The sequence below is a fragment of the Oncorhynchus nerka genome, linkage group LG27 (genome assembly GCF_034236695.1).
Source record: "Oncorhynchus nerka isolate Pitt River linkage group LG27, Oner_Uvic_2.0, whole genome shotgun sequence".
Taxonomy (NCBI): domain Eukaryota; kingdom Metazoa; phylum Chordata; class Actinopteri; order Salmoniformes; family Salmonidae; genus Oncorhynchus; species Oncorhynchus nerka.
In genome coordinates this window covers 51,011,104-51,155,282 of record NC_088422.1, presented here as the reverse complement: position 1 = coordinate 51,155,282, position 144,179 = coordinate 51,011,104, and the positions used below count along the sequence as shown (strand labels likewise).

The 144,179-nt window shown below is 41.8% G+C and overlaps 2 protein-coding genes across 2 annotated transcripts; both read right to left on the bottom strand.

The window, feature by feature from the left end:
- Window positions 1-38,571: 38,571 nt before the first annotated feature.
- On the bottom strand, window positions 38,572-94,571 carry LOC115111960 (hypermethylated in cancer 2 protein). The gene is made up of 2 exons (XM_029638532.2): window positions 94,485-94,571; window positions 38,572-41,309 (listed from the first exon to the last, which is right to left on the bottom strand). Exon 2 carries the CDS (start codon window positions 41,267-41,269, stop codon window positions 39,527-39,529), a length of 1,743 nt encoding a protein of 580 aa, XP_029494392.1. The 5' UTR covers window positions 41,270-41,309; window positions 94,485-94,571; the 3' UTR covers window positions 38,572-39,526.
- A 16,126-nt stretch (window positions 94,572-110,697) lies between these two features.
- il12b2 (interleukin 12B 2) lies at window positions 110,698-118,042 on the bottom strand. The gene is made up of 8 exons (XM_029638531.2): window positions 117,762-118,042; window positions 113,997-114,078; window positions 113,544-113,780; window positions 113,284-113,386; window positions 112,751-112,941; window positions 112,254-112,402; window positions 112,029-112,139; window positions 110,698-110,912 (listed from the first exon to the last, which is right to left on the bottom strand). Exons 2-8 carry the CDS (start codon window positions 114,076-114,078, stop codon window positions 110,781-110,783), a joined length of 1,005 nt encoding a protein of 334 aa, XP_029494391.1. The 5' UTR covers window positions 117,762-118,042; the 3' UTR covers window positions 110,698-110,780.
- Window positions 118,043-144,179: the final 26,137 nt, after the last annotated feature.

Sequence of the window (144,179 nt, the reverse complement as noted above, 5' to 3'; positions counted from 1 at the left end):
TGCTGCAAAAGGCATTATCTTTTTTTGGGAGGGGGGGGGTGCATTATGGCCACAATAAAAAGGTGATGCTGCCAGGAAATCCAAAGCATTATCAAGTGCTTCTCAAATTGGGAATGAGAGACTGACCAAAGTGTGTATAGCCGGCGCAAAATAAAAACATGCCTTTCAAGTGACCTTTTTTCAAATCGTCATTAGAGTCGCATCATGCAGCCTTACAATTTATTAGAAATGAAAACATATAGCCCAATGTTTGTAGAACAACTAAAGTTACATTAATAATATAGGACTACCCATTTCTTTGTTAAACACTCAACACAGAATAGCCTCATGTGCGCACTCCCTCAAATCTTTTGGAGAAAATATCCTTTCGATTTTATTCAGCTTTGTGCTTTTTGTATTCTTCATACTATAAAATAATGCCACAGAATTTTAAGCAAATGTTGTCTGCTAAATGAACTAGCATAGCCCACAGCCATAAGGCATACCAGATCAGGAACAAACATAAGGACAACTCAGAGGATGCTATTCTGTTCTTCTGAAATACACTACATTTTCTTACTATGATGTTTCTTTAGACCTGTCTAAAATAAATAATGGATGTATTGTACTTTTTAAAATGTAGATGTTCCAAAGGTCTGCATCAGTGGCTTGGAGGCTATGTGTGGAAGCCAGGAGATGCTAAATGTGTTTATGTTAATTAACAGTCAATTACCGTGAGACCAACAGTTACTTGCTTGAGAATCAGATGAAATTTCCTGACTGCCACAGCCCTAATCTGGTGTAACCACAATTAGCCTCATGCAGTGAGACACACCTCCTTTGCATAGAGTTGATCAGGCTGTTAATTGTGGAATGTTTTCCCACTCTCCTTCAATGGCTGTGTGAAGTTGCTGGATATTGGCAGGAACTGGAGCACGTTGTCAAACCCGTTGTTTGAGAGCATCCCAAACATACTCAGTGCATGACATGTCTGATGAGTATGCAGACCATGGAAGAACTGGGACATTTTCAGCTTCTAGGAATTGTGTACAGATCCTTGCAACATGACGCCGTGCAGTATCATGCTAAAACAGGAGGTGATGGTGGTGGATGAATGGCACAACAACGGGCCTCAGGATCTCGTCGCGGTATCTCTGTACATTCAAATTGACATCAATAAAATGCAATTGTGTTCATTGTCAGTAGCCTATGCCTGCCTTTACCATAACTACTGACTACAAAACTACTGGCCACAACCACACAACTATTGACCACTCAACTACTAACCACAACTGCTGACCACAACTGCACAACTATTGACCACAACCACACAACTACTGACCACTCAATTACTGACTGTAACAACTAACCACACAACGTGTTACCTCAACCACACGACCAATGACCACACAATTAGTGACCACAACTACTGAACCACAACTACCGACCACAAAACTATTGATCGCTACAGATCACAAAAACACAACTACTGACCAAAATGACTGACCACAACCACAGAACTTCTGTCCATAACCACACATCCACTGGCCAAAACCACAACTTTTGACTACACTACTGACCACTCAACTTCTGACCAGAACCACACAACTGTTGACCACATCTAGTGACCACAACCACTGACCACAACCACACAAGATCTGACCACCAAAACCACTGACCACAACCACCTGGCCACAACTACTGATCACAATTACAAACCACAAACAAATATTGGCCACACAACAACTGAACCACACAACTACAGACCACAACCACACAACGTCTGACTACAACCACACAACTGCTGAAAACATCTAGTAACAGCTACTGACCACAACCACACAACTTCTGACCATAACCACACAGCTACAGGCCACACATATAATTACCATAACTACTGACCACAACCACCTGGCCACTACTGACCACAATTACTGACCACAACCACAAAATGACTGACCACAACTACACAACTACTGACCACAACCACACAACTACTGACCACAATTACTGACCACAACCACAAAACGACTGACCACAACTACACAACTACTGACTACAACCACACAACTACTGACCACAACCACTGCACCACAACTACCGACTACAAAACAACTGACCACAACCACACAACTACTGACCACAACTATTGAATCACCAGCCCACTTACCAAAACTACTGACCACTACTAAGCAACTACTGACCACAACCACTGAACCATGCAACTAAGGATCGCAACCACACCACTACTGACCATAAGCTTAAAACTACTCACCACAACTATCTGACCCTACAGATCACAACTACTTACAACATCAAAACTACTGACCACAACCACACAACTACTGACCACCACAACTAATGACCACCGCAACACAACTTCTGACCAAAACTACTGCTCTGGTCTGCACTAGCTCTGGTCCTGGGCGTAGCTAGCTAGCTCTCGCTCGCACTAGCTCTGGTCTGCGCTATAAATGATAACTATTTAAATGTAAATAAATTAGCATATAATACCTACCAACAATAATTGTAACTCTTGATCTGTTCAAGCCATAGAAACCAAACCAACTTTCACAGGTTCATGCTTTCCTAACTTCAAATTCTTTACAACTTTTTCTATCAACTACAACTATATAAATTAGCGTAATATAACTCACTAACAGTAACACTGGAACCGTTCAAGCAAGTACACCAAACCAACTTTCATATGTTCAGGCTAGGGCAGCTCGCTCCAACTTCTGGGTTGGAGCGAGCGGTCGCATCTGCACTCGGTCCGCAGGTAGTATTACATTTCATTACATTTCATTATAGTACAACGGTTTGATTTGTCTAATCTTAGCAATTTCTTCTTAGCTAGCTACACAGCCGTCTTTGTATCATAGATAATTGCGTAATTATCGTATTTCGTCGTCCTAACGCAGTCTACACTGCCCTGCAGCTAGCCAGCTAGCTAACGTCCACCGTTAGCTAGTCCACCGTCTACCGATTAGCAGCACAACTATTACACTCAACTGAACGACTTGATTAGTGTAGTGTTAGCTAGCTACATAGTTGTCTTTGCTGTCTTCGTACCCAAGATAATTGTGTAGTTTAGAGTGTGTAGTTTTATGTCGTCCTTAACATAGGAGACTCTGCTAGCTAGCCAACAGCTAGCCAACGTCTACCGAACAGAACTTCTGCACTCAACAATCCGGTCGCATTTCGCTTCGCTCCACAGGTAGTATCACATTTTTCATTTCATTTCATTACAGTACAACGGCTTGATTTGTTTGATCGTAGCTAGCTACATAGCTAGCTACATAGCCGTCTTTGTATCAAAGATAATTGTGTAGTCTAGAGCGATTTCCTAGGTTAGCTAGCCAGCTATTGTCGTTCTTTTAACGCAACGTAACGTAATCAACACTGCTAGCTAGCCAGCTAGCCCCGAATAGCAGCACAGTAGAAACTATTACACTCAACGGAACGACTTGATTAGTGTAGTGTCAACAACGCAGCCAATGCCAACTAGCCTACTTAGTCAACAACGCAGCCTCTGCCAGCTAGCCTACTTCAGCAGTACTGTATCATTTTAATCATTTTAGTCAATAAGATTCTTGCTACGTAAGCTTAACTCTCTGAACACTCGTGACGTGTAGTCCACTTGTCATTCCAATCTCCTTTGCATTAGCGTAGCCTCTTGTGTAGCCTGTCAACTATGTGTCTGTCTATCCCTGTTCTCTCCTCTCTGCACAGACCATACAAACGCTCCACACCGCGTGGCCGCGGCCACCTAATCTGGTGGTCCCAGCGCGCACGACCCACGTGGAGTTCCAGGTCTCCGGTAGCCTCTGGAACTGCCGATCTGCGGCCAACAAGGCAGAGTTCATCTCCGCCTATGTCTCCCTCCAGTCCCTCGACTTCTTGGCACTGACGGAAACATGGATCACCACAGACAACACTGCTACTCCTACTGCTCTCTCTTCGTCTGCCCACGTGTTCTCGCACACCCCAGAGCTTCTGGTCAGCGGGGTGGTGGCACCGGGATCCTCATCTCTCCCAAGTGGTCATTCTCTCTTTCTCCCCTTACCCATCTGTCTATCGCCTCCTTTGAATTCCATGCTGTCACAGTTACCAGCCCTTTCAAGCTTAACATCCTTATCATTTATCGCCCTCCAGGTTCCTCGGAGAGTTCATCAATGAGCTTGATGCCTTGATAAGCTCCTTTCCTGAGGACGGCTCACCTCTCACAGTTCTGGGCGACTTTAACCTCCCCACGCCTACCTTTGACTCATTCCTCTCTGCCTCCTTCTTTCCACTCCTCTCCTCTTTTGACCTCACCCTCTCACCTTCCCCCTACTCACAAGGCAGGAAATACGCTCGACCTCATCTTTACTAGATGCTGTTCTTCCACTAACCTCGTTGCAACTCCCCTCCAAGTCTCCGACCACTACCTTGTATCCTTTTCCCTCTCGCTCTCATCCAACACTTCCCACACTGCCCCTACTCGGATGGTATCGCGCCGTCCCAACCTTCGCTCTCTCTCCCCCGCTACTCTCTCCTCTTCCATCCTATCATCTCTTCCCTCTGCTCAAACCTTCTCCAACCTACCTCCTGATTCTGCCTCCTCAACCCTCCTCTCCTCCCTTTCTGCATCCTTTGACTCTCTATGTCCCCTATCCTCCAGGCCGGCTCGGTCCTCCCCTCCCGCTCCGTGGCTCGACGACTCATTGCGAGCTCACAGAACAGGGCTCCGGGCAGCCGAGCGGAAATGGAGGAAAACTCGCCTCCCTGCGGACCTGACTTCCTTTCACTCCCTCCTCTCTACATTTTCCTCTTCTCTCTCTGCTGCTAAAGCCACTTTCTACCACTCTAAATTCCAAGCATCTGCCTCTAACCCTAGGAAGCTCTTTGCAACCTTCTCCTCCCTCCTGAATCCTCCTCCCCCTCCTCCCTCTCTGCAGATGACTTCGTCAACCATTTTGAAAAGAAGGTCGACGACATCCGATCCTCGTTTGCTAAGTCAAACGACACCGCTGGTTCTGCTCACACTGCCCTACCCTGTGCTCTGACCTCTTTCTCCCCTCTCTCTCCAGATGAAATCTCGCGTCTTGTGACGGCCGGCCGCCCTACAACCTGCCCGCTTGACCCTATCCCCCCCTCTCTTCTCCAGACCATTTCCGGAGACCTCCTCCCTTACCTCACCTCGCTCATCAACTCATCCCTGACCGCTGGCTACGTCCCTTCCGTCTTCAAGAGAGCGAGAGTTGCACCCCTTCTGAAAAAACCTACACTCGATCCCTCCGATGTCAACAACTACAGACCAGTATCCCTTCTTTCTTTTCTCTCCAAAACTCTTGAACGTGCCGTCCTTGGCCAGCTCTCCCGCTATCTCTCTCAGAATGACCTTCTTGATCCAAATCAGTCAGGTTTCAAGACTAGTCATTCAACTGAGACTGCTCTTCTCTGTATCACGGAGGCGCTCCGCACTGCTAAAGCTAACTCTCTCTCCTCTGCTCTCATCCTTCTAGACCTATCGGCTGCCTTCGATACTGTGAACCATCAGATCCTCCTCTCCACCCTCTCCGAGTTGGGCATCTCCGGCGCGGCCCACGCTTGGATTGCGTCCTACCTGACAGGTCGCTCCTACCAGGTGGCGTGGCGAGAATCCGTCTCCACACCACGTGCTCTCACCACTGGTGTCCCCAGGGCTCTGTTCTAGGCCCTCTCCTATTCTCGCTATACACCAAGTCACTTGGCTCTGTCATAACCTCACATGGTCTCTCCTATCATTGCTATGCAGACGACACACAATTAATCTTCTCCTTTCCCCCTTCTGATGACCAGGTGGCGAATCGCATCTCTGCATGTCTGGCAGACATATCCGTGTGGATGACGGATCACCACCTCAAGCTGAACCTCGGCAAGACGGAGCTGCTCTTCCTCCCGGGAAGGACTGCCCGTTCCATGATCTCGCCATCACGGTTGACAACTCCATTGTGTCCTCCTCCCAGAGCGCTAAGAACCTTGGCGTGATCCTGGACAACACCCTGTCGTTCTCAACTAACATCAAGGCGGTGGCCCGTTCCTGTAGGTTCATGCTCTACAACATCCGCAGAGTACGACCCTGCCTCACACAGGAAGCGGCGCAGGTCCTAATCCAGGCACTTGTCATCTCCCGTCTGGATTACTGCAACTCGCTGTTGGCTGGGCTCCCTGCCTGTGCCATTAAACCCCTACAACTCATCCAGAACGCCGCAGCCCGTCTGGTGTTCAACCTTCCCAAGTTCTCTCACGTCACCCCGCTCCTCCGCTCCCTCCACTGGCTTCCAGTTGAAGCTCGCATCCGCTACAAGACCATGGTGCTTGCCTACGGAGCTGTGAGGGGAACGGCACCTCAGTACCTCCAGGCTCTGATCAGGCCCTACACCCAAACAAGGGCACTGCGTTCATCCACCTCTGGCCTGCTCGCCTCCCTACCACTGAGGAAGTACAGTTCCCGCTCAGCCCAGTCAAAACTGTTCGCTGCTCTGGCCCCCCAATGGTGGAACAAACTCCCTCACGACGCCAGGACAGCGGAGTCAATCACCACCTTCCGGAGACACCTGAAACCCCACCTCTTTAAGGAATACCTAGGATAGGATAAAGTAATCCCTCTCACCCCCCCTCCCCCTGAAAAGATTTAGATGCACTACTGTTCCACTGGAGGTCATAAGGTGAATGCACCAATTTGTAAGTCGCTCTGGATAAGAGCGTCTGCTAAATGACTTAAATGTAAATGTAAATGTCTAGCAGGGAATATATTTGACAAACTGACTTGTTGGAAAGGTGGCATCCTGTTAAATGTTTCTGAGTTCTTCAGTAAGGCCTTTCTACTGACAATGTACAGTGGGGAGAACAAGTACATGTATTTGATACACTGCCGATTTGGCAGGTTATCCTACTTACAAAGCATGTAGAGGTCTGTAATTTTTACCATAGGTACACTTCCACTGTGAGAGACGGAACCTAAAACAAAAATCCATAAAATCACATTGTATGATTTTTAAGTAATTAATTTGCATTTTATTGCATGACATAAGTATTTGATACATCAGAAGAGCAGAACTTAATATTTGGTACAGAAACCTTGGTTTGCAATTACAGAGATCATACGTTTCCTGTAGTTCTTGACCAGGTTTGCACACACTGCAGCAGGGATTTTGGCCCACTCCTCCATACAGACCTTCTCCAGATCCTTCAGGTTTCGGGGCTGTCGCTGGGCAACACGGACTTTCAGCTCCCTCCAAAGATGTTCTATTGGGTTCAGGTCTGGAGACTGGCTAGGCCACTCCAGGACCTTGAGATGCTTCTTACGGAGCCACTCCTTAATTGCCCTGGCTTTGTGTTTCGGGTCGTTGTCATGCTGGAAGACCCAGCCACGACCCATCTTCAATGCTCTTACTGAGGGAAGAAGGTTGTTGGCCAAGATCTCGCGATACATGGCCCCATCCATCCTCCCCTCAATACGGTGCAGTCGTCCTGTCCCCTTTGCAGAAAAGCATCCCCAAAGAATGATGTTTCCACCTCCGTGCTTCACGGTTGGGATGGTGTTCTTGGGGTTGTACTCATCCTTCTTCTTCCTCCAAACACGGCGAGTGGAGTTTAGACCAAAAAGCTCTATTTTTGTCTCATCAGACCACATGACCTTCTCCCATTCCTCCTCTCGATCATCTAGATGGTCATTGGCAAACTTCAGACGGGCCTGGACATGCGCTGGCTTGACCAGGGGGACCTTGCGTGCCCTGCAGGATTTTAATCCATGACGGTGTAGTGTGTTACTAATGGTTTTCTTTGAGACTGTGGTCCCAGCTCTCTTCAGGTCATTGACCAGGTCCTGCCGTGTAGTTCTGGGCTGATCCCTCACCTTCCTCATGATCATTGATGCCCCACGAGGCGAGATCTTGCATGGAGCCCCAGACCGAGGGTGATTGACCGTCATCTTGAACTTCTTCCATTTTCTAATAATTGCGCCAACAGTTGTTGCCTTCTCACCAAGCTGCTTGCCTATTGTCCTGTAGCCCATCCCAGCCTTGTGCAGGTCTACAATTTATCCCTGATGTCCTTACACAAGCTCTCTGGTCTTGGCCATCTGTTTGATTGAGTGTGTGGACAGGTGTCTTTTATACAGGTAATGAGTTCAAACCGGTGCAGTTAATACAGGTAATGAGTGGAGAACAGGAGGGCTTCTTAATTAAAGAAAAACTAACAGGTCTGCGAGAGCCAGAATTCTTACTGGTTGGTAGGTGATCAAATACTTATGTCATGCAATAAAATGCAAATTAATTACTTAAAAATCATACTTTGTGATTTTCTGGATTTTTCTCTCACAGTTGAAGTGTACCTATGATAGCGTACGTGTAGGTATGTACGTCAGGACCAAATCAGAGAGATAGGTAGGAGCAATCCCATGTAATGCTTTGTAGGTTAGCAGTAAAACCTTGAAATTAGCCCTTGCCTGATTGGAAGCCAGTGTAGGGAGGCTGGTTGGTTCTAGTCAGGATTCTAGCAGCTGTATTTAGCACTAACTGAAGTTTATTTAGTGCTTTATCCAGGTAGCCAGAAAGTAGAGCATTGCAGTAGTCTAACCTAGAAGTAACCTACAAAAGCATGGATTAATTTTTCTGCATAATTTTTGGACAGAAAGTTTCTGATTTTTGCAATGTTACGTAGATGGAAAAAAGCTGTCCTTGAAACAGTCTTGGAATGTTCGTCAAAAGAGAGATCAGGGTCCAGAGTAACGCCGAGGTCCTTCACAATTTTATTTGAGACGACTGTACAACCATTACGATTAATTGTCAGATTCAACAGAAGATCTCTTTGTTTCTTGGGACCTAGAACAAGCATCTCTGTTTTGTCCGAATTTAAAAGTCAATGCAATGCATGCATTGACCTGTCGTTTGCCTGCCCCTATGGTTACAATAAACATTGTTACTTCACACAGTCTGCACTTACCTTTATTCCTGATAACTCCAGTGTAGGTTTGGCTTTGTGTTTCAGGTTATTGTCCTGCTGAAAGGTTAAATAGTCTCCCAGTATCTGGTGGAAAGCAGACTGAACCACATTTCCCTCTAGGATTGTGCCTGTGCTCAGCTCCATTCACTTAATTGTTTCAACCTGAAAAACTCCAGAGTCCTTAACTATTGCAACCACGCCCATAACTTGATGCAGCCACTACTATGCTTGAAAATATGAAGTGTAGTACTCCGTAATGTGTGGTTTTGGATTTGCCCCAAATATAACACGTTGTATTCAGGACAAAAAGTTAAACAAACATTTGTATTCCCAAATCAAATCAAAGTTTATTTGTGACGTGCGCCGAATACAACAGGTGTACACCGTGGTTGGATTCACAAGAAGTTAATCTTTAAACCTATGTAAAATATGTTTTGTTTTCTGACTTTTTATAATGAGTATTTCTGTATTTGAATTTGGCTGTTATCAGAAGGTCTACATACAAACCTATTCAATCAATCAAGCAAATTCCTTTGTAAAGCCCTTTATACATGAGCAGATGTCACAAAGTGCTATGCAGAAACCCGGCCAAAAGCCCCAAACAGCGAGCAATGCAGATGTAGAAAGGCAGGAACCTAAGAAGAAACCTAGAGAGGAACCAGGCTGTGAAGGGTGGCCAGTCCACTTATTGCTGTGCCGGGTGGAGATTATAAGAGTACATGGCCATTAACCCCTTGAGTGTAGGTGGCAGTATTTTGATGTTTGGATGAAAAACATAACCCATATCAAACTGCCTATTTCTGAGCCCCAGAATCTAGAATATGCCAATTGTCAGATTATGATAGAAAACACTCTAAAGTTTCTAAAACAAAATATTGTCTGTGAGTATAACAGAACTGATATTGCAGGTGAAAACCTGAGGAAAATCAAACCAGGAAGTGGCTTCTATTTTGAAAGCTCCATGTTCCATAGCCTGCCTTCGCTCCATTTAAAGGGATATCAACCAGATTCCTTTTCCTATGGCTTCCCCATGGTGTGAACAGTCTTTAGACATGGTTTCAGGCTTTTATTTTGAAAAATTAGCGAGAAAGATCACATCATTGTATGGCTGGGTGCCAGCAGTGTTTTGTATGCGCATCAGCTTGGTGCAGCCATTTTCTCTCTCTCTACTATTGAAGAAGCTATATTTCCGGTTGATATATGATAGATTATACATTGTAAAAACAACCTGAGGATTGATTATAAAAAATGTTTGAAATGTTTTTTACGGATACTATTTGGAATTTACGTCTGCGATGTCGTGACCGCTCGAGCCTGTGGATTTCTGAACATAACGCGCCAACCAAATGGAGGTATTTTGGATATAAAATTATCTTTATGGAACAAAAGGAACATTTATTGTGTAACTGGGAGTCTCGTGAGTGCAAACATCCGAAGATCATCAAAGGTAAGCGATTTAATTTATTGCTTTTCTGACTTTCGTGACCAATCTACTTGGCTGCTAGCTGTTTGTAATATTTTGTCTACTGAGAGAGATGTGCTTACATAAACACATGGTATGCTTTCGCCGTAAAGCATTATTGAAATCTGACACGCCAGGTGGATTACCAACAAGTTAAGTTGTGTTTTGCTATATTGCACTTGTGATTTCCTGAAAATTTTATATTTTTAGTAATTTAATTTGAATTTGGCGCTCTGCAATTCAGCGGTGGTTGACGAAAATGATCCCGCTAACGGGATGGGTGCATCAAGATGTTTTAAGGCCAGATTGTTCTTCGAGATGTTCAAACATTCTTAGATGACCAGCAGGGTCAAATAATAATCATTATGGATGTTGAGGGTGCAACAGGAGTAAATCTCAGTTGGCTTTTCATAGCCGAGCATTCAGAGGTTGAGACAGCAGGTGCAACTGGAGACAGCCAGGAGTCACTCTATTCTACATAGTTTTTCAACTACCCCAAAAATACTTTCAAAGAGTTGTCATCACTAGATGCATCATCATATTTCTCTCCCCAAACAATAGCCTAAAACATTCTAATTCTTCATGAGTTCCTCCCACCACAAGAGAAAGTCTTCAAAAATAAATGTTAATTTGTTTAACATGGTTACTACATGATTCCATGTGTTATATCATAGTTTTGATGTCTTCACTATTATTCTACAATGTAGAATAAGGCTCCAGATTTTGTGAAATAGGATTGACTGAATTTTCCCACGACATAAATGTGCCAGGAGTGGCGAAAAGGGACCAGAGATGGTGAAAATCTGCAGCTGTGGATGGGCTTCCTGGACGGACTGCACAAAACACAAGTAGCCACTTGTAATATGGTAAGCTGAGTGCTTACCTATAGTACTAGAGTTCTTGTGAGGTCCAGTCTAGAAACCTGTTTCAGCGGTAGGTCACTGAGTGGGTCTCCAAATTTGACGAACCAAAGAAATATTGGGAGCTTTTGAGTTCAATAAAATGCAAAATATTAGGGGAATACTAAAGCTTTTGAGGGTTGCATTCGTGAATATATAGTATAGTAATTGGTGTGTGGCCAATTGCAGAGGGAGAGGTATGTGCTTCATCTGTCTTGGATGACTCAGTTGAGTGGGGTTATTCCTTTGATTTGTTTGGGCGATTCATCTGACCAGTTTGTTCAGTCTGTCTGAGTTGTGACTGTGTCATCTGATTTCGTTTGGCCGGATATGTTTGATTAGACCTGTGTGAGTTGCGCGCGAACGCAGCCCATTTGTCTGTTTCAATCGGTCCATGTCGGGGGGTCATTCAATTTGTCCGGCTCACTCAGTCGCTCAGCTGGGGTTGGTGGTCAGTCTCGTTCAGGTTATCTGTCTGCCCTGTTGACTGTTCTGTTCAATCTAGTTTGAGGTGGTAACTGTCCATCTGCATGGTCAAATAAAATTAAATAGAAATCCTGAAATCGATAAGGTCAGCTTGGATGGGTTTAACATCCTGTGTAATATTGCTTTTCTGTGTCAAGGAGGAGAATCAGGAAAGTGCTGTATAAGCAGGTGTTTGATAAAGGGACTGTTTAGACGATCATAAGCATGAATACCACCATACAAATTGATTGATAAAGGTCTGCTCGGACAGGAAATTAAATCTGTAGTTACCGCTCTATAAATAGATGAATAGAGGACTGTTCAGACCGGAAAATAAATCAGTGGATAGTGCTCTGAATTAACCTCTTAAGCCCACCCGACACGCATGCGTCCCATCTAGCCATCTGGAAATGCAAATGCGCTACGCTAAATGCTAATAGCACTCGTTAAAACTCAAACGTTCATTAAAACACACATGCAGGGTACTGAATTAAAGCTACACTCGTTGTGAATCTAGCCAACAAGTCAGATTTTTAAAATGCTTTTCGGCGAAAGCATGAGAAGCTATTATCTGATAGCATGCAACACCCCGAAATACCTGAAGGGGACGTAAACAAAATAATTAGCATAGCCGGCACTACACAAAACGCCGAAATAAAATATAAAACATTCATTACCTTTGACGAGCTTCTTTGTTGGCACTGCTATATGTCCCATAAACATCACTATTGGGTCTTTTTTTTCGATTAAATCGGTCCACATATACCCTAAATATCGATCTATGAAAAGTGTGTGATCCAGGAAAAAACAGCATTTTAAAACGCAACATCATTTTTTTAAATTAAAAAAGTTGACGATAAACTTTCACAAAACACTTCGAAATACTTTTGTAATCCAACTTTAGGTATTAGTAAACGTTAATAATCTATCAAATTGATCACGGGGCAATCTGTATTCAATAGCTCCACGTCTTCAAATCATGGTCGGAAATTTCTCTTCCAAAACATCCTGTCGGAGACCGGAAGGAATGGGCTCTCTCTTACTCGTTTGACCAAGAAACAACACCCAGGCAATTGACAAGACTGGCGACATCGTGTGGAAGCTGTAGGACTTGCAATCTCAGCCCCATCTAATTTGCTTTCCCATAGACAATACATGCAAGTGGCGCATTGATATTTTTTCCAGTTTTCGGTGATCAGTTTTTCTTGCGCTTTTCGATGAAACACACATTCTGTTATAGTCACATTTAACCAGTTTTAGAAACGTCAGAGTGTTTTCTATCCACACATACTAATCATATGCATATACTATATTCCTGGCATGAGTAGCAGGACGCTGAAATGTTGCGCGATTTTTAACAGAATGTTCGAAAAAGTAAGGGGTAGGCTTAAGTGGTTTTAACTTCTTTGGGATAGGGGGTGGTATTTTGACGTTCGGATGAAAAGCGTGCCCAAATTAAACCGCCTGCTAGTCAGGCCCAGAAGCTAGGATATGCATGAAATTGGTAGATTTGGATAGAAAACACTTGAAAGTTTGTAAAACTGTTAAAATAATGTCTGTGAGTATAACATACCTTAAATGGCAGGCGAAACCCCAAGGACAAACTCCCCCCCCCCCACCCCCTCCCCCCCACTGATTTCAATCCCTGGCACTTTTATAATAGGGCAAAATCGTGCCTGGTTGCAGTTCTTAGGGCTTCCACTAGATGTCAACAGTCTTTAGAAAGAGTTTCAGGCTGGTTTTTGGAAACATTTGCCAGAAATTGTAGTTTTTCTAGGTGGCTCCCATTTTGGCTGTAGTGTTTGGCTTGTAAAAGCATAATTTCAAAATATGAGATGACAGGTTGATTGAGCTACTAGTTCCCCTTTGGGAACTCACCCCACCCCCCCTGAGCTGTAATGTGGCGCAGGGAACGCAAGAAATAATCCTAAAAATATTTAACCTCCACAGAATCGCTTGAAAAATGGCTCAAATGAAAGATTAAGAAGTTACCCAGCAAGTCAGATTTCTAAAATGTTTTACGGCGAAAACATAGCACATATTTATGTCCAACCACCACTGCATACATACCTCATTAGCTTAGCCAAGTAGGAAAAAATATGCAATCAACAAACGCAGGATTAAAAGAAAAATAATTTCACTAACCTTTTGAAATCTTCATCAGATGACAGTAATATAACATGTTACACAGTACATTCATTTTTTTTTCAATAATATGCAATATATATCCATAAATCTCTGTTTACAATTATGCATCGTTCAAAAAATGCTACTGCAATGTCAGGAGAAATAAATAGCTCCGGCAGATAACGTCAGCTAACAAGGAATACACATCATAAACTTTGACTAAATATGCATGTTTTACATATGTATGGCAAGATAAACTTCTTCTAAATGCAATTGCTATGTTACAATTATTTTTAACGTTACATTTGGCGTTCACTAGGCTATAATAGAGAGTCTCATTTAGCATGCTGACTCCTCTATCATGGAGTCGACAGAAACCCAAAATGAAGACGTAAATATTCCCTTACCATGGCTGTTCTTGCTTCAGAAGACGTGGAAGGGTTAATACTCACCAAGTTAGCGTTCAGTTTTCAAGTCTGTGTCTTTCCGTTCTCAAACTAGACACTTTTCGGTCGAAATGTATGCAAATTTCAAGTGGATGCGCACCAAAACGTCGAAAGTATACATTATATTTCGAGTAAACTTGTCAAACTATGTTTATAATTAAGCCTTAGCATGTTATAAAGGTCTACAGCAATCGTGAGGGCGAACAGATAAGCACACGTTGTTCAGTCCGTCCTGAGAGAAAGAGAGAGAAATTTCCCAGCTCCCATTGGTGCAACTTTTTTTTTGCGTCACCGGGACGTTTGGTCACGCTGAACGTCTCGTGAGCGCACGATTCTCACAGTTACACGCCTCATCGAAAGCAGGCTTCACGCTGAAGACGTAGAAACTGTTTCCATGGTTATAGCTGTTTGGGAAGTGTGTATACGATGACGTCAAAGTGATGGCAACTTTTCCCATTACAAGAGAGACTTTGGGAGAATGCATGCCCTGAGACTTCTGCTTTAGCTAGAGACAAAATTTAAACGGTTTTATAAGCTTTAGAGTGTTTCCTATTCGATAATAATTTTTATATGCATATATTAGCAACTTTTGACAAAAATTTATCATGGTTTATATGGGTGCCGAATTCCTCCAGAAGAGGCAGTATTCAGGGCTAGCCCTAACAGGTTTTAACAAAAGGCTAAGCTGTGTTTCACTATATTTCACTTGTGATTTCATGAATATGAATATTTTCTAGTAATGTTTTTTGACCGTTGCGCTATGCTAATTAGTGTAATTGATGACAATTCTCCCGGATCCGGGATGGGTAGTTCCAAGATTAAGCTTCTGATTCTGGTTTTATGTGATTGTGCCAAATCATAATTGCCTCCCTAAATTATTTATTTGATTTGAATTCCCCGTTAACAGGGTAATGTTGCCCAACATTATCCAGTTTACTCTTTCATATTCGAGCCGAATTGATAGAATTTCAGCGACTCCAGGATTTTATTAAAATTATTGCGCCTGTTTCTATGTTTTTATTTTGTTCTCTCTTTTTGAGTATAGTCTTACTTCAAATGTTCCAATTTCAATATACTGTATATTCTTCCACCTTTCAATACAGTATGCAATTTTCAATGGCCTTTACCGGGCAATCGCTGATGTCGTCTTGACATTTATTACTAAGTTACTATAATGTTCATGTATTTTACAATTTATCCTAACTGTTCAATCTTCTAGTATCATATTCCTTCAATGGGTACATTTAAAGTGGCCTCCCTGTAAAAGTAGAATTAGGTTTGTTTTGACTATAATTGAAATAAAAATTAACCTGGTAACATAAATGTTAGTGAAAAGAGAGGTGTTATGGTTGAGATTGTAGAGAGCTTTCTGAGTTTAAGGGAAGAGATGTGGACTAAGGAAGGTAACAAACATTAGTTAATTAATTGGAAAGTATGAATTTCGAATTTGAATTGTTTGGATTGATTAAGAATTGGCTAATGTATTTTCTACATTTGGCGCATTACAGGTTAATCTTGGAATGGTGGATGTTTAATGAGTGTGAAGCAGGGGTTAATGATAAAAAAATATAGTGATATTGATAGTGGAGAATTTATGTAAACATAATGAGTGTTGACAGCATGTGAATGGTAATATATAACTCGTGTTTTATTATAGCACTCTAATGATGCAAAATTTGAGTCATTTGAAAGACTGAGGTTTCAATACGAGGTTATATGATGAGTAGAGAGAGGCATTGAGCCTTGAGGTTGTAGAAAAGATTAGCTGCGGTTGAAAGCAAGCAGGCAGTGGGATGTTTGAAGTAAAGCTATGAAGAAACATTACCATTGCTTGGTTATATAGTTAGGTAACACCAGTGAATTTGAGCAGGAAGTTAATGTATTCAAGAAATTATAATCTGTTTCCATTACGTGGAACAGTGTCCAGTAATACAAGAAAAATTAAATAAGTATTGACTATCAAGCTGCACCAACTTTCTGAAGGTTCAACATTTGTTAAACAGCAGTTTTGTATTTTATTAAACTAATGCAACAGGTTAAACTGATAGGATTACTAGAAAGGGCCTCTGGGATTTTTTATTTGAAATGAGGTTCATTCCACTTAATGGATCTGATGTGTGCTAAGGGAGACAAACAGTTGAAGTCGGACGTTTACATACACTTAGGTTGGAGTCATTAAAAATAGTTTTTAAACCACTCCACAAATTTCCTGTTAATAAACAATAGTTTTGGCAAGTCGGTTAGGACGTCTACTTTGTGCATGACAAGACATTTTTTCAACAATTGTTTACAGACAGATTATTTCACTTATGATTCACTGTATCACAAATCCAGTGGGTCAGAAGTTTATATACACTAAGTTGACTGTGCCTTTAAACAGCTTGGAAAAATCCAGAAAATGATGTCATGGCTTTAGAAGCTTCTGTTGGCTAATTGACATCATTTGAGTCAATTGGAGGTGTAACTGTGGATGTATTTCAAGGCCTACCTTCAAACTCAGTGCATCTGCTTGACATCATGGGAAAATCAAAAGAAATCAGCCATGACCTCCACAAGTCTGGTTCATCCTTGAGAGTAATTTCCAAAAACCTGAAGGTACCACGTTCATCTGTACAAACAATAGTTACCAAGTATAAATACCATGCGACCACGCAGCCGTCATACCGCTTAGGAAGGAGATGTGTTCTGTCTCCTAGGGATGAATGTACTTTGGTGAGGAAATTGTAAATCAATCCCAGAACAACAGCAAAGGACCTTGTGAAGATGCTGGAGGAAACAGGTACAAAAGTATCTATATCCACAGTAAAACGAGTCCTATATCGGCATAACCTAAAAAAAAAGCCAGACTATGGTTTGCAACTGCACATGGGGACAAATATCGTACTTTTTGGAGAAATGTCCTCTGTTCTGATGAAACAAAAATAGACCATCATTATGTTTGGAGGAAAAATGGGGATGCTTGCAAGCTGAAGAATTACCATCCCAACCGTGAAGCATGGGGGTGGCAGCATCATGTTGTGGGGGTGCTTTGCTGCAGGAGGGACTGGTGCACTTCACAAAATAGATGGCATCATGAGGTAGGAAAATGATATATTGAATATATTGAAGCAACATCTCAAGACATCAGCCAGGAAGTTAAAGCTTGGTTGCAAATGGTTCTTCCAAATGGACAATGACCCCAAGCATACTTCCAAAGTTGTGGCAAAATGGCTTAAGGACAACAAAGTCAAGGTATTGGAGTGGCCATCACAAAGACCTGACCTCAATCCTATAGAAGATTTGGGGGCAGAACTGAGAAGGTGTGTGCAAGCAAGGAGGCCTACAAACCTGACTCAGTTACACCAGCTCTGTCAGGAGGAATGGGCCAAAATTCACCCAACTTATTGTGGGAAGCTTGTGGAAGGCTACTCGACACGTTTGACCCAAGTTAAACCATTTAAAGACAATGCTACCAAATACTACTTGAGTGTATGTAAACTTCTGACCCCTGGGAATGTGATGAAAGAAATAAAAGCTGAAATAAATCATTCTCTCTACTATTGTTCTGACATTTCACATTCTTAAAATAAAGCTATGATCCTAAATGAAGCTAAGACAGGGAATTCTTACTATGATTAAATGTCAGGAATTGTGAAACTGAGTTTAAATGTATTTGGCTAAGGTTTATGTAAACTTCCAACTTCAACTGTTGTTGACCATGTCTCAAACAACTTTTTATTAGATTCCTGGGATCAGATATCACTGATTTCTTCTCCTGAGAAATTGACTACATTTGTGACAGGAAAAACTATTACATTTAGAATGGTTAACAGGAACAATCTAATTTGAAACAGCTATTACATATGTTGATTGGACATTGGCCTATTAACTATACCAGGATATATGTACATAGTTATGGAATAGAGAGACATATATAATACCATATGGGTGTGAATTTTGTCAAGGGTAGTACAAGCTAAATTAAGCAAGGTAAAGCCTGGCCATTTTTGTTTTTTTTCCAAATGGTTTACCACACACACACACACACCAGCACACACACACACAATGTATGCGATAGCGGTGGTGACACTGGAGTGTGGGATTTATTTTGGATGGGATTTTTTCAATTCAGTTTTATATTGGGTATGCAGAAGTATGGAAATGCTTTGATAGGTATTTAAATGGTTTCCAAAGGTGAGGGACCGGACGGGGAGAGGAAATATTTGAATGGTGTCGAATGCCATGTATACTGCCTTTTTCAGTGAGGCCTGATCAATCTCACTGGAAATGACAGTAAGAGGTGGGATTTAATTATAAAATGACTGAGAGACACCAGTCTCTATTCAAAGTGTACCATTACTTTGAAAAGTTATTATTTCCTTAGGAAATTATAAATAGTTGTAATCTAAGTTGATTAGTTATTTGAATTTTTCTTTAACACTATTTTTTTTAAATCACGTGTTCTAAGGGAAAATTACCAGTTCCCTGGGGGACATGGTCTTTGGGTAAATATACAGGGGTACTTTGTCCAATCTGCATATAGATGGGAAAATATATGTTATTGAGGGATGACAGTTACTTTGAATGGATTGTGGTATATGTATTGATGATATCATTTTGTGTTTTTGTTTCAATACAAGATTCACCAGATTGGGATAGTGGAGTGTGGGATTATGCGAGGGGTAAGGGTGATAACTTCATGTTCTGGTAACTCATTCGAGAGGTCGCCAGTACTGTAGACTACGGAAGTTATCATGGAAGGTGACGTCAGCTCGTGTTTTAATGCATGGTAGGGATCATTTCACCACAAACAGTGTGTGTGAACCTCAAACCCTCCCTAATCGGCTGAAGAGAGAGGTGTGACTTTTAACACTTCTATCTGTGTCCGTTGGGAAGTTGACCTGTGAACAACATCTGAAATAGACACGCTGGAATGATATGTGCCGGGAGCAGGACAGACAAGGGGAAAGGGGGTCTATTCACTACGAACTGTTTAGACTAAGGATACATTGTGATACTGATCTTTCATTACTAGGCCACTTGCGACAGGAAGCCAGGGACTAAGGGAGATTGTAATGTGAAGAGTTATTAACGACAATAGAAGGTTCTGTTTACGAATGTACATTCTAACCGGGATGATGTGCTAAGTTTAAGAAGCAGGAATTTGAGTCATAGTCTCAAAGTAAGCACAGAGGACTGTCATTCTGAATTTGGGTGGGATCATTGCTAACATGTTGTAGTTATGATTCAGATACAATGAGAGAGAGTTGCTTTTGAACGGGAGCCACTCAAATAGATTAGGCTGGGGGAGGCTCCAGAAACATGATTTCTAAGTGTCCTCCGACAAGGAGGTTGTTAGAGTCACTGGATGATAGTTCTGGTTAACCATGAGGTTGTTTCTTCTCCTTCTGCTTTACAATGTATTCAGACTTTTAATGTTGGTCGCATCCAAGGGTGACGTGCAGCTATTAACATTTTTGTTTTCTCTCTTTCTTGTTTAGTCAATTTGTTTTTAGTTTTGTGGAACATCAGTGTGATTATTGTTCCAGAGGAGGGACTGATGTATATTGACTAAACTGATTTGAGAATGTTTTAGTATGTTTCTAACTGTGGTTGTAAATTAGGAGCAGTGACTAATGTGTTATGGGAAAGATGGAAAGTGACTGCATTGGAGATCTGAGGGGGGCTCATAAATTAAGGTCGTAGTGATAGAGACTATGTATATTGTTACAGGAGATTGTCACACACCGATCTGTTTCACCTGTCCTTGTTATTGTCTCCACCCCCTCCAGGTGTCGCTTGTTTTCCCCAGTGTATTTATCCCTGTGTTTCCTGGCTCTCTGTGCCAGTTCGTCTTGTATGTTTCCAAGTCAACCAGCGGTTTTCCCATTCTCCTGCTTTTTGCATTCTCCTTTTTCTAGTCCACCTGGTTTTGACCCTTGCCTGTTTCTGGACTTTGTACCCGCCTGCCTGACCATTCTGCCTGCCTTGACCACGAGCCTGTCTGCCACTCTGTACCTCCTGGACTCTGATCTGGTTTTGACCTTTTTACCTGTCCACAACCATTCTCTTGCCTACGCCTTTGGATTAATAACAATCCTGAGTCTGCATCTAGGTCTTGCCTTGTGCTTTGATAGAGATAGCTCATAAGAGAGGGAAGACAGCTGGCTGTGTAAAATATAGGGACAATTCTAAGTAAATTGAACATGACACATACCTAGATTATGGTGAGAATAAAAGTGATAGTGGTGGCATTTTAGACACTATGGTAAACATTTAACATTTTGGGATAGGGGGCAGCATTTCACTTTTGGGTGAATAGCGTGCCCAGAGTGAACTCCTATTCTGTCCCGGATGCTAATATATGCATATTATTATTAGTATTGAATAGGAAACACTCTGAAGTTTCTAAAACTGTTTGAATGATGTCTGTGAGTATAACATAACTAATATGGCAGGCGAAAACCTGATACAAAACCAACCAGGAAGTAGGACATCTGAGGTTTGTAGTTTTTCAAAGCCTGTGCTACCGGGAATAGACATTGAGATATGGATAAAGTTGCACTTCCTACGGCTTCCACTAGATGTCAACCGTCTTTAAAAACGTGAATGAGGATTCTACTGTAAAGGAGGGGCTCATGAGACCTCTTTGAGTCAGTGGTCTGGCATAGTGCCTTGGTCTTATGACGCGCACTCCCGACAGCGTTACCTCTCGTTCCAGTGCTTTACTGAAGACAAAGGAATTCTCCGGTTGGAACATTATTAATGTTTTATGTTAAAAACATCCTAAAGATTGATTCCATACATCGTTTGTCATGTTTCTAAAGGACTGTAACGGAACTTTTCGAGTTTCTGTCTGGATGAAGTGCCTGCGCCTCATGAAGATGGATTACTGGGCTGAACACGCTAACAACAATTGGCTATTTGGACATAAATGCTGGAACTTTATGGAACAAATCAGTAATTTATTGTCGAACTGGGATTCCTGGGAGTGCCTTCTGATGAAGATCATCAAAGGTAAGTGAATATTTATGGTGTTGTTTCTAACTTTGTTGATTCCAAAATGGCAGATATTCCTCTGGCTTTTTTGGGTTCTGAGCTCCGTTCTCAGATTATGCTTTTTCCGTAAAGTGTTTTTGAAGTCTGACACAGCGGTTGCATTAAGAGGAGTTACTAATGGGTGTGGCATAAGGAGGAAAAATGTATAAGAAGTCTGTGCCTAGATTGGAAAGTTAGTTATATTCATGAACCAGCTCTACTTTTAATATGTTGTAATTAAAGTCTATTTGAACTCACAGGCTCCGGTATTTGTGAAATATGATTGACCGAATATCTCCACGACAGGGGCTGCCCTTAATCAACATCCACGTTTCGGAACAGTGGGTTAATTGCCTTGCTCAGGGGCAGAACGACATATTTCTACCTTGTCAGCTCGGGGATTCGATCCAGCATCCTTCCGGTTACTGGCCCAATGCTCTAACCACAAGTAGACACTGGTTTGGTGCTGGAGATAATGAATATGATGTTGAAAAGTGGTGGAGTTGCCCTTCAAGTAAAACATTTTAATCTTCTTCCACTGCCACAAAAATACTTTTAAAGAGTTAAAGCAAGTCGAACAATTTAATGGACAATTACCATCTAGTTTTTATATTTGTATTTATCCTTTATTTACCCAGGTAAGTCACAATGGTATTGCAGTTTTTCTCAATTGCTAAAACACTAAAAGCCATTGGCTGAACAAAGTTCTCAGTTGCCTGGACTCATGTAGCTAATTATGCAGTCTGTTGTCAATACCTTACAGTTTTTCCAACTGCTTACACACAAACCTCTCACTCAAAGTGCAAAACTACACACCAAATGTGAAAAACCATAAGCTATTTCTCAGCCTTTGACTCAGTTGTCAACTGCATAAAACACTTAGTATTTTCAAAATACTACACACAATTCTCAACCTAAAACACAAAAATCTAACAGGAAGTGACTTGCTTTCCTTTTCCAAACACAACCAATCAAAATGCTACACTTATTCACCAGGTCAGACACACACTCCTCACATGCGCAAACACATAGCTTAACTGATCACTAACTAATCACTGCTTTACTGTAGTATAGGCCTATAAATAGGTCAAAGGTCAGATTACCTGTTTTGAACAATGGATGCCAAAAATGGACAGAGAGCAAGAGGAGTAGGAGGTAGAGGAAGAGGACGAGGGCAAAGAAAGAAGGAAGGAGAGGCATCTCTAATGAGATTAGGGCAACATTTGTTGATCATGTGATCAACCACGGTTTGACCATGAGAGAGGCTGGACTGAGAGTCCAGCCCAATTTGAGTCGATTTACAGTGGCGTCCATAATTCGAACCTTCAGAAATGAGAACAGGTATGCAACTATCTAATGACTATTTTAGCATTACAGTAATGTACTATACAATACGTATGACTGCATAGTATTGCATAAACATTTGTAACTCTAAGCCATCCATTTACTGCACTGCATTGAATGAATGAGGTTGGTTATCATGCTGTACTACATTTTTTTGTACATTGTTTACAGTTCCTATGCTGAACACATACTGTATTTGAATTCTGTACAGAGTGGAAAGGCAAAGACATCATGGAGGACGAGGATGCTTGTTTACAGATGTACAAGAGACTGCAATTATAAATATAGTCTATGTGGGGACATAGAGGTTGCCTCTGTCCAAGGTTGGATACGCCATGCTAGGAGATTCTTCCCTCAATTTTTGGCAAGAGAAAACCTATCTTGTGATGTGGACGAAGTATCGTGGCCAGACTCGGAGAAGAGATGAAGCGTAGCTTAGCACTGGTGACTGCCCCCCCCTACCAATTCCTGTACTGCCCCCTTGGGACGCCACACACACAATTGTGTTCTTTACTGTATTCTAAAGAATATACTTTTGGTTTACATATGTTTATGGTTTTGTTGTATGCTACTGTATACAACAGTAATGTTTGGCCTAATAAATATTTTCTGTTTCTACATTGCATTGGTGTTTACAGTGTACTTGTTATCCCTCTCAGCCTATTCTGCCCTTGAGTTGCGTTCCCATGCAAAACTAGACAGATAGCTAACAACTAAGTCTTCAATAAAACTCCCAAGGCGTGACTTTTCTTGAATGAATATATTGAAAACGTTTATGTTGTGAAACTTCAAAATACAGAAAAGAATATACTTTAGTGTTCAATTCACACCGACATACTGTAGCTGTACATTAAACATTTGAAGTTGCATAAATACAAAGCACGTGCTAAGGTACCATGCATCTGGCATGATGCCAAACCATATAGCTAATTGTTAACCATATGGTAATTGCTCCTTTCATTACTCTAATAATGTATAACCATCTATGTAGAATAACAAAGCATATTACACTAGAAACAGTAACAAACTACAGTATTGTATATTTTACAATTCGTTTGCATGACGCATGAGCAAAGTAATACAGCTAACGACATACATTAAAGGCATTGCAATTTGTGAGTAAATGCAACCAACATTGCATTTGGTTGCATTTGGTTGCAAGAAACTCTATCAATAACAATATCAATAACAAGATTATCATAATTAGCTAAATGCTTGAATCGAACTTACAAACAAATATTTTTCCAAGGCTGAAGCGTGACAAGAAATAACTACATTGAAAGACCTGCACCGTAGCGTTGTTTGTAGCTGCTTCTATGCGTGCAAAACAAATTCTGAACTTCCCGTTTGCGTCGTCTTTCTAAGTACCAGAAAGCGCCACTAGGGGGCAAATAACACCATTGAACACAATGAAAATCCAATTTAACCATTGTAATAAAATAATCTGTTACCTTCTAACAGGATGGCAGCACACAGCCGATTACTTTCACTGTAGAACATTGTATTGAAATGTAGATATAAGCCTATGAAAGACCAAAGAGCTTTAGATTTAGAACAACAGTGTTTAGATGGTATATCCAAAAATGTAGTATTATGAAAGCAGTGTTTGCCATTTGATGCAAATGCTTCGTTCTGACATGTTTATGACATTTTGAATGCAGTGTTACATTTTGAAGGAGATGTGAGGCATTTAGCATTTTGTGTGTGCAGTTTTGGGAATTGTGTGTAGAGTTTTGAAAAAAGGAGACAGTTTTGAAAACTTGTGTAAGCAGTTGGAAAAAACTGTAAACCATTTCACATGATAAAACACCATTTGCAGATCTCACTTAGAATTTTCAGCAAAACTCTAAACACATTCTCATTCTCAAAACACATTCTGCACTCTAATGCACATGTCATCCATACTGGTAAACATAAGTGGCAACAATCAAATACAAATCAAGAACATATGTCATTGATTGAACACAACCATTCAAAATTGATTTAACCTGTTTCAAATGATGCGACACAACCAATATAAGCCAGTTCAGAGAGCAAACAGGTTGTTGAAGGTGGGAAGGAGAAAGTCTGAGAATGGATACTGTAGTACAGTGCATTGTAGGCTGTATGCTGTACAATGGATGAATTGTATGGCCCTGAACATTGTGCTTTCCATTTATTAACAGTACTGACTGCTCAATAGATTTTGACTGGTTGCAGGTTCATATCAACAAAGAACAAGAATTACAGTATCACAGAGACAACGGACAAGTTTGTGAGATGCAGGGTACAGTACTGTAAAAATAGGGGTACAAGGAGGAGGAAGAACAAAATAGCAAAGAGCAAAGCAGAGTAGTAATTTCTGATCAATTTTGAGCTACTATGAAAGAACCTGTTTTCGTTCATCAAAAGACAATTTCGGAAAAATATGAATATTTTTTTAGATTAAAAATGTACTTCTCCCTGAGAATTGTATGTTTTGAACAATGTGTTTTCTATTTTTCGGTGTATTGTTTACTGACTGCTTGAGAGTGTATATAGTTTTGATCAATTTGTTTATGATTTGAGAGCAGTGTTTGATTTTGAACACAGGTAAAACTGTTTTGAGGCGAATGTTTCATTTGCAACAGGAGTCAGAGGATATGTAAATAGTGCTTGAAGATGAGGTTTTGTGTTTAATTTTTTCAGGAAATGGAGCAAGGTTTCAGAAATTGTGTTTTAGCAATTGAGAAAAACTGTAACATCTCTTTCTCAAGTGAGCCCTGGAGACCTGAAGCAAACAATAAGGTGCCTTTTCAATTGAGTGAAAGAAACATTGTGTCCCAAATGGCACCCTATCCCCTATATAGTGCATTAGGTCCTGGTCAAAAGTAGTGCACTATATAGAGAATAGGGTGCTATTTGGGACAGTCAACCAGCTGAAACACTTCTGTAGCCAGCATCCAAATAGGTTAATGATGATAACCACAACAATTACTGAGATGGATGACGAACTATAGCCTCCACTGTCTTTCACTAAGAGCAGACGGTCTTCTGTGCAATTTCATTTAGTGTGTGTGTGTGTGTGTGTGTGTGTGTGTGTGAGAGAGAGAGAGAGAAAATGTAATACAGTACCTTTTGGTAAATTAGCTGGCATTAGCATCCTCTGAAAGACACAGATAGCTGGGGAGAAGGAGAGCAGGTGAAAAAGCTCCCTTTGAATAATTTTGCCTCCATTGTTGCCGTTTTCACCCCCGGCAGCAGAGAGAGAGAAAAGATCCCATTATCCCAGCCCAAGCCTGTTCCCTCCGTTTAGCGTTTAAAGAAGGGGGAAATGAAGGGGTAATATTCTGATGGAAAGCAGGGCCTCTCTGTGGCAGCCTAGCGGTTTTGTGCCCACTGAAAGGAGTCTGCAGGCTGAAGATTCGTGGCGGTGCCCACCACCTGCTGAGCCTTTTCTCTCCCTCCTCTCTTTCTCTCCCTTTCACCGTCAAGCGCCGTGAGTCAGCAGACTATGGGTTCAATTCAGCCAGAGTCCTCAGGCAACAACAGAAAACAAGTGCATGACAAAAGAAGAAAGAGGAGAGAGAGAGAGAGAGAGAGAGAGAGAGAGAGATGGAGACATAGGTACTGTATTTTATTTTGCATTGAATGAAAGGGGCTACCGGGGGGGGGGGGGGGTTAAGCTGCACCTGGTTGTGTCTTGCTTTGGGGGTTCAGTAAACATATACCCCGTCGACAGTGTTGTGTAAAGTGTCACATTTCATCCAACTTCTATGTGCAACACAAGGCCTTATTTGTGCGTTGTGTAAAGCCAGGAGAGGCATGTTGATAATTAATGTGTGTGCCTGTGTGTGTAAAATAAGTGTATTTAAATATGTGTTGTGTAAAATAAGTGTATTTAAATATGTGTTTGGTAGAGGGAGTATGTTTCGACCTTGTTTGTGGTGTGTAGAGAGAAAAGTGACGTTGGCCAAGACGGGTATGTGTGTGTATCGGCCTTGTAGCCCCCTCTGCCTGAAAAAAGACCTTGAGCCATCATCCGCCCTCAGCTCCGGACTGAGAACCCAGTGAATGTTTGTGACCGCCCATCCATGCCTCTGGTTTATTGATGAGGGACTCAACTTTTATATAATAATCTCTCAGGATCAGGCCTGTATGAGGAGACTCAACTGCTACATAATTAACACTGTGCAATGCCACAACAGACACACACACACAATCAATGAAATATCATCCACTGCCTGCAGTGCTTCATCTTTGTGCCCAGGAAAGTGCCTCCCTGGGGCATGCTCCACTCTCCCTCTAGGAGCACCAAGAGAGTGGAGAGAGAGATAGTTGGATGGATGTAGAGCAGTGTTTCCCAACTGCGGTCCTTGAGTACCCCCAACAGCACACATGATTGTTGTAGCCCTGGATAAAAACACCTGACTCAACTTGTCCAATAGAATAATGTGTGCTTGTCCGGGGCCACAACAAAAATATGTACTGTTGAGTTGGGAAGCACTGTTGTAGAGGGATGATTGCATTGATAGAGCAGAGCATGTGTCAGAAGGAATGGCCCCAGGAGCTCCATGCAGGAGAGCTGAGGCATGGAGGGAAGGAGGGAGGAAGAGAGGAGAGATGAGCTACAGCTGGGTCTACATTTCTACTTCAGTCTGCCCTACCAGGGGTGGGATCTGACTCACACCATCACAGAGATAGCTGCTTCAGGTCTTATGCATTAATTAAACACCGCAATCAATAATTGATGGAGAGTACAACATAAAATATGTACTCTATACACAAGAGCAGAATATCAAACATCTACTTGCGAAAGATTGGTGCTGTCGAGCAGTTTTCCTTCAATTATAAAGGCAACTGGCTCAAACTGACTCAGCCTGTGCTGACCAATAGTGAACCATCTTACTGACAGCTCAGTCTGTTAACCAATAGTGAACCATCTCACTGACCACTCAGCCTGTGTTGACCATAGAAATGTACAGAGGACTCTAGTACCCGAAAGCCCGTTTCAGCATGGGCAGCGCCATTGAGGACCTTCACCATTTTGAAGTAGTCATCCGGGTGGGACTTCCTATGGGTTAAGGAATGATCACATAATTCCATCCAGGTCATCAGGAGGGATCAGCAAATGAATGATAGCCTACTCGTGAGCAAACATTCCATAACTGCAAGTGGCAGTTAACAACCTTGGCTTTTTACCTGTACAAACAACATACTACAGGTGGCAGTATGCACCCTTTTAGTTGGTTTACCAACTCGTAGTAGAAGAACTACTTCAAAATGGAAATGTCCTCGATGGTGCTGTCCGTGTGGTCACAGACGCCATAATGGGACAGATAAAACCTTGCGATCTCTATACACTGAGTGTACAAAACATTATATGCTCTTTGCATGACTTAGATTAATCCAGGTGAAAGCCATGGTCCCTTATTGATGTCAATTGTTAAATCCACTTCAATCAGTGTAGATGAAGGGGAGGAGACTGGTTAAAGAAGGATTTTTAAGCCTTGAGACAATTGAGACATGGATTGTGTATGTGTGCCATTCAGTGGGTGAATGGGCAAGACATATGATTTAAGTGCCCTTGAACAGCGTATGGTAGTAGGTGCCAGGCGCACCGGTTTCTGTCAAGAACTGTGTCAAGAACCTGCTGGGTTTTTCACGCTCAATAGTTTCCTGTGTGTATTAAGAATGGTTCAGAATGGGCCAGCATCCTGTGGAACACTTTCGGCACCTTGTAGAGTCCATGCCCCAACGAATTGAGGCTGTTCTTGTCCACAAAAACAAACTGTACTTGGGAAAATGTAAGGGATTTAAATATTATCAGACACTTCTATACAAAGCCTACAGTTCCACTACCCTACATACGTATATATAGTACCAGTCAAAAGTTTGGACACACCTACTCATTCAAGAGTGTTTCTTTATTTTTACTATTTTCTACATTGTAGAATAATAGTGAAGACATCAAAACTATAAAATAACACCTAACACCTGTAGTAACCAAAAAAGTGCTTAACAATTCAAAATATATTTTATATTTGAGATTCTTCAAAGTAGCCACCCTTTGCCTTGATGACAGCTTTGCACATTCTTGGCACCAGATGGGATGGCGTATCTCTGCAGAATGCTGTGGTAGCCATGCTGGTTAAGTGTACCTTGAATTCTAAATAAATCACAGACAGTGTCACCAGCAATGCACACCATCACAAATCATCCTCCTGGGAACCACACACGTGGAGATTATCCATTCACCTACTCTGCATCTCACAAAGACACGAGGGATGGAACCAGAAATCTCAAATTTGGACTCATCAGACCAAAGGACAGATTTTCACTGGTTTAATATCCATTGCTTGTGTTTCTTGGCCAAAGCAAGTGTCTTTTTCTTATTGGTGTCCTTTAGTAGTGGTTTCTTTGCAGCAATTTGACCATGAAGGCCTTATTAATGCAGTCTCCTCTGAACAGTTGATGTTGAGATGTGTCTGTTACTTGAACTCTGTGAAAAATTAATTTGGGTTGCAATTTCTTAGGCTGGTAACTCTAATGAACTTATCCTCTGCAGCAGAGTTAACTCTGGGTCTTCCATTCCTGTGGCGATTTCATCATAGCGCTTGGTGGTTTTTGCGACTGCACTTGAAAAAACTATCAAAGTTCTTGAAATGTTCCGGATTGACTGACCTTCATCTCTTTGCTTATTTGAGCTGTTCTTGCCATAATATGGACTTAGTATTTAACCAAATAGGGCTATCTTCTGTATACCTTGTCACAACACAACTGATTGGCTCAAACACCTCAAGAAGGAAATGAAATTTTAATGCATTCTAGGTGGCTCATGAAGCTGGTTGAGAGAATGCCAAGAAGGTGATACCACCCCACAGGATGCTCTCAACGGTGCATCTGTAAAAATTTGAGGGTCTTAGGGGCCAAGCCAAATTTCTTTGCCCTCCTGAGGTTGAAGAGGCATTGTTGCACCTTCTTCACCACACTGTGGATGGGGGTGTGCCCCCTCTGCTGTCTCCTGAAGTCCACAATCAGCTCCTTCGTTTTGTTGACGTTCAGGGAGAGGTTATTTTCCTGGCACCACTCTGCCAGGGCCCTCACCTCCCCCCTATAGACTGTCTCGTCATTGTTGATAGTCAGGCTGTTGTGCCATCCGCAAACTTGATAATTGAGTTGGAGGGGTGCGTGGCCATGTAGTCATGGGTGAGCAGGGAGTACAGGAGGGGCTTGTCCGGGAACAAGATATCGGTGTGACTGGTTTTCCCTTTTAAATCCGTTATTGTCTGGAGTCCCTGTCACCTACGTCTCGCATCTGAGCCATTGAATTGGGATTCCACCTCCTCTCTGTACTGATGTTTTGCCTGTTTGATTGCCTTACAGAGGGCATAAATGGACTGTTTGTATGCAACCATATTCTCAGTCACCTTACCGTGGTAAATGCCGTGGCTGAATTGAGGCTGTTCTGAGGCAGGGACATCACCAGAGTTTCATAACATTTGAGTCTCAGCCCTGAAGACCAGAAATGCCTTTTCTAACATAATTTCCTGCAATTGTAAGTCATTTTACATGACTGGAGACATTACAAGAATTTCATTAGGCCCATTATCCAAGATGGCGTTGCAGTAGGATGTGTGTATTTGTCTTTGTCTTGTTCTGTGTCTTATCCCGTGTAAATACACAGTCTTTTTCAGGGAGAACTTGCACAATTGGTGGCTGACTAAATACTTTTTTGCCCCACTGTACATTTGAAGATGATCCCTAGGCTTTGATGGACAGTAAAAGGGTTGAAGAAACCACTATCAAAGACCACTTGCAAAGACCACTATCTCACAATCAATCCCCAACCACCACAAACAATTGCATACAGCAAGTTTTACCATCCTAAGGTAACTCTTGTTTGCCATAAATGGCATATGTCCATATACGGTTGTTCGGATTACTGCCTAGACCAATGCATGAGTCACCCCAGCATGAAAGCTCATTCCTCACATGCAAGTCCTTTTTAGGTGTCACATATGCTGTCCAGCCAATAGGTATATATGAGGGAAATGCACACAAGCAACTTCCAGACTGCATTTTGGATGTTAATTGGCCTCCTGACATGTGGCAGTCCAGTTCTATGGTGTCTCTGTCTCTAGTAACTGCCTGAGGGAAGGACTGACGGCTTAGTGGGCGTATCAAGGACAGTTCTGGGAGATTCCGGATGGCATTGACATTGGAGAGGTACAATTCCTCTGACATGTGAAGGCCCACTAAGTTGATGGCATTTATTGTCAATGAGTGTCAAGTTGCGTTGGTTCATTGTAGTGAACACCTGCCTTATGCACTTGTCATGTGTGGTTTCATCCTACTCATACACCATAACTGTCTCCAAGTCAACATATACAGTAACTTCAGGGCAGACAGCCAGGATAGTGGACATTATTGTCTGGAAGAAGCAATGTGCCAGCTCAACCCAAACAGGATAAGAATGTTCATCCCAAATGAAGGTCGTGTTGGATTCAGGCAGACATATTGTACTAGCAATGAATCAAAGCTCACTTATAAATGATAAGGAGGTTACTTAAGAGCTCAACCCCGGAGAGGCAAGTTGTAGAGCTAGTGAGAGGGTGTCAGAGCCGAGGATTGGATTCTCTTTCCATTCTTTTGAGCCTGCCAGTTGCCTCATTGATCCTCAAGCAGTCTGCTGAGTTTTTATACGGGCTATACAAAGGTGTTTGAGTGTATATGGTGGGCATATTGGATTCCAAAAATCTGAAAAAAAGTCTAATTTAAAACATGTACATATACAGGAGAACATGTTTGGAATGGTAATGTGGCAGACATATTGGATTTGGAGTCAAACCTGAGGGAGGACCTAACATAATTGCAAGGGGGGCTAAACATAGAAAATCCACTGGAGAAAATATGTTTTAGTGCCGATTACAACATCAACAACAAAACAAGTGTAACTGTATGCCGGACCAATGAGAGCTTATTTGACTTGCGAAGTTTCCTATTGAACAGCTACCAAAAAGTGAAGTTTGCATAACAGTGAACTTTAACACTTTTTTTCAAAGCAACTGTTTTGATTATGCAAAGGTTGTTGCTTCTGCTCTTCACATGTCCTCAATATCAGCCCTAGCTATGGAAACACAATTACCCTAGTATAACACAAGGGTGAATACACTAGTGTAGCAATGGTGTTATAGTCGAAAAGCAGCATAAGTGTAGTGTTGAACAGTCATCCATCTCCTTACCCACCCAGGGCAGCCATCTCTATCACATTCCCCAGTCTGGCAGCTCCTCTGTAGGCCTTCCCAGACAAGCACAGGCAAGCCCTGACCCACCTGGGCAGGGCATGGAAATTCCACTAATTCCCACAGCTTCCTCCTAATGGGAACACTGGTGAGACACGTTGAAGATTAGGTTGCCCCCAAACACTGATACTGAGTCAGTTATTTGTAGATGCCTCTATTGGTCATGTTTGGAATTGGAGGTAGGGCAATCTGATCCTAGACCTGCACTTCAACCAAACTCAATGAAAAACATTTAGAGTTTGGTGCTTTTCACGGTTTTAGGAAATCGTCTTGAAAATTGGGAACATGACTCAAAATGAAAAGCCTGGGATCCAAACGTGCGCCCACTTGCCATGCAGAGGATAATTTGTGTATAAACCTTGAGTGCCCGACCACCCCCTCCCCACACCCATTCCACTTCACACACATTGTGTTAGCTTGGCGCTGGTGCTAGGTGGGGGCAAGATAGAGGGCTGGAGGACAGTGCAGGGGTATCGACAGAGTCATTGTTCCGCCCTGACCCCATTCAGGGTTATTTAGCATATGACACCTCCAGGGGCACCACATTACAAACGGCACATATACAACAGCCATAAAAGTGCCAGCTCTCCCCTCTCCTCTTTTATTAAAAGAGGGAAGAGCAAAAAGAAAGAGGATGAAGGAGAGATGGAAAAAATAAATAGCTGAAAAAATTAAGGTAGGAGAACAAGTGGGGTGGAAGAAGGGAATCTGGGATAGAGAGAGTGAAACAGAAGAGGTGAGAGCCAAAGCCAGAAAGGAAGGCATGGAAGTCAGGAGGGGACAGAAAGAGTAGAAGAGAAGAGAGTATTCGATTTCAGTAAATGGTCTTAGATACATACGTGGACACATAATTACACATTTTTTCCAACATGCAGGCAGCCAAGAGCATGTGCCACACCTTTGCCATCAACCTACCACTGGCTTTATCTGATAGACCAGCCAATAGCCCTCAGCTATGACAGCCACACCCTGCCTGGGAAGCATAATGTGTGTGTGTACGGAGATAGGCCAGGTATACATACTGCAGCAGCTTCCATTGGAAGCTAAAGATCTAGCTTGCATCTAGGTTTTTATGTGCCACTTCTTCTTAGCTGACAATGGAGAGGTCATAACTGTCATAGATGTAGGCCATTTCAACATTCTCTCCATGTCAGATAGACAAAAACAATAATGGGGCTTTCAGAAATGGCTCCTAGTGAACACACACAGGTCCTTGGACTGCACACAAACCTCAAACCCTGAGGCAACGATCATTTTCAAGGTAGACAGAAAGACGTACATATACTCTATAGGACATATCCATCACTTGTTGAGTCCATATACATAAGTACATACTTCCCAGACATGTGCGTGCATACACACGCACAAAAACACAGACACACACACACCTTTAAATAAACAAGCCCACAGACAACAACAGTTAAAGACAGACGACAACAACAGGGTTGGCTTTTCGATCAAGCTTTTAATGAAAAGATCATAAAATAACAGTTTATTTTTCTCACCACTGTATATTAAGACTGCAAGGTTGTGAGTGCTGAGGTCAGCTGTATTACACTTTTATGACACTGAGTTAGCGAGCCCCATCGCCGTAGCGACAGCTCTGACCTGAATACGAGCTCTCAGAGGAGTGGAGAGAAGGGCTCAGCCTGGGTGCTGCCGCTAGCAAGAGGTGGTCATGGCATTAGGCCGTGTGTGTGTGTGTGTAAGGGGGGAGGGAATGTTAGCCCTCAATTATTCATAGTCAAAGACCCTACATGTCCATTCCAGAACCTCTGAGCCCCTGGATCCTGATACATTATTGAACAGCGGCTGTTCATGGATCCGAGAGAAGCTTGATATACCTGCTTCACGGACAACTTCTTTAATCAAGTTTTCAAGTACTAGTTTAGCAGCTAATAATGTCTTTCCATCAACATGGAGTCATTTGACAAGACTAACAAACACTATTTCAAAAATAAGTGATATTTTGGTTACAACTGGACGGTAAAAAAAAAAAAAAAAACGAGTAAAAAATACATTTGCATCTGCAGAAATGCTGAGATGTAAATGGCAAGTAAACACAGAGTTGAGGTAATCATTTTTTTTGTCCCTGGAGGTAAATACTGATGTCGAATATGTGGAACACACTGAAGTCACAGATATATGGGGAGAAATCACGATCACTAGCTTCGTTAGCCGCAGAGTCACGGAAGCTAAGGATGGGTCAAAGGGTGGTTGGTGTAGGGTTAGCTACATTGTGGGTATAGCGAGTGGTAGTAAAGCTTAGCGGTTCAAGATACACCTTGGCTTTAGAACACACTGTGGTGTGCCAGACGCCATTTTCAAAACTAGCTTTGGTTTAGTTTGATTAGGTAAATTGGAGCTACTCCGTAGACACAGCGCAGACCAGACCTGGTGAATTGACAGGGGACAACAACAACAGGGAGGAAAAATGTGAAACTAGACAATCGCATGGGTGAAACTACAGTAATACAAAGAGAGGTAACTCAGACAAGCTTTGAGTAGGGAAAACATCATGGTTTGAATTCCCAGAACTTTGTATAGTGTTTCTTAAAGCTTTGTAACACTGCATAATGATACTATATTTTTGAAACGCACAGAAACACTACAATGATGAGGTAAGAGTAAACTGTAATTAATGTGAACCGATATGAGCGCGCCTGGACCTTCCGAGAGGCTTAAAAAAAAACACTCTATAGACACAAACAAATCAAAAAGTCCAAGAAAAATGACAAGTGGTGAGTGGTTTAAGACAAAAAAAATGTACATCATAGAGATGACTCTATCGTTTGGAGAAAGAAACGGGTGAGGTTGGTGAGGAGGAATAGGTTTTCTAAATGGCAGTGGCTTGGCAACACCCAGGCAGAGGATGTTTGTGAAGAGATACAATATATGGCCCACAGATGAGCCACGATGCCCGACAGACATCAACAGAGGTACACAAGGGGTTAAAGTTAATTGTTTAAACCCCTATGTCCAGCCAAACAGTGAGTAACTCCTCTTGACACCCAAAACATGTTGTTTGTTTTAGCTGAGAGAGAAGATACAAAAATGCCATAAAACGTTGTCGTCATTTTGACATAAAAATGAATCTGTTCACCCCAAAAAAGTCTACAACTTCACAGATTGTGGTTGATGGCTATGTTTTGTGTCTCATTTTTGTTTCTCCGCTTGAAATCCTCAAAATAAAATACAACCAAAAAGGGTCCTGCCTGAACCTCAGTCTCACACACTGAGAAAAGTCTTAGCGGAGGCAAGTGCAGGACCAGAGAAATAAATACATTCATCACTGACAACAATAGACATTTGATTAAAAAAAGAACACTGTCAATAAGTGTTTGCACCAACTTTGTATGAGGCAAGGCCAGCCATAAGATTGTGTTGCTTTTACAAATAGGCAGAACACAGGCAGCTAAGAAATCATCATCATCCTTTCCAAACATCAAATAAGCAGAAACATCAAGAACATTCACAGTTAAAGGAAAGATTCACTCATTCTGAATGTTATATCGTATTTGTGCATCTCTGAGAAATGTCATTTAATGTGTATCGGACCTATTCGCCGTTCTAGTTTTGCGTCATATGATGAAAAACTATCCATACCGGCAGTATTTCTGCCTGCTTGAACAGTGAATAGCTCAGATACACATTAAATGACCTCGGGAATCCATAGAATATCGGTCAGAGATACACAAATATGATATAACATTCAAAATGGATGAATCTTTCCTTTAAGACCCTAGCAAATAGACCTGCTCACATGCAATTAACAAATCCCAGTCACTATAGTTTTCAATAATGTTTTTAAAGTCCCGAGGTACAGTAAGGCTGCATTTACACAGGCACCCCAAATTCTGATAATTTTCCCACTAATTTGTCTTTTGACCAATCAGATCAGCTCTTTTGCCAATAATTGGGCAAAAAAAACTGAATTGTGCTCCCTGTGTAAACACAGCCTAAAAGAGAGTTCTAACGTCATCCCAGCCCTTCGCGCAACAGCAACACCCCCCCACCCCCCGTCCCATCCCCCCCAATCCCATCTTCTGAAGACGGTTCATAGGGCAGAGGGACAAGGTCACCCCAAAGCCAGCTGGCAGAGGGGGGCGATGCACCCCTAAAACTGCAACCCCCTCCCCAATTTAAATATGAAGTAGTCTGCCGCAGGGTTGACGCTGACGCTGAAGCTTTTGTTTTGGCAGCAAAACCTCTGTGGAAAAAGCAAAAAACACATACAACCACACCTCTGACTGGCCGAGCCTCAACTGAGGTCTGTAAAACTGTAAAAGTTTATGTAAACAATGAGATAAATACATATGTATCATTTTTTTTTGCCACACACTGTTCCATAATCATTCAAATGTGCTTTGGTTTAAAAAATAGTTTGTGGATTTGGGTATGAGCTTTTTTTTTAGGTCTTAGTTCTTTGTACAACTTTGCGACTATTTCGGAACATATTATGATACTAACTAAAAAGTCGACTTTTGTATTGAGCTGCCCCGCCTTTTGTTAAGGCTCTTTGTGTTAGTTGAAAAAGTACCCCCCATTTTTTAAAATCTTTTAAATATGAAACTAGTGTTTTGGTTTTCCCATGAGTAAAATACAGAGAAATTGATACAATACTATGTCTTACAAATGTAGCTGAGAGTCCTACATTAATAGACGCAGAACAATCCCTGAAGTATTTGAGTATTAGTAGTAGTAGTAGTAGTATCGCAGTTTTAGTTCATATTTTTTTTGTTTTCGCCAAACTAATAAACGCTAGTTCGGCCGCAGCTGCAAAGACTTTGCAGAGATGGCTAGAGATCTTGCTGTACAAAAAGACCTTTTGAGCGTCACAGACATTACGCTGTACTGCTTAAGTGCTGACAAGAACAATAGCGTCTGAAGGCAATGCATCGTGGACTCCCGAATAAGTAAGAAGAGGTCACAGGAAAACAATTAATTACATGATGGATTTCAGGTTGGAGGGTGGGTGGTGGTGGTGAGGGGGTGGGCGTTACAAATACACACGTACCATGCAATCACTCAGCAGTAACTGCTTTTACCTCGGCGAGAACAGCAAAACATTTTTTTTAAGTAACATCTCAGAGTCCAAGACGCAGTTACCTTGAAACGATAACGATGCTTGTATGACTGCAGCTGCATCCCTACATGATGTAATAACATTTCACAGACCAACCATGAGGATGAAGGAGGAATAGAAATGTTAAAAAATATAGGTAAAAACCAAAATAATAGAGGAATGCCTATACCAAAAACTTGCACTGAAGGTTTCTCTCCCCCATAGTTTACCATAAGAGTCGGGACACACCGGACAAGCTAAGACAGACAGCTTGGGTTTCAGTGGAGAATGATTACAGTAGAGGGACATGCATCCCTCTTGTAGTAGTGTTTGTAATTTGTAGTACTATGCTAATAAATAAATATTCAATAAGAATGGCCCATATGGGAGGCAACTGGGAGTACAAAAAAAAGTACTAAAATGTATGCACTCACTACTGTAATTGGCTCTGGATAAGAATTGAGCTGTCCAGTGCATCCTTGCCTCTCCCTTTCCAATACAAGCTTTCACAAGTCTGGCTCAATAAACTAACAAGCAAACTTAGAACTTCACATAAAAAATGTCATTATTATAATTTCTATCATTTTTTCTTCTTTTTTTTTGGTCTGAACAGAACACATAAAATGTAATCAAGTCCTGCTTTTAGGTCAGGGAATATAAAGTGATGAGAAGGACCCTTGTTACAAATAAAAATAAAGTTCAGGGAACATTGTAAACTCTACAGTTACTTTACATGTAAAGTTGATGTTAACACCAGCCCACCAATCAGCACAAGCTTTCCTCGCAAACCACACAGAAACTCAAGAGTCTCAAGAGTCATTGGTCAATAGTCCAACACAACTGTGGGTTTCAATTGTCTGGACCTAGAATACAATTCTTAAATGGTTTTTTTCATACAGTAAAAAGACAAATCAAAGGTGAAATAATAAAGTATGCTATATATCTTATATCTTTTTTTTTTATACTTTGGTTATGAACTTGTCGAGCAAAATGTGTTAGTCAGCTCCGTTCGCCTTAACATTCATTAGATCTTTGGAACACTGTGCATCTAAACTCACTAACCACTATTTGCAAGAAAATACAGTACATTGTGAGGTGGGGGCCTGTTCATTGAGAAGAGCACCCGGAAAGCTATCTTTATGACAAGAAGTAAAAAAAGACAGTGTTGTTAACATAATGTTATGTTAACATGTACAAATCTAAAAAGCATGAAAAATCTGTGTTGAGAGATGGGCAGGTTAAAGCAGGTTAAAGCATTAGGGGAAAAGTTACTATCTACACACTTTATACAATTAATTACATTTAGTAACTTTCAACTAATCAACGTAAGAGTTCATAAGAGTAATCAGAGGTAGCGAGTTCACAAGCCTATCGAAATAAGCTTTTCTTTTTTGTAAGGGGAGGAAAGCTATACTGACAAAAAATAAACGTACCCACCAAACGAGAAGTTCAGCCTACACCGACCCCCCCCCCCACCCCTCCCGTCTCTTCCCTGTTCAACTAACTGCCCCACCCTCACCCCATATCCCCCTCCCCCAAGAAGAAACATCCGAAGACCTTCCAGTTTAAACATTCACAGAAACATTACAGGTTCTTTCAGTAAAACAAGTACCTCCATTTAGTTTTGTTGTTATCCCAGGATGAGCTTTCATGGGCAAAATGACTAACCCCACCTCCCCTCTTTCTCTTACTCAGAGACCAGCTGTAGAGTGGAGACTTTAAGGTCAGTGTGTGTCTGGAGTAAATGAAATTGAGCCCCTCATCTGGAAACTCAGACATCAAACTTTTAGGTAAAGCATGGATATGACCAACAACATCCCTCCACCCGAATGCAGACATCCCCACTATCTTCAGGTTCACTCACATTAGCATTGGACATATACAGTAGCTGCTGTTTGGTTACAACAAAAACACATTCTTTGAAATTATTGCCTGTAGTGTACATCATTGACAGAGTGAATAATATTAGACCTGTCTAAATTAAAAGGAGGAATGGCGTAGTTGTTTGACTAATGAGGTTGGAGTATAGAGGGAACCCTGAATACCCCCAGAAGGGATCAGTTTGAAAAAGTCAAAGGCCTAAATACTCCCAAGTAAAGGTGTTGAGGGTGTATGAGAGGCATGAGGTGGGCCTGAGGTTACAACAGTACCCCATTCACATTTACAAGATATAAGAGAGACAACCACCGGTCCATGCCCTTACATCCACCATAGGTGACTTCAGAGAGAGAGGGGGAAGGGGAGGTACACTGCCCGTCTAGACTTCCAGAGGTGGTGGGGTTGTTTTCCATGACCATCCTGCCACATGCTGACTCTGGACAACAACTACACACACTAAGCCAGGTGGTTGTGTATAGAAATCTATGTTTACGTGTGTGTGTGAGAGAGAGAGTGTGTACCTGTGTTTCTGCATGAGTGTACATGTGCATTTGTTTAGTTGTGAGGTGGGGAAAAAAATGAAAAAGCATTCTTTGGCTTGATGTTGTGTTTTAGGAGGGTGAGGTGTGCATTCTCAGGTGGCTGATGAGGTTGCGTTGCTGGGTGAACTTTCCACCGCACAACTGGCATTCGTACGGCTTCTCTCCCGAGTGGACGCGCATGTGCTCCGTCAGGCGGTACTGGCGTGTGAAGCGCATGCCACACTCATCGCAAGCAAACGGTTTCAGGCCCAGGTGGCTCCGCATGTGGCGCGTCATAGTGCCTCTCTGGGTGAACATCTTCCCGCAGATGTTACATGGGAAGGGTCGGGTCAGCCAGTGGCTCTTCTCGTGCTGTCTCAGGGTCGCCGGGTCTTTGTAGCTCTTACTGCATACGGTGCACTTGAAGGGCCGTGGCTCGGAGATGCCGAATGTGGTGGGAGCCACGGGGGCCGAGAGGTCCTCAGCCTCTTCCTCTTTCACAAAGGCCCCTCCCTCCTCTTTGATGTAGAGCTCGTCCTCTGTGTGTGTCTCCACATGGGCGTTAAGCTGCTCCGAGCTGGGAAAGCCCTTCCCACAGGGGATGCACACATACAAGTTGTCCCCAAACGCTGGCTCAAACCCTTCCTGCCGGTACACATAGTTGGCGCTGTGGTGCCCTCCTCCTCCACTCTCTCCATCACTATGCCCGCTCTGGTCACTGTGCTCCTGCCCATTCTCCCCTCCTTCCTCCTCCTCTTTACACTGGAAGGACTGGTCTGAGGGAAAGCTGCACCTGCTGTCCCTGCCTACACCCCTGGATGAGCGGCCCTCTTTAGGTCCCACGATCACACCATTGACCAGGGGCGGGTCACGATCCTCAGCCTTCAGGCCAGAGGCCTCTCTCTTGGGCCACTCCTTTTTGCGGGCTACCTGGCGGGAGCTCTTGCGAGGCAGGGGAGCGTCTGGATGGGCCTGACTGTCTTCAGGGGCTTTGGGGGTGGGCATGAGCTCCATGGGCTCTGGGCCGGTGGTGTCCAGACCGGGCAGAGTGATGGTGGAATCATCCAGTGAGGCACTGTTGGTTGTGGATACTGAGGCAGATTGAGGGGAACCCTGTGAGTTGCTGTGAGGGCTGAGTGCGTCTGTTGTGGTACACGCCGATGGAAGGCTCTTCTTGGACAGGTCCAGCCCGAGATCTGTCTCCCTGCCGCTCAAACCGTTACTGAGGTTTCCATTACTACCACTCCCGCAGGTCCCATTCTTCACGGCGGTGCTCCCGATGAACATCTCATCATCCGAGAGCTTGTCCCCGAGGCCGTCATCGGGCTGTGGCTGGTCTGCGTCAGAGGGGGCGAGGACGTAGTGGTTGTGGGAGGCGGTGAGGGCGGAGGACGAGAGGCGCTCGTTGTTGTGGCGCAGTCGGCTGAGCGGACCCGATGTGGAGAGTTTACCCGGCAGAGGCTTGCCACCGCTTCGCTTGAGCTTCTTCCTGCACAGCGCGGCGAGGTCATGGAGCTGGAGGTAGCTGGCTGCGGTCAAGAGGGCACTGTAGTTCTGCTCATTACTCTGGTCCAATGAGGACAGGAGCTTCCCCGTGTAGATGAAGTCCAGGACTTGTCGGAAAACAGAGGGATTCACCATCTCTGTGTCCAGGTTGATAAGGTTGTCGTGGAGAACCAGGGACTTGAAGTAGATACTGCTGGCTGCTAGGATGTTCTTGTGGGCTCGGAACAGAGCGTTCTCCACCACGATGATGACGTCACACAGGAAGCCCTTAGCCCTCTGCTGGTTGAGTTGCAGTAGTATTTGTTTGGCATGATTTGGCAGTTCCATTTCCACCTTCCTTTTCTCTCTCTTCCTACACAAGCAACACCTGAAGGGGAGAGAGAGAAAGAGAGAGAGAGGCATGTTAGTGTTATCAAACATAGGCCTAAGACCAGGGAGGTTTTCCAATGCCAAAAAAAACAGAACAAAAGAAGCACACATGGAATATCCGTTTGAGCATGGTATAAAGTTATCAATTACACTTTGGATGGTGTATAAATAGACCCAGTCACTACAAAGATACAGGCGTCCTTCATAACTCAGTTTCCGGAGAGGAATGGTGACTTTAAAATAGTTAGAGTTTAATGGCTGTGATAGGAGAAAACTGAGGATGGATCAACAACATTGTAGTTACTCAACAATAATAGCCTAAATGACAGAGTGAAAAGAAGGAAGCCTGTACAGAATAAAACAATTCCAAAACGCATCCTGTTTGCAACAAGGCACTAAATACTGAAAACAATGTGGAAAATGAATTCACTTTTTATCCTGAATACAAAGTGTTATGTTTAGGGCAAATCTAATACAACACATCATTGAGTACCACTCAATATTTTCATAGTGGTGGCTGCATCATGTTATGGGTATGCTTGTAATCTTTAAGGACTGGGGATTTTTTCATGATAAAAAATAAAAGGAATGAAGCTAAGCACAGGCAAAATCCTAGAGGAAAACCTGGTTGAGTTTGCTTTCCACCAGACACTGGGAGATGAATTCGCCTTTCAGCAGGACAATAATCTTAAAGACAAGGCCAAATCTACACTGGAGTTACTTACCAAGAATACAGTGAATGTCCCTGAGTGGCCAAGTTACAGTTTTGACTTAAATCTACTTGAAAATGGCAAGACCTGCAAATGGTTGTCAAACAACCAGTTTGACAGAGCTGGAAGAATGTTTGAAAGAATATCGTGTAAATGTTGCACAATCCAGGTGTGGAAAGCTCTTATAGACTTAACCAGAAAAGGAGCTTCTAAGCATGTTCTGATGGTCCCTGCAGCGTCTACTCAAACGGCTGTGATTAGATTACTTTATTACACCAATAGAAAATACACTTACCAAACAGAATTTGGAGAATGAACAGAGTGCATTTTCTGGACCCAAAATGTATTAAATACATAAATGAAACAATAAAAACCTTTACCATTACAAATGTAGACAGAGGACAGAAAAAAAGCTGACACCTGATATAATTTCGGATGCCATTAAGGCGTACATTATAAAAACATACTACATTATAAAATCCATGTACACTAACAACAAAATGGCAGTGCAGAATGCCTCGTGAAAAAGGGTAGACATTTATGTCCCCAAAACATGACCAAATAATAGCACATTTACGCTGATCTGCTCACTCGTGGGCAACAACATTCAAACTGGATAATAACTAATTTTATAGATAACCACTACCAATGCAGTAAGAAAACATGGCAGAGAATAAACACAGAAAGAATGAAGAACCGAACTCTAAAAGAAAACTAAGACTTTTTGACTGACACGGATTACCTATTCTCTCCACCCTGTATAGTAAGCGTGGAAACCGAACTGCTAAAATCTATAAATTATAAATGAGGCGTGTTTGAGTTAAAGATAAGATGAAGGCAAGCCTTGAAATGAGTGATGAGAAAGCTGCGACACAGGAAAAATCAACTGTAAAGCTAAAGAGTACAGTCAATGTAATCGACACAGACGTTAATGAACTGAAAAGAGAGAACCAGTTGTTAAGAGAATACCTACTTGATATACAAACTGGAACAATGCGTAGAAAAATCTGGTGCTTTCCGGAATTAAAGAGGATGAAGATTCAGAGAGTATGGTGAAAGAATTCATGGTTAAAGAACTACAGATTCCAGGCGACACTGTCGACCAAATTAAACTTGAATGCGTACATCGTTTTGGATAGAGAGGACAGCGATACGAGTGCCCAATCATTGCCAAATTTGCATACTTTAAAATAAAATAATAGATAAAAGCCTGGGAAAAAGACTCACCATTAAACTCGAACACGCACATCGTTTCGGACAGCGATACGAGCACCCAATCATTGCCAAATTTGAATCCTTTAAAGATTAAATAATGGGCAAAAGACTCGCCTGGCTTAAAATAGGCATGAACAATCAGTTCCCAAAGGAAATCGCAGAGCGACGCAAAGTACTATATCCGTTATTCAAAGACAATAGACTGAAAGGGAGACGTGTAGTAGCTCTCGTTATTGACAAGCTATACATTGATAACCAACTGTTTTGGTCAGGACAAAGCAGCACCGCCCCCTCAAGAGTCTGAGCCTGCCTGGCAAGGTTGGTCCAAAAGCCAAAGACCCCGGATGGGTGAGCATAATGTACAAGGATTTTCTCAAAGCTGCTAATGAGAACCTCGATGACCTCGTACCTAGCCGGTAGGAATTCCAGTGGAGTACTCCACCCAGGTAGTGGCAGTGCTGGTAACACTGGCTGCAGTAACCCATGGGGAGGGAGTGACACTCTGACAATCAGAGAGGGGGCATATCATATTATTATGGCCCTGGCGGCAAAGAATAATCAAACGGTCTGACTGCACAGAGGTGCTAGGGAAGATGGGTCTCAACGGGGGACCAGCGTGTGTGGGTGAAGAGTGTTATCCGAGCTCCATCAGCTAGTAGTAGACATTGGTTAATCAAATCTTCACATTCCTGCTCAATTTGGTAATTTGGCATGCCTTCTTAAACAGCCCAACTATAGAGCATTCACACAACAAGTGTTTTCTTGAGTTGGGCTCGGGGACGGAACAACTGTTGAACATTTAGGCTTGTGCTTGTACGCGCATGTGTGTGTGTCAGGGGAGGGGTGAGTGAGCATATGCATCCCACATATGTTGACAAAAATGTAGAATTCCTACTACCGGCCGTTGTTATGGGTAACAATCCTTCGTAGAAGTGCTTATATTATTACTTATATTATCAGTCAATTCTAGGAGTAAATTAAGATATGCAAGAGTTTTTATGCATATACAGTGTCTTTGCCTTATTATGAAATATATATATATTTTTTAAATCCTCAATCAATCTACACACAATAACCCATAATGACAAAGCAAAAACAGCTTTTTAGATATTTTTGCTAGTTTATTCAAACTTAAACTGAAAAATCACATTTACATACAGTACCAGTCAAAAGTTTGGACATACCAACTCATTCAAGGGTTTTACTATTTTTACTATCTTCTACAATAATTGTGAAGACATCAAAACTATGAAATAACACACATGGAATCATGTAGTAACCAAAAAAGTGTTAAACAAATCAAAATATATTTTACATTTGAGATTCTACAAATTAGCCACCCTTTGCCTTGATGACAGCTGTTCAAAATGTTGTATCAAGACTGCCCCAATGTGCCTTATTGGTTTATTAATACATTTTCAAGTTCATAATTGTGCAACAATAGCATGGTATTTTTTCACTGTAATAGCTACTGTAAACTGGACAATGCATTTAGATTAACAAGAATTTAAGCTTTCTGCCCATATCAGATATGTCTATGTCCTGGGAAATGTTCTTGTTACTTACAACCTCATGCTTGTCACATTAGCCAACATTAGATTAATCGTGCCGTGGGAGGGAGACCGATTCTGTAGAGTTTAAAGTAATGATGGACTGTCGTTTCTCTTCGCTTATTTGAGCTGTTCTTGCCATAGTATGGACTTGGTCTTTTACCAAATAGGGATATCTTCTGTATACACCCCACCCCCCTACCTTGTCACAACACAACTGATTGGCTCAAATGCATTAAGAAGGAAAGAAATTCCACAAAGTAACTTTTAACAAGGCACACCTGTTAATGGAAATGCATTCCAGGTGACTATCTCATGCTGGTTGAGAGAATGCCAAGCGTGTGCAAAGCTGTCATCAAAGCTGTGGTTACTTTGAAGAATCTCAATGATAAAATAAAATGTATATTTGTTTAACACTGTTTTGGTTACTACATGATTCCATATGTGTTATTTCATTGTGTTGATGTCTTCACTATTATTCTACAATGAGGAAAATAGTACAAAATTAAGAAAACCTGTAATGAGTAGGTGTGTCCAAACATTTGACTGGTACTGTATGTAGATAGTGGACATGCAGAAAAATCTGGAGATTTTTGTGAATTCTGAATGAGTCTCAATAAGAAAGTGAGGAATCCGATTCTGAAAGTGACAGTGTGGAGCTGCCCCTTGCCCACTAACGAAGTCCCAGGACCCTCTGAAGATGCTGGTGGGGGCAGTGGATAAGGCGGACATGATTAACAGCTTTATGGTACAGTTGAAGTCGGAAGTTTACCAACAATTAGGTTGGAGTCATTAAAACTCATTTTTCAACCACTCCACAAATTTCTTGTTAACAAACTATAATTTTGGCAAGTTGGTTAGGACATCTACTTTGTGCATGACACATGTAATTTTTTAAACAATTGTTTACAGACAGATTATTTCACTTATAAATCACTGTACCACAATTCCAGTGGGTCAGAAGTTTACATACACTAAGTTGACTGTGGAGAAGAAACAGCTTGGAAAATTCCATAAAATTATGTTATGGCTTTAGAAGCTTCTGATAGGCTAACTGACATCATTTGAGTCAATCGGAGGTGTACCTGTGGATGTATTTCAAGGCCTACCTTCAAACTCAGTGCCTCTTTGCTTGACATCATGGGAATATTAAAAGAAATAAGCCAAGACCTCAGAATAGTTTTTTAGACCTCCACAAGTCTGGTTCATCCTTTGGGAGTAATTTTCAAACCCTGAAGGTACCAAGTTCATCTGTACAAACAATAGTACGCATGTATAAACACCATGGGACCACGCAGCCGTCATTCTGCTCAGGAAGGAGACACGTTCTGTCTCCTAGAGGTGAACGTACTTTGGTGCGAAAAATGCAAATCACTCCCAGAAAAACAACAAAGGAACTTGTGAAGATGCTGGAGGAAACAGGTACAAAAGTATCTATATCCACAGTAAAATAATCTGAAAGGCTGCTCAGCAAGGAAGAAGCCACTGCTCAAAAATCTCCATTAAAAAAGACAGACCACGGTTTGCAATTGCACATGGGGACAAAGATCATACTTTTTGGAGAAATGTCCTCTGGTCTGATTAAACAAAAATAGAACTGTTTGGTCATAATGACCATCGTTATGTTTGGAGGAAAAAGGGGGAGGCTTGCAAGCTGAAGAACACCATCCCAACCGTGAAGCACGGGGTGGCAGCATCATGTTGTGGGGGTGCTTTGCTGCAGGAGGGACTGGTGCACTTCACAAAATAGATGGCAGCATGAGGAAGAAAAACTATGGGGATATATTGAGGCAACATCTCAAGACATCAGTCAGGGAGATAAAGCTTGGTCACAAATGGGTCTTTCAAATGGACATGACCCCAAGCATACTACCAAATTTGTGGCAAAATGGCTTAATGGCAACAAAGTGAAGGTATTGGAGTGGCTGTACTTGTGGGCAGAATTGAAAAGGCGTGTGCAAGCAAGGAGGCCTACAAACCTGACTCAGTTACACCAGCTCTGTCAGGAGGAATGGGCCAAAATTCACCCAACTTATTGTGGGAAGCTTGTGGAATGCTACCCAAAACGTTTGACCCAAGTTAACCTGTTAGTCCTATAGGGGCAGTATTTCATTTTTGGATAAAAAGACGTGCCCGTTTTAACCTCTTAAGTCGACCCTCTACTTTTTTGAACATTCTGTTAAAAATTGCGCAACATTTCAGCGCCCTGCTACTCATGCCAGGAATATAGTATATGCATTTGCTTAGTCTGTGTGGATAGAAAACACTCAGACGTTTATAAAACTGGTTAAATCACTGCTGTGGCTTTACCAGAACGGCATTTACATCGAAAAGCACAGGAAAAACTGATCACTGAAAATGGGAAAATATATCCATGCGCTACTTGAACCCATTGATAAAGGTGAACCACAATTAATTGACTGAGGTTGCAGTACCTACAGCTTCCACACAGTGTCTAGAGTCTTGTCATTTCCCTTCAAGTTTTTTCTTGGTTAAACACATACAGGACACCGTATCTCCTCCGGTCTAGGACCGGATATTTTCGTTGAGTTTCTAGCCGGACATTTTTCCAGACGGACAGCTAATGATCTTTACATCGCCTCCTGATGAATTTTATCGCTTATTAACGTTTACTAATACCTAAAGTTGCATTACAAACGTATTTCGAAGTGTTTTGTGAAAGTTTATCGTCGACTTTTTGAATTTTAAAAAATGACGTTACGTTTTGAAACAATGTTTTTTTCGTTTATCACACAGTCTACATATAACGATATCTAGGCTTTATATGGACCGATTTAATCGAAATAAAGACCCAAATAGTGTTTATGGGACATCTAGGAGTGCCAACAAAGAAGATGGTGAAAGGTAATGAATGTTTTCTATTTTATTGTGCGGTTTGTGTAACGCCGAAATGCTAATTATTTTGTTTACGTCCCCTGTGGGTCTTTTGGGGTGTTACATGCTATCAGACAATAGCTTCTCATGCTTTCGCCGAAAAGCATTTTAAAAATCTGACTTGTTGCCTGGATTCACAACGAGTGTAGCTTTAATTCGATACCCTGCATGTGTATTTTAATGAACTTTTGAGTTTTAACTAATACTATTAGCATTTAGCGTAGCGCATTTGCATTTCCAGAGCTCTAGTTGGGACGCAAGCGTCCCGAGTAGAAGCAACAGGTTAAGCGCAATATTTTGTCACGAAAAGATGCTTGAATATGCTTGGAATTGATAGCTTTGGAAAGAAGACAGTCTTACGTTTCCAGAAATGCAAAGATTTTCACTGTGAGTCCCTTAGAACAAATGTTTCGGGCAAAACCAAGATGTATGACCGACCAGGAAATGCACAGGATTTCTGAGGCTACGTTTTCCATGATCGCCTTATATGGCTGTGAATGCGACAGGAATCAACGGACTCTTTCTCTTATTTCCCCAAGGTCTCTGCAGCATTGTGACGTATTTGTAGGCATATCATTGGAAGATTGACCATAAGAGACTACATTTACCAGGTGTCCCGCTAGGTGGCTGCGTGGCAATTGGTGCGCAAAAGTCAGGTCCCGTTATTTTTCCATTCAAATCTCAGAACAAACCAGGCTACAAGGACGGTGCTTTCAACGGAGAGAAATATGACAAACCACCTTCAGGATTGATTCAAACAACGTTTTCCATGTTTCAGTCAATATTATGGAGTTAATTCGGAAAAAAGTTTGACATGTAGGTGACTGAATTTTCGGTTAGTTTCGGTAGCCATATGCATAGTAACAAAAGGGAACGATGTGTCCTACACAAGAATCTTTCAGGAAAAACTGGACATCTGCTATGTAACTGAGAGTCTCCTCATTGAAACATCTGAAGTTCTTCAAAGGTAAATTATTTTATTTGATTCCTTGGCTGGTTTTTGTGAATATGTTGCGTGCTAAATGCTAATGCTAACGCTAAGCTAGCTATCACCACTCTTACACAAATTAGTGATTTTCTCTGGTTCTAAAGCATATTTTGAAAATCTGAGACGACAGGATTGTTAAGAAAAGGATAAGCTTGAGAACAGGCATATTTATTTCGTTTCATTTGCGATTTTTAAAAATCGCTAATGTTGCGTTATGCTAATGAGCTTGAGGCTGTAGTAACGATACCGCATGCGGGATGGGCGGACTAAGAGGTTAAACAATATAAAGGCAATGCTACCAAATACTTATTGAGTGTATGTAAACTTCTGACCCACTGGTAATGTGAACAAGCTGAAATAAATAATTCTCTCTACTATTATTCTGACATTTCACATTCTTAAAATAAAGTGGTGATCCTAACTGGATTAAATGTCAGGAATTGTGAAAAACTGAGTTTAAATGTATTTGGGTAAGGTATATTGGGTAAGGTATAATTAAACTTCTGACTTCAACTGTATATGCTTGGAAAACCACCAAATATTTGTCCATCTGATCAATGCTGCTACCCTCAATGGCCACATAGTTCACTGCCAGCTAACAAGTGAGACGATTACTGAACTAGGTTTTTTGCAATTGGACATACAGTTCACATACAAATCAAATACAGCTCCAATTTGCAATTATATTGACAATATATCACCCACCTCCGCACTGCCTCATCCTCCCCAATCCCTCATCCTCCCCAATCCCTCTCCAAACAGTATGTTGCTAGCATACAAAACATGGCTTCAATCTTCGGCAAGAAAGGTGTCCAGTTCCAGTTATGATATGGTTAAGTTACATATTGTTTGTGTATGTGATATCTGAAAGTACAGAATTAAAAGGAACTATTAGTAATTCAAATACAATCAGTATACAGCAATACAACAATAGTATAAGGAAGTAACATAAAATATATACAAATAATACGTTGCATTGACAATATGACACTTATGAATGATAACTGAAGAGCTCCACAAGGGGGCAGAAGTATGCTAAACAGGCCAAATGATTACACAGGCTAATGCAATGATCACGATAAGGCCAGGGCAGCTTCAAAAGATATAACACAAGCTAAAACCATTAGCATTGTTTTACAGAACTAATGGAAGAATGTAGCTACATAAGAACAATTGTGTATAACAACACAAAGGTTATTAAATGAATACCTTACGTGTCCATGGTTGTAAAGGCATCCACACAAAATACATTAGGCTTCATAAATACAGTGTGCTACAGTAGAAATTACATTACACGATATACAGAAACTGTATTATGATAAGGTAATAAAGCACTTACTTTGATAGGAACGCACACATGTACAAAGTAATTGTTAGTAATCTGTTCTGTTCTGACTGGAGATGGGCAAATGTCTCCATACTTGACCTTGGGAAACACTCGGGGGGTGCTTGGGCTCTCATCTAATATTTTCCTGCTCATCTAGCTAATCCACGCCATACTGGCTGGCTAGTAAGCTAGTAGTTTGACCCAGTGTAACAGAGTTCCCCATAGCATGCCTCAAACGTAAATTGTCCGCCACAGTGATATGGGCTACTTCGATGTGAATTAATGAGCCAGAAACGCACATAATTTCAAACTGCTCTATGAAAAAATAAATAATAATAAATAAAGTTGAAACATAGCCTATAGATAATTAGCATGATAAGGTAAGATAACAATGTATACAGTAAGTCTAATGTCTGAACATCTAATGTTTGTTGTACATTTACATGTTTTGCACTCCATCTGAATGTAGAGAGCTAGCTAGCTAGCCAGCTAACTTTTGGCTAACTACTGATTTAGTTAACGTTAGCCAATATCAGCTAACCAGCAGGGATGAATAAAATGTATTTATAGCTAGCAGGAGTTTAGGGTTGTTGCTAGCTAGTTAACTAGTGTTTGTCTGGGAGTTCCATTTGTTGATGAAGCTAGCTAGCTAGATGGCTGGCTAGTAAGCTAGTAGTTAACAACCCCAGCTAGCTAGCTAGTAATGAATAACCCCAGCCAGCTAGCTAGATACCTAACTAGTTAACTAGCTATCTAGCTAACAAGTTAACTAGCTAGCTAACACCTTGGCTAACATTCATCAGGCAACTGTGTCGTAGACAACTAGGAGTAGGCAAAAGGCAAGCCACTACCACCAGAAAGGAGCCCGTATTTCCACAGCCAATATCGGTTGCTACCAAGCTACATTAATCACATTTCTCTACTCCACTTATTTGGTACAGGGCTCCTGTCTTTTGACCCAGTGTAACAGAGTTCCCCAAGGTGGATTTCATAGCTACATAGCTAGCTATTGAAATGATGTTTTAATTCATGTTGACCTGGATTTACATTCATGTGTGTTAGGTGACATCTTGTGGTTGGTCGACAGTATTGCACCCCTTGACTTTTCTCCTCAGACTGTTTTATGTTGCTGGAGACAATGTGAGGGGTGAGAGAATCCTTCAAGTCAACTAACACTACTGCTATGTTATGTGCTCATTACCCACCGAATAAAACAAATTGAAAAAGCTACATCATCACGTGCTTTCTTTCCTGTTGCCTTCAGAGGGAAAAACTAGGCAGTTACACCATTTTTACCATTTTAAATGTTACCTTTAATTTAACTGGGCAAGTCAGTTAAGAAAATAGTGTACAATGACGGCCTACCGTGGAACAGTGGGCTAACTGCCTTGTTCAGGGGCAGAACGACAGATTCTTACCTTGTCAGCCTGGCCCAACGCTCTAACCACTAGGCTACCTGCTGCCAGCAGAAATCTAATTAGCATAATAGTACAACAATCCCCACAAAAAGATGCTAGTTTAGCTACTGTAGCAGATACTGTGTCTGTTTAGTTTTTTGCATTGGATGTGTCTCAATCCACCGCATAAACCTATGTCGCCCTTCCGCATCTGCAGTGAAAGGTGACAGAGCTAGAGCAGAGTTTGTCAGACCATGAGACATCCCGAAAATTGGTCTTCTCACAAAATTTGCCTACAAACTATTATGAACAACCACTCTATGGAAAGATGAGAAGCTCACAAACACGGTCGTTTTTTCTCTACGACGCTAGACGCGTCTTGGGACTCGTCTGACGTCGGTACAGCCGATCTGCCAACTACTGTCTTGTAGCGTCCGAACAGTTTGGGCTACACAATAATATGACCCCTCCATGTACAGGTGAGACTCTCACAAACATCTCAATTCTTATTAACCAATGCCAGTCACGTGATCGGGTCCTTCTCACAGGCCTCACAATGCCAAGTACAAGTGAAGACAGACACATTGTAGATGCAACGCCGACATTGTAGATGCTACTAGCTTATGTCAATCTACTACCCCCCAAAGTAGAAACGTTTACCTATTCTATTACCTTATTGAATTCCGAGGCGCAATTCAAAGATGTGGGGCTCCTGAGTGGCGCAGTGCATCTCTACAGGTGAGACTCTAAAGGTAACCAGTGCCTGCAACCTGGCTCAGGTTTTCAGTCAACCTACCAGGGTAATTACAAACAGCACAGGAATTAAATCATCAACATGTATTGATCACATTTTTACTAACGCTGCAGATATTTGCATTAAAGCAGTATCCAAATCCATAGGATGTAGTGATCACAATATATTAGCCATATCTAGGAAAACCAACGTTCCAAAGGTTGGGCCTAATATAATGTACAAGAGGTTATACAATAAGATTTGTAGTCATTCATATGTTGATGATGTAAAGAATATTTGCTGGTCTATGGTGTGTAATGAGGAGCAACCAGACGCTGCACTTGACACATTTATGAAACTACTTATTCCATTTACTAATAAGAACTGTAAAAACGGCTGTAAAATGGCTGTAAAAAGGTTAAATCCCCTTGGATTGATGAGGAATTGAAAAAATGGTATGGTTGAGAGGGATGAGGCAAAATGTATGGCAAATAAGTCCGGCAGCCCAACTGATTGGCAAACGTACCGCAAATTAAGAAACCATGTGACTTAACTAAATTAAAATTAAAATAAACTACACTATGAAACAAAGATAAAATATATAAAGAACAATAGTAAAAAGCTGGGAAAAAAAGCAGACTCGGTTCCTTCATTCATTGAATCAGATGGCTCATTCATCACAAAGCCCACTGATATTGCAAACTACTTTAATGACTTTTTCACTATGACTCAACACTATACACGCCAGCTACTACAATGACTGAAATGACTGCAACACTTGCAGCATTTAGTTTCAGAATGGGTGGCAAGGAATAAGTTTGCCTTAAATATTTCTAAAACTTAAAGCACTGTATATTTTTTATTATTTTAAATGTTATTTCACCTTTATTTAACCAGGCAGGCTAGTTGAGAACAAGTTCTCATTTGCAACTGCGACCTGGCCAAGATAAAGCAAAGCAGTGTGACACAGACAACAACACAGAGTTACACATGGAGTAAACAATAAACAAGCCAATAACACAATAAACAAATCAATGACACAGTAGAAAAAAGAAAGTCCATATACAGTGTGTGCAAAAGGCATGAGGAGGTAGGCAATAAATAGGCCATAGGAATAGTTACAATTTAGCAGATTAACACTGGAGTGATAAATGAGCAGATGATGATGTGCAAGTAGAGATACTGGTGTGCAAAAGAGCATAAAAGTAAATGAAATAAAAACAGTATTGGGATGAGGTAGATAGATTGGGTGGGCTATTTACAGATGGACTATGTACAGCTGCAGCGATCGGTTACCTGCTCAGACATTTGATGTTCAAAAATGGTGAGGGAAATAAAAGTCTCCAACTTCAGTGAATTTTGCAACTCGTTCCAGTCACAGGCAGCAGAGAACTGGAAGGAAAGGCGGCCATGAGGTGTTGGCTTTGGGGATGATCAGTAAGATATACCTGCTGGAACGTGTGGGACGGGTGGGTGTTGTTATCGTGACCAGTGAACTGAGATAAGGCGGAGCTTTACCCAGCATAGACTTATAGATGACCTGGAGCCAGTGGGTCTGGCGACGAATATGTAGCGAGGGCAAGCCGACTAGAGCATACAGGTCGCAGTGGTGGGTGGTATAAGGTGATTTGGTAACAAAACGGATGGCACTGTGATAGACTGCATCCAGTTTGCTGAGTAGAGTGTTGGAAGCTATTTTGTAGATGACATCGCCGAAGTCCAGGATCGGTAGGATAGTCAGTTTTACTAGGGTAAGTTTGGCGGCGTGAGTGAAGGAGGCTTTGTTGCGAAATAGAAAGCCGATTCTAAGTTTGATTTTTGATTGGAGATGTTTAATATGCGTCTGGGAGGAGAGTTTACAGTCTAGCCAGACACCTAGGTATTTATAGTTGTCCACATATTCTAGGTCGGAACCGTCCAGGGTGGTGATGCTAGTCGGGCGTGCGGGTGCGGGCAGCGAACGGGAGAAAAGCATGCATTTGGTTTTACTAGCGTTTAACCTGTTGCTTCTACTCGGGACGCTTGCGTCCCAACTAGAGCTCTGGAAATGCAAATGCGCTACGCTAAATGCTAATAGTATTAGTTAAAACTCAAAAGTTCATTAAAATACACATGCAGGGTATCGAATTAAAGCTACACTCGTTGTGAATCCAGGCAACAAGTCAGATTTTTAAAATGCTTTTCGGCGAAAGCATGAGAAGCTATTATCTGATAGCATGCAACACCCCAAAAGACCCACAAACAAAATAATTAGCATTTCGGCGTTACACAAACCGCACAATAAAATAGAAAACATTCATTACCTTTCACCATCTTCTTTGTTGGCACTCCTAGATGTCCCATAAACACTATTTGGGTCTTTATTTCGATTAAATCGGTCCATATAAAGCCTAGATATCGTTATATGTAGACTGTGTGATAAACGAAAAAAACATCGTTTCAAAACGTAACGTCATTTTTTAAAATTCAAAAAGTCGACGATAAACTTTCACAAAACACTTCGAAATACGTTTGTAATGCAACTTTAGGTATTAGTAAACGTTAATAAGCGATAAAATTCATCAGGAGGCGATGTAAAGATCATTAGCTGTCCGTCTGGAAAAATGTCCGGCTAGAAACTCAACGAAAATATCCGGTCCTAGACCGGAGGAGATACGGTGTCCTGTATGTGTTTAACCAAGAAAAAACTTGAAGGGAAATGACAAGACTCTAGACACCGTGTGGAAGCTGTAGGTACTGCAACCTCAGTCAATTAATTGTGGTTCACGTTTATCAATGGGTTCAAGTAGCGCATGGATATATTTTCCCATTTTCAGTGATCAGTTTTTCCTGTGCTTTTCGATGTAAATGCCGTTCTGGTAAAGCCACAGCAGTGATTTAACCAGTTTTTTAAACGTCTGAGTGTTTTCTATCCACACAGACTAAGCAAATGCATATACTATATTCCTGGCATGAGTAGCAGGGCGCTGAAATGTTGCACGATTTTTAACAGAATGTTCAAAAAAGTAGAGGGTCGACTTAAGAGGTTAAGAGCAGTTGGAGGCCACGGAAGGAGTGTTGCATGGCATTGAAGCTCGTTTGGAGGTTAGTTAGCACAGTGTCCAAGGAAGGGCCAGAAGTATACAGAACGGTGTCTGCGTAGAGGTGGATCAGGGAATCGCCCGCAGCAAGAGTGACATCATTGATATATACAGAGAAAAGAGTCGGCCCGAGAACTGAACCCTGTGGCACCCCCATAGAGACTGCCAGAGATCCGGACACAGGCCCTCCGATTTGACACACTGAACTCTGTCTGCAAAGTAGTTGGTGAACCAGGCGAGGCAGTCATTAGAAAAACCAAGGCTATTGAGTCTGTCGATAAGAATACGGTGATTGACAGAGTCGAAAGCATTGGCCAGGTCGATGAAGACGGCTGCACAGTACTGTCTTTGGGCGGAGCTGTTGACCGGGGTTGGAGTAGCCAGGAGGAAGGCATGGCCAGCCATTGAGAAATGCTTATTGAAATTTTCGATTATCATGGATTTATCAGTGGTGACCGTGTGCAGTGCCTCAGTGCAGTGGGCAGCTGGGAGGAGGTGCTCTTGATCTCCATGGACTTTACAGTGTCCCAAAACTTTTTGGAGTTAGAGCTACAGGATGCGAATGCTTTCCTGACTGACTGCGTGTATTGGTTCCTGTCTTCCCTGAACAGTTGCATATCGTGGGGACAATTCGATGCTATTGCAGTCCGCCACAGGATGTTTTTGTGCTGGTCAAGGGCAGTCAGGTCTGGAGTGAACCAATTGCTATATCTGTTCTTAGTTCTGCATCCAATTACTTTTAAAGAATGACCAGGCATCCTCGACTGACGGGATGAGGTCAATATGCTTCCAGTATACCAGGGCAAGTTCGATCAGAAAGGCCTGCTCGCAGAAGTGTTTTAGGGAGTGTTTGACAGTGATGAGGGGTGGTCGTTTGACCGCGGACCCATAGCGGATACAGGCAATGAGGCAGGGATCGCTGAGATCCTGATTGAAAACAGCGGAGGTGTATTTGGAGGGCAAGTTGGTCAGGATAATGTCAATGAGGGTGCCCATGTTAACGGATTTAGGGTTGTACCTGGTGGGTTCCTTGATGATTTGTGTGAGATTGAGGGCATCTAGCTTAGATTGTAGGACTGCCGGGGTGTTAAGCATATCCCAGTTTAGGTCACCTAACAGAACGAACTCTGAAGCTAGATGGGGGGCGATCAATTCACAAATGGTGTCCAGGGGCACAGCTGGGAACTGAGGGGGGTCGATAAGCAGGCGACAACAGTGAGAGACTTATTTTTGGAGAGGTTACTGTTTAAAATTAGAAGTTCAAACTGTTTGGGTATAGACCTGGAAAGTATGACAGAACTTTGCAGGCTATCTCTCTGCAGTAGATTGCAACTCCTCCCCCTATGGCAGTTCTATCTTGATGGAAAATGTTGTAGCTGGGTATGGAAATCTCAGAATTGTTGGTGGCCTTCCTAAGCCAGGATTCAGACACGGCAAGGACATCAGGGTTGGCAGAGTGTGCTAAAGCAGTGAGTAAAACAAACTTAGGGAGGAGGCTTCTGATGTTGACATGCATGAAACCAAGGCTTTTTCGATCACAGAAGTCAACCAATGAGGGTGCCTGGGGACACGCAGGGCCTGGGTTTACCTCCACATCACCCGAGGAACAGAGGAAGAGCAGGATGAGGGTACTGCTAAAGGCTATCAAAACTGGTCGCCTAGAGCGTTGTGGACAAGGAGTAAACGGAGCAGATTTCTGAGCGTGGTAGAATAGATTCAGGGCATAATGTGCCGACAGGGCTATGGTGGGGTGCAGGTCCAGCGGAGGTAAGCCCAGGCACTGAGTGATGATAAGAGAGGTTGTATCTCTGGATAAGCTGGTTATAATGGGTGAGGTCACCTCGTGTGTGAGGTGGGACAAAGGAGGTATCAGAGGTATAATGAGTGGAACTAGGGGCTCCGCAGTAAACTAAAACAATGATAACTAACCTAAACAACAGTATACAACAGTATACAAGGCATATTGACATATGAGAGAGGCATACATGGCAGGAATCCGGCGTTGTTGTGGAGAGACAGTCCGATACTGGTAGGCTGGCGAGTATTATCCAGGCAAAAAAAAGGGCTGGTACCTGTGCAGAAGGTAAAGGCCGCTAGCAGTGGATAAATAGCTTGTAGCTAATTGGCTGGTTAGCTTCTGATGGCTTGCTATAAGGTTTAAAAAATTTAAATAATAGCGGTTCCGTATCACATTGGGTGAGGCAGGTTACCGGAAGATATAATTGGAGAAGAGATTTAAATTTAAATATATACAAAAAAATATTTTAAAAAACTAAAGTACACGAGAGGACGAACAAAACACATCTGCACTGCTACGCCATCTTGGAAAAAAACAAGATGTGACACAAAACACTCACTAAACACTAAACCTCAACTAAATCTCGTTATAAATAATGTGGAAATTGAGCAAGGTGAGATTACTAAACTGCTTGGAGTAACACTAGATTGTGAACTGTCATGGTCAAAACATATTGATGCAGTAGTAGCTAAAATGGGGTCTGTCTTTAATAAAGTGATGTCCTGTCTTCTTAACAACACTATCAGCAAGGCAGGTCCTTTTGTCACACCTTGACTACTGTTCAGTTGTGTTGTCAGGTGCCACAAAAAACGGACTTAGGAAAATTGCAATTGACTCAGAACAAGGCAGCACGGCTGGCCCTTGGATGTACACAGAGAGCTAATATTAATAATATGCATGTTAATCTCTCCTGGCTGAAAGTGGAGGAGAGATTGACTTCATCACTACTTTTATTAATGAGAGGTATTGACATGTTGAAGGTGTCTGTCTAAACTGCTGGAACACAGCTCGGACACCCATGCACTCCCCAAAAGACATGCCACAAGAGGTCTCTTCACAGTCCCCAAGTCCAGAACAGACTATGGGAGGCACACAGTACTACATAGATCCCTTGACTACATGGAACTCTATTCCACATCAAGTAACTGACACAAGCAGTAAAATTAGATTTTTAAAAACACCTTATGGAACAGCGGGGACTATGAAGCACCACAAACATTGGCACACACACACACATGCATACACACGCATACACACACACGCACACACACACACAGATTTAGTACTATGGATATGTGGTAGTGGTGGAGTAGGGGCCTGAGGGCACAGTGTGTTTTGAAATCTGCAAATGTATTGTTATGTTTTAAAGTTGTATAAACTGCCTTAATTTTTCTGGATCCCAGGAAGAGTAGCTGCAGCTTTAGCAGCAGCTAATGAGGGGGTGGGGTGGGGGGTCAATAATAAATACAAACACTACAGACCCTGGTTTGATTCCAGGCTGTATCACAACCGGCCATGATAAGGAGTCACATAGGGCGGTGCACAATTGGCCCAGCTTCGCCAGGGTAGGCTGTCATTGTAAATAATAATTTGTTCTTAACTGACTTGCCTAGTTAAATAAAATGTTCAATAAAACATTTTTAAATGTAAGAAATGTCCACAATTACTTTTTCTCAGCCAACAAAACAAGTAGCCTAACAAACAGCAAAATCACTAGCTTATGTCAATCTACTACCCCCCAAAGTAGAAAAGTTTAGCTATTCTATTGGTCAGTTTGTTGTTCTGTGCGAAAAATAAATATTCCAAAACATACAGTTTTGGGACGATAGATCCCAAATTCATGCAAAAAGGCTTACATAAAAAAACGATTTAAAAAGCAATGAAGCTGATGCAACAGATAAGAATAATTTAGCTTAGAATGTTAATAAAATACTATGCTATTTCTTGCATTTTACGCAAAGCAATGCACACACGACAATCGGCTATACGTGTGAATGTTCCAAAATGCAATTAGAGGGAAAACGCCGTTCTCAAAAGTGTACCACACATGCAAGTGGTTTAATGTGACAGAGATGAAAATATCTATTAGAAATATAGAAAGAGGGGAGATCTAAAGATGCAACAACTAGCATGGGTTGCTAATATGACTATTGTGCCTTTGGCTACTGGACAATGAAACCCAACATGAGAGAAATTATGGTTTCAATGACACTTATGTCATGTTTATAAAACTTTTCCTTCAACATATAGGCTTTGGTCGGATTTTGGCTATACTTTGAAACAAGGTAGACATGCCTCATAAAATGACAAAACAAATCCAGGTTTTAAACAATTCAATTTATGGTTAAATAGTTTAAAAAATGCTGACTGCCTCCACTCAGATTTCAAGGTGGGTGCCTCGAGTAAGTCGACAGAATTAAGCCTCGGTGTGGACATGAGAGGCTGTAGCCAATACGCATAGTCTATAACCTACACTTTGACATGTAGGCAAATTATTTTTGCATATTTGCATACACTTATGTTTCTCTTAACAGAACACCTAGTGTTTTTCGGCTTTCTTATCAATTGAATTGCCTATTTTGGTTAATGGCCTTGGTGCAATGGCAGATTGGGCACCTCTTGAAGGCCAAATGGCTTGCCCCTAAAATCCCGAAATTCCAGGCCTGGTAACTACAAAGAAGCCTATGCAGAATCATGATTATTTGCATCAATCCAGTGGCCATTTGTTTTGAAAACTTCATCACAAATGCACTACAGAAACACTGAAAACAGTAACTACACGAAAGAAATCTACATTTCTCAGATTTTTCCAAGACCTCAAAAATGGTTAAGCGCTAAATATAAGTATTGATATTATTTGGCAGAGGTCTTTACTTCAACATGATTGTGTTTTCCCACATCCAAAAAATACTACAGTTTACTATAGAATTATTTAACTGTAGTACACTGTCGAATACTATACACACACTGTAGTATCCCTCGATCATGTGTAGTACTTACTATATAATGTTGTAGTATACTGTAGACAGTATTATCCACAAAAAAACACTGTAGTAAATACTACTGTAATGTCCGCAAAAAACACTACAATTTTAAAACTATAGCACATACTACAATATCTAATTTGCCCATCTACCTTACCCATGTCCCAAGTTGTGTCAATCATAAGTGAGAAACATCCATTGCCAAGAATAAACCATATATTGTGTTCCCTACAGGTTATTGAAAAGAGCAGATGCTCTGAACTACTCTGAACTATCTGATCAGACCCCAGTTCTATTTACCCACAGGTTATGGAACATTTGCTCTTGTAGTATTTCTCCAGTATTTCCCCAGTAGATTTACTCAAACCTCCACTACTAAGTCAAAGAGAATAAAACCAAAACACCATTGTAAATACTACAGTTATTTCTGCAAAAACACTACAGTAAATACTACCATATACTACAGCCTGCAAAAACATTACGGTAAATACTACAATATACTACACTCTGCAAAACACTAGATTAATTACTACATTATATACTAGTTATTTTACTACAGTATTTATACTATAGTTACCTGTAAATAAAATACTATATTACAGTAAATACTACAGTATTCACTGTAGTTTTTTGCTGGCTTTAGTCTGCAAAAACACTAATGTGAATACTACAGTAAAGTGTGCAAAAACACTGCAGTGAATACTATAGTATTTATTTAATGTGGGTTGATGTATTCCTAATACCTGGGTTGATATATTCTTCAGACTTTTTCTGGTATATGTTGTCTAAGACCTCTTTTCCATTAGTTTCAACACAAATCAAAGCCTTGAAAATGTGTATATGCCTTAATAAAAAATGTGACACCCAATTTGACATGCTCCTATGAACTTTGCATGTTGGTGTTCATGGGTCCTTTTACATGGAAATGCCCATCTGCTTTCACACTGCTTTCTCTGGATCTCCTCCTCCTTCTCTCACTGTCTCGGTCCCTATGATTGTCGCCTCGGAGTTGGCCAATGCGTCAGTTACCCTCTGCCCCTAATGACTGAGCTAGGATCAGTTAACCCTACCCTACCCTAACATTAGGTATAATTTCAATATTCGAATAGTATCATGATTCATGATTTTTGTTGGTTATCCGGATATTTGAAACACAACCTGAGCACTGCTACACGAAGGAAAGAGGCTGGAACTCTATTGCTGTGTGTGTAGCGAGCAGATGGAGAGAGAGAGAGAGACACCAAGCCAACTTGGCTACAGCCAAGACTAACTAACTTGTTGCAGCCACCATGCTATTTATCATGCCATATAACAGTGCCTGTCTTGACTGGAATAGCATAGGGAAGCTAGCTATCTAAGTTTGCCAGCTAGCAAGGCTAACACATACTGCACTTTCTCCCCAGATAAAACAACAATCTACCTGTTGGTTGCTCGTTGTAGCCTACTTCCTTCTCATTTGCCAATTTTTAATTCCATAATTTTCCTCAATCTTGCATTGCATCAGTGAACTTTCGCTACACTTGTTACACATTGAGTCTCTTTGCCGCTTTGATTGGCCAAATTAAATAACAAGCTACATGTGAATGGGGAGCACCGTGAATGACATAAATCAGGAGCACCGGGCATGTCATAAAAACTACATTGAAAAGTTTAGTTGTTATATTAAATGAATAATGGCATGGTATATCCTTGTATGTAATCCTTGTGTTTTAATTAAATTTTAAAAAAGCATTTTCAGTGTTAAAATCAAGCTATAATAGTATTTTTGCACAAAAATGAAAACTCACACAAATATTTGAATACTAACTTCCATTCAGATATTCTAACATAAAACATTATAAGCTACTCAATAACACAGGGCCCTGGATCGGCAGATAAAAGTGATGTGATAAAATGATGTCCAGTACTCAACTCACTGACAGGGTGAAGCAGAGAAAGAAATATGGCTCTGCATTGATGCCAGCCAGGTCTCACTCATACGCAAACATGCACACACACCTCTGCAGGTTTTATGGGGGAATTCAAGAGGATACACTATGTAAAAGGAGCTGGGCTCATAGTGCAGAAACCAGCTCAGGAGAAAAAAAAGAGCCCTCCGCCACCCCCTTTTTTCCCCCTTCCTACTGGCTCTCCCCCTGGTCCCCCCCCCTTGCTGGATTCCAGGGAGCTGGTAATGGATTACGGCTGATCTATATGCAGCCAAGGTGGGACATGTGTAGACCCAGCTCCCCCTCTCTCTGGAGCTGCCCAGGGAAACATGGTTTATTCCTACCACTGGGGACTGAGGGGAGCGGTAGTAGGCCAGCACCAGAGCAGCTACCATTTGTGAACACAATGCATATTCACTCGGGGCGGCAGGGTAGCCTAGTGGTTAGAGCGTTGGACTAGTAACCGGAAGGTTGCAAGTTCAGACCCCCGAGCTGACAAGGTACAAATCTGTCGTTCTGCCCCTGAACAGTCAGTTAACCCGCTGTTCCTAGGCAGTCATTGAAAATAAGAACTTGTTCTTAACTGACTTGCCTGGTTAAATAAAGGTAAAATAAAAAAAATAAAAAACACTACCGTTCAAAAGTTTGGGGTCTCAACGTCAACAGTGAAGAGGCGACTCCGGGATGCTGGCCTTCTAGGCAGTTGCAAAGAAAAAGCCATACCTCAGACTGTCCAATAAAAAATAAAAGATTGTGTGTGCTGGCCTACAAGGCCAGCATTCCAGAGTTGCCTCTTCACTGTTGATGTTGAGACTGGTGTTTTTTGGGGTACTTTTTAATGAAGCTGCCAGTTGGGGACGTGTGGGGTGTCTGTTTCTCAAACTAGACACTTAATGTACTTGTCCTCTTGCTTAGTTGTGCACTGGGGCCTCCCACTCCTCTTTCTATTCTGGTTAGAGCCAATTTGCTCTGTTCTGTGAAGGGAGTAGTACACAGCGTTGTACGAGATCTTCAGTTTCTTGGTAATTTCTCGCATGGAAATAGCCTTCATTACTCAGAACAAGAATAGACTGACGAGTTTCAGAAGAAAGTCCTTTGTTTCTGGCCATTTTGAGCCTGAAATCGAGCCCACAAATGCTGATGCTCCAGATACTCAACTAGTATAATGAAGGCCAGTTTTATTGCTTCTTTAATCAGTACAACAGTTTTCAGCTGTGCTAACATAATTGCAAAAGGGTTTTCTAATGATCAATTAGCCTTTAAAAATGATAACCTTGGATTAGCTAATACAACGTGCCATTGGAACACAGGAGTGATGGTTGCTGATAATGGGCCTCTGTACGCCTATGTAGATATTCCATAAAAAATCTGCCGGTTCCAGTTACAATAGTAATTTACAGCATTAACAATGTCTATCTACACTGCATTTCTGATTGATTTGGTGTTATTTTAATGGACAAAAAATAATAATCTTTCAGAAACTAGGACATTTCTAAGTGACCCCAAACTTTGAACAGTAATTTATATACAGTTGAAGTCGGAAGTTTACACACACTTAGGTTGGAGTCATTAAAACTCGTTTTTCAACCACTTCACACATTTCTTGTTAAAACCACTTCACAAATGTCTTATTAACAAACTATAGTTTTAGCAAGTCAGTTAGGACATCTACTTTGTGCATGACACAAGTCATTTTTCTAAAAATTGTTTACAGACAGATTATTTTACTTATAATTCACTGTATCACAAATCCAGTGGGTCAGAAGTTTACATACACTAAATTGACTCTGCCTTTAAACAGCTTGGAAAAATCCAGAAAATGATGTCATGACTTTAGAAGCTTCTGATAGGTTAACTGACATAATTTGAGTCAATTGGAGGTGTACCTGTGGATGTATTTCAAGGCCTACCTTCAAACTCAGTGCCTCTGAAAATCAAAAGAAGTCAAGTCTAGTTCATTCTTGGGAGCAATTTCCAAACGCCTGAAGGTACCACGTTCATCTGTACAAACAATAGTACGCAAGTATAAACACCATGGGACCACGCAGCCGTCATACCGTGTTCTGTCTCCTAGAGATGAACGTACTTTGGTGTGAAAAGTGCAAATCAATCCCAGAACAACAGCAAAGGACCTTGTGAAGACGCTGGAGGAAACAGGTACAAAAGTATCTATATCCACAGTAAAACGAGTCCTATATCGACATAACCTGAAAGGCCGCTCAGCAAGGAAGAAGCCACTGCTCCAAAACCTCCATAAAAAAGACAAGACTACGGTTTGCAACTGCACATGGGGACAAAGTACTTTTTGGAGAAATGTCCTCTGGTCTGATGAAACAAAAATAGAACCGTTTGGACATAATGACCATCATTATGTTTGGAGGAAAAAGGTGGAGGCTTGCAAGCCGAAGAACACCATCCCAAACGTGAAGCATGATGAGGGTGGCAGGATCATATTGTGGGGGTGCTTTGCTACAGGAGGGACTGGTGCACTTCACAAAATAGATGGCAGCATGAGGAAGAAAAACTATGGGGATATATTGAAGCAACATCTCAAGACATCAGTCAGGAAGTTAAAGCTTGGTCACAAATGGGTCTTCCAAATGGACAATGACCCCAAGCATACTACCAAAGTTGTGGCAAAATGGCTTAAGGACAACAAAGTCAAGGTATTGGAGTGGCCATCACAAAGCCCTGACCTCAATCCTATAGAAAATTTGTGGGCAGAACTGAAAAAACGTGTGCGAGCAAGGAGGCCTGCAAACCTGACTAAGGTACACCAGCTCTGTCAGGAGGAATGGGCCAACATTCACCCAACTTATTGCGGGAAGCTTGTGGAAGGCTACCCAAAATGTTTTACCCAAGTTAAACAATTTAAAGGCAATGCTACCAAATACTAACCGAGTGTATGTAAACTTCTGACCTACTGGGAATGTGATGAAAGAAATAAAAGCTGAAATAAATCATTCTCTACTATTATTTTGACATTTCACATTCTTAAAATAAAGTGGTGATCCTTACTGACCTAAGACAGGGAATTTTTTATTGGATTAAATGTCAGGAATTGTGAAAAACTGAGTTTAAATTTATTTGGCTAAGATGTATGTAAACTTCCGACTTCAACTGTAAACACCTAATAATTTATTGGGTTTCGACGTTTCGACATCATTGCGCCTTCTTCACGATAATGTCATGAATGCTTGAACCAGGTTATGTAGATAAACAGTGCAATTAGTGCAACCAATGGCAATAGTTAGGGGTGTGTCATAATTATTAGGTTGATTTGAATGAATTGAGTGAAACTGTTAAAAGATAATAGTTTACAGCATATTTAATATATTAGGCTATTGTTATCATTGGTATTAGCATAAGATTAGCATCAACATACAGTATTGTTTAATTTAGTTTTTACATATATATTTAATTGTTTCCAATCTCATAAATGTTTTGTTACATGTAATCTTTTGGTTCAACCATAATGCATAATAAGCTTCATCAACGGGGAACATATTGGGTGTACGCTGATAATGTCACAACTTCCGCCGAAGTCGGCTCCTCTCCTTGTTCGGGCAGCATTTGGCGGTCGATGTCACCGCTCCATTTTTCATTGTTCCATTTGTTTTGTCTTGTTCCCCGCACACCTGGTTTACATTCCCTAATCACACTGCATATATATTCCTCTGTTCCCCTGATGTCTTTGTGTGGAATTGTTTTTGTTTTGTGTTTATTGTATCGCGCCAGTCTGCTTTTTTCACCCTGGGCATTGCCTGTACCCTATTGGGGAAATTTTGGTGAAACTTATGGTTGTATTTCTTGACGGTATTTTGCGCTTGTCACTTTTGCCAGCTGGCTTGAGTTGTAACTGTTTGCGCCCGTCTGTTATTGCTCTTGGCAAACAATGTCGCCTGATCACCTATCTCTGCTCTCCTGTACTTGACTCGAATGACCAGCAGCGAAAACCCTGACAGATAAGCTGTAGAAAGAATATATTAATTTATAAGACTTGATCATAAAAAATATTTGTTCATAAGAAAGGCCTGAGCTCAAAGTCAATATTCAGACCAAAGTTTGTAAATAGCATATCCAGTAGGCCTCCCTCTGTAGGCCTCCCTCTAGGATCTCGATGTTACCTCCTCTCCTTGGTAGAGCAACATGATCAATGAGAGGAGAAGGATGGTTAGCTTCAACAAAATGAGCTGCTACTTGATATTCAGTGTTCTTCTTTTTGTTTGTTTTTTCTCCCCAATTTCATGGTATCCAATTGGTAGTTACAGTCTTGTCCCATCGCTGCAACTCGCCTACGAACTGGGGAGAGGCGAAGGTCGAGAGCTGTGCATCTTCAGAAACACAACACAACCCAGCTTCTTGACACAATGCCCACTTAACCCGGAAGCCAGCCGCACCAATGTGTCAGAGTAAACACTGTACACCTGGCGAACGTGTCAGCGTGCATTGCACCCGGCCCGCCACAGGAGTTGCTAGACCACGATGGGACAAGAAGATCCCTGCCGGCCAAACCCTCCCCTAACCCAGACGATGCTGGGCCAATTGTGCACCGCACCTTGGATCTCCCGGTCGAAACTGGCTGTGACAGAGCCTGGACTCAAACCAGTCTGTCTAGTGGAACAGCTAGCACTGCGCCACTCAGGAGGTGCTGGACAGTCAGTGTTCTTACACCTGATAGAGCTGCGTTTTCGTATTTATTTTTTATTTTACCTTTATTTAACTAGGCAGGTCAGTTAAGAACAAATTATTATTTTCAATGACGGCCAAGGAACAGTGGGTTAACTGCCTGTTCAGGGGCAGAACGACAGATTTGTACCTTGTCAGCTCAGGGATTAAATCTTGCAACCTTTCAGTTACTAGTCCAATGCTCTAACCACTAGGCTACGCGTTGAGTCTACTACTAAAGAGGGAGGCCTACTGGATATGCTATTTAAAAACATTGAAGTTGTCCTGATATTTCTTATACCTATCCATGCCTTACACAATCAATAAATTGGCAGCCTTTCAACATGAATAAACTACAATCTTTTCTGCAGATAATCCAATGGCTATCAGTCTACCGCACACGGACAGACACACACACATGAGCAGATAGCCTAAATAAACTAGTAAATTGAATATATAAAACCATTAAATGAAATAGCTCAGGTCTTGAAAATATGGGCAACCTTTTTCCCCTTATTATCCACAGTGTGCATTAATGGGGTGAATACAGACAATTTGACTGTCGGTTTTTCCTCCCTGTACTCTCTTTCATTCAGTCTATTTTCACATGAGCAAAGAATGACTCAATGTTTCAGAAACTCACTTTATATAGAGTAAGGGCCATCACCCTTCCCGATGCATCCTCCTCCTCTCCCACAAGTAGCCTATTGTACCCCGTGGCATGTGCAGTGTGGCTCGTTTTCAGAAAGGGAATATGTATGCCCTTTTGTCACAAAATGATATTGGAACATTTGGTTTGATGAAAAGGGACCCCCCTGACAGCCATTTAAGATAATAAAATGTAAATGTATGACATTTTCATTTATGTTGGTCAGGAACTAAAGCCTTCAAATATTCACAGAACAAAAAATATAAACACAACATGCAACAATTTCAAATATTTTACTGAGTTACAGTTCATATAACGAAATCTGTAAATTGAAATAAATAAATTAGGTCATAATCTGTAGATTTCACATGACTGGGAAAACAGATTATGTTGGTCACATATACCTTAAAAAAAAGGTAGGGGTGTGGATCAGAAAACCAAGTCAGTATCTGGTGTGACCACCATTTGCCTCATGCAGCGCTACACATTTCCTTCCCATAGAGTTGATCAGGCTGTTTATTGTGGCCTATGGAATGTTGTCTCACTCCTCTTCAATGGCTGTGTGAAGTTGCTGGATATTTGTGGGAACTGGAAAACTCTTGTACACGTCCGTCCTGAGCATCCCAAACTTGCTCAAAGGGTGACATGTCTGGTGAGTGTGCAGGCCATGGAAGAACTGGGACATTTTCAGCTTCCAGGAAGTGTGTACAGATCCTTGTGACATGGGCCCGTGCATTATCATGCTGAAACATGATGTGACTGGGGCTAATTAATGACACGACAATGAGCCTCAGGATCTCGTCATGGTATCTCTGTGCATTCAAATTACCATCGATAAAATGCAATTGTGTTCGTTGTCCATAGCTTAATAAGCTTGCCCATACCATAACCCCACTGCCAACACGGGGCACTCTGTTCACAATGTTGACATCAGAAAACCGCTCGCCCACACAACGCCATACATGTGGGTCTGTGGTTGTGAGCACGGTTGGACGTACTGACAAATCCTCTAAAAAGACATTGGAGATGGCTTATAGTAGAGAAATTAACAATTATCTGGAAACACGTTTGGTGGACAATCATGCAGTCAGCATACCAATTGCACGCTCTCTCAAAACTTTAAGACATTGGTGGCATTGTGTTGTGTGTGACAAAACTGCTTATTTTAGAGTGGCCTTTTATTGTCCCCAGCACAAGGTGCATCTGTGTAATGATCATGCTGTTTAATCAGCTTCTTCATATCCCACACCTGTCAGGTGGATGGATTATCTTGGCAAAGAAGAAATGCTCACTAACAGGGATGTAAAAAAAATTGTGCACAACATTTGAGAGAAACAAGCTTTTTGTGCATATGGAACATTTCTGGGATCTTTTATTTCAGCTCATGAAACATGGGACCAACATTTTACATGTTGCGCTTATATTTTCATTCAGTGTATATATGGAGGCTGTTTATTATAAAAAATGAAGGGGTTAAATACATGTAAAAAAAATATATATATATTCTAAATGAAATAGTAAAATTATCCTTGATATGACCTTCTAAAAATAATTCCATATAGCTTAGTAGAACGCCCCTCCCCCTCCCCCGGCGTAGACAAGGCTTAGAGTCTTATGGGTTAAACACTATTATTGCACACAGAGTGAGTCCATGCAACTTGTTAAGCACATTTTCACTCCTGAACTTATTTAGGCATGCCATAAATACTTATTGACTCAAGGCATTTCAGCTTTTAATTTAAATCACTTGAAAAAATGTCCAAAAACTTAATTACACTTTGACATTATTGTGAGTGGGCCAGTGACACGCAATCTCAATTTAATCAATTTTAATTTGTCTGTAACACAACAAAATATGGAAAACATCAAGGGGTGTGGATACTTTTTGAAGGCATTTGACACAGGTATTTAATATGCAACATAGAGTGTCATTGACTGGAACAAAATATAATTGTATGAGCTATACATCTGTGTACCAGCATTTTTGTAGTCCCCTACTAGCTAGCTAGATAGGGCTGTCCAGTCCCAGAGAGGCAGTCCATTCTGCATGCCCTCCTGACTTCGATACAATGTGTCGTCATGTATTTGTGCATGCACGCTGGTAACTGTCACAGCTATCTTGCTAGCTACCTTAGCTAGCTCATTATTTATGGATTATTTATGGATTTTTAAAATGTAAATTGTATTATATTTATGAATGAAATTATGACTAGAAACGGAGGAGTTATGTCACATATGCAGCCAGGGCTGGGCGATATGGCCAAAATCTCTTATCCCAAAATAGGTCATTTCATATCCTGATAATGATACATATCACAATATTAAGTATGTAACAAATATAAAATATTAATGCATAAAATCTAAAAAGGTAAATTGAAAACATCTCAACCATCTTAACATCTTAACCATTTGGTTACCTGTTCAGGAGTCTTATGGCTTGGGGGTAAAAACTGTTGAGAAGCCTTTTTGTCCTAGACTTGGCACTCCGGTACCGCTTGCCATGCGGTGGTAGAGAGAACAGTCTATGACTGGGGTGGCTGGGGTCTTTGACAATTTTCAGGGCCTTCCTCTGGCACCGCCTGGTGTAGAGGTCTTGGATGGCAGACAGCTTTGCCCCAGTAATGTACTGGGCCGTACGCACTACCCTCTGAAGTGCCTTGTGGTCGGAGGCTGAGCAATTGCCGTACCAGGCAGTGATGCCATTGGTCAGGATGCTCTCAAATGTTGCAGTTGTCGAACCTTTTGAGGATCTCAGGACCCATGCCAAATCTTTTTAGTTTCCCGAGGGGGAATATGCTTTGTCCTGCCCTCTTCACGACTGTCTTGGTGTGTTTGGACCATTCTAGTTTGTTGTTGATGTGGACACAGAGGAACTTGAAGCTCTCAACCTGCTCCACTACAGCTCCATCAATGAGAATGGGGGCGTGCTCCTTTTCCTGTAGTCCACAATCATCTCCTTAGTCTTGGTGACGTTAAGGGAATGGTTGTTATTCTGGCACCACTCGGCCAGGTCTCTGACCTCCTCCCTCTTATCGTTGTCGGTGATCACTGTTGTGTCGTCTGCAAACTTAATGATGGTGTTGGAGTCGTGCCTGGCCATGCCGTCGTGGGTGAACAGGGAGTACAGGACGGGACTGAGCACGCACCCCTGGGGAGCTCCAGTGTTGAGGATCAGCGTGGCAGATATGTTGCTACCTACCCTCACCACCAGTGGGCAGCCCGTCAGGAAGTGCAGGATCCAGTTGCAGAGGGGGGTGTTTAGTCCCAGGTTCCTTAGCTTAGTTATGAGCTTTGAGGGAACTATGGTGTTGAACGCTGAGCTGTAGTCAATGAATAGCATTCTCACATAGGTGTTCCTTTTGTCCAGGTGGGAAAGGGCAGTGTGGAGTGCAATAGAGATGGCATCATCTGTGGATCTGTTTGCATATATATTAGGCCTATATATATTTTTTCCCATTATAGTTGAGATCGACGTGTCTCCTGTCACGGATGCCATGGTTGCCCTTAGTTTGAACATGTAATCTGGCGACAGGTGTTTTTTCCATTTCCTTAGCTAACATACTCAAATTCCACTGAACTCTGTCCTCCAGAAAGTGGAGAGCAACACTTATGCAGTTGTACTACGCGAAACATAAAAAAAATCTGCGTTAGACAGGATTACCAACACATACTGGTCAGCTCAAATAGACAGAAGCATGTTATATGGCAGACCAATCCAAACTCATCTCTCGGCACGTCCAGCCAACTCTATCTCAGCCAATTATGGCTAGCTGGAAGGTTGGCTGCTTTTTCTGTGGCTAAACCAAGTAGACTCGTAATTTAACCATTTTATTCATATTTACAGATTGCATACAAGTTTGTTATTAAAGTATCCTGTAGCACAAACTCAAAAATGTTCTGGGACTCTGTAAAGTCCATGGAGATATAGAGCACCTCCTCCCAGCTTCCCACTGCACTGAGGCTAGGAAACACTGTTACCACCAATAAATCCACTATAATTGAGGATTTCAATAAGCATTTTTCTACGGCTGGCCATGCTTTCCACCTGGCTACCTTTAACCCGGTCAACCGCCCGACACCCCCCACAGCAACTCGCCCAAGCTTCCCTCATTTCTCCTTCACCCAAATCCAGATGCTGATGTTCTGAAAGAACTGCAAAATCTGGACCCCTACAAATCAACCGGGCTAGACAATCTGGACCCTCTCTTTCTAAAATGATCTGCCGAAATTGTTGAAACACCTATTACTAGCCTGTTCAACCTCTCTTTTGTATCGTCTGAGATTCCCAAAGATTGGAAAGCTGCTGCGATCATCCCCCTCTTCAAAGGGGGAGACACTCTAGACCCAAACTGCTACAAACTGCTACCCTACCCTGCCGTTCTAAGGTCTTCAAAAGCCAAGTTAACAAAAAGATTAGCGACCATCTCGAATCCCACCGTACCTTCTCTGCTATGCAATCTGGTTTCAGAGCTGGAGGCAGTGCATTTTGAAAACATATACTTGGCCTCCTGATTGGCTCAGCGGTCTAAGGCACTGTATCACAGTGCTAGAGGCATCACTACAGGCCCCTGGTTCTATCCTAGGCTGTCACAGCCAGCCGCGACCAGGAGACCCATGAGGTGGTGCACAATTGGCCTAGAGTTATCCGGGTTAAGGGAGGGTTTGGCCGGCCGGGATGTCCTTGTCCCATTGTGCTCTAGCGACACCTTGCGACTGGCCGCGCGCATGCATGCTGACTATTGGTGCGGCTGGCTTCCGGGTTAAGCGAGCAGTTGCCTCTATCGAGGCCGTAAGGGAGTTGCAGCGATGGGACAAAACTGTAACTACCAATTGGATATCATGAAAAAGGGGGTAAACATACTTAATTGTTTGAAACCTGAAAGTTTTACTACATACACTATATGAACAACATTATGTGGACACCTGCTAGTCGAACATCTAATAAATAAAATCATGGGAATTAATATGGAGTTGGTCTACCCCTGTGGGGACTTGCTTCCATTCAGTCACAAGAGCATTAGTGAGGTCGGGCACTGATGTTGGGAGATTAGGCCTGGCTCACAGTCAGCATTCCAATTCATCCCAAAGGTGTTCGATGGGGTTGAGGTCAGGGCTCTGTGCAGGCCATTCAAGTTCTTCCACACTAATCTTGACAAACCATTTATGTAGGGACCTCACTTTGTGCACGGGGGCATTGTCATGCTGAAACAGGAAAGGGTTTCGCCAAACTGTTGCCACAAAGACGTAGGCACAGAATCGTCTAGAATGTCATTGTATGCTGTAGCGTTAAGATTTCCCTTCACTGGAACTAAGGGGCTTAGCCCGAACCATGAAAAACAGCCCCAGACCATTATTCCTCCTCCACAAAACTTTATAGTTGGCACTATGCATTCGGGCAAGTAGCGTTCTCCTGGCATCCGCCAAACCCAGATTTGTTTGTCAGACAGCCAGATGGTAAAGTGTGATTCATCACTCCAGAGAACGCGTTTCCACTGCAATGGCGGTGAGCTTGACAACACTCCAGCCGACACTTGGCATTGCGCATGGTGATCTTAGGCTTGTGTGTGGCTGCTCGGCCATGGAAACCCATTTCATAAAGCTCCCAACGAACAGTTATTGTGCTGACGATGCTTCCAGAGGCAGTTTGGAACTCATTAGTGAGTGTTGCAACTGAGGACAGACTATTTTTACGCACCACACGCTTCAGCACTTGCCATTCCCGTTCTGTGATCTTTCGCGTGTATTACCACTTCGCAGCTGAACCGTTGTTGTTCCTAGACGTTTCCACTGCGCAAAAATAGCACTTACAGTTAAGTAAGCTCTTGCAGGGCAGTAGTTTGACGAACTGACTTGTTTTGAAAGGTGGCATCAATTTGATACACCTGTCAGCAACGGGTGTGCCTGAAATAGCCGAATCCACTAATTTGAAGGGGTGTCCACATACTTTTGTATATGTAGTTTATTATGAGGCATGTCTAATCTCGCTTCAAAGTCCAACCAAAGGTGCAGGCAACTATTTTATAAAGAGGTTTTCAAATCGAATTTCTTTCATTGTCCAGTAGCCATATTAGTCATATTAGTAACACATGCTAGTTGTTGCAAATTTAGATCTCCCCTTTTTCAAAATTTCTAACTAACATTCTGTCAGATGAAATGCTAATTACATTATGCACATAGCCTACTGCCTTGTGCGCATTGCTTCACTTATAATGTGAAGAAATAATAGTTGACCAATATTTTATGCTAAACGTTCTGATCTGTTACATAAGCCTCGTTGGTTTTTAATGTTTTTGGGATATAGCCTAAGCCTAATGGTTGTATGAATTTGGGATATATCATCCCACAACTGCCCCAGAGTCCGTTTGGAATAGGCTTATCCAGAACAACAAGCTGACCAATAGAATAGGGGGATAGTAGATTCAACTAGGCTAGTGATTTTGCTGTTTGTTTACTCGTCTTGTTGGTTGAGGAAAAGTAAATGTGGGCAAATATTCTAACATAGTTTCCATTATCATCTACCTGCGCCGTTACCTTCCTCTATTTCCTTTATTAGTCTCTTTTGACCTAAACTGCTTTTGTTTTAATGAGTATTGTTTTGAATGGCCTCCAAAAGCACATTTAAAAGTGTCCCATAAAATGAGGGGATCTGCTGTACCTATGTTGGGCAAAAAAAAAGTCAATAATGAATTATTTTGTCTTAGTTAAGAACAAATTGTCATCCAATAGGCTTTGATTAAATTTCCAACATCCCTGTCCATGTGGAAATTCTGTAAGAGTTATATGGAGGCCAATTAGCTGTGGTTGCTAACAGGCAGTCGCATGCACCCTCCCTAACACACTCCCTAACCGGGCTCATCATTGATGACGTTATCAGAGCGCGCAACAGAACAGTGTACTGCCTTCACTCGGTTCGTTGATTTTTTTGAAGTACTTTTCATTAAATAGGTTATTGGTTTAATTGTATAGTAAGATGGAGGACTCATTGCACTATCAACGCTGCAGGAGCTGTATATACTTTGCCTTGTTCCGGGATGAAGTCGAAAATCCTGGCTTTCAGTGCATCAATTGCCTGCTCACGGAGGGCTAAAGAGAAGAGGTCGCTATGCTGGGAATACAAATAGCTGATATGCACAGGCCACTGGGAAAGCCAAGACCTGCTATTTTCTCGTTTTCCTCCACTCTGAGGGCTGTGCTTCACGCTGGGATGATTGGAGTCTCGCCTTCGGGCAGGTTATCTTCAGTGGACTGGCCGCTGCTCGGAAGTGATCGCTCACCGACGGAAAATGGAGTCGGAGGGACCTTTGTTGCTGAATCGCGGGATGATCCTCTCCTTTCGTCCTCCTTTCGTCCTCCACTTTCTGAACCCTCTGTGGTGACGGGTTTCATGAATACCTGTACACATTGTTTTCCTGGAGCTAGGGTATTGGATTTATTAGAAGTCATGCCCACCATCAAGAAACAGATTCCTGCTCTGAAAACAGTTGTGTTGTTTATTAGGTCTAACGATATTATGCGTGTGAAATCTGTAAAGCTAAGAGACAATTTCTTACAACTCTTGGAGAATACTCAAAAATTTGCAGGAGTGTTTTAGCCGTCTTTGGTCTAGAACAGTGGTTAATGTGTCTGACAAAGGACTTGGGCATGTCCTTCGTCAACAATTTGGACTTTCTGGATTAGGCCTGGCTACTTTGTGGAAGACTGAATTCACCTGGGTGAAAATGGCTCCTGACTGTTGTCATGAAACATTGGAAAGGTTGTTGGTCAACTAAATTGATATAAGGACAATATTAGCATTACATGTAAGTCAGTTTTTACCATCTACTCTTTGGTCACTGTGAGAGTTCCACATGTTTAATCTGAAAGTGGTGACATGCCTAGTGGTACTAACCGGAGAAATGCCATTGCTATTCATACTTTGTTACTTTCCCTAATAGGTATAATCCAATCTTTGAGTATCCTGTTGTTCTGAAATCTCAAAGTATTGAAACTCTGTACTGTACGTGCTAACAAAAGGAGGTATTTGGACATAAATGACGGACATTATTGAACAAACAAACATTTATTGTGGAACTGGGATTCCTGGGAGTGAAGATCATCAAAGGTAAGTGATCTTGGATTCCATCTTGGGAATCCAAGATGGCGTAGCAGTAAGTCGCCCTGTCGTCCTGTCCCTGTATATATCGCTTCCAAATTTTTCTTCGCATACCTCTTTAAAAAGAAGCTTCCAAATACTCTCCTGCAACCCGCCTCACCCAATGTAGCTATTTTTCCTAAAGTATTTATATTTACTTCGGAACCGGAACCCCTCAACTGAAGCTAGCAGGCTAACCACCAGCTAATCTAGCGGTCTTCAGCTAACCGGTCATCAGCTAACCTTTAGCCCGGAAAGCTCTCGCCAGTTCGAACAACGCGACTCTAACCAGAGCACAACGGACCTATTTATTTTTCATCCCCGGATTCCCACCGCAAACGGAACATTTTTCAGCTGGATCTTCACAACTAGCTATCTAGCTAAACTGCAACCCCGGATGATTACCCCTGGCTAGCGTGTCCACCCACTTAGCCTGAAGCTAGCCCGGCCAGAGCACCTGTAGCATACTCCTGGGCTACAATACCCGGGCCCAGGACCGGTCTATCGATGTCACCGCATGAAGAGGAATAAACAGACTCACCCCATCGCGACGTCCCCCAAAGGCTAACTCTCTAGCCCTCGCTATCTCCCTGCTTGCTAATTTGGCCTGCTAACTGCTAGCTTGTCTAGCTCCGGTCCGCTAACTGCTACCTTGTCTAGCCCGGGCCTACGAACTGTTAGCTTGTTAGCACAGGCCTGCTAACCGTCTGAATCACCGCGTCCCAAACACTCTCTGGACCCATATTTACTTTCTATCTCTTTTTGATTTTTAATTTGTTTATACCTTCCGGAAACCTGCCTCACCCAATGTGATACGGAATCGCTATTATTTTAAAAATTTTAGAACACACTCAAGAACCTCCAGACGCTAACCAGCTAACTAGCTACAAGCTATTTAGTAATTGTTAGTTTTTTAACCTGGATAACACTCGCCAGTCCAGCTTCCCTGCCCATCCACCGCTGCCCCCTGGACACTGATCTCTTGGCTACATAGCTGACGCACACTGGACTGTCCATTAATCACGGTACTCCATTCTGCTTGTTTGTTTTATCTGTCGGCCCCGTTGCCTAGTCAACGCCATTTTACCTGCTGTTTGTTGTGCTAACTGATTAGCCTCGCCTACTGTTTTAGCTAGCTTTCCCAATTCAACACCTGTGATTACTGTATGCCTCGCTGTATGTCTCTCTCAAATGTCAATATGCCTTGTATACTGTTGTTCAGGTTAGTTATCATTGTTTTAGTTCACAATGGAGCCCCTAGTTCCACTCTTCATACCCCTGTTACCTCCTTTGTCCCATCTCCCACACATGCGGTGACCTCACCCATTACAACCAGCACATCCAGAGATACAACCTCTCTCATCATCACCCAGTGCCTGGGCTTACCTCCGCTGTACCCGCACCCCACCATACCCCTGTCTGCGCATTATGCCCTGAATATATTCTACCATGCCCAGAAACCTGCTCCTCTTATTCTCTGTCCCCAACGCTCTAGGCGACCAGTTTTGATAGCCTTTAGCCGCACCCTCATACTACTCCTTCTCTGTTCCGCGGGTGATGTGGAGGTAAACCCAGGCCCTGCATGTCCCCAGGCACCCTCATTTCTTGACTTCTGTGATCGAAAAAGCCTTGGTTTCATGCATGTCAACATCAGAAGCCTCCTCCCTAAGTTTGTTTTACTCACTGCTTTAGCACACTCTGCTAACCCTGATGTCCTTGCCGTGTCTGAATCCTGGCTCAGGAAGGCCACCAAAAATTCAGAGATTTCCATACCCAACTATAACATCTTCCGTCAAGATAGAACTGCCAAAGGGGGAGGAGCTGCAGTCTACTGCAGAGATAGCCTGCAAAGTAATGTCATACTTTCCAGGTCCATACCCAAACAGTTCGAACTACTAATTTTGAAAATTACTCTCTCCAGAAATAAGTCTCTCACTGTTGCCGCCTGCTACCGACCACCCTCAGCTCCCAGCTGTGCCCTGGACACCATTTGTGAATTGATCGCCCCCCATCTAGCTTCAGAGTTTGTTCTGTTAGGTGACCTAAACTGGGATATGCTTAACCTGTCAGTACTCTAGGGGCAGTATTTCATTTTTGGATAAAAAGACGTGCCCGTTTTAAGCGCAATATTTTGTCACGAAAAGATGCTCGAATATGCTTGGAATTGATAGCTTTGGAAAGAAGACAGTCTTACGTTTCCAGAAATGCAAAGATTTTCACTGTGAGTCCCTTAGAACAAATGTTTCGGGCAAAACCAAGATGTATGACCGACCAGAAAATGCACAGGATTTCTGAGGCTACGTTTTCCATGATCGCCTTATATGGCTGTGAATGCGACAGGAATCAACGGACTCTTTCTCTTGTTTCCCCAAGGTCTCTGCAGCATTGTGACGTATTTGTAGGCATATCATTGGAAGATTGACCATAAGAGACTACAATTGCCAGGTGTCCCTCTTGGTGTCTGCGTGGCAATTGGTGCGCAAAAGTCAGGTCCCAGTATTTTTCCAGTCACTTATCAGAACGAGGCAAGATACAAGGACGGTGCTTTCAATGGAGAGAAATATGACAAACCACCTTCAGGATTGATTCAAACAACGTTTTCCATGTTTCAGTCAATATTATGGAGTTAATTCGGAAAAAAGTTCGACATGTAGGTGACTGAATTTTCGGTTAGTTTCGGTAGCCATATGCATAGTAACAAAAGGGAACGATGTGTCCTACACAAGAATCTTTCAGGAAAAACTGGACATCTGCTATGTAACTGAGAGTCTCCTCATTGAAACATCTGAAGTTCTTCAAAGGTAAATTATTTTATTTGATTCCTTGGCTGGTTTTTGTGAATATGTTGCGTGCTAAATGCTAATGCTAACGCTAAGCTAGCTATCACCACTCTTACACAAATTAGTGATTTTCTCTGGTTCTAAAGCATATTTTGAAAATCTGAGACGACAGGATTGTTAAGAAAAGGATAAGCTTGAGAACAGGCATATTTATTTCGTTTCATTTGCGATTTTTAAAAATCGCTAACGTTGCGTTATGCTAATGAGCTTGAGGCTGTAGTAACGATACCGCATGCGGGATGGGGCGTACTATCAGGTTAACACCCCGGCAGTCCTACAATCTAAGCTAGATGCCCTCAATCTCACTCAAATCATCAAGGAACCCACCAGGTACAACCCTAACTCTGTAAACAAGGGCACCCTCATAGACGTCATCCTGACCAACTGGCCCTCCAAATACACCTCCGATTCCCTGATCCACCTCTACGCAGACGACACCATTCTATATACTTTCGGCCCGTCATTGGACACTGTGCTATCCGTGGCCTCCAACTGCTCTTAAACGCTAGTAAAACCAAATGCATGCTTTTCAACCGATCGCTGCCTGCACCCGCATGCCCGACTAGCATCACCACCCTGGATGGTTCCGACCTTGAATATGTGGACATCTATAAGTACCTAGGTGTCTGGCTAGACTGCAAACTCTCCTTCCAGACTCATATCAAACATCTCCAATCGAAAATCAAATCAAGAGTCGGCTTTCTATTCCGCAACAAAGCCTCCTTCACTCACGCCGCCAAGCTTACCCTAGTAAAACTGACTATCCTACCGATCCTCGACTTCGGCGATGTCATCTACAAAATGGCTTCCAACACTCTACTCAGCAAACTGGATGCAGTCTATCACAGTGCCATCCGTTTTGTCACTAAAGCACCTTATACCACCCACCACTGCGACTTGTATGCTCTAGTCGGCTGGCCCTCGCTACATATTCGTCGCCAGACCCACTGGCTCCAGGTCATCTACAAGTCCATGCTAGGTAAAGCTCCGCCTTATCTCAGTTCACTGGTCATGATGGCAACACCCATCCGTAGCACGCGCTCCAGCAGGTGTATCTCACTGATCATCCCTAAAGCCAACACCTCATTTGGCCGCCTTTCGTTCCAGTACTCTGCTGCCTGTGACTGGAACAAACTGCAAAAATCACTGAAGTTGGAGACTTTTATCTCCCTCACCAACTTCAAACATCAGCTATCTGAGCAGCTAACCGATCGCTGGAGCTGTACATAGTCTATTGGTAAATAGCCCACCCATTTTAACCTACCTCATTCCCATACTGTTTTTATACTGTTTTTATTTATTTACTTTTCTGCTCTTTTGCACACCAATATCTCTACCTGTACATGACCATCTGATCATTTATCACTCCAGTGTTAATCTGCAAAATTGTAATTATTCGCCTACCTCCTCATGCCTTTTGCACACATTGTATATAGACTCCCCCTTTTTTTCTACTGTGTTATTGACTTGTTAATCGTTTACTCCATGTGTAACTCTGTGTTGTCTGTTCACACCGCTATGCTTTATCTTGGCCAGGTCGCAGTTGCAAATGAGAACTTGTTCTCAACTAGCCTACCTGGTAAATAAAGGTGAAATAAAAATATTTATAATGCTATCTCCGACATGGCAGATATCTGTTTGGGTTGTTTGGGTCTATGAGTGCCATACTCAGATTATTGCATGGTGTGCTTTTTCAGTAAAGTTTTTTTGAAATCTGACATAGCGCTTGCATTAAGGAGAAGTGTATCTATAATTCCATGCATAATAGCTGTATCTTTTATGAGTATTTCTGTAAATTGATGTGGCTCTCTGCAAAATCACTGGATGTTTTTGAACTACTGAACGTAACGCGCCAATGTAAACTGAGATTTATTTACAGAAATATTAACTTTATTGAACAAAACATAAATGTATTGTGTAACATGAAGTCCTATGAGTATCATCTGATGAAGATCATCAAAGGTTAGTGATGAATTTGATCTATATTTCTGCTTTTTGTGACTCATCTCTTTGGCTGGAAAAATAGTTGTGTTTTTCTGTGACTTGGCTCTGACCTAACATAATCGATTGGTTTGCTTTCGCTGTAAAGCCTTTTTGAAATCAGACACTGTGGTTGGATTGACAAGAAGTGTATCTTTAAAATGGTGTAAAATACTTCTATGTTTGAGGAATTTTAATTATGGGATTTCTGTTGTTTTGAATTTGGCGCTCTGCACTTTCACTGGCTGTTTTCATTTCGATCCCCGTTAGCAGGATCTCAGCCCAAAGAGGTTAATATTCGTAGTTATTACCTAAAATTGATAACGTGCCTCTCAAGCAGACCCTGATATTGTTAATGTATCTGAGACCTGGCTAAATGATCGACCCTGGACTCTGACGTTGTTATGGATGGTTACAATGTGTTTCGCGCTGATAGGAAAGGCAAAGTTGATGGTGTTGCTATTTACACAAAGAATCCTCTTTCTGCGTCTCTGTTAATTAAAGGGTACTTCCATTCCTAAACCATTTCAATTGTTGGCGTTAAGTCTTCAGTTGTGTTCAAACTCAAAAATAACAGTTCTAGGAATCTATCGTCCACCTTCCACCAAGAAGTGTGTACTCAACGAACTCATTGATTTAATTGCCATTTTTATTATCCCAGAGGTGTTGATCGCTGGAGATTTTAATCTTGCATGGGGAACGCAGGATGCTGATTGTCTAAATTATTTTTGCACTAATCTAAATTTGACGCAGCTGATTTACAAGCCCACTCGTCCAAACTTAAAAGGATCTACAAAATCGACTTTGATTGACCTCATATTTACAAATACTCCAGAGAAATATGCTGGGAGTGGGGTATTTGCTTTGGATATTAGTGACCACTGTCCCATTGCATGTGTCAGGGATATACGGATATCCAAATCTCATTTTATCACCAAGAGACATTTTTTTACATTTTGATGAACAGGTATTTTTTTGTGACCTTTATTTTTAGTGACATTGATTGTATTGCATCTATACCTGACACAGAGTTGGCTCTGAACCACTTCTCAAATGTTTTCAATTGTATTAGGCGTACTAGTCGGGCGTATTCTAGATAAACATGCTCCCCTTAAAAAATGTAGAATTAAAAATCGGTCTTGCCCTTGGTTCAGTCCAGAGCTATCTGAAGTCATACTCAACAGAGATGCTGCCTGGGCCAAAGCTAGATTCACAGACTCGGGCCCAGACTGGCAGTCTTTTAGGCGGTTGAGAAATCTACAAATGATCTGGACAACTATCGCCCCATTTCAAGGCTACCTTGTTTAGCTAAAGTTCTTGATTCCTTGGTTAATGTACAAATTCATTCCTTTTTATCTGATAATTGTATTCTTAATATAAACCAATCAGGGTTTAGGCCTGGGCATAGTACTACCACGGCAACCAGGCTAGTTGTTAATGATCTTGTCAATGCCTTGGATGCTAAAAAGAGCTGTGCTGCCTTTTTTATTGATCTGTCAAAGGCGTTCGACACTGTTGATCATTCTGTTTGGCTGAAGAAATTATCAAGAGTAGGCCTTGGATATACAGCCTGTTTATGGTTTCAGAATTATCTTAGCGACAGAACACAGGTCATCTTGATAGATGGGGTTAAATCAGAATTTCTTGAGATTCAAAAAAGTGTTCCTCCGGGTTCGATTTTGGGTCTATTACTGTTCACTTTATATATTAATGACATAGAAAACACTGTTAATTCTTGTAGCATTCATCTCTATGCAGATGACACTGTTTTGTATTCCTGTGCGACCTCAGCGCAGCAGGCCATTCGTGAACTTCAGCATTACTTTGATTCAATTCATCTGAGAAGCTAAGATCCAAGATTGTTTTTTATATCGAAATAAATCATGCCTTAGTATTAAAAATAGAAGAAAGATTGTTCAAGCAATGTTTCTCCCTGTATTGGATCTTGGGAAATTGTTTACATTCATGCGGCAACCTTTGTTTTAACCTCCCTGGGCTCGAACCAGCAACACAACAACAACAGCCACCATCGAAGCAGCGTTACCCATGCAGAGCAAGGGGAACAGCCACTCCAAGGCTCAGAGTGAGTGACGTTTGAAACGCTATTGGCGCGCGCAAACTAGCTAGTCATTTCGCTTCGGTTACACCAGCCTCATCATCTCGGGAGTTGATAGGCTTGAAGTCATAAACAACGCAATGCTTGACGCACAACGAAGAGCTGCTGGCAAAACGCACTAAAGTGTTGTTTGAATTCATGTTTACACGCCTGCTTCTGCCTACCACTGCTCAGTCAGATACTTAGATACTTGTATGCTCAGTTAGATTATATGCAACGCAGGACACGCTAGATAATATCTAGTAATATCATCAACCATGTGTAGTTAACCTGTTGCTTCTACTCGGGACGCTTGCGTCCCAACTAGAGCTCTGGAAATGCAAATGCGCTACGCTAAATGCTAATAGTATTAGTTAAAACTCAAAAGTTCATTAAAATACACATGCAGGGTATCGAATTAAAGCTACACTCGTTGTGAATCCAGGCAACAAGTCAGATTTTTAAAATGCTTTTCGGCGAAAGCATGAGAAGCTATTATCTGATAGCATGCAACACCCCAAAAGACCCACAGGGGACATAAACAAAATAATTAGCATTTCGGCGTTACACAAACCGCACAATAAAATAGAAAACATTCATTACCTTTCACCATCTTCTTTGTTGGCACTCCTAGATGTCCCATAAACACTATTTGGGTCTTTATTTCGATTAAATCGGTCCATATAAAGCCTAGATATCGTTATATGTAGACTGTGTGATAAACGAAAAAAACATTGTTTCAAAACGTAACGTCATTTTTTAAAATTCAAAAAGTCGACGATAAACTTTCACAAAACACTTCGAAATACGTTTGTAATGCAACTTTAGGTATTAGTAAACGTTAATAAGCGATAAAATTCATCAGGAGGCGATGTAAAGATCATTAGCTGTCCGTCTGGAAAAATGTCCGGCTAGAAACTCAACGAAAATATCCGGTCCTAGACCGGATTAGATACGGTGTCCTGCATGTGTTTGACCAAGAAAAACTCGAAGGGAAATGACAAGACTCTAGACACCGTGTGGAAGCTGTAGGTACTGCAACCTTTTCAGTGATCAGTTTTTCCTGTGCTTTTCGATGTAAATGCCGTTCTGGTAAAGCCACAGCAGTGATTTAACCAGTTTTTTAAACGTCTGAGTGTTTTCTATCCACACAGACTAAGCAAATGCATATACTATATTCCTGGCATGAGTAGCAGGGCGCTGAAATGTTGCGCGATTTTTAACAGAATGTTCAAAAAAGTAGAGGGTCGACTTAAGAGGTTAACTAGTGATTTTGATTGATCGTTTTTTATAAGATAAGTTTAATGCTAGCTAGCAACTTACCTTGGCTTACTGCATTCTCATAACAGGCAGTCTCCTTGTGGAGTGCAACGAGAGAGAGGCAGGTCGTTATTGCGCTGGACTAGTTAACTGTAAGGTTGCAAGATTACATCCCCCGAGCTGAGAAGGTGAAAATCTGTCGTTCTGCCCCTGAACAAGACAGTTAACCCACCGTTCCTAGGCCGTCAGTGAAAATAAGAATGTGTTCTTAACTGACTTGCCTAGTTAAATAAAGGTATAAAAATATATATAAAAAAATAAAAATATATTTAATCGGCCAAATTGGTGTCCAAAAATACCGATTTCCGATTGTTATGAAAACTTGAAATCCTAATTAATTGGCCAATCCGATTAATCGGTCGACCTCTAGTACAAATCATCTCTAACTTGTTAACAATTTCTGCTAGTTAGTTTTTGCTACCATGTGAGTTTTAGCTTGCTTGAGCCTGCTAACTGAGGAGTGTTAATTCACCTGTTTCCATACATGTTTCATTTTAAAACATTGTATTATACAAAGGAGGTGTTTAATCTAACTGCTTAACTATGGAGCTATACATGGAATTGTGTTTGGTTTATTTTTACTCATTTTTTTCTAATCTTTACAGGAAAATACCACGGGCACTATCTGATGTGTGGAGATATTTCACTGCAGCTAATGTAGATGGAAAAGCTGTGTACATTTGAAAATACTGTGCCAAATCATATGTGAAGAATGCAACAAAGATGCAGTATCATCTGGCCAAGTGCATAGAGTTCCCTCAGTGCTCACAACAAGCAACCTCTGACAAAAGTCCCTCTACTTCTATTTGAGGTGAAAATGATGAATCAGACACCTTATTGACAGCAACAGTTCATGGTCCTCCTGGAATCAGTAGTTTTTTTGACTCCATGGAGGAACGTAGTCAGAGAAATGCTGATGAATGTCTTGCTCGAGCTGTGTATGCAAATAGGTTCACCTCAGGCAATGTGTATTGGAATGTGTATTGTTAGGGGTTTGGACAATTCACAATATATATATATATCTCGATTTCTTGTTTTACTCTAAACAAATTAAAAAAGGCTACGACATCATTCTTAATTCAATTTTCTTTATTAAATAAAAAAATATACAAGGCCTCGAGGCCTATTTGTGCAACACAAATGCACACCACATACCCACACGTCTATTCTATTGTTTAGGAATGTTTTGACCACTAGCTGTTAAATATTTTGATTGAAAATGTATTAATTGAGTTCATTTGTTGTTATAACTAAAACTGCCTGTGGTTATTTGCTATTGGATTGGCAGAATGACACAACTACTAACACATTAGCCAACAGCTGGCCTGAACATAACTTTTTTGAAGGCACTTTATTCATCCAATGTCACACTTACCAATGGCGAGGTGAAGCTGTGCCCAAAGCACTGCAGGCGGGTCCAGTTTTTCAAGCGCAATGCTTTTATCATGTTGCTCCCGCTGTCAGTTGTCATGCACACCTGTCAGTTATCGATCATCTTCCACGATGCCAGAGAGTCATTGAGACCCTGGGCTATTACTTCACCCGTATGATCATTGGGGAAGTAAGACGTCTGGAGGCAGACATTTTGCAATTCCCAGTCTTCCTTTATGTAGTAGACTGTCAAACTTAGGTCTGGCTCTGCCGTTCTGCTCGACCATAGATTGGCTGTGGTGGAAAAATAAGAAACACTTGCCAGCTTCTCTGCGACTGTTTCGTGGGTAGCAGTGTATAATCGCGGCAGGGCTTCCTCCGTTAAATACTTGTGGCTTGGCAGCTGATATTTGTGGTCAACTGTACCTAGCAGCTCTTTAAATCCTGGCTTTTCTACTGTAAAGATTGGGACCATATCTTTCGCTATGTAATAGGTCACTGCATCCGTTATCTCCTTCCACCTCAAACTTTTCTTGTCATAAGGGATTACGTTTGAAAAGGATGTGGCTATGGTAGTTAGTCTTTTAGCAGACATTTTGGGAATCGGGCGACTGGAATCGGCATTGCGTAATCTCACGCATTCCTCTCTTTCCACTGCGTGTTTCAGTTGCAGGTGATTGAAGAGGTTGGTTGTGCTGCTGCTTTTTGTAGCAATTGTCTTTCGACACATCTTGCACATGACATTCGTTTGCTGAACATCAGACAGAACCACTTCCATATTACTGAAAAAACATTGCTACCCTCTTTGTTTGTGATTTCATCCTCAAGAGAGGCTGAGCTGCAAGCATTTCGCTACACTCGCATTAACATCTGCTAACCATGTGTATGTGACCAATACAATTTGATTTTAGCTGGCTTTCCCTCTTTCCATTTTGGTGAAACTCTTACCGCCGCTACACTTCTCTGCCGTGGTTACAATTTGTGAAAGGCTGTCTAGGGTTATGATTGGTGGATAACCTCTGTGCACGTGTTGGCATGCAATTGGTACATGATTTGACATTGGGCTGACAGAGAAGAGACAGTGTGACGCTGCATTTGTAAAATGTTACAACACTATAACAGAACCTTCATTCCTGCGATACAGGCATTTTAAAACATAAACTTGATATCGTAAAACTTCGATATATCGCCCAGCCCTAATTGGAAGAGATTTCTGAATGTTCTTCGCCCAGCATATACCCCTTCAACCAGAATTGCTTTATCTACTCATTTGCTGGATGTAGAGTTCAACAGAGTTCAAGTGAAGGTCAAGAAAATCATAGAGAAAGCAGACTGTATTGCAATCATCTCTGATGGGTGGTCGAATGCTTGTGGGCAAGGAATAATTAACTACATCATCTCCATCCCTCAACCAGTATTCTACAAGAGCACAGACACAAGAGACAACAGACACAACAGTCTCTACACTGCAGATGAGCTGAAGGCAGTCATCAATGACCCTGAACCACAGAAGGTATTTTCACTGGTGATAGACAATGCTGCGAACATGAAAGATGCATGGTCTAAAGTGGAGGAGTCCTACGCTCACATCACACCCATTGGCTGTGCTGCTCATGCATTGAATCTGCTCCTCGGGGACATCATGGCACTGAAAACAATGGATACAATCTACAAGAGAGCCAAAGAAATTGTTAGGTATGTGAAGGGCCATATAGCAGCAATCTACCTCACCATGCAAGGTGAGAAGAATAAGAGCACCACATTGAAGTTGCCCAGCAACACCCGTTGGGGTGGAGTTGTCATCATGTTTGACAGTCTCCTGGAGGGGAAGGAGTCTCTCCAAGAAATGTCCATATCACAGTCTGCTGATATGAACAACTCCATCAAGAGGATCCTCCTGGATGATGTATTTTGGGAGAGAGTGGTAAGCAGCCTGAAACTCCTGAAACATATAGCAGTAGCCATTGCATGGATTGAGGGAGACAATGCCATCCTGTCAGATGTTCAGACTCTGCTTGCAGATGTAAGATAAGAAATCCGTACTGCTCTGCCCACTTCACTGTTGCTCCAAGCAGAGGAAACTGCAGTTCTGAAATACATCAAAAAGCATGAAGACTTCTGCCTGAAGCCCATACACGCCGCTGCGTATGAGCATCCTCACGCTGAGCATCCTCAGTTCAGCTCAGTTCAGTAGAACCCCTGGTCACTTTAATAATGGAACACTGGTCACTCCAAGTATGCTGGCAATAGCATCCTGTCTGGTGCAGAGATCAACAAGGCCTATGGTGTCATCACCACTGTGTCTCGCCACCTTGGCCTGGATGAGGGCAAGGTTCTTGGCAGTCTAGCGAAGTACACTTCCAAGCAAGAGCTTTGGGATGGAGATGGCAGTCGTGCCAACATATCTGGAAGGGACTTTGTGGATCTGAGGATCTTTTCTCTGTTGCCTCCATCATCCTCCAAATCTCACCAATATCAGCTGCCTCAGAGCACAACTGGTCCTTGTTTGGGAACACACACCAAACCACTCAACAGGCTAACCAATACAAGAGTTGAAAAATTGGTGGACATCCGTGCAAATTTGATGCTTTTTGAGTCTAACAACAAGCCATCCTCAACAAGGTTGGAAAGTGAGAGTGAAGATGAGGCCTCAGAGTCTGATGTTCAAGAGGTGGACGTTGAGGAGGTGCAGGGAGAAGACATTGAAGCCTGAGAGTAAGACAACCAAAGCTTTAGTTTCTAGACAATCATTTTACAGATGTATGTTGAAAAAGTTTTTGGGAGATGCGATGGATCATTGGGGATCATTTAAAATTCATTTTCTTTTGATGTTCAGTGAAATCATCCCGTGTGAAGCGTCAACTCATTTAATTAAAGTTAAATTCGTTACTACAATTTTTCTCTATTGGAAGGATTTAATAATTTGCAATTATGTCTACTTATGATAAGGTAAAACGTTTATGTTTCTGTCTCCATGTGATATGGTAAATATATCCAATGCAAAAAAACATCTTTATTTAAACGGTATTCATATTAATTTGCATATATTTCCATAAATTCCCATATATTCCTGTTAATTCCCACAGAAAGTTTCCACTTCTGAATATTCCCCAAAACGTGCAACCCTATGTGGGAACTCCTGTTGGAAAAGCATTCCAGATGAAGCTGGTTGAGAGAAAGATGTCATCAGGGCAAAAGGTGGCTATTTGAAGAATCTCAAATATAAAATAGATTTTGATTTGTTTTACACATATTTGGTTACTACATGATTCCATATGTGTTATTGTATAGTTTGGATGTCTTCACTATTATTCTAGAATATGCTAAATTTGAAAGGGGGCAAATACTTTTTCACGGCACAGTACATTTAGTGCTGTCAGAAAGCATCCATTCCCCTTGACCACATTGTGTTGTTCTTTTCATTTAGGTCATTATTTCTGAAATCACTACAATGTTGTTGATCCATCCTCAGTTTTCTCCTATCACAGCCATTAAACGCTGTAGTTGTTTTAAAAATCACCAATGGCCACATGGTGACATCCCTGAGCAGTTTCCTTCTTGTCCTTGAAGCTCAGTTCACTTTAATAATGGAACACTGGTCACTTTAATAATGTTTACATACTGTTTTACTAATTTCATATGTATATACTGTATTCAACTGTATTGTAGTCAATGCCACTCTTGACATTGCTCATCCTAATATTTATATATTTCTTAATTCCATTCTTTTATTTTTAGATTTGTGTGTATTGTTGTGAATTATTAGACACTACTGCACTGTTGGAGCTAGAAACACAAGCATTTCGCTACACCCACAATAACATCTGCTAAATATGTGTATGCGACCAATAAAATCTGATTTGATTTGAGGGCTATTGTAAACGGGCTATAAAATCCTTCATAAAATCCAAATCCTTAAGAGGAATTGTATAGCATTTGGGAGAATAAATACTAGTGAACAGGTGCAGTGACCTCAGTGTTTTACTCCTGGGGGGGGTCACTTCATTTACAGTGCCTAAGCGCCAGTCCGGGTGACACCCCTCCAATTAAGCCCCCGTTTCCAATATGGTCAGCCACGATGAACACAAATAAAGAGAAGCCCACCACAAACAGAGCCCTGCCCAGGGAGGAGCAGGCAAAGAAAAGAGCCCCATCCATTTCATCACCGCTTATTCGCAAACCCCAGACAGATGTGCCACGTGGTTCAGCGAGAAAATAAAGGATATGCGTGTCCCCTCCCATTTTTCCCTCACACTCACACACACAGAGGGGTGACCCAGATCTGAGATGTGGGGGTATGTGACTGCTTGATTGACCCCAAAATCAGTTTGGAAGAAATGTTCATGCCTCAAAAAGGCATGCGCCGACATCTAACTCGGCCAATCAGGAACATTCACTGTCTTCCTGGTAAACAACTCCAGTGTAGATTTGGCGTTGTGTTTTAGATTATTGTCCTGCTGAAAGGTGAATTCATCTCCTAGCAGACTGAAACAGATTTTACTCTAGGATTATGCCTGTGCTTAGCTCCATTCCGCTTATTTTTTATCCTGAAAAACTCCCCAGTCCTCAACGATTACAAACTTGCTTGAAAATATGGAGAATGGTACACAGCAATGTGTTTTATTGGATTTGACAATAATTGTATTGTATATAATAATGGAACACTGGTCACTTTAATAATGTTTACATACTGTTTTACTCATTTCATATGTATATACTGTATTCAACTGTATTGTAGTCAATGCCACTCTTGACATTGCTCATCCTAATATTTATATATTTCTTAATTCCATTCTTTTATGGATTCAGGACAAAAAGTGAATTGCTTTCCCACATTTTTTGCAATATTACCTTAATGCAGTTTTTCCCAAACTCTGTCCCCGGAACCCCAAGGGGTTTTACCCTAGGACTCCACAGCTGATTCAAATAATCAAAGCTTGATGATTGGCTGATTATTTGAATTAGCTGTGTAGTGCTAGGGCAAAAACAAAAAATGTGCACTCCTTGGGGTCCCGAGGACAGAGTTTGGGAAACCCTGCTTTAGTGCCTTGTTGCAAACAGGATGCATGTTTTGGAATATTTTTATTCTGTACAGGCTTCCTTCTTTTCACTCTGTCAATTAGGTTAGTATTGTGGAGTAACTACAATGTTGTTGATCCATCCTCAGTTTTCTCCTATCGCAGCCATTCAACTCTGTAACTGTTTTAAGTTACCGTTGGCCTCATGGTGAAATCCCTGAGCGGTTTCCTTCCTCTCCGGAAACTGAGTTAGGAAGGACACCTGTATCTCTGTAGTTACTGGGTGTATTGATACACCATCCAAAGTGTAATGAATAACTTCACCATGCTCAAAGGGATATTCAACATCTTCTTTTTTCATTTTACCCATCTACTTTTTTAAATTGTCTTTATTTCACCTTTATTTAACCAGGTAGGCTAGTTGAGAACAAGTTATCATTTGCAACTGCGACCAGGCCAAGATAAAGCATAGCAATTCGACACATACAACAACACAGAGTTACACATGGAATAAACAAAACACAGTTAATAATACAGTAGGAAAAATAAAACAAATATATACAGTGAGTGCAAATGAGGTATGATACGGTAGTTAAGGCAATAAATAGGCCATGGTGGAGGAGCGAGGAGAGGAACGGAAGCTATACTGTTACCCTGGCAATACTAAAGTACCTATAAGAACATTCAATAGTCAAGGTTAATGAAATACAAATGGTATAGAGGGAAATAGTCCTATAATTCCTATAATAACTACAACCTAAAACTTCTTACCTGGGAATATTGAAGATCATGTTAAAAGGAACCACCAGCTTTCATATGTTCTCATGTTCTGAGCAAGGAACTGAAACGTTAGCTTTCTTACATAGCACATATTGCACTTTTACTTTCTTCTCCAAAACTTTGTTTTTGCATTATTTAAACCAAATTGAACATGTTTCATTATTTACTTGAGGCTAAATTGATTTATTATTATATTAAGTTAAAATATGTGTTCATTCAGTATTGTTGTAATTGTCATTATTTCAAATAAAAATAAATTTAAAAAAATTGTCTGATTAATCGGTATCGGCTTTTTTGGTCCTCCAATAATCGGTATCGGTATCGGCGTTGAAAAATCATAATCAGTCGACCTCTAGTATCTACCAATAGGTTCCCTTCTTTGTGAGGCATTGGAAAATCTCCCTGGTCTTCGTGGTTTGAAATCCACTACTCGACTGAGGGGCCTTACAGATAATTGTATAAGTGGGGCACAGAGGTGAGGTAGTCATTAAAAAATCATGTTAAACACTAGTTAACTACACATGGTTGATGATATTACTAGATATTAACTAGCGTGTCCTGCGTTGTAACTTATTATGTGACCTGTTAAGCTAATTTCTACCCCTGAATTTATTTAGGCTTACCATAACAAATTGGTTGAATACTTATTCACTCAAGACATTTCATTTTAAATTATTTTGTCAAATATTTCTAAAAACATAATTCCACTTTGGCATTGTGGGATGTTGTGTGTATGCCAGTGACACATCTCAATTTAATACATTTAAATTCAGGCTGTAACACAACAAGATTTGGAAAAAGTCAAGAGGACTTTCTGAAGGCACTAAGGAGTTTTGTTCATGAAGAAGGATTTGTTTGTTAGGTTGACTTTGATCATGTGCACCTGCTCTTTAGTTTTCTAGCTAGTTAATGTTAACTTGTTAACTGAGCCAGATAGTCACACGCACTTCATATGAAACGACTGGAGTGTTAAGTGCAGCACAATGCACACAGCACTAAATGCTTTACCAAGCTAGCTATCTAGCAAGATGAAGAAATACTTGAATTAACTCTCCATTAGACCATACTGCCAGTGCCAGTTAGTTAAACGATTAGCATCGCCACTTTTTTACATCTTATTAAAAAATCGTTTTTTAGACGACTCAGTCTGGGTTCCAACTTTGTGCCAGTTGCACATCTCTGATTTAAATGAAGCAAATCGGATGTAAAACCATTGTGAACAACAAAAATGAACTGCCGACATTGGGCAGAGGTGCTAAGTACTTGTCGGCAGTCAGATTTCTCAGTGCGTCTGAATCCTTAGTTAAAACATTGATGTTTCATAATCCAGTCTTCAGCAGAATGCCATCCCTCATATTGAAAACCATAATGCCAGATTCAGCCCTATAGCACTTATTACAAAGCAAAGAACAGTAAATAGCACATGATGCAAAACACATAATTGAGGTGGTTTTCGCTCTATCTTGAAAACTTGACTGCTGACATACACAATTCTTAGGAATTGTATAACATATACTTTTTGTGTAGTATTCCTTTAAGTTTGTCAGAAATAATTCAGGTAGTAGAGATGTATTTAATGGACAGCTGATGTGTATCCATGCAGTGTTGAAATCAATTGACAAAGTTATACCTACAGTGTATCCGCTACACACTAATGTGTGTGTGTGTGTGTGTGTGTGTGTGTGTGTGTGTGTGTGTGTGTGCGCGCGTGCACCCGCATGACCAGCGCTGCGATATCCACAGTAAGGGACAGAGGGCATGTTAGGGTAAAGATTCTTATGGTCCCACTAACAGATTCCTCTCCCCTTTACCTGCCTTCAAAGACTGCACACCCTGCAGGCTATCAGCACAACATTCCAAGGACTGTTTCCTCTCCTTAAACAACAACCCTTCCCTGAGGAGGTTTAGCCACTGAACAAACCACACGACCCAGGCAGGAACAAATACAGTGTTGCACGCACCAGCTAAGCACAATCCATAAGTCCCAGGCCAACATGTCAGCAGAACATATAGCCTAAGTCCCCTTCTTATAGCCCCCACACTGTAAACCATGACCACAATGTACACAGAACACACTGCCTGTCTGCCTGCGTGTGTGTGTGTGTGTGTGTGTGTGTGTGTGTGTGTGTGGTAAGTAAGTTAAAACAGAAAGTACTAGCAGCAGTAGCCGGTCAAAAGGAGTTTGTGCACGCAACACCCACCCACCAAAGCCACTTCATGGGCCTCTGTATAACTACGCAGTAATAACCCTATGTTACTCAGGAGAGATGACCTAACTTCCTGTCCACTCACTATCAATGAAGAATCAGCATGCAAGCCTGTAGAATAGATGCATCATCAGCTACATTGTATTTTTTTGTTCAGAAAATGCAGCTTTACATGACCACATCATGTATACCTCGTTGCAACTATACACCATGTATAGCCTACCTGGGACAGGCAAAATCTTAGTTTGCTTAAAATGAAAACAGCTACCAGAACGCAATAGCTGACATTCCAGCTATTGATTATCTCCGTGCCCCTTTAACAACACAAGTCACCTGAGTAGGCAGGGCTCACACATATTAGCCTACACCACTCAAAAATATCTCAGACGAACTGGTAGCATAGCCTAGATACATTGGCTATGATTAAACAACATTTAAAAAGTAAACAACCCGTTTTGTTTGCTTTTTTTATATATATTTTTTTACATTTTTTCAATTGACTGAAAGGGTGGTTACACATTATGCAACATAAGCCTGGCTACGGTAAAACAACGGAACCTGCTTGGCTACAATGTAAAGATATACATTCGCGGACTGCCACAAAGCTTGTCGATGTATGCAGCTGTAGAGCCGTCACATCATCATAAAAGCTTCACTAGTGTAGCCTATTTATATAGACAACACTGCGAGTAAACGTAATATGTGTTCTCGTTCATCAATTAAAGTGCAATGTTGTATCAATAAATGGGCTATAAGATAGATAAGGTAAACAATGCTGTGTTTAGCATCATGTAAGGCATGGGCCTACATAAAATGTACAATGTAAACAGGAATGAGAAAAGCTCGTCAAAATATAAATCTGCCACCAAATTCGATATTGTACGATTTAGGAAATGAACGTGACCATGAATGTGTAATGAAGCCTACCTTAATCAAATAATTGCATCCATAAAATGTGTTGTGATCAACATAGCATCGAAGTCCAAATATGAAAACGGCATTCCCATGAGAAATCCAATGCCTATAAAATGGCATGTACAATCGAAATAACAAATGTTTTTAAAGATGAGGGAGAATCGTAGTGCGCAAGCTAAACTAATTGCATTGAGATCCCTCCTTTCTTTCAGGTTGCCAGCTAGTTTACCCAAGCATTAAACAGTGGCAGGCTATCATCGGGTGCAACCAACATTGCGAAATAACATAAATTTAAACAATGTTATCGTATCTACAAAACCAAAAACGGTAGAAAATTCATGCTGTGATCGACAGCGGGTTTTCAAAGATGTTCATGCAGACAAAAAGGGAGCTGACATCTTGCCAAGCTGGTAGAGCCAGTATAGGCACCATAAGCGAATCCCTTTTTGTTGGCACGCGATAGAAAGCCACCACAGCGAAGATCATTTGCGATTCACACCCCTTTGCGCAATCAATCCGTTCACAACCGACAATAAACCTGCACTAGCATACTATCCCACGCATCGGAGAATAAGATAAATAACGCGTAGATACCTTTTTACATCGGTAGAATCGTTCTCAATGTACCATCCTCTTGCTCATCTCACAGCCTTCGGGACGCCATGTTGCAAGCTTGTGACGTTGGGCTTTCTCACCCCTGACCCAAATTTGAATAGAAGCCAAATAAGAGCGGAGGAAAAGGAGACAACATCGGGCTCTTTCCTCGTCGGTGTTACATGGCGGTTTGCGGAGTATCGGATTTATCAACACGAAGCCCCTTCACAATGCAGCTCGGCGTGGCCTAATAATGTTTCCCATATGCAGGCGATTAGATACTGTGAACCTGGTCTAGGCGTATCACCCACCATGGTGCAGCGCTTCTTTGTAATCACATCTGTCGACTTGTAGTCATATACCTTGATTAGCAATACACGTCTTCTATTTATCACACTAAGGCCGTAGACAATTTAAATGAAGCAATGTCATACTTTTGTGTTTTGCAATAGTTTTGTAGGCCTAGTTGCAAATGAACCCTACATGCTCCAAAACTCAATCGTAACATACATGTGTAATAAGACGTTAATAGTGTTATATTGACTGGACATGACCAGTAGGCCTATAACGTCACCAATAGATCAATGCATATTGTCATCGTGGTTGGTTTAAATTAGGTTATTTTCAATTTCAGGGGAACCGTGGCAGGCTTTGTGGGCAATTCCACACAGCAATACAAAAGCGAATGAATGCTTGGGATTAGGAGACTGCTCTGGTGAGTGTGTGGTTTTCATTTCCTTATCACTATTGTGATATTGTAGGCCTGCAGACAATAATAATATCAGGTCGTATTGTAGGCCTACATAACGATAGCCGACTAAACTCAACTCAGTGATTTAAAATGGAGTTGAGCGTCACTAGAGTGGGCGGACTGGAGCTCCAACGTCACATGAAATTGTGTATTTATCACAAGCAGTTCACAAATTTCAGCACCCAGAGAATAGCCCGCAATTATACAAAACCAAGTCAGTTAAGAACACATTCTTATTTTCAATGACGGCCTGGGAACAGTGGGTTAACTGCCTGTTCAGGGGCAGAACGACAGATTTGTACCTTGTCAGCTCAGGGGTTTGAACTCGCAACCTTCCAGTTACTAGTCCAACACTCTAACCACTAGGCCACCCCAAATGACCTGGCAAGGTATTGTAGCCTAAAGAAAAATAAAAAATTGGCTACTTAATAAGGACTTTAACGTTGGAAGGTGCCACAATAATGTCATTTTGGGAGTAGCCTAGTGAACAGGGCCTTTCATGCAGGCCTAGCCCATTTTATGGCTCGGTTGCCATTAAAACTGCATCCAACTACATAGTCCCACGACCGAAGAATTGACGACAGGACACAACTTCCCGTCGGAGTCGTTTCCTAAAACAACTGAGGAAGATAGTGATGATGAATACCGTGAATATGTTTGCATTCACCGGGATATGGCGGCTGGACTCCTCTGTTTTCTCAATTGGGAGTTAAGAATTCTGATAACTAGAAACAGATTAGAGTATTTTCTTTGTCTTCTTTTTTTTATCAATAGCCATTTGCTTTCTAAACTGTTTTTCCTACGATTGTATTTTGAAATATTGCGATAGACCTAGACCTACAGTATTTAACTGCTTTTCACTGACCACTGCAACACAATGATTAGCTACTTGTTGGGCTCAGTAGTGGAAAAACGACCAAATTGTCATACTTAAGTAAAAGGTACCTTAATAGAAATGACTCAAGTGAAAGTCACTCAGTAAAATACTACTTGAGTATAAATCTAAAGGTATTCGTTTATAAATATACTTAAGTATCAAAAGTACATGTAATCACTCAAATATAATTAAGTATCAAAAGAAGAAGTAGAAGTATTATTAATTTCAAATTCCTTATATTAAGCATACCTCAAGGCACAATATATATATTACTTACTTATGGATAGCCAGGGGCAACACAGACATCAGATCAGAGGCAGTATGGATGACCAGGGATGTTCTCTTGATAAGTGTGTGAATTGGACAATTTTCCTGTCCTGCTAAGCATTCAAATGTAACGAGTACTTTTGGGTGACAGGGAAAATGTATGGATTAAAAAGTACACTATTTTGCTTAGGAATGTAGTGAAGTAAAAGTAAAAGTTGTCAAAAATATAAATAGTAAATTAAAACACAGATACCCCCCAAAAATGACTTAAGTGGTACTTTAAACTATTTTTAAGTACCTTACACTAATGGGTAGGTTATTTGCCGCAAGCACGTCTCAAATTGCATGCTTAAAACAATCCACTGCTCATTTTCTTTTAAAGAAGCTAATGCTCCTCTCTGCCAAATCATGTTCTCTGGTGTAGTATTTTGAATGATTGTTTTTATTTATGCATAGGCACAAGTAATCATATAGTTCATTTTGACAAATGTAATTACATTTACTTTAGGGGAAGCTTATCTTAGCATTTTAATGGGGATTGGAATGTAATTTAGTCTACTTTTCATTTTTGGTCTTGAGCGCCATACTCAACTGAAGTCCCTAACTAAGAGTGCTGATCCACGATCAGTTTAGCCTTTTAGATCACAATTTAAAAATTGTAAAGGGGAGATCAGCACTCCTACTCTGAGAAGCTGATATGGTTCAAACATGCAGATACAAAGAGGATTAAAATCACAGTCTCAATATTATCAATAGGCCTATCTTCATTTTTAGATAGCCTATAAGTGAAATGGGTTTAGCATAGGCTATGATAAGAGGAATTATGTTCAATAATTGCAATATTTAATCTTCAAACATGTAAAATAGATATGCACATGAAAATAGTTATATAAGTGAGCTGATTAAAAAAATATACAATGTTATCCTTGTAGCCGTTGTCATTATGAGAACTATAAACCTGCCCAGTTACAATGTAGTAAAGTCAAATGTTGAGCCGTTTGAGGCCATTTATATTACTTTTAGTATTCTAGTAACAGACCAATCTGCTATGGCCCCTTAGTAAGAAAAAATCTTCATTTAGATTAATTAGGCCTTGTCACACCCTGATCTGGTTCAGCTGTCCTTGTGATTGTCTCCACCCCCTCCCCAGGTGTCACTTATTATCCCGGTGTACAGTGCCTTGCGAAAGTATTCGGCCCCCTTGAACTTTGCGACCTTTTGCCACATTTCAGGCTTCAAACATAAAGATATAAAACTGTATTTTTTTGTGAAGAATCAACAACAATTGGGACACAATCATGAAGTGGAACAACATTTATTGGATATTTCAAACTTTTTTAACAAATCAAAAACTGAAAAATTGGGCGTGCAAAATTATTCAGCCCCTTTACTTTCAGTGCAGCAAACTCTCTCCAGAAGTTCAGTGAGGATCTCTGAATGATCCAATGTTGACCTAAATGACTAATGATGATAAATACAGTCCACCTGTGTGTAATCAAGTCTCCGTATAAATGCACCTGCACTGTGATAGTCTCAGAGGTCCGTTAAAAGCGCAGAGAGCATCATGAAGAACAAGGAACACACCAGGCAGGTCCGAGATACTGGTGTGAAGAAGTTTAAAGCCGGATTTGGATACAAAAAGATTTCCCAAGCTTTAAACATCCCAAGGAGCACTGTGCAAGCGATAATATTGAAATGGAAGGAGTATCAGACCACTGCAAATCTACCAAGACCTGGCCGTCCCTCTAAACTTTCAGCTCATACAAGGAGAAGACTGATCAGAGATGCAGCCAAGAGGCCCATGATCACTCTGGATGAACTGCAGAGATCTACAGCTGAGGTGGGACACTCTGTCCATAGGACAACAATCAGTCGTATATTGCACAAATCTGGCCTTTATGGAAGAGTGGCAAGAAGAAAGCCATTTCTTAAAGATATCCATAAAAAGTGTAGTTTAAAGTTTGCCACAAGCCACCTGGGAGACACACCAAACATGTGGAAGAATGTGCTCTGGTCAGATGAAACCAAAATTGAACTTTTTGGCAACAATGCAAAACGTTATGTTTGGCGTAAAAGCAACACAGCTCATCACCCTGAACAGACCATCCCCACTGTCAAACATGGTGGTGGCAGCATCATGGTTTGGGCCTGCTTTTCTTCAGCAGGGACAGGGAAGATGGTTAAAATTGATGGGAAGATGGATGGAGCCAAATACAGGACCATTCTGGAAGAAAACCTGATGGAGTCTGCAAAAGACCTGAGACTGGGACGGAGATTTGTCTTCCAACAAGACAATGATCCAAAACATAAAGCAAAATCTACAATGGAATGGTTCAAAAATAAACATATCCAGGTGTTAGAATGGCCAAGTCAAAGTCCAGACCTGAATCCAATCGAGAATCTGTGGAAAGAACTGAAAACTGCTGTTCACAAATGCTCTCCATCCAACCTCACTGAGCTCGAGCTGTTTTGCAAGGAGGAATGGGAAAAAATTTCAGTCTCTCGATGTGCAAAACTGATAGAGACATACCCCAAGCGACTTACAGCTGTAATCGCAGCAAAAGGTGGCGCTACAAAGTATTAACTTAAGGGGGCTGAATAATTTTGCACGCCCAATTTTTCAGTTTTTGATTTGTTAAAAAAGTTTGAAATATCCAATAAATGTCGTTCCACTTCATGATTGTGTCCCACTTGTTGTTGATTCTTCACAAAAAAATACAGTTTTATATCTTTATGTTTGAAGCCTGAAATGTGGTAAAAGGTCGCAAAGTTCAAGGGGGCCGAATACTTTCGCAAGGCACTGTATATATCCCCGTGTTTCCTGTCTCCCTGTGCTAGTTCGTCTTGTTTTCCAAGTCAACCATCATTCTTCCTTGCTCCTATTTTTCCCAGTCTCTGTTTGTTTCTAGTCCTCCTGTTTTGACCCTTGCCTGTCCTGACTCCGAACCCGCCTGCCTGACCACTCTGCCTGTTCTGAATACCAGCCTGTCTATCCCCTTGTACTGTTTTTGGACTCGGATCTGGTATCTGACCCCTGCTTGGCCTGACCTCGAGACTGCCTTTCGTCTGGTACTGTTTGGACTCTGACCTGGTTTATGAACTCTCGCCTGTCCCCGACCTGCCTTTGCCTACTCCCTTTATTATAATAAATATTGGAGCTCTTACCATCTGCCTCCTGTGTCTACATTTGGGTCACGCCTTGTGTAATGGTTTGCTACTCTCATCATTAGGTCAAAACGTATTGGCATTCTTATGGAATTTTACATTGTAATGTACGCATTGTAATGTAAGTTTCTAGTTCTCTGTTATATACAATGTTATCCTATTAACTGTTAATATCATTTTAAATCAGCTCACATCCATTGTACATGTTTGAAGATGAAATATAGCAATTATTGATCATATCAACTTCACAAATTAGTGATTCAGACAGCTTATTGGGCACATTCGTACCACAATTCTGTGAATAATTTAACATATCTGGCACACCTGGCTCATTTGGTTGTGTATTCTACATCACTATGAATATTTTAAGATATTTTTAATCATAATACAATTATATTTTATACAGGTATGATCATGTGAAATTGTCCATTAACTTCTTCGAGATAGGGGGCGCTCTTTTAATTTTTGGATAAAAAACGTTCCCGTTTTAAACAAGATATTTTGTCACGAAAAGATGCTCGACTATGCATGTAATTGACAGCTTTGGAAAGAAAGAACTCTGACGTTTCCAAAACTGCAAAGATATTATCTGTGAGTGCCCCAGAACTAATGCTACAGGCGAAACCAAGATGAAGTTTCATACAGGAAATGCCCCAGATTCTGAAGGCGCTGTGTTCCAATGTCTCCTTTTATGGCTGTGAATGCGCCAGGAATGAGCCTGCCCTTTCTGTCGTTTCTCCAAGGTGTCTGCAGCATTGTGACGTATTTGTAGGCATATCATTGGAAGATTGACCATAAAGAGACTACATTTACCAGGTGTCCGCCCGGTGTCCTGTGTCGAAATGATTGCGTAATCTCTAGGTCCATGCCCATTCCATTTCTTCAGAAGAGAAAGTCAACTGCCACGAAGGATTTATCATCGATAGATATGTGAAAAACACCTTGAGGATTGATTCTAAACATCGTTTGCCATGTTTCTGTCGATATTATGGAGTTCATTTGGAAAAAAGTTCGCGTTTTAATGACTTAATTTTCGGGTTTTTTCTTACCCAAACGTGATGAAGAAAATGGAGCGATTTGTCAACACAAATAATATTTTTGTAAAAACTGAACATTTGCTATCTAACTGAGAGTCTCCTCATTGAAAACATCTGAAGTTCTTCAAAGGTAAATGATTTTATTTGAATGCTTTTCTGGTTTTTGTGAAAATGTTGCATGCTGAATGCCAGGCATAATCCTATGCTAGGCTATCAATACTGTTACACAAATGCTTGTTTAGCTATGGTTCAAAAGCATATGTTGAAAATCTGAGATGACAGTGTTGTTAAGACCCATTGAGTTGTTTGGCGGCCATATTGGATAAAGGCTTCTGTGGGGTTGATGCTTGAGTTCTGTGATGTCCCTGTATATACACATCTTTTTAAAAATCCTGTTCTAGCTGTGTGTGTGAAATGTGGTGCCTCTATCTAACCAAATTCGGAATCCAAAAACATAGCTGCCCCATTACATGGTAAGCTTCTAAAATTCTAATGTCAATGGCACATGCATGATTTTTGAACAGCAGTTGTAACTAATGCTTTCAAAGTTGGTTATATTATAAATATTTTTTTACTTTTCAGAACCACTCGTCAAACAAAGTTAAAAATGTATCAGGATTTCCTTTTTAAAATGATGTATATTCTGATATGTACCCTAGAGCAGTAGTTCAAATCAAATCAAATCTTATTTTTCACATGCTCCAAATACAACCTTACAGTGAAATGCTTACTGACAAGCCCTTAACCAACAATGCAGTTTTAAGAAAAACGAAGTGTTTAAAAAGTATTTACTAAATAAACTGAAGTAAATAATGAATAAATACAAATAAAATAAAAATAAAATAAGAAAATAGAAAAATAACAATAAAATGACAGTAACAAGGCTACCGGTACAGAGTCAACGTGCTGGGGCACAGGTTAAGCAGAGATAATTGAGGTAATATGTACATGTAGGTAGAGGTAAAGTGACTATGCATATATAATAAACAGAGAGAAGCAGCAGCGTAAAAATGTGAAGGGGGGGGGGGGCAGTATTCTTATGTCTTGGGGGTAGAAGCTGTTAAGAAGAAGCCTTTTGGACCGAGACTTTCCACTCCGGTACCGCTTGCCGTGCGGTAGCAGAGAGAAAAGTATATTCCTAGGGTGGCTGTATTCTTTGTCAATTTTTAGGGCCTTCCTCTGACACCGCCTGGTTAGAGGTCCTTGCTGGCATGAAACTTGGCCCCAGTGTGTCTCCTTTGTCTCGATCACGTTGAGGGAGAGGTTGTTATACTGACCTTCTCGTTAAAGGCTGTATCATCGTTGTCAGTGATGAGACACCAAACGTAATGTTGATGTTGGAGTCTTGCTTCGCCATGCAGTCATGAGTGAACAGGGAGTACAGGAGGGGACTGAGCACACACCCCTGAGGGGCCCCTGTGTTGAGGATCAGCGTGGCAGATGTGTTGTAACATACACTTACCATCTGGGGGTGGCCCGTCAAGAAGTCCAGGATCCAGTTGCAGAGGAAAGCGCTTAGTCCCAGGGTCCTTAGCTTAGTGATGAGCTTTGAGGGCACTATAGTGTTGAACGCTTAGCTGTAGTCAATAGCATCCTCACGTAGGTATTCCTTTTGTCCAGGTGGGAAAGGGCAGTGTGGAGTGCGTAATCTGTGGATCTGTTGGGGCGGTATGAAAATTGGTGTGGGTCTAGGATTTATGGTATAATGGTGTTGATGTGAGCCATGACCAGCCTTTTAAAGCACTTCATGGCTACAGATGTGAGTGCTACTGGTCAGTAGTCATTTAGGCAGGTTACCTTGGTGTTCTTGGGCACAGGAACTATGGTGGTCTGCTTGAAACATGTTGGTATTAGAGACTCGGTCAGGGACAGGTTGAAAATATCAGTGAAAGACACTTGCCAGTTGTTCAACGCATGCTCTGAGTACACGTCCTGATAATCCGTCTGGCCCTGCGGCCTTGTGAATGTTTACCTATCTAAAGGTCTTACTCACATCGGAGTTCGTGATCACACAGTTGTCCGGAACAGCTGGTGCTTTCATGCATGGTTCAGTGTTGCTTCCCTCGAAGCATGCATAGAAGTAATTTAGCTCGTCTGGTAGGCTCGTGTCACTGGGCAGCTCGCGGTTATGCTTCGATGCACTTATTGATGAAGCCGGTGACTGATGTGGTGTACTCCTCAATGCCATCGGAAGAATCCCATAAAATATTATAGTCTGTGCTAATAAAATTATCCTGTAGCTTAGCATCTGTGTCATCTGACCACTTCCATATTGAGCGAGTCACTGGTACTTCCTGCTTTAGCTTTTGCTTGTAAGCAGATTTCGAGCCTACCTGGGCTCGAACTAGGGAACCTCTGCACACATCGACACTCAGCCACCCTCGAAGCATCGTTACCCATCACTCCACAAAAGCCACGACCCTTGCAGAGCAAGGGGAACAATTACTTCAAGGTCTCAGAGCGAGTGACGTCACTGATTGAAACGCTATTAGCGCGCACCCCGCTAACTAGTTAGCCATTTCATACCGGTTACACCCGACTTGAAAAAAGAAAATATAGACAGTGAGATGTTTGGCGAAATAGACCGGCATGCCTCTCCATAGGATGGGGGGAGCTCAGTGTTCCAAGGGCAAAAAGTATTTTGGGGCTAGCATTTGATGACAACTGAGCTAGCTTCCCAGAATGACATAATTAGAAAGAGGAGATTCTCATGATTAAAATGGTGTCCGACTTGAAATAATCCAAATATACACATTGCGAGATATTTGGCGAAATAGACAGACATGCCTATATTTCCCCCATAGGAAACAATGGGAAGACCGCAGAGTTCCACTATTATTTTTGTTGTTTACATTTGAACTATAAAACAACGTGAGCAGGTCTCATTGCCAACAATAGCAAAGCAGGCATTGTTATGTTCAACAATAAGCTTGGAATAGAACGTTCAGAAGGCGAGTTAGTGCCACAGTGCTCAATAGAACTAACGGCAGGGTGAAAGATGCACTTAAATAAGGCTTGTTTTTTCACGATTATTTCAAAACGACGGCAAACAGCTGGGAAATATGGTTATATTATGAAACTGGGCTCCACGCCGAATGCAATGGAATAGATTTTATCAGAAAAGAACAGTAGCACAGTAGCCTAATAAACAAATAACCATGTTTTGGTAATAAAATAAAGATAAAAGGATACTCTTTCAAAATGCAGATGTTGATTTAGTTATGGATCTATAATGAATTACTATGGGAATAAATATCACTGATTTACATAAATATTGGAACAAAGTTGTCTAATGAAGGCAAACAAATTCAGACTACTCCAATCCTGTAGCCTACTCCCGACAATCACGTTGTACAGCGCCAGATTTTCTATTCCATCCTAATGGAAACACCATAATATTAAACAAATTAATTAAGCCACATTTCTTCATATCAATCCCATATACTATGATATTACAAAAATGGTTTTAAGGCACATGAAAGTTCACATGTTCGAAAAGGCATTTCTGCCAGAAAAAAAGCATAGTTTCCTGAATCGGGTCACATATAACAATGTGCAACTTTCACCTTAAATTCTTTTGTATTTTACCCCACTTTTCTCCCCAATTTTGATCTTGTCTCATCACTGCAACTTCCCAACAAGCTCGGGAAGCGGAGGTTAGTCATGCGTCCTCCGAAACATGACCCGCCAAACCGCGCTTCTTAACACCCGCCCACTTAACCTGAAGCCAGCCACACCAATGTGTCGGAGGAAACACTGTTCACCTGAAGACCAAGGTCAGCCTGCAGGCGCCAAGGAGTCGTTAGAGCACGATGAGCCAAGTAAAGCCTCCCCCGGCCAAACCCTCCCCTAACCCGGAGGATGCTGGGCCAATTGTGCGCCACCCTATGGGACTCCTAACCACAGCCAGTTGTGATACAGCCCGGGATCGAACCCGGGTCTGTAGGGAAGCCTCTAACATGTATTTCTATTTCACTTCAGATGTGAAGAGAAATAGAATGGTAAACGCAGAGATCAGATTGGCTCCACCAGGCTAGGTTATGAAGGTGAATTTGGAAAAATCTCAAACTATTTGACCTTTGACTAGGTCAGATGCCACCAACCTGATTTAAGTGTCCTCCCTGTTCTATTTATAGGAATGCTCACAGCAAGGGCATGTCTGCGTGATGATGAGGGTTCCTTTGCTGGTCTTCTCTATGTTGCATGTTTGGCTGCAAACTGAGCATCACTCGAACAATTGCAGCAGGCAATCCTCATAAACAATGTACTTCCTCATCTTATGATGTGGCGCTGACTGGGAGGTCCTGTGACAGGGTGACACAACAGACAGCAAAGTGGTACATTGCATTTTGATATAAAGAAAGGGAAAAACTTTTGATAATGCACTTCACAACCAAAATGACCCTATTATTTATATCTGCTTGGCTGGGTAATCAACCCACTAGTTTATCAAACCTGATATTTTTTAATACAACTTCTAACATAACACACATTATCGTTGTTGTTGAAGCCATCTATGTCATCAGGGCAGTAACTCAGGTCAAGCTAATGCTAGGTCATCACTAGTTACCACAAACACAAAGTCATAAACCCCATTTCTACTATTTATCTTCTTAAAGTGTGATTGTAAACATAACCCTAACCTTAACCACACTGCTAACCTTATGCCTAACCCTAACTTTAAAGAAAGACCAAAAAGTATTCATAAAATCAATCATTTGCTAGTAACAGATGACATTCATATTCTGACCATCTCAAACTCACTTAAATAAAACCCTTAATACATGGTTATAACATCTACAGAAAAAACAGAAATGCCAAAGGTGGAGGTGTTACAGTTCATATTCAGAACCACATTCCTGTAAAGCTTAGAGTGGATCTCATGTTAAATACTCAAATCAAATGTTATTTGTCACATGCCCCAAATACAACAGGTAGACCTTGAAAATGCTTACTTAAAAGCACTTAACCAACAATGCAGTTTTAAGAAAAAAAGTCTTAAGAAATGATTTACTAAAATAAACTGAAGTAAAACATAAATGCAAAAAATAAAAGAAATAAGAAGAATACAAAAATAACACATAATTAAGGTGTAAAAATAAAATAACAGTAGTGAGGCTATACACAGTCAATGCGCGGCGGCACCGGTTAGTCAAGGTAATATGTACATGTAGGTAGAGGTAAAGTGACTATGCACGGATAATGAACAGAGAGTAGCTGCAGCGTAAAAATGGGCGTCGGGGGGAATGGAAACAGTCAGGGTAGCCATTTGATTAGCTGTTCAGGGGTTTTCTGACTTGGGGCTAAAAGCTGTTAAGAATTCTTTTGGACCTAGACTTGGCGCTGTTGAAGTATTATAGCTACAGGTTCATCTGCCTCACCAAAAGCCCATTCTGGTGGGAAGCTGCTATAGACCACCAAGTGCTAGCAGTCAGTATCTTGATAACATGTGTTAAACACAGTGTAGGTTGGAAAAAGTATGTGAACCCTGCTAATGACTTCTCAAAAAGCTAATTGGAGTCAGGAGTCAGCTAGCCTGGAGTCCAATTAATGAGACGAGATTGGATATGTTGGTAAGAGCTGCCTTGCCCAATAAAAAACACACAACATTTGAGTTTGCTGTTCACAAGAAGCATTGCCTGATGTGAACCATACCTCGAACAAAAGAGATGTCAGATCTCAGTTCAGCACTATTGCTACTCTCCGTAGGAGTGGCCGTCCTGCAAAGATGACTGCAAGAGCACAGCACAGAATGCTCAATGAGGTTAAGAAGAATCCTAGAGTGTCAGCTAAAGACATATAGAAATCTTTGGAACATGCTAACATCTCTGTTGACGAGACTATGATACGTAAAACACTAAACAATAATGGTGTTCATGGGAGGACACCATGGAAGAGGCCACTGTGGAAGAGGCCACCATGGAAGAGGCCACAAAAGTGCACCTGGATGTTCCACAGTGCCACTGGCAAAATATTATGTGGACAGATGAAATTACAGTTGAGTTGGTTGGAAGGAACACACAACACTATGTGTGGAGAAAAAAAGGCACAGCACACCAATATCAAAACCTCATCCCAACTATAAAGCATCATAGTTTGGGCCTGCTTTGCCGCCTCAGGGCCTGGACAGATTGCCATCATCGACGGAAAAATGATTTCCCAAGTTTATCAAGACATTTTGCAGGAGAATGTTAGGCTATCTATCCGCCAATTGAAGCTCAACAGAAGTTGGGTGATGCAAGAGGACAACGACTCAAAACACAGGAGTAAATCAACAACAGAATGGCTTCAACAGAAGAAAATACGACTTCTGAAGTGGCCCAGTCAGAGTCCTGACCTCAACCCGATTGAGATGCTGTGGCATGACCTCAAGAGAGCAGTTCACACCAGACATCCCAAGGATATTGCTGAACTGAAACAGTTTTGTAAAGAGGAATGGTCCAAAATTCCTCTTGACCATTGTGCAGGTCTGATCCGCAACTACAGAAAACGTTTGGTTGAGGTTATTGCTGCCAAAGGAGGGTCAAACAGTTATTAAAATCCAAGGGTTCACATACTTTTCCCACCCTGCACTGTGAATATTTACACGGTGTGTTCAATAAAGACAATAAAAACATATAATTGGTTGTGTTATTAGACTGTGTTTGTCTATTGTTGTGACCTAGATGAAGTTCAGATCAAATTTTATGACCAATTTATGCAGAAATCCAGGTATTTCCAAAGGGTTCACATACTTTTTCTTGCCACTGTATATATATGCATAATTTAACATAAAATCCCTCACCTACAGTAACTCTAGAACCAGTCAAGCTAAAGACACCAAAACAACTTTTAGATGTTCAGTCTATCCTAACTTCACATTCTTAAAACTTTGAACAACTTTAATTATAGAAATGGACTTTAATTATAAACATTTGCATAAATGAACATACCTAGAGACACCATTTTCTTCAGGAAATGTACTTTTCTAGTTGAATTATTTATTTTATACAGTCATTATTGCTCTTCTTTATCAAAGGTGTTTATCATTTCAGACCCCACTGTATATATACAGTATACAAACAAGGAAACAGAAGTGAGAGGCGAAAAACACATAGCCATTTATTTAAATATGTTGGTAAACCATTGTATAAAAGTGATAATGCCCTTTTTGTAAGTTTTTTCAGATAGTTATTGTGAAAAAGGTAAGTATATTTAAGGGATAATGCCCGAGAAGTCAGTGTTTGGAGGATACAGTTGAAGTCGGAAGTGTAACGGCCGTTGGTGGAAGAAGGAGAAGAGGACCAAAGAGCAGCGTGGTACGTATTCATAATGATTTTAATAAAGATGAATACTGGAACAAAAACAACAAACCGACAAACGAACAGTTCTGCAGTAGTGCTGGACAGGTGGGAGCACCTGTAGGGAGAAGACGGAGTGACAGCCTGGTGCAGGTGGCTGCCCCCGGAGGGCTGGTGCGTGGAGGTGTCACCGGATAGACCGGACCGTGAAGGCGCACTGAAGCTCTTGAGCACCGAGCCTGCCCAACCTTACCTGGTTGAATGCTCCCCGTAGCCAGGCCAGTGTGGCGAGGTGGAATAGCCCGCACTGGGCTGTGCTGGCGAACCAGGGACACCCTGCGTAAGGCTGGTGCCATGTACACCGGCCCGAGGAGACGCACTGGAGACCAGATGCGCTGAGCCGGCTTCATGGCACCTGGCTCGATGCCCACTCTAGCCCGGCCATTACGAGGCGCTGCAATGTACCGCACCGGGCTATGCACACGCACCGGGGACAACGTGCGCATCACGGCATAACACGGTGCCTGCCCGGTCCCTCTCGCTCTCCGGTAAGCACAGGGAGTTGGCTCAGGTCTCCTACCTGACTTAGCCACACTCCCCATGTGCCCCCCCAAGAAATCTTTGGGGCTGCCTCTCAGGCTTCCAACCGCGCCGCCGCGCTGCCTCCTCATACCACCGCCTCTCAGCTTTCGCTGCCTCCAGCTCAGCCTTGGGGCGGTGATATTCTCCAGCATGTGCCCATGGTCACTTGCCGTCCAGAATCTCCTCCCATGTCCAGGAGTCATGCGCTTCCGGCCGCTGCTGCTGCTGCCCATTACCACGCTGCTTGGTCCTTTCTTGGTGGGTGGTTCTGTAACGCTTGTCGTCTGGGGAAGGAGAGGAGGACCCAGGTGCAGCAAAACACTAAACAGGAAACAACCACCCACAAAACACAATGGAAAACATACCTACATATGGTTCTCAATCAGGGACAACGATTGACAGCTGCCTCTGATTGAGAACCATACCAGGCCAAACACAGAAATAGAAAAACATAGACAAACTAACATAGACAACCCACCCAACTCACGCCCTGACCATACTAAAACAAAAGACAAAACAAAAGAACTAAGGTCAGAACGTGACAACGTGACAGGCCCGTTTGCTTCCATTAAGTTCTTAGTGAATATAACATTGTTACATTGACCTGTAGTTACAACTGTGATACTTGTTTGTGGTTTGTGTAATCACACATGAAAATGCTTACACATATGAAATTTGCAAACAAAGCGGAAATAAATCGTTTTAAGCTTCTCCTTAGTCTGGAATGAAATACCATTGAAGTACATGGTTTTAATGCCACCTGTTATGAAGGGGGTTCCTGCTCAGAATCTCTTGGTCTTCCTGGGGTACTCCTGCCTGGTGATGGCCTCAGTAGTGACCACTAGGGGAGCAGTCTCCTCAGTGTAGGGTGAAAGGGAATGGGTGAGTGTGGCTACGCAAGTGCCAGTGTGTGTCAAATCAAAGTTTATTGGTCGCATACACAGTTTAGCAGATATTATAGCGGGTGCAGTGAAGTGCTTATGTTACTAGCTCCTAACAATGCAGTAAAATGTCAATCAAGTTTACAAATAATACCAAATAAATTAATCAAGAAACCAATCAAGAAACATCAGAATTAATCTAATTAACAACCCAAATATCTCTGTAACAGTAATCCAAATGCATTCTATCCATATGTACACCAGAATAATTTTCACAAGATATTAAACGAAGAATGGTATGAACAGCATTAGATATATTAGAGTGAGCTATATCAAGATTCCAGTACATAAATAAATATGTGGTGTGTATAATTAGTAGAAATATTAGAATGAGCTATGTCGAGAAATACACAGTGTGAAACAGGAAGTGTACAGTGGTTGAATGTCTCAATAACATGCATTGGCTGTGTGTGTGTGTGTGTGTGTGTGTGTGTGTGTGTGTGTGTGTGTGTGTGTGTGTGTGTGTGCGTGCGTGCGTGCGTGCGTGCGTGTGCGTGTGTGTGTGTGTGATAGCTTGCAATGGTGTAAAGTACCTATATAAAATTACTTTAAAGTATTACTTATGTCGTTTTTCTGGGGTGTCTGTACTTTCGTTTTCTATTTATATTCTTGACAACTTTTACTTTTACTTCACTACATTCCTAAAGAAAATAATGTACTTTTTACTCCCTGACACCCTAAAGTACTCATTACATTTTGAATGCTTAGCAGGACAGGACAATGGTCCAATTCAGGCAGGTATCAAGAGAAAATCCCTGGTCATCCCTACTGCCTCCTATCTGGTGGACTCACTAAACACAAATGCTTTGTTTGTAAATTATGTCTGAGTGTTGGAGTGTGCCCCAAGCTCTCTGTAAATAAAAAATTAAATGGTGCCCCCAAATATAATAAGCTTGTCTTACTCTATTGTTTGTAAGCAAGTGTAATTGTAAGCAAACACGGTTTAGCCTCGAAACATAGTTAAAACTACATAGATTGTCAGCTATAGACAGCTCTGTTTCTGAATTTTGGAGTGGTTACATTTCTCCAGCCCCATCACTCAGCCTGTACACCAAGACAGTGGCAGGTGTCCATTTTGTTTTGGTTTGAACTACAGATTGCCCCTTTAACAACCTGTATGTGTTGATACATTGATGTTCTGATCTAATTTACACAGTAGATAAAAAATAATTTCTGGTCACATTCATCAGATTAGCATTTTCATCTGAAATTTGCAGGAGTAAAACCATGTCTGCATGAGGACCATCCACTCTATAGACAAACTACATGGATGTAGAAAGTCCATAATCATCACTACTTTTTAGGAACATGTTGAATATTACATTTTATTGACATATTTAACTGTCTAGATCCCAGAAACACATAGTGATACGACAATAGAGACGCACGATGTCCGTTATTCATTAGCAGTGAATGCAGATCTCGATTTAGTCTTGGTCCTCTTCTTTTCTCCAGTCTTGCAGCAGATGCTTTCTTTTCCTCTGCGTTTCTCTTTGCATTTCTCCTCCTTTTTGCCTCCCGTAACCACCTGTAATAAGGTAAATGGTAGAGTGTTTCCTATCCATAAGCCAACCAGATGGTTATTTTGTTTGGGCACCTCATTCAAGAAACACAACAAAGATCACTTACTCTACAAAACTTGTAGGAAATATTTCATCTGATGTGTGTGTGTTTGTCTGTGCGAATGTTTTGTGCGTGCGGCAGAGGAGGATGGTGGGTGGGAGAAGAATATAGCAGGATGGGCTCAATGTAATGGCTGGAATGGAATGAATGGAAAGGTATCAAAAACATCGACTTGTGTTTTATACCAATCCATCCTTCTATTACTCTGGCCACTAGCCTAGCACCTCACTGTGTGTGTGTGTGTGTGTGTGTGTTTCTTGGTCTAACAGGATGTGATGGAATAAGTGTGAATAGGCTGCCCTTCACAATGAGCCACAGTACACAACACATTAGCCCAGAAATGACTCAGATGCTACATCAGTGTCTATGTAGCAGGCTTATCCATGAGACTAGTGTAAAATGTTTTGTGGTTAAATTATATAGAGTATTTTTGCTTTCTTCCATTTCTTAATTACTATACAATCATCAAGTTCACCTTTAATATGTTACAATAATACCAAACATCAACAAAAACACATATACTGTATGTACACCTCCCAACACATATATATACATAGTATACAGTATACAAACAAGGAAACAGAAGTATGAGGCAGGAAACTCACAGCTCTTTTAATAGCAATAGTTGTGACGTACAAAGAGACAGAGCCAAACCATCAGCCTACACAGAAAAACCACCACAAAGATACATTGATAAAGGGACAGATATCACATCACACACTTGTACACTGTAAACCAGGGTTGCAATGGTGCTCAGGATAGAGGTTGTTGTTAACCCTTTTGTAGCTTTCTTCAGATAGTTATTATGAAATAGATAAGTATATAATTCAATAAATATGTCAATAGTTACCATTTTGAAGATTTACATATTTGTTAGAAGGCACTAGTCTATGATAACCAGTGCCTGAAGAAATAATGGTAGCTTACGTTGGAGGGCGATAGTAGAAATGAAGTGATACTGTAAAAAGCATCTGCTAAATGTCATATATTATTCTATTATTATTATATCTTAGTTGGTTACATTTTTCCAGGGGGTCCACTGGCTCCAGGGGGAAGGGACCAGGGGGTCTCTGGAGCGGGCCCTCAGCTTACTGACCCCTCTCGGTATGAGAGGATTCATAGAGTGCTCCTCCTAGAGAGAGTAAGGCAAAGGAGAGAGAGTTATGGTTTCATTCCAAAATTCCAGTGTGTGTCAATGTGTGCATAAGCTTGCATGTGTGTGTGTGTGTGTGTGTGTGTGTTGTACCTTTCCGTTGTCTTTAAAAATGTATCCTATCTGGTGCTCCAGAGGGAAGTAGCTGGGCGGACAGTTCCAGGTGGCTGGCGGTTCTACTTTCACCTTCAATCTCTGATCCATCACCTGGCACTTCATCCCTGCAGGACTGTCTGGCTGGACTGTGGACATGTATATAATAGGCAGGGGTATATTTATTAGTGCACAATGCAGCAAAAAGGTTGCCCCGAAGCGAAACATTTTACATTGGAAAAACGAAAACAAGCATATAGGACAAATTCACGTAGATTTCCGGTCCATTTGCTTCCGTTAGCTTCCTTGTGAATTCAACGTTGTTACATAGACCTGTGATACTTGTTTTTGGTTTGGGTAATCACACATAACATTCTTACACACATGAGATTTGCAAACAAACGGAAATGAATTGTGTTTTAAGCCTTTCCTTACTCTCAAGTACCATGGAAGTACTTGGTTTTAATACCACCTGTTACGTAGGTGGATACACTCACCAATGTCGTGTAGGTAGAACCTCTTAGTCTTCCTGAGGTACTCCTGCCTGGCGATGGCCTCAACAGTGACCACTAGGGGAGCGGCCTCCTCAGTGTAGGGTGAAAGCGAATGTGTCAGTTCAAACTCCAACCCTCCATCTTGGAGGCTGGTCGTTGGGTACACCCAGGTGCAAGATTCCTGGCTGTCAGTACTGGAGACACATACAGAGGTAGAGTTTTAATTTGAGGGAGTTTGCTACAGCAGGAAAATAATCCTGCAGCGACAGGAAATGTGAATTTTTATGTGGATTCTAATTAATGGACATTTTAATTTCAAAGTGGAAATTACTAACTTTTAGAAGCCTTGTTAAAACTAATAGACTTTAAGTTTGAAATTCTCAGCAACAAAAGAGTGCTCAAATTAATATCCTACATCTGTACAGTGCACATCAGATTAAATAAGAATGTCTGTCTGTGTCTGAATAAAAACGATGAAAAAGGCTACGTTTGTATGTGTATGTGTGTGTGTGTGCGTGTGTGTATGTGTTACTTACCAGTCATGGCCCAGCCCAAGACGGACAGCTGTGAATTCACTGTGGGTCCAGCTACAGTTAAAGGTGCAGCCATAAGACTTGGCCCGACAGCTGATTAAATAATCTACAGAGAGAGGCAGAGCATACACACACATACATACACACACACACACACACATAGACACACACACACACACACATACACATACAAACATGAACAACCAGACATGTGGTAGAGACATGTGGGCAATAAACTCTCTCTCTGTCACAAACACACACACCGTCCTGTTCCTCTGGGTCCTTCAGCTCCTCCAGTAGATAGATGGATCCTAGTTTCTTGTCTCCATCCCAGCAGCTGTATTCTCCATACCAGTCCACCTCATTCAGTATCAGGTTACGGCCTTGGACCTGAGCTTTGTCTAAATCCTCAGTCTCTCCCTCGTACTTCCACGTCATAGCTCCAGAGAATGCCGTGGGACATGTCAGAGTCACCAAATTGTCCCCCTTATCAACTATGTCTACAGGGGCGCACGCACACACACACACGCACGCACGCACACACACACACACACACTTCAATTAGATCCACAATGGCTTCAATTAGATCCACAATAAAACACTGAGAGTACAGTATACATAAAGAGATACAGGCAGAAACCATTGATACTTACAATCAGGAACACACACAGCTCAGAGATAAAGAGAGAAACACACACATACAAACACACACTCACAGAGTTCATGGAAGGAGGTGAGACCATTCACTCTCGGTAGAATAACACAGAGGAGCATGATGAGCCATGGTACGACAGTCATCTGGAGAGGAAAGAAAGTACAGGGGGGAGAGAAAGTCACACCGTATACAGGAGTAGGGTGAAGATGACCGTAGAGATACTAATCTAACATCAGTTTACTGTTTCACCCTAATGGTTAGGGTTAGGACATCTGGAGAGTAAGCAGACCACAGATCAGTTAACTGTTTCACCCTAATGGTTATGGTTAGGACTACTGGAGAGTAAGCAGACCACAGATCAGTTTACTGTTTCACCCTAATGGTTAGGGTTAGGACTTCTGGAGAGTAAGCAGACTACAGAGCAGTTTACTGTTTCACCCTAATGGATAAGGTTAGGACTTCTGGAGAGTAAGCAGACCACAGATCAGTTTACTGTTTTACCCTAATGGGTTAGGGTTAGGACTTCTGGAGAGTAAACAGACTATAGATCTGTGCCTATGGGAAGCCTTTACCTGGAGTTACCTGGATTTATCCTATTCTAATCATAATTATATGACAAACTAGCCAGTACCTAATCCGAACTTGTTTTTTGGGGAATTCATTAAAGCAATTTGCTCCACTTGGCCTACATATGGCATTATTTATACCAGTTACTCAATGTGATTAATTATTGGAAGGAAGTACAAGAAACTTTATTGTTACAGCATTATAATTCTTAAGTAAATAATAGCTAACAAACAGGACTGACTACGCAGGACTGTAAAATAAAACATAGGCATATCTATATTAACCCTGTGAGATAATATAGATTGGATAATGTTTAGCCAGGTCCATAATTATGGATGATGAGCTGAGACTGTATAAAGATGAGCAAAAATGATTTTATGAAATAAATAATACAAATACTGAGCTATATTGTATGCTAAAAAAAATTGTAAATTATATTATTATACTAATACAATTGCTCAAAGAAATACATTTTGTTTAATAAAAAATATCTAAAAAAGATAGGAGTCAAAATTATTGGCATCGCTGTATTCAATTCTCTAGCCCACTCCCCTTGTGAGGATAAAGACACTGAGCCTTTTTCTAAAATGTTTTATGAGCTTGGAGAACACATTGAGGCGGCAGGTGTCCTAGTGGTTAGAGTGTTGGACTTGTAACCGAAAGGTTGCAAGATTGAATCCCAGAGCTGACAAGGTAAAAATCAGATGTTCTGCCCCTGAACAAGGCAGTTAACCCACTGTTCCTAGGCTGTCATCGAAAATAAGAATTTGTTCTTAAAACTTCTTAGGGCTAAGACCCCTTTTTTCTCCACTTCCTGTCTGAATGACATGCCCAAAGTAAAGCATATAATTGGTACCATTGGAAAGAAAACACTTTGAAGTTTGCAGAAATGTTAAAATATTGTAGGAGAATATTACACAATAGATATGGTAGGATAAAATCCAACCTGAATTTTTTTTGAGAGAGACCATCCTCTTACAATGGCAAGTATAAGGGCATACTGAAAATTAGCTCCGTGGATGCCATTCCTATGGCTTCCACAAGGTGTCAGCAGTTTTAGTAGGACGCAGTCTTGGAAATTTGTGTTTGCGCGTGCCTTGAAGACAGGACCTGCTAAAATCGGTTTCCTATTGAACATACTTCTTTCTGTAAGAAATTATAGTTTGACTACATGTTAGCGTATCTGAGGAGTAAATAGAAACATATTTTGACTTGTTGAAACAAAGTTTATAGGGGTAGATTTTTGGATTCCTTTCTCTGCAAGTTGAATGAGTGGATTACTCAAATCGATGGCGCCAACTAAACAGACTTTTTGGGATATAAAAAGGATTTTATTTAACAAAACGACACTACATGTTATAGCTGGGACCCTTTGGATGACAAATCAGAGGAAGATTTTCAAAAGGTAAGTGAATATTTAATCGCTATTTGTGAATTTGCCGGTGGAGAAAATATTTTGACGTGGGGTGATGTCCTCAAACAATCGCATGGCATGTTTTCGCTGTAATAGATACTGTAAATCGGACAGTGTAGTTAGATTAACAAGAATTTAAGCTTTCAACCGATATAAGACACTTGTGTGTACCTAAATGTTTAATATCCATCATTTTTATGATTATTTATTTGAATTGCGCGCCCTCCAGTTTCACCGGAAGTTGTCCCGGTAGCGGGATGCCTAGCCCCATTAACTGACTTGCTTAGTTAAATTAAGGTAAAAAATATATAATTCATTGGAAGGGATCTTAGACAATTCCTCCATACAGAAACTTTCCAGATCCTTGATATAATGTGTCTGCTCTTATGGACTGCCCCCTTCTACTTTCAAACCATAGGTTATCAATGATGTTCAAGTCCAGAGACTGAGATGGCCATTACAAAAAGTTGATTTTGTGGTCAATTAACCATTTCTTTGCGGATTGTGATTATAGCCTGGGGTTATTTTCTTGCTGGAAAATCCACTTGGCAACCAGATGGTAAAGTTGGTAAAGTTCATGATGCCGTTGACCCTAATATGTGGAAGTAAAATAGCACCTTAACATCAAAGATCCACCAGCTTATTTTACAGTTGGTATGAGGTACTTTTCTGCATATGCTTCCATTTTTCGACTCCAAATCCACCGCTGGTGTGCATGGCCAAAGAGCACTATTTTCATGTCATCTATAGCTCAGTATTTGTATTACTTATTTTATGCAGTCTTTTTTGTTCATCTTTAATTGTGGACCTGACTGTAGCCATTCGCTGAAAAACATTACACACCCAGACTCCAGAAAGAGGTAGAGCAGGCAAACTCTGATATAAAGCTTGAATTAGGAACCTTGGATATGCTCTCAAATATAATAGATCATCATACAAACATACACTGAATATACCAAATATTAGAAACACCTTCCCTGTGGAACGCTTTAGACACCTTGTAGAGTCCATGCCCAGACGAATTGAGGATGTTTCAATATTAATATTGAAAACATCCTCAATTCATCCGTATTGAAAACATCCTCAATTCGTCGGGGCATGGGCTCTACAAGGTGTCAAAAGCGTTCCACAGGGATGCTGGCCCATGTTGACTCCAATGCTTCCCAATGTCGTGTCAAGTTGGCTGGATGTCCTCTGGGTGGTGGACCATTATTGATACACATGGGAAACTGTTCAGCATGAAAAACCCAGCAGCGTTGCAGTTTTTGACACAAACCAGTACGCCTGGCACCTACTACCATACCCCGTTCAAAGGCACTTACATTTTTGTGTTGCCCATTCACCCTCTGAATAGCACACATACACAATCCATGTCTCCTCCCCTTCATGTTCACTGATTGAAGTGAATTTAACAAGTGACATCAATAAGGAATCTTAGCTTTCACCTGCATTCACCTGGTTAGTCTATATCATGGACAGAGCAGGTGTTCCCAATGTTTGTATACTCAGTGTATAAAATATATCACGTGGTGATATAATCGTTGGGTAGGATTTAGCCTACTGAAGGTTTGCACCATGCCAAAAGTTTGTAACTGCTTTTTTCCTAAAGGGGAATTAAGCCTAATTAAACACAGAATATAGAATTTCAATTAAAAGTTAAATGCAAACTACAGTACATCCTGCCATAGCCTTTGATGAGCCTACATGAACACAGAAAATTAGCTATTCATTGAATGCAAAAAAAATATTTACTGAAATGTAATAACCTATGTTTTCAGTTCTAATTAATACATTTCCCATTGAATTGGTTCACAGCCCATAAGTTTGCTCAGGTCTTGCGCTTACCGTTATGCTGAAGTTGCGCTGGTCACGTTGATAAATTGTTGGCAGTCTGCTAGGTCAAGCTTGAAACAAAGAGTCAACTTGAGTTTCTCTAATTTTCTGAAAGTCCTTCTGTTTTATATGTTTGGCTACTGTGTGCTATTCAGCCTCTGCCCACACATCTTTGCCACGGACTTTTGGAAGATTAGAGGGTGGGTGGGGATTTGGGGGAGGATGAAGTTGGGTGCAATTCATAAGTAAACTATTAGTACTAGTAGAACTGTGTGTGCATGTGTGTGTGGGTATGTGTTGGTTTGTGTGTACGTACACATGCACCACAGTTCCATCTGAGATTAGGATCTTTAATGGTGTGACGTGTGAGGGAGTTGTAGCGATGGTCGTCAACAAAATATTTTCAGAAGAAAACCCTCCAGTTCGGGGCACTCCCTACACCCACCCCATACTCCCCTCTATCATACAGCAATGTCATCTCTCCTTGCTTTCTTTTTTATTACCAATATTTCATTTATTTTGTTCCTTTTTTGGTCAGGGATACAGCAGGTACAATATTCATATTCACATCAGATAATATTTACATATATTATTTAATTTTTCATTAAATATTTTCTATATATATTTCACCTGACCTTCTTTCATTTTCTCTTCTTTAGCATTCAACACTTGTGTCATACATAGATTAATTTGCAAGTCAAACTAGTTTTTGAGGAAACATGTCCACATGAGGCTTTTTATCTTTTATCTCTCACAGTACAGTTTCTGTCTCAGCCTTATGAGGTTTATTTTAGATGGGTGGAACTAGAGAACTAACTACTGACCCCAAACACACACACACACATATGCACACACACACACGTACACACACACACACACACATTAAATCATAATTCACATGTTCAATGTCTATGGGTCTTTTGTTCAGAGAGAACTCCACACGCCTCACTACGACATTATATTTTTATACATTCATAGTGTGTGTGTGTGTGTGTGTGTGTGTGTGTGTGTGTGTGTGTGTGTGTGTGTGTGTGTGTGTGTGTGTGTGTGTGTGTGTGTGTGTGTGTGTGTGTGTGTGTGTGTGTGTGTGTGTGTGTGTGTGTGTGTGTGTGTGTGTGTGTGTGCACTTTCACCACAGTTCCATCTGAGATTAGATCTTTAAAGTTGTGACGTGTGAGGGTGTTGTATTGATTCTCGTCAATCAAATATTTTTAGAGGAAAACCCTCCGGTTTGGGGCACGGTGTGCACACAAGGCCTGCGCCAAACTTAATCAGTTGGATGGGCATTTGATTTGCATAGTATTTTTCACAGGACCTCCACATTTTCTTAACGGGTTTTATAGTGAAGACATGTAAAAATGCTTTTTAATGCGGCATAAACACAACCGGTCATGTTTTCATCTGATTGTGAAACAAATCACTTCATAAGTGGTGCATCAAGTTAAAACCTCTTGCAGCTCCCCCCCCCCCCCCCTCCCCCTCCCCTACTTGGTGCAATTTCCGCCTGAAGACATACCCAAATCTAACAGCCTGTAGCTCAGGCATAGAACCAAGGATATGCATATTCTTGGTACCATTTGAAAGAAAATACTCTGAAGTTTGTGTAAATGTGAATTGAATGTAGGAGAATAACACACAATAGATCTGGTTTAGATGAAACAATAAAAAAAACATGTTTATTTTTGTATTTTTGTATTATCATCTTTAAAATGAACAAGATAAAACAAACATTCAGATAGGATGATGGGGACAATTTGTGAAAAATATAAGAGGGCAACAGTACTTGTGCAGAGTTTCAGAATGATAACTTCCAAAATGAGTGTGCTTACATGACATTTATCATGAAGTCACCCAGGTGTCCCACACAAGTAGCCCAAATGTACCCAAGTGGCCAAATTGGTGAAGGTATACATTTTGAAACAAATAACTATATACAAAATACCAAAATGGTATTCTGACACCCCCCCCAAAAAAAGAATTGAGGGGAAAAAAAGAAAAGGAAAAGAAAAAAAAAGTATTATTGGTTTTAAAATATATGAAAAAAAATATATATATACATTTACAAAATGGGTAACTATTTACACACTTTCAATATTTGGAAGACCCTCAGTCCTCTATCAAATCAAATCTATTTATATAGCCCCACCCTAAAACCCCAAACAGCAAGCAATGCAGGTGTAGAAGCACGGTGGCTAGGAAAAACTCCCCAGAAAGGCAAAAACCTAGGAAGAAACCTAGAGAGGAACCAGGCTATGAGGCGTGGCCAGTCTTCTTCTGGCTGTACCAGGTGGAGATCACAGTGGTTGTAGAGGGTGCAACAGGACAGCACCTCAAGAGTAAAAATGAACAGTTTAGGGTTCCATAGCCAAAGTGTCAGGGATTTCCTCCTCTTCTTCTTTTAATACGTAAATGTACACATGAACACTACAAAACAATAAACATGGAAAACCTAAACAGTCCTATCTGGTGCAAAGACGGAGACAGGAACAAATCACCCACAAACACACAGTGAAACCCAGGCTACCTAAGTATGATTCTCAATCAGAGACAACTAATGACACCTGCCTCTGATTGAGAACCATACTAGGCCGAAACATAGAAATACCCCAAAACATAGAAAAACAAACATAGACTGCCCACCCAACTCACGCCCTGACCATACTAAACAATGACAAAACAAAGGAAATAAAGGTCAGAACGTGACACGAAGGCAGAACAGAACAGAACTGGAACAGCGGCAAGACCAGGTGGACTGGGGACAGCAAGGAGTCATTATGCCAGGTAGTCCTGACACATGGTCCTAGGGCTCAGGTCCTCCGAGAGAGAGAAAGAGAGAATTAGAGAGAGCATACTTAAATTCACATAGGACACCGGATAAGACTCCCATTCGGAGTCAGTGTCACTGTGAAAGAAAATGTTCAGTTAGAATAGTTTCACATATGAGCCCTGTATCAACAGGTATAATAAACAGATATATAGAGAGAGTTGAAGGTTGAATATATTATTATATTATTATTACCTGCTAGATCTACTGTCTCTTTTATATTGTGACATTTCAGCTAGATCTACTGTCTCTATTATATTATGACATTTCAGCTAGATCTACTGTCTTTATTATATTATGACATTCCAGCTAGATCTACTGTCTTTATTATATTACAACAGACCAGCTGTATCTACTGTCTCCATTTCACTTTGGCCATTGATGTGGTCCTGCCCTCTCCTCAACAGCCTCAAATAGGCTATTTCATGTGGGTTGGGGTGGGGCGGCAGACACATGCATCTCACATTTCATGACATTACATGTTTATATATTGCATCTAAATTTTAAAAAAATTATAAATAATATTTTATATTATTAATTTCAAACAAGGGCATTAGCATGATAAGAACTTACCAGTCCAAAACGATGTCCTCTCCCGTTCAAAAAATATTCCTCCACAATCGCTAAATGAAGCGTCCTACAACAATCTCTGTCTCACCTTCCCAATCAATTTATTCTAAAATTGTGTGTACATCTGTATATCTAGACTTAGATTTAGCTTTCCCTGACTTTGTCGCCATAATGATTGATATATAAACAGCTGAATCTGTGCATTCACCAAACAATGCGTGCGTACTATGCGTTGCTTCTTCCTGTATGAAACTTCAATAGCGAATGACTCACTTTACGCTGAAGCTTACTACATGGGTTGGTCTTGCAACACATAAACATGGTGTATTGCCATTTAGCTCAGCTCATTGGCTATCTACCCAGCTAGATTTCAAGACGATCAGTGGTCATTGGGTTAAAAGACAGTCAATCAACAAAACAGCGGGCAAATCATTGGTGCACAATGATGTCATGACTTGTTGTCTTCAAATCGTTTTCTTTCAGTCAATACGTCCTGCGAAATGGCCCATCAGGTTTGATTGTGTTACAAACAAACCAGTTGATTGCAGTGAAACCAAACTTGACTGGAAAAGTCACGTTCTGTGTGGGTTATTTACCTGGAATGTGTCGTCGAAAATGGAATGAGACGGAATTCACGACACAAGCGGTTCACAAAATGTTTCGTGTTAGGCTATAAAAACAGATTTTATTAAACAAAAGATCATTCATTGTGTAACAATAAGCATTGGAATTGCAAACAGACGAAGATCATCAAAGGTAAACTATTTATTTTAATGCAGTTTGTGATTATGTTAAGCCTGTGCTGGTTTTTTTTTTAAACTTATGGGGCTCTATGCTCAGATAATTGCATCGTATTCTTTCGCAGTAAATCCTTTTTTAAATCTGACAACGCAGTTGGATTAGCAAGATTCTAGGCTTTCGATACATGTGATACTAGTATTTTCATGAATGTTTAATATGACTATTTATGTAGCGATCACCGTATGTTTTGGAATTTCAGTCCGCTAGCGGGTTCCGTGCGCAGAGAGGTTAAGACACTAACAGCTTATAGATGGTAGGCAATTAAGGTCACAGTTATGAAAACTTAGGACACTATAAAGAGGCCTTTCTACTGACTATGAAAAACACCAAAAGAAAGATGCCCAGGGTCCCTGCTCATCTGTGTGAACGTGCCTTAGGCATGCTGCAAGAAGGCATGAGGACTGCAGATGTGGCCAGGGCAATACATTGCAATGTGAGATGCCTACGACAGTGCAACAGGGAGATAGGAAGGACAGCAGGTCATCCTCGCAGTGGCAGACCACGTGTAACAAGACCTGCACAGGATCGGTACATCCGAACCTCAGACCTGCGGGACAGGTACAGGATGGCATCAACAACTGCCCGAGTTACACCAGGAACGCACAATCCATCAGAGCTCAGACTCTCCGCAATAGGCTGAGAGAGGTTGGACTGGTTCTGCCCACTGTTCCTAGGCCGTCATTGAAAATAAGAATTTGTTCTTAACTGACTTGCCTAGTAAAATAAAGGTAAAATGAATATGTGCAGAAGATGAGTGTGCAAAGGAGCAAAATAAATAACAGTAGGGGGGTAGTTGAGTGAGGTAGTTGGATGGGCTATTTACAGATGAGCTATATGCAGTGTCTGTGAGCTGCTCTGACAACTGATGTTTAAAGCTAGTGAGGAAGATATGAGTCTCCAGCTTCAGTGATTTTTGCAGTTCGATCCAGTCATTGGTAGTAGAGAACTGGAAGGAAAGGCGGCCAAACGAGGAGTTGGCTTTTTGGGTGACCAGTGAAATATACCTGCTGGAGCGCGTGCTATGGGTGGGAACTGCTATGGTGACCAGTGTGTTGAGATAAGGCGGGGCTTTACCTAGCAGAGACTTATAGATGACCTGGTGCCAATGGGTTTGGCGAGGGCCAGCCAATGACAGCATACAGGTCGCAGTGGTGGGTAGTATATGGGGCTTTGGTGAAAAAACGGATGGCATTGTGGTAGACTGCATCCAATTTTCTGAGTAGTGTGTTGGAGGCTATTTTGTAAATGACATCGCCGAAGTCAAGAATTGGTACGATAGTCAGTTCTACGAGGGTATGTTTGGCAGCATGAGTGAAGGATGCTTTACTGCGAAATAGTCAAGTCGATTCTAGATTTAATTTTGGATTGGAGATGTTTAATATGAGTCTGGAAGAAGAGTTTACAGTCTAACCAGACACCTAGGTATTTGTAGTTGTACACATATTCTAAGTCAGAACCGTCCAGAGTAGTGATGCTGGACGGGCGGGCAGGTGTGGTGAGCGATCGGTTGAAGAGCATGCATTTAGTTTTACTTGCATTAAAGAGAAGTTGGAGGCCACGGAAGGAGAGTTGTATGGCATTGAAGCTCGTCTGGACGTATCCAAAGAAAGGCCAGAAGTATACAGAATGATGTCGTCTGCATAGAGGTGGTTCAGAGACTCACCAGCAGCAAGAGTGACATCATTGATGTAAACAGAGAAAAGAGTCGGCCCAAGGATTGAACCCTGTAGCACCCCCATAGAGACTTCCAGAGTTCTGGACAACAGGCCCTCCGATTTGACACACTGAGCACTGTCTGAGAAGTAGTTGGTGGGTGAACCAGGTGAGGTAGTCATTTGAGAAACCAAGGCTGTTGAGTCTGCTGATAAGAATGTGGTGATTGACAGAGTTGAAAGCCTTGGCCAGTTCGATGAATACAGCTGCACAGTATTGTCTCTTATTGATGACGGTTATGATATCATTTAGGAGCGTGGCTGCGGTGCACCCATGACCAGCTCGGAAAACAGATTTGCATAACGGAGAAGGTACGGTGGGATTCGAAATGGTCGGTGATCTGTTTGTTAACTTGGCTTTCGAAGACCTTAGTTAGAAAGGCAGGGTAGGATAGATATAGGTCTGTAGCAGTTTTTTCCCTGAAAAGTTGCATATCGTGGGGGCTATTCGATTCTAATGCAGTACGCCATACAATGTTTTTGTGCTGGTCAAGGGCAGTCAGGTCTGGAGTGAACCAGGGACTATATCTGTTCTGGTTCAACATTTTTGGAATGGGACATGCTTATTTAAGCTGGTGAGAAAAGCCCTTTTAAAGAATAACCAGGCACCATCTACTGATGGAATGAGGTCAGTATCCTTCCAGGATACCCGGGAAAGGTTGATTAGAAAGGCCTGCTCGCTGAAGTGTTTTAGGGAGCGTTTGACAGTGATGAGGGGTGGTCGTTTGACCGCAGAACCATTACGGATGCAGGCAATGTGGCAGTGATCACTGAGATCCTGGTTGAAGAGGGCAGGTTGGTTAGGATGATATCTATGAGGGTGTATCTACAGGTATGTCATCGTGGATCAGCAGGGCTCCGTGTGGTGAAATTGTCCAGGCCAATTGGAAAAATAGGTATAGTGGCCAAAGCATTTGTCTGGTGGGCCTCTTAAGTTAGCAGGCCGCGGCTAGCAGACTAGCAGATGGGCATTTAGGGAACGTTGCGATGGAGGAGCCAGTTGAAAAAAAAACTTGGTTGAAGTACGTCGGTAGTCCAGTCATGATGGGTTGGCGGGGGTCCAGGACAATTGGCAAAATAGGTATTGTAGCCCAAGGAGTGGCTGATGGACCTCTTCGGCTAGCCGGGAGATGGGCTTAGCAAAGGCCAGCTCCAGGCTAGTTGGTTCTTGCATTGGGACAGACACGTTAGCCAGGAGTGGCAACTCGGATAGCAGCTAGCTAGCTTTGATGATCCAGGTGAAAAGGTTCCGAGCTTGCAGTAGGAATCCGGAGATATGGAGAAAGTCCGATTTCTCTGGTTTGAGTCGCTCTGTGCAGACTGGTGAGAGTTGTCCAGGTTAACGGTAGCTGATGACCGTTAGCCGTGGTTAGCTACTAGCAAGTAGCTAGTTAGCTGGCTAGCTTCTGTTGGGGATTCCGGTTCAAAGTAAAGAAAATAGCAGATCCATACCACATTGGGTGAGGCGGATTGCAGGAGAGTATGTTGAAATTGAGGTTAAGAAAAATATCAAAAATATATGCAGAGAAAACGGATATAAAAAGATTTATACACGGAACACGACAAGACGAGGACAAAAGACGTCTGACATGCCATCTTGGACGAGTCACGGTTTTGTCTCACCAGGGGTGATGGTTGGATTTGCGTTTATCGTTGAAGGAATGAGCGTTACACCGAGGCCTGTACTCTGGAGCGGGATCGATTTGGAGGTGGAGGGTCTTTCATGGCGTGTGTCACAGCATCATTGGACCAAGCGTGTTGTCATTGCAGGCAATCTCAACGCTGTGCCTTACAGGGAAGACATCCTCCACCCTCATGTGGTACCCTTCCTGCAGGCTCATCCTGGCATGACCCTCCAGCATGACAATCCCACCAGCCATACTGCTCATTCTGTGCGTGATTTCCTGCGAGAGTGTTCTGCCATGGCCAGCGAAGAGCCCGGATCTCAATCCCATTGAGCACGTCTGGAACCTGTTGGATCGGAGGGTGGGGGCTAGGGCCATTCCCCTCAGAAATGTCCGGGAACTTGCAGGTGTCTTAGGTGGAAGTGTGGGGTAACATCTCACAGCAAGAACTGGCAAATCTGGTGCAGTCCATGAGGAGGAGATACACTGCAGTACTTAATGCAACTGGTGGCCACCCCAGATACTGACTCTTACTTTGATTTTGAACCCCCCCCTTTGTTCAGGGACACATTATTCAATTTCTGTTATTCACATGTCTGTGGAACTTTTTCAGTTTATGTCTCAGTTGTTGAATCTTGTTATGTTCATACAAATATTTACACATGTTAAGTTTGCTGAAAATAAACACAGTTGTAACAGGGTTCTTCCTGGGAAGGAGAGGCGGAACAAAATGCGGCGTGGTTATAATTCATGGTTCTTTAATAAAGAAACTATACATGAATAAACTACAAAAACAAGAAACATGAAAACCCGAAACAGTCCCGTGTGGTACAAATACTGACACAGGAGAAAATCACCCACAAAACCCAACACCAAACAGGCTACCTAAATATGGTTCCCAATCAGAGACAATGACTAACACCTGCCTCTGATTGAGAACCATATCAGTCCAAACACAGAAACAGACAAACTAGACACACAACATAGAATGCCCACTCAGATCACACCCTGACCAAACAAAACATAGAAACATACAAAGCAAACTATGGCAAAAAACAACATTTGAAAGTGCTCTGACCCTGGTGCTAGAGGGGGTACCCAGCTGGAGGTTGAATGTTTGAAAGGGTAAGGGACTATAAAAAGTTTGGGAACCACTATTGTACTGTATTTGTTTATCAACATCTTTATGCTTTCGTTAATAAAATAATGATAAAAAAGACTAAATGCAGATGTTTATTTCAACTACTGCACTTCTCCACGACCACGGGTAAAATCTTGCTGAGATCATTGTATTTTTTGCATTGTTATATCGTTTCTCAAACCAAAATGTCTTGATGGCCTTCACTAGTTCATCTTTGCTTGTAAGGCTTGGAAAAGTCACATTTTCAGTTGATACCAAACAAATTAGATCGGATTCAAATCAGGAGACCTACGTGTAGCAATGAAAAAAACAATGATGGACAATGACGCATTGAAGAGAGAGAGTAACGAGATCTATGCCAGGCACACCTGTGAGCTTTAGGACTCCAACTCCGACAGGCAGAGACAACAAACGTGGCAGGTTCGTCAGGTTGTCGATTCACCCTGACTTTTCCATCCCTCTTCTGACAACAGAACTTGACGAACTGCTCACCAGGCACAACAAGGGCCGTCCGGACAAGGTTATGCTATTCCAAGGATGTGTAACCGAAGGAAGATATCACAAGTGGAGACATAACACCAACGGGAATGGATCCCGAGGCAAATGTGACTTACCAGTGAACCTCCAGGTGTTCATCATTAATACTGTGTCTCAGAAGCTTCTGTCCATGTTTGATGCAACCCAAAAAAGCATTAAAGACAGAGTTAGCTTCTTATGGTTGCGATGCCGTTAACGGGATCAACATCCGGGGAAATTTCAGAGCGACAAACTAAAAATACAACGTCGTAACATTAAACATTCTTGAAAATTCAAGTGTCTTACATCCTTCAAAAGATTAGAATCTTGGTAATCAACCTGCATTTTCCGATTTAAAATAGCTATTACAGAGAACAAATGCCATGCTTTTGTTTGAGAAGAGCGATCAACAGTTTTGACACATGACAGTTTTGACACATTCACATCTGAAGTTTTTTTTTTATGACTTACATTCTGATATCTTGCTCTTATTTCTCCTCCTGAGGGTCCCAGTGATCAAATGAAGTGCCGTTTTCTTTGATAAAATCCATTTTTATAGCCTAACACGAAACATTTTGTAAACCGCTTGTGTCGTGAATTCCATCTCTATCAACTTTTGAAGAAGCATTCGACGTAATTACACACAGTAAACAATCATTTATCTAGTCATGGTTGGTTTCATTGCAATCCTCTGGATGTTTGCAACACAGCCAAACTTGATTGTTCTTTTTGTGGGGCCTATACCGGGAAAGGAACTGATTTGAAGACAATGAGCAATGACCTCATTGCGCACCAATAATATTAGCAAAGTTTCGTTGATTGACTGTATTTCTGCCCAACCCTTGGTAGATAGCAAATGAGCTGACGTAAACACCAGTATGTGATGGTTATGGGTTGGACCACCATCCCTTGTTTGTAAACGCATGTGTAACGAACTTCATTTGCCATTGACCATCAGACTTGTTGCAGTCACGCTCGTTACGCACAGCAGTATTTTGGAAAGTAGTATTTTGGAAGCAGTATTTTGGAAAGTGTTTTTTCAACGATTTCATTGAAGACATCGTGGCGAATAAATCAGGAAAAGCGAAGTCCAAGTCTAAGTATACAGATTTGCACCAGATTATAGAAGAAATTGATAGAGAAAGTGAGACAGATTTGTTGTTTGAAGAATCTTTGAGTGAGCATAGTTATGATTCAAAAACTGAGGAGATGTTTCTGCAAGGGGAGGACATAATTCTGGAATGGTAATTGCTAATGTATTTTTTATTAAAATGGAATTTTATATTTCCATATGAATTAGCCATTGGGTGCTGTTGGGGGAGGGCAGGCCCACAACAATGGCCAGAGTTGAATGGAACAGCACTTCACCTTAGTGACTGTTCCCTCTGCTCTATTACAATACATATCTGTTTATTTGAAGTGATGATAAAAGGCTCATACATAACAAATATTATTTTAAATGATTTCTTTCACAGTGATAGCGGCTCCGACTGGGAGCCCCCGATGCCAAGGTGCCCATCCCCCACTGAAGCGGGTTCATCCAGCCGGACCGCTGCTGTCTCCGGCTCCACACCTACCCCCGCCCGGCCATCTAATGGTGTAAAGACACTAACAAAGAAGTGGAGGAAGGGAAGTGTGGATCCGGCTGGCAGAGAGGTAGAGGGGCAATGGGCACTCTGTGCTGGAGGAGGATGTGGAGTCACGTCCTCCAATATTCAGACCAAAAAGGCCACCAGGACCATTTTCAGCCCGCCCAGAACTTGTCCATAGATGAGAGGATGGTAGCCTCAAAGGCCAGAATTGGCCTAAAACAGTACATTCGTAACAAACCAACGAAATGGGGTTACAGGCTGTTTGTTTTGGCTGATTCTGTGTGTGCATACACATGCAATTGTTTTGTTTATGAGGGGAAAAGCAGTTTTGCGACTGGTAAGGGACTGGTAAGTTACAATTCCATGATGGAGTTATTGGATTTTCAACTGCTGGGGAAGGGCTACAAAGTTTTTGTGGACAACTTTTACACAAGCCCTACCCTGTTTGCAGACCTGAGGAAGCTGGAGGTGTGGGCTTGTGGCACCATTCGGACCAACAGTGTAACGCTCGTCTGTGGTGGAAGAAGAGGAGGACCAATGCGCAGCGTGGTAAGTGTCCATATTGATAGTTTATTATCATGAACACAAAAACAAGATAACGAGAACGAACTAAACGAAACAGTCCTGTACGGTGAATACACAAAACAGAAAACAATCACCCACACCACACAGGTGGGAAAAGGCTACCTAAGTATGATTCTCAATCAGAGACAACTAACAACACCTGCCTCTGATTGAGAACCATACCAGGCCAAACACAAAAACACCACATAGAAAAAGGAACATAGACAACCCACCCAACTCACGCCCTGACCATACTAAAACAAAGACATAACAAAAGAACTAAGGTCAGAACGTGAAAGTACCCCCCCAAAAGGCTGTCTGTCTTTATCCGCCTCTTAACCTGCCTTCCTGGCGCCTTTCGAGCGGCGACCCTCGCCGCCGACCTCGGACTGGGTCAGAACGTGACAAACAGAGTGGGCTTTCCAAAGACAAAGGTAAATGACATGCCTAAGCGGGCTGAGCGGGGTACCATGCAATGGATCCATGAAGATGGCCTGCTGTTTGTGAAGTGGATGGACACCAGAGAGGTGGTGATCCACTATCCACAAGTTCTTCAGTGGCGATCACATCAGGCGTGTGAAGGACACTACTGGGGCATGGACCACCAAAAATGTCCTCATTCCTGCAGCTATCAAGGACTACAACAAGAGCATGGGAGGTGTAGACCTATCATACGCACTGATAGGGTACTACAATGTTCTCCATAAGACAAAGAAATGGTACAAGACATTGTTTTACCATTTCATTGACATTGCTGTGGTGAATTCCTTCATCCTGCAGAAGGAAATGGCGAAGAGCTGTGGACAGCCCCCCATCTCACAGCTATTCTTCAGGGAGCTGCTCATCCGGGAGCTTGCTGGCTATAGCACAAAGTCCACTGCATCACATTCTGCCCCCTCTACCTCTGCCCCCTCTACTCCTGCCTCCAGTGGTGTTCATATGCCAAAGTTCATAACTGCAGGCATGACTGTGCCTCAGGGCCAAAAGGGCACAGCATAGAGAAGTTGATGTGTTCTGTGTCGCATGAAGTCCCCCATCACCTGCACCGCTTGTTCAGTTTGCCTCTGCTTTACAGCAGAAAGAGACTGCTATGGGACATGGCACCAGCAGCAAACTATTGTGTAGAGGACTAAGGGTCTTCCAAAGGGTCTACCCCTGTTTTTTTGGGGGGGGTTCAAATATTTTTTTAAACATTTTTATATATTTTTTTGTGTGTTAGAATTGCTTTTTTATATATTGTATATAGTTATTTGCACTGTTGTATATAGTTATATATCATTTCACCAATTCGGCCACTTTGGTAAATTTGGTCAACTTGTGTGGGACACCTGGGTGACTTCATGCTAAATGCCATGTACTGTAGCTCACCCATTCCTGAAGTTATCAGTCTGAAACTTTGCACAACTACAGTTGCCCTCTTGTGTTATCCATCAAATTATCCCCAGCATCCTATCTGACTGTGTGGCTATTCTAGTACATGTGAAAGATGATGCTTACAACAATAAAAAAACAGAAAATGTATGCTCTTTCTTTCTGTTTTCTTCCACCAGATCTACTGTGTTATATTCACCTACATTCAATTAACATTTTCACAGACTTCAGAATGTTTCCATTCAAATGATACCAAGAATATGCATATATAAATAATGTGCCATAGAATTCTGTGCTGTGCTGTGCTGCAGTACGACTCAACTTTTAAAGGAAGAACCACTGTAGGTGTATCCAAACTTTTGACTGGTACTGTATATCGGATCTCCCTTTTAATTTTTAGGGATAGGCTTTCCGCTAGCGACCCACCTCAACAACATCCGGTGAAATTGCAGAGCGCCAAATTCAAAATACAGAAATACTCATAATAAACATTCATAAAAGATACAAGTGTTATACATCGGTTTAAAGATGAACTTCTTGTTAATCCAGCTGCTGTGTCAGATTTCAAAAAGGCTTTACAGCGAAAAGATACCATGCAATTATCTGAGGACAGCGCCCCGCTTACAAAAGCATACAAACATTTTCATGCCAAGTAGTAGTCACGAAAGTCAGAAATAGCGATAAAATTAATCACATACCTTTGATGATCATCATCTGGTTGCAGTCACAAGAGTCCCTGTTAGACAATAAATGTTTGTTTTGTTCGATAAAGTCCCTCTTTATATTCCAAAAACTCAGTTTTGTTGGCGTGTTTTGTTCAGTAATGCACTGGCTCAAAGGCGGTCACAACATGCAGACGAATACATCCTAATAGTACCGGTAAAGTTTGTCGAAGCATGTCAAACAATGTTTATAATTAATCTTCAGGTTGTCTATTGTCTAAATAAACGATAATATTTAAACAGGACAATAGCGTATTCAATAGAAAGGAAAAACAATGAAGGGTGCGCAATCCGTCATGTGCGCAAACCAGCTCTGCTTCATTCTACAGTCCACTAACAAAATGGTCTCATTCTTCCTCATTTTTCAGAAAACAAGCCTGAAACAATGTCTAAAGACTGTTGACATCTAGTGGAAGCCATAGGAACTGCAATATGGGTCCTAACCCATTACATATTGTTTTGGCATTCAATTGAAAAGTACCCACATCAACAACAACAAATCCACAGGTTTTCTCCTGCCATATCAGTTCTGTTATACTCACAGACAATATTTTAACAGTTTTGGAATGTTTTCTATCCAAATCAAACCCATATCCATATCCTAGCTTCTGGGCCTGAGTAACAGGCAGTTAACTTTGGGCACCTTAGTCATCCAAACTTCCAAATACTGCCTTCTATCCCCAAAAATGTAACTTAACATTTGTTAAAAAGCTGATGCACAGTAACTCACTGCCTTATGACAAATAATGTACACAAAATGCTCCAGTCTGGTTTTAGACCCCATTATAGTACTAAAGCTGCACTTGTGAAGGTGGTAAATTATCTTGTAATGGCGACAGACCAAGGCTCTGCATCTGTCCTCATGTTCCTAGACCTTAGTGCCGCTTTTGAAACCATCAATCACCACATTCTTTTGGAGAGAATGAAAACCCAAATTGTTCTACACGGATAAGTTCTTGCCTGGTTTAGATCTTATCTGTCAGAAAGATATCAGTTGTCTCTGTGGATGGTTTGTCCTCTGACAAATCAATTGTAAGTTTCGGTGTTGCTCATCGTTCCGTTTTAGGGGGACTACTATTGTTTCCACTATATACAGTGGCAAGAAAAAGTATGTGAATCCTTTGGAATTACCTGGATTTCTGCATGAATTGGTCATAACATTTCATCTGATCTTCATCTAAGTCACAACAATAGACAAACACAGTCTGCTTAAACTAATAACATATATTTATTTATTTTATTTATTTCACCTTTATTTAACCAGGTAGGCAAGTTGAGAACAAGTTCTCATTTACAATTGCGACCTGGCCAAGATAAAGCAAAGCAGTTCGACAGATACAACGACACAGAGTTACACATGGAGTAAAACAAACATACAGTCAATAATACAGTATAAACAAGTCTATATACAATGTGAGCAAATGAGGAGAGAAGGGAGGTAAAGGCAAAAAAGGCCATGGTGGCAAAGTAAATACAATATAGCAGGTAAAACACTGGAATGGTAGTTTTGCAATGGAAGAATGTGCAAAGTAGAAATAAAAATAATGGGGTGCAAAGGAGCAAAATAAATAAATTAATTAAATACAGTTGGGAAAGCGGTAGTTGTTTGGGCTAAATTTTAGGTGGGCTATGTACAGGTGCAGTAATCTGTAAGATGCTCTGACAGTTGGTGCTTAAAGCTAGTGAGGGAGATAAGTGTTTCCAGTTTCAGAGATTTTTGTAGTTCGTTCCAGTCATTGGCAGCAGAGAACTGGAAGGAGAGGCGGCCAAAGAAAGAATTGGTTTTGGGGGTGACTAGAGAGATATACCTGCTGGAGCGTGTGCTACAGGTGGGAGATGCTATGGTGACCAGCGAGCTGAGATAAGGGGGGACTTTACCTAGCAGGGTCTTGTAGATGACATGGAGCCAGTGGGTTTGGCGACGAGTATGAAGCGAGGGCCAGCCAACGAGAGCGTACAGGTCGCAATGGTGGGTAGTATATGGGGCTTTGGTGACAAAACGGATTGCACTGTGATAGACTGCATCCAATTTGTTGAGTAGGGTATTGGAGGCTATTTTGTAAATGACATCGCCAAAGTCGAGGATTGGTAGGATGGTCAGTTTTACAAGGGTATGTTTGGCAGCATGAGTGAAGGATGCTTTGTTGCGAAATAGGAAGCCAATTCTAGATTTAATTTTGGATTGGAGATGTTTGATATGGGTCTGGAAGGAGAGTTTACAGTCTAACCAGACACCTAAGTACTTGTAGTTGTCCACGTATTCTAAGTCAGATCCGTCCAGAGTAGTGATGTTGGACATGCGGGTAGGTGCAGGTAGCGATCGGTTGAAGAGCATGCATTTAGTTTTACTTGTATTTAAGAGCAATTGGAGGCCACGGAAGGAGAGTTGTATGGCATTGAAGCTTGCCTGGAGGGTTGTTAACACAGTGTCCAAAGAAGGGCCGGAAGTATACAGAATGGTGTCGTCTGCGTAGAGGTGGATCAGAGACTCACCAGCAGCAAGAGCGACCTCATTGATGTATATAGAGAAGAGAGTCGGTCCAAGAATTGAACCCTGTGGCACCCCCATAGAGACTGCCAGAGGTCCGGACAGCAGACCCTCCGATTTGACACACTGAAATCTATCAGAGAAGTAGTTGGTGAACCAGGCGAGGCAATCATTTGAGAAACCAAGGCTGTCGAGTCTGCCGATGAAGATGTGGTGATTGACAGAGTCGAAAGCCTTGGCCAGATCAATGAATACGGCTGCACAGTAATGTTTCTTATCGATGGCGGTTAAGATATCGTTTAGGACCTTGAGCGTGGCTGAGGTGCACCCATGACCAGCTCTGAAACCAGATTGCATAGCAGAGAAGGTATGGTGAGATTCGAAATGGTCGGTAATCTGTTTGTTGACTTGGCTTTCGAAGACCTTAGAAAGGCATGGTAGGATAGATATAGGTCTATAGCAGTTTGGGTCAAGAGTGTCCCCCCCCTTTGAAGAGGGGGATGACCGCAGCTGCTTTCCAATCTTTGGGAATCTCAGACGACACGAAAGAGAGGTTGAACAGGCTAGTAATAGGGGTGGCAACAATTTCGGCAGATCATTTTAGAAAGAAAGGGTCCAGATTGTCTAGCCCGGCTGATTTGTAGGGGTCCAGATTTTTCAGCTCTTTCAGAACATCAGCTGAACGGATTTGGGAGAAGGAGAAATGGGGAAGGCTTGGGCGAGTTGCTGTTGGGGGTGCAGTGCTGTTGAGCAGGGTAGGAGTAGCCAGGTGGAAAGCATGGCCAGCCGTAGAAAAATGCTTATTGAAATTCTCAATTATGGTGGATTTATCAATGGTGACATTGTTTCCTATCTTCAGTGCAGTGGGCAGCTGGGAGGAGGTGTTCTTATTCTCCATGGACTTTACAGTGTCCCAGAACTTTTTTGAGTTAGTGTTGCAGGAAGCAAATTTCTGCTTGAAAAAGCTAGCCTTGGCTTTTCTAACTGCCTGTGTATAGCGGTTTCTAGCTTCCCTGAACAGCTGCATATCACGGGGGCTGTTTGATGCTAATGCAGAACGCCATAGGATGTTTTTGTGTTGGTTAAGGGCAGTCAGGTCTGGGGAGAACCAAGGGCTATATCTGTTCCTGGTTCTAAATTTCTTGAATGGGGCATGTTTATTTAAGATGGTTAGGAAGGCATTTTAAAAAAATATCCAGGCATCCTCTACTGACGGGATGAGATCAATATCCTTCCAGGATACCCCGGCCAGGTCGATTAGAAAGGCAATAAACAATTACATGTTTTTTTAACACACCATGTAAACATTCACAGTGCAGGGTGGGAAAAGTATGTGAACCCTTGGATTTAATAACTGTTTGACCCTCCGTTGGCAGCAGTAACCTCAACCAAACGTTTTCTGTAGTTGTGGATCAGACCTGCACAATAGTCAGGAGCAATTTTGGACCATTCCTCTTTTCAAAACTGTTTCAGTTCAGCACTCTTCTTGGGATGTCTGGTGTGAACTGCTCTCTTGAGATCATGCCACAGCTTCTCAATCAGGTTGAGGTCAGGACTCTGACTGGGCCACTTCAGAAGTCGTATTCTCTTCTGTTGAAGCCATTCTGTTGTTGATTTGCTGTCCAGGCCCTGGGGCAGCAAAGCAGTCCCAAACCATGATGCTCCCTAAGGCCCTAAAAATGGTCAAAGACACCAACCACCTAAGTCACAGACTGTTCTCTCTTTTACTGCATGGCAAGCAGTACTGATTCACCAATTCTGGAACTAACAGGACCCTGAATAGCTTCTACTCCCAAGCCATAAGACTGCCAAATAAATAGTTAAATAGTTAACCAAATAGCTACCTGGACAATCTGCATTGACCCGTTTTGCACTAACTTTTTTTACTCATCACATATGCTGCTGCTACTGTTTACTATCTGTCACTTTATTCCTAGTTATATGTACAGTACATATTTACCTCAATTACTTCATCCCCCTGCACGTCGACTCAGTACTGATAACCTTTGTTATAGCCAAGTTATCGTTATTCATTGTGTATCGACGGTTACATTTATTATTACGTGATTTACTTTTCTGTTATTTCTCTATTTTCTTTCTCTCTGCATTGTTGGGAAGGGCCCATAATTAAGCATTTCACTGTTAGTCCAAATCTGATGTTTACGAAGCACGTGACAAATGAAATGTGATTTGATTTGAATGTCACAGTTGTTTCTTGTTGAAGAGGCATCAGCTAGTGTTTGCTAACGCTAGCTATCCTCTTCATCCGTTTCTGAATTCATTTGTGACTGTTTCTTTCAAACTGGAAAAATAAGTGAGCTAGATTTTGTTTGTGTATTGCCATATGTCGATATCATAGCCAAGTTTGTCACTGGTATGACAAACTTGAAAATATCCTAAAGCTACCCAGCTAGACAGTGATAGCCACAAGCTAAAACCGGGGAGAGAGGGAGGAGAGAATTGTCTTTCTGTTTCATCCGCTGATGGCTTGATAATGTTCACTCAAATATGTTTTTCCACATGTACATGATGAAATTATATTTTTATTCTATGAAGATTGTAATTGTGTCAATATGTTGTGGATATTGTAGAATAATCCTCACGCTGTTTTCCGTACTAAAACGTTAAGTAAAACTTGTTGCGCACCAGTTTACCTACAGTAGGCTACAGATGTCTCACCTTGTGAGTCATAAAAAACGATCTTGCGTTCGGGCCTTTCCGGTAGTCTTTCTGGTTTTTATATGCGGGGAACATAAATTGTACAATTGTAAACTAAGAAATAACGCATGTACTGTATATTAGTATATTTACACCTGCAACTACATCAATAGGGTCCATAATCTGCTACCTGTACATTAACCTTCTATATTTGATGTTTGGAGAAACTAAACGATACTGAACAGGAATAGTCAACCTAGGGTGTAGAAAAACACTTTGGAATTTGATGTTTGGCGAAACATGGATAAACGTCTAATTATGCGGTGAGACTGTGAGAGCTTGTTGTGTTATGGGCGTGCACACAGTTTGTGTAGGGGTGCGAGTGACACATTATCTCTGTCAGATTTGTCTTTCTAGTAAATTCTCTAGTAAATTTCAGTTCCCCAATCTAAAAATAAACATAGAAGTTGAATCAGAGTCATACTGAGCTCTCTCTACCCCCTCCTTCTTTCTTCCTCCCCTCCTTCTTTCTTCTTCTCTCCTCCCTCATTCTCTCTTCCTCTCCCCTTTGTCTCACTTTAACCGTTCTCCCTCCCTTGTCTCTCTCTTCTCCTCCCTATAATCACTTTCCCTCTCCCTCTCTCTCTCTGTCTGGTTTGCAGATGGCATAATACAATGCCAGCTCTTGTATGACTAGATTGATATTTGAGGGCACCCATATACTCGAGAAACTCACCTTCCGCTTTTTTGTAGTAGTACACAGGCCTTGCTCTACCAACTATGAGGGGCTTGTAGTACCTACCATGCCCAAGTGAGGGCACCACATCTATACATAATTGAGGACTGCATCAACTGTGTGTGTGTGGGCGGGTGCATGCGTGTGTCGTGTGTGTATAACTTCCCTTGATTGCTGTTGCAGAGTTTACACAGGGGTAATTGTGTAGTCGTGACCTCTGTAAAGCTTCTCTTTGGGCCGCTTAGTGCCAGGAAGCCCCAACACTTATCACATGCTCTCAGGAATGCTAGAGCACGCACACACAGGCACATTTCTTAAAAATTGATGCACTCCTCTTCATCCCTCTGTTTCCCTTTTCCTGATCTCTATTATTCACACTTTCTTCTAATTTTACCTCTCCCTCTCTTTTCGCTCTCTCTCTCTCTCTCTCTCTCTCACACTTAACTTATCTGTTATGTTGTCTCATTCTCATCGCCTGTTCATTCAACCTTTTTCTCCCCCTCTCTCTGATTATTCCTTTCTATTCTAATCCATGTTTATTGACTTCAGTTCTTTTTGGGTGACTGCTGACAGCCAAACTGTCTGCAGGAGGGAAGTGAAGCTGAGCTGAATGGACTACAATGCATGTTTCACCATCGAGCTCTGCTGAGGTGTTACAGTAATTGTCGCGCGGAGGGGAACAGGTGAACCCAAGAGCAGACTCAGACTCAGAGACTGGGATGAGGTAACCAAGGTATTTATTGAAACACTGGGGTGAAATGGGGTGCAGGCCAGGGGAAGCTTGGGCGGGTTGCAGGAAGCCAGGTACAGAGGCTGCGGCTGATCACTGTGTTCACCATTCTATTTCACCTCAAATTGCATGACACCTGAAGTTTAATAGAAAGGTGAATGCTGCGATCAGGTTGGTTCCACCAGGGTAATCATAACCACCATTGATAATGTAATCAGTGGTGTGTGTGTGTGTGTGTGTGTGTGTGTGTGTGTGTGTGTGTGTGTGTGTGTGTGTGTGTGTGTGTGTGTGTGTGTGTGTGAGACCAACCAGTGTCTTTGATGTGTTGCCCAGCAACAGCCCCAAAACATCACTGCTCTAGAGGAGATCTACATGGAGGAATGGGCCAAAATACCAGCAACAGTGTGTGAAAACCTTGTTTGACCTCTGTCATTGCCAACAAAGTATTGAGATAAACTTTTGTTATTGACCAAATACTTATTTTCCACCATAATTTGCAAAGAAATTCGTTAAAAAATCAAACAATGTGATTTTCTGGATTTTATTTCTAATTTTGTCTGTCATAGTTGAAGTGTACCTATGATGAAAATTACAGGCCTCTCTCATATTTTTAAGCAGGAGAACTTGCACAATTGGTGGCTGACTAAATACTTTTTTTGCCCCACTGTATATGGAGCCAGCACATGGAGACTTGCAAGATGATGTGAAGACTCCAGTCCAGACTGACAGACGGGCTTGAAACTGATGTCTCTGAATGGAGAGAGACCTGCCACTCGGCATTACAATTTTACAAGACACAACTTTTACTTGTATTGTCTTTTTTTAATTATTGAATTGTATTGCATCTGGGGAGGGAGAAACCCTGTATATCCTGCACCAGGAAAAGGGAACTCCTGGACACCACACCGTAATGAACACAAAGGAAACAGAGGGCTGGTTTCAAGCGCAGAGCGCAGCAGGTGTTTCTGTAACGGACCATAGGAGGAGGCAGGTAGCTGGGTCCAGAGGCGGGCAGAAGGTCATATACGGTAGGTCCAAAAATGGCAACAGTACAGGCAGGGAATAGGCAAAAGGATGATGACATGCAGGTGTGTGAACAGGTGATTAGAATTCCAGTGATTGGGATCTGGAGAGTGAGCTGGAAAGTGGGCTGCGTTCTGGGGATCTGAGTGTTTGGGAGTGTGAGTTGGACACTCCCTCCCCCCTCCATGGGCGGCTCTTAACAGCCCAGGAAGCTGAGCAGGTGCTTTGAGTCAAGGATGGAATAAGCCGGTGCCGAGGTGAGCCACAGGATGAAGGAGAGGGCTAACCTCACAGGCTTGAGGAGGGACATATGGAAGGATGAGGAAATCCGGTAATGGCGGGGCAACTGGAGACGATAGGTGTGTTATTTTGAAAAGACCAATGAACCGGGAACTGACATTTTTCAGGGGTCACGGAGCCGGATGTCCCAGGAAGAAGAAAGCCACACACGTTGCCCAATGTGTAAGAGTGGAGTAGGTCTGCGACGCCGGTCAGCGAACCATTTCTGGGAGAGGGATGCTTGATGGAGGTGCCGATGTGTGGTCTCTCAAACCTGATCATGCCGTCGATGACGCCTCATCGACGGCAGGGACAATTTCAGGCTCGGTCTCCCATGGGAACACGGAGGATTGGTACCCGAGGACATACTGAAAAGGAGTGAGATGGAGTCCAGAATGCACCAGGGAGTTCTGTGCGTATTTGGCCCAGGCTAGATTGTGACTCCACTCGTGTGGTTGGTGGGTGCAGTGTTGGCGAAGGTACTTCCCTATTTCCTGATTCAGATGTTCGTCTGCCTGTTGGTATGGGAATGGTATCCAGAGGATAGGCTGATGGAGACCCCCAGTCGGTCGCAGAATGCTCGCCACACCCTGGAGACAAACTGGGGTCCCCGATCTGAAACAATGTTTTCTGGGATCCCATACAGGTGAAACACCTGTTGGAACATGCACTCTGCTATTTCCATGGCATTGGGTAGATGCGGAAGGGGGATGAGTCGGCAAATCTTGGACAACCAGTCCACTACAACTACAATAGTCGTGAAGCCCGAAGAGTCCGGCAGATCAGTGAGGAAATCCATGGCGATGTGAGACCATGGTCTGTGTAGTGTAATAAAGGCTCGAGCTTACCGGTAGATAGTTGGCGAGGGCTATCGCTTGTGCCCATGCACAGATGGGACAGGAGAGAACCCAATCTCAGATGTCTGCTGTTATGCATGACCACCAGAACTTGCGTGTCAGTAACTTCTTGGTCCGGGTGATTCCGGGATGGCCAGAACTCAGCGAGTTATGGCACCACAGCATTTGTTGGGGTCCGACGGACGCCGGAACGTAGGTCTTACCTGCAGGGGTGTTGGGAGGTGCTGGATCATGGCGTAGGGCCTCTTGGACAGCTGATTGGATTTCCCACTTTATGTGTCCCACGACGGTAGACAGAGGCAGGATGGGCTCGGGAGCTGGGTTAGAGGAAGGGGAGTCAAATAGACAGGATAAGGAATATCAGCCTTCACATTTTTCTTGCCAAGGCAGAGAGGTGATGGTGAAGTTGAAGCAGGTGAAGAAGAGTGCGCAGCGAACGTGTCTGGGGTTGAGCCTCTTAGCACTTCTTAAAGTACTCCAAATTGCGGTGGTCAGTAAGGACAAGGAATGGGTGATGAGCTCCCTCTAACCAGTGGAGCCACTCTTTGATAGCCAGCTTCATGGCGGGCAACTCTCAGTTCCCGACATCATAGTTTCTCTCAGCAGGTGACAGTTTCTTGGAAAAGAAGCCACATGGGTGTAATTTGGGAGGTGCCCTGACCCGCTGAGAGAACCTCGGAAGCATCCACCCCCAAAGAACAAAAGGAAGAGTAGGATCTGGCTGCCTAAGGATGAGTGCAGAGGTGAAGAGGCGTTTCAAGGTCTCAAATGCAGTAAGGGCGATGTCGGCGATTGGAGAGTATGGATTGTTTGGCTGGTGAGAGCTGAGAGAGGAGCGGTTGTGCTGCTGCAGTTTCGGATGAACCGGTGGTAGTAGTTGGAGAACCCTAGGAACCGTTGTAATTCCTTTACCGTGGTAGGTTTGTGCCAGTTAAGCACGGCCGTGACTTTGCCATGTTGACCCCTCCTGGTGTCAGCCCAAACCCTAGGAAGGTTACCGTAGTAACATGAAAGGTGCTCTTCTCAACTTTGACATAAAGATGGTGGTCCTGTAGCCGTTGGAGGACCTGTTGCACATGCTGTACGTGTTCTGCAAGGGAGTGAGAATAGACCAAGATATTGTTAATGTACACGATGATGAACTGGTTGATCATCTCCTGATAGACTGGAAGACTGCGGGAGCATTGGTGAGACCGTAGGGCATAACCAGGTATTCGTGTGACCCCTAGCGGTGATGAACGCCGTCTTCCACTCATCCCCACTTCTGATATGGACCCGGTTGTAAGCACTTCGTAGGTCCGGTTTGGAGTAGATGGTAGCCTGTCCAACTTGTTCTAGTGTGGCTGGAATCAGAGGAAGAGGGAAGCAATTCTTAATGGTAAGGTCATTGAGGGGTCGGTAATCGATGCAGGGACGGAGACTACCATCCTTTTTATTCACAAAAAAGAAACTGGATGCAGCCTGGAGATGTGGATGGATGGATTAATCCCATGTCGAGGACCTCTTCTATATAGGTGTCCATAGCCTCAATCTCTGGGATGGACAAGGGGTAGATCCGCCCCAGGAAGGAGGTCGATCGCGCAGTCCTCGGTGTGATGAGGGGGCAGAATGGATGCCTTTTTCTTGCTGAAGACACTCTGGAACTGGGCATATACAGGTGGGATGTGGGTTAGAATGGAAGACTCCGATCCTTCTACAGAGGCTCGACAGGGTAGACTGAAGCAGTTCTTAAAACAGGTGGGAGACCATGACAGCAGTTCCCCTTGTCGCCAGGAGATGGCAGGGTTGTCAAGGCTTAGCCAGGGGTGACCGAGGATGAGGGGTTCTTTAGGTGAAGACAACACCAATAACTGAATGACCTCAGAGTGAAGGACGCCAATCTGAAGGGTGATACTTTCGGTCATGCGAGTCACAAGACCAGTTCCGAGAGGTTGTCCGTCCAGCACATTAATCCCAGAGGGAGAATTAACAGGGATTACTTTGACTCTTAACATCTTTCAGCTAGGGGGCACTATTTTTATGTTTGGAAAAATAAAGTTCCCAATGTAAACGGCCGATTTCTCAGGCTCATATGCTAGAATATGCATATAATTAACAGTGGGTTAACTGCCTTGTTCAGGGGCAGAATGACAGATTTTTTTTCTTGTTTCTTAAGATACATATGTTAACGTGGGCAATTTTAACACTTTTCTAGGATTCTTGCTTTACTGGGAAGCTTAGCAGAGGCAGACATGCAAAGGTTATTTATGTTAGTGCAGGGTGAGCTGCACACAGCTAGGACACAGCTAGGGCACACAACCTCAGTGCTAACAATATAACTCTGGTTCGTCTTTCCAGCTCTCTCCCTTTCAATAATCACTCAGCGTGAAAGGGAAAAATGTAATGCTCTGATCCAGTGGAAACGTCATAAAATAGACTTCTTATCAGTGCTTGACTTGGAGTGAAATAGGTTCTGGTACTCATTTTGGGTGCTGGTACTGTTTATATTTAGGTGCAGCTCACTGGCTCAGTAAACTCTGAGGGCCCCGAGTATTTTATGCAATGTTGCTAGTTTCGGGCCAGACCCAAGTTAATAGTTTATACAATGTTTCAAGTTAGTTGCCAATGTGATTTATAGGATAATTATTTTTATCATGATATTTTCTACCTCCAGGCTGGAAGGGTTTTATTTGTTTGCTTTATGTAGGCTACTTTTGTATTGTTGGTAATGGCAATAGAAGTTACTTTTTAGGTTTGTAAAATGTTCATTTAGATTTGGGTAAAATGTTGATTAACCAGATGACAATGATTTTGAGAAATGAAACCGTTATTAGAAATTAAGTAGAACTGTTTCATGAAAATGTGCATATAAAAACCATAACTGGCACACGGATTGGTAGAAATGGTAAGATAAATTGGCATTCCACATGAGAAAGGTTGCCGACTCCTTGTGTAGCCTATTAATGGCAACTTTAGGAGAGTAATGGCAGAATCTGCGAAAGCCAGCAGGAGCGGGAGAAGACTAGTTGGGTCAGGTAAAAAATCAAATGTGTTTGGTTATCTATCTCTGGTTATCTAGCGCTCTCTTGAGGCATCTGTCACGTTCTGACCTTAGTTCTTTTATTATGTCTTGGTTTTAGTATGGTCAGGGCGTGAGTTGCGTGGGTTGTCTATGTTCCTTTTTCTATGTTTTGGGATTTCTGTGTTTGGCCTGGTATGGTTCTCAATCAGTGGCAGCTGTTTATTGTTGTCCCTGATTGAGAACCATATTTAGGTAGCCTGTTTTCACTTTTGAGTTGGGTGTGATTATTTTCTGTTCAGTGTTTTTCCAGCACCATTCAGGACTGTTCGTTTGTTGTTTTATTTATTGTTTCAGTGTTCAATTACTTTATTAAAGAATATGGACACTTACCACGCTGCGCATTGGTCCGATCTCTCTTACTCCTCGTCAGAGGAAGACAACGAACGTTACAGCATCAAACTGTAAGATCAAAGCATCAGACAAGCTCAATGCATATAGTTGATTTTATTAAAACACATAGGGTGTGTGTATATATGGAAAAATACACGTTTAAAAGTTTTGAGCAATTGATTGGTCGAAAGAAGAGAGGACTTTCAGAGGACTAAGATTTTTTTTGTCGGGGACAGCCCTAATCTGCACATCTAAAATCCTACTATGTAGATGGAAAATTTCTGCTGGGGTGGAGGAATTTTCTGGATTGCTCAACTAGATGATCAAGACAGTCTAGGGTACTGTTTTCCGGAAGAGGTGACGTATATAGGACTGTACTTCTGATTCTAATTCTCCAGAGGAAAGTTAAAACCCTCAGCTAAGAGGTCACTGAGGTGGACCAACAGTGATAGGGGGATCATCTGAAAGGGACTGACACACAGGGATGTAACATAAGGATTTTGGGCACTGACCAGCAGACCACGATTTCTAGATTCAGGTCCTAAATCTGTGGCATGCTCTGTTTGTAAAGGCAACATTTCACTGCTGTGTCAGGCTAGTTTGGCACATTATCTACGAGCCCAGTTTAAAAAGTTCTAGCCTTGGTGTAACAATGTGCTGGGTTCGTTGTCTGAGTCAGGCGCAGGACACAGGTTTGAGGAAAAACACCAAAGTCTTTACTCAAAATATTAATACAAAAACGGAATATCTCCAACAAGGAAACATCACGTCATGAGAAAACCCTCCAACACACATGGTAACACAACAATCACGGACAAAACAGAAAGGTA

What these genes read in the sequence shown, in the direction of transcription:
- LOC115111960 (XM_029638532.2), bottom strand. Translation starts at nt 41,269, where the DNA reads ATGGAACTGCCAAATCATGCCAAACAAATACTACTGCAACTCAACCAG.
- il12b2 (XM_029638531.2), bottom strand. Translation starts at nt 114,078, where the DNA reads ATGACTGTCGTACCATGGCTCATCATGCTCCTCTGTGTTATTCTACCG. An exon ending in CACCTCCTTCCATGAACTCT is followed by an intron (nt 113,781 to 113,996) that starts GTGAGTGTGTGT and finishes GCGCCCCTGTAG; the next exon opens with ACATAGTTGATAAGGGGGAC. An exon ending in TTTTTAAAGACAACGGAAAG is followed by an intron (nt 112,140 to 112,253) that starts GTACAACACACA and finishes TACTCTCTCTAG; the next exon opens with GAGGAGCACTCTATGAATCC.